This window comes from Salmo salar, chromosome ssa12, assembly GCF_905237065.1.
Source record: "Salmo salar chromosome ssa12, Ssal_v3.1, whole genome shotgun sequence".
Taxonomy (NCBI): domain Eukaryota; kingdom Metazoa; phylum Chordata; class Actinopteri; order Salmoniformes; family Salmonidae; genus Salmo; species Salmo salar.
The window spans coordinates 45,338,604-45,482,782 of record NC_059453.1 but is presented as its reverse complement, the minus strand read 5'-3'; the positions used below and the strand labels follow the sequence as shown (position 1 = coordinate 45,482,782).

At 42.6% G+C, this 144,179-nt stretch overlaps 4 protein-coding genes across 11 annotated transcripts; 2 read left to right on the top strand and 2 right to left on the bottom strand.

The window, feature by feature from the left end:
- Positions 1–24,587: 24,587 nt before the first annotated feature.
- LOC106565305 (uncharacterized) lies at positions 24,588–25,567 on the bottom strand. The gene is made up of 2 exons (XM_045692117.1): positions 24,799–25,567; positions 24,588–24,679 (listed from the first exon to the last, which is right to left on the bottom strand). Exons 1-2 carry the CDS (start codon positions 25,565–25,567, stop codon positions 24,588–24,590), a joined length of 861 nt encoding a protein of 286 aa, XP_045548073.1.
- A 33,796-nt stretch (positions 25,568–59,363) lies between these two features.
- LOC106565284 (replication termination factor 2) lies at positions 59,364–112,882 on the top strand. 4 transcript variants are annotated; one of them, XM_045691400.1, is made up of 9 exons: positions 59,366–59,791; positions 60,815–60,909; positions 61,200–61,293; positions 61,382–61,521; positions 63,638–63,716; positions 97,324–97,431; positions 101,427–101,481; positions 111,525–111,602; positions 112,099–112,882. In XM_045691400.1, exons 1-9 carry the CDS (start codon positions 59,723–59,725, stop codon positions 112,287–112,289), a joined length of 909 nt encoding a protein of 302 aa, XP_045547356.1. In that variant the 5' UTR covers positions 59,366–59,722; the 3' UTR covers positions 112,290–112,882. The 4 variants fall into 4 exon arrangements, with proteins under 4 accessions (XP_045547358.1, XP_045547356.1, XP_045547357.1 ...); XM_045691399.1 differs by having other exon boundaries at positions 59,368–59,791; positions 112,096–112,882; XM_045691402.1 differs by lacking the exon at positions 97,324–97,431 and having other exon boundaries at positions 59,364–59,791.
- LOC106565283 (beta-1,3-galactosyl-O-glycosyl-glycoprotein beta-1,6-N-acetylglucosaminyltransferase 7) lies at positions 68,846–88,140 on the bottom strand. The gene is made up of 4 exons (XM_014132224.2): positions 87,376–88,140; positions 85,002–86,032; positions 83,567–83,662; positions 68,846–70,044 (listed from the first exon to the last, which is right to left on the bottom strand). The coding sequence occupies exons 2-4, from the start codon at positions 85,966–85,968 to the stop codon at positions 69,806–69,808; spliced, it is 1,302 nt and encodes a 433-aa protein (XP_013987699.1). The 5' UTR covers positions 85,969–86,032; positions 87,376–88,140; the 3' UTR covers positions 68,846–69,805.
- A 1,749-nt stretch (positions 112,883–114,631) lies between the features above and the next one.
- Positions 114,632–132,245, top strand: LOC106565286 (transcription factor AP-2 gamma). Of its 5 annotated transcripts, none has more exons than XM_014132230.2 (8): positions 114,632–114,708; positions 118,555–119,004; positions 119,210–119,261; positions 120,904–120,987; positions 122,011–122,233; positions 125,870–125,988; positions 127,452–127,593; positions 130,140–132,245. In XM_014132230.2, the coding sequence occupies exons 1-8, from the start codon at positions 114,679–114,681 to the stop codon at positions 130,432–130,434; spliced, it is 1,395 nt and encodes a 464-aa protein (XP_013987705.1). In that variant the 5' UTR covers positions 114,632–114,678; the 3' UTR covers positions 130,435–132,245. The 5 variants fall into 5 exon arrangements, with proteins under 5 accessions (XP_013987705.1, XP_013987707.1, XP_013987704.1 ...); XM_014132229.2 differs by lacking the exon at positions 114,632–114,708 and adding an exon at positions 117,075–117,495 and having other exon boundaries at positions 120,904–120,975; XM_014132228.2 differs by lacking the exon at positions 114,632–114,708 and adding an exon at positions 117,075–117,495.
- The last annotated feature ends 11,934 nt before the right edge of the window (positions 132,246–144,179 follow it).

Genomic DNA, 144,179 nt, shown 5'->3' with positions numbered 1-144,179 from the left:
TGATAATATTGTCACCCATCAGACTCATCAGTTTAATTTTGTATTTTGCCTATATCTATTACATGTGTTTAATTAGTTTCAATATAGTTTAGGTGTTGTTTCTATGGCTCATTATCAGTTAGGGGGGCAACTGTCAGCTGAAGAAGGAGCAGGGAGAAAAAATGATGTCCTCAAACTGAACACAACCTCTTAATGTACAGAACTGACAGAATCTGAATCATCCACATAAGTATTAGATTTAAAATATTCCACTTATTAAATGTAAGCACATCAATAAATTGTACAGTTATAGCAGGGCAAAACCGTTAAACAGAACTTTACAGTAGCTCATATTCTTGAGCATGTCTGCACACAGCATGGTGTCATTTCATGGCCCATCCTTTCTACCCATATAGAATCATGAAAAGGCTTTTCAAAAGAACCAAACTTTTTTTTAATCCCTGAACTGGCTGAAGTATCACTCTGTCCACCATCATTTCCTTGTCTGCTCTCCAAGTGGAGTTTGAAAGGCCAGATGAAGTACAGCCTCAGGTTTCTACCAGTGTGTGTCTGTGCGCGAACGTGTGTGTATGTTCATGTGTGTGTCTGGAATGGGGTCTAGTTCTGGTAGCCCTGGCCAATTCAAACAGAGCAATTCCTTACCAATTAGAAACGCTAAATGCATTTGACTCAGTGCCATGCCCAGTCTGATACGTGCAATTAATGTTGCCCTCGTCTCCACTGACTGGTTCAAATGGATACAGTTACAGTTCAAGGCAAGTGGTGGTGTGATTGTGCAGAGACGATTGTAGACCTTTAAACAGAGCTGACATGAACATTCAGTGGCTGTGGTGCTCAATGTTTCAGCCGGGGGTGTGGTAGCAACTTTGGTAGCAATAATACTTGTAGCCATCAAGGTTTGAATTTAAATTGTGAGGGGGAAGTACTGCAGGGCAGTTGATGATATTATATTGCCACAGTGGATGGACTATAGGAACATTGATAACTATCATTACACAGGGGATAAGCTGTGACAACAGCTTGAAAATGTCACTTGATTTTCAGGTGAATGACTTCTACTCATAGTTATGCACATAAGGCATAACTACGCTAAATATGATACATTCTGTTTCCATCCGTGTTTGGTCCATCCCCGTCACATTGTGGCTCACCTCTGGGCAAAAATTGGTTGAGTAAACATAGTTTAATTGTTATTTAAACGTACACTACTACTACTACTACTACTACTACTACTACTACTACTACTACTACTACTACTACTACTACTACTACTACTACTACTACTACTATCTACATACCCATGTTACATGATTGGTTGACTTTTCAAAAAGTCATCAACCTGCATAGTTTTAAACCAACTATTTTTCGGTCAATTTTAACCCAGATTTCAACCACAAATGCCCAAGTCTCAACGTTTGGTTTATTTCAAGTTGAATTCCAGTTTGTTAACAACCATAAAATCTCAACCAAAACTGGATGGTTTTTCTGACTTTGCCACAGTGATAGAACGCCAGTGTCAGGCTTGGAGTCTTGGCTTTCATCAGATTAGGGAGCTTAAGTATTTCAAAGAGAGTTTACTAACAGTGAGAGCAATCCATTGCCTAATGAAAATCCATACCTCAAAACATTTAGCTGTGTGTGTGAGACAAGAAATGTAATAAGAACATCTGAATTACAGGAAGGGCTAATCGAACCTGCCGACATAATGGAGAAGCATTTGTCTTTGTTTGTCTATTCGTTTATTTAGTATTTTTGCATATCGAAATATGACTGCAAGACCAAATCCCCAGAAATCTATTTCTTGCCCCAAATTACGTTCAAATCTGTTTTTTTTCTGGCCTGATTTTCAAACAGCTAATCAATCATTAGGCCACAGATGTCTACACAATGTTACCACTCCACTAACTAATGTTCACTCTCAAACAACCCCGTCGATGGTAAACTAATCTGAACCCTGGAAGGCACAGGAAACCAATCTTATTAGCACTTAATGAGCTATCTGCCAAGGAAACTTTCATCTTGGAACCGGCCTGACAAAAAGCCTAAGAGCAAGTCTGATGTGACTCACCACTTTTGTGTGAATGCCTACTGTAGGGGTGACCGGGGCAAAAAGTAACATTTACAGTCTTTTGCTTATTTATGAAAATATTAGATTCATAATATTTTTATATAAACATACACTTACTCCACATTGAAAAACTCCCTAGAAAGGCAGGAACCTAGGAAGAAACCTAGAGAGGAACCAGACTGGGGTGAAGGTTCACCTTCCAACAGGACAACGACCCTAAGCACACAGCCAAGACAACGCAGGAGTGGCCTCAAGACAAGTCTGAATGTCCTTGAGTATCCAAGCCAGAGCCCGGACTTGATCCTGATGTAACGCGGATCGTATAAAGGGGACCAAGGCGCAGCGTGTATAGTGCTCATATTCACTTTTATTATGAAGACACTAGAACAAAACGACCGACAACAGTTCCGTCAGGTGAAATACACTAAACAGAAAACAACTACCCACAAAACCCAGGAAGAAAACCCCCTACTTAATATGATCTCTAATCAGAGGCAACGAGGATCAGCTGCCTCCAATTAGAGATCAACCCAAACAATCCCAACATAGAAATAGAAAAACTAGAACTGAAACATAGAAAGAGAAAACATAGAACAAACACAAAAACACCCCCTGTCACGCCCTGACCTACTCTACTATAGAAAATGACATCTTACTAGGATCAGGACATGACACCTGATCAAACATCTTTGGAGAGACCTGAAAATAGCTGCGCAGCGACGCTCCCCATCCAACCTGAGCTTGAGAGAATCTGCAGAGAAGAATGGGAGAAACTCCACAAATACAGGTATGCCAAGCTTGTAGCGTCATACCCAAGAAGATTCAAGGCTGTTTCCAAAGGTGCTTCAACAAAGTAAAGGGTCTGAGTAGTTATGTAAATGTGATATTTCAGTGTTTTATTTTTTATACATTTGTCATTATTTGGTATTGCGTGTAGATTCATGAGGGAAAAAAACAATTTAATACATTTTAGAATAAGGCTGTAATGTAACAAAATGTGGAAAAAGTTGAGGGGTCTGAATACTTTCCGAATGCACTGTATAGGGCTATATATCAATCTAGAACAGGATTATCTATTTTGGTTGCAATTTGAATGGAGTGATGGAGAGAGAGAAAGATGACGAAAGAGTGATTGTGCGTGCACTGATTTAAAACAACAATATTCGAGTGTTAGGCTGTTTTTAAAACTATGCAGCTGCAACTAAAACAAATTAAAATCTTTAGAATTAAAAAACAAGGTCGAGATTGGTAAATTAGAGAGCATTTGGTCTTTATATTACTGTAGCATAGGATATGCTGCAGAAAATGTAGGCCTACCTGTCACAAGAAAAAAAGTTACCATGATGAGATGACACTGTAGGTTCTTATGCATTGTGAACTGCACTCCATACTGAGATGAGCTGTCAGTCCCCACCCTGAGTGTTGATTCATCATGCAGAGGCCATAGAGAAACCAGATTTAGACATTGTATATAATTTAACAGTTCCATTTCATGCCATGCTATTCATATAAATAATTTATTATCATTTACCGGTTTCTCGCAGTTATTTATACCGGGAAAAGGGAGTGGGCGGTAAATCCCGGTAACCTGGTTCCCGCCATTCAACCCTAACTCACACTGGCTGCCCTCAGATATGCTTTGGCGTCTGTATCTTATCATTCTTGTACTGTACATGCCATTACTTCTGCTTATATATTTTCCCAGGGAAGAGAAAACACACTGTGAGCACAGCCAGCGAATATCTGAATTTCAGGAGGGAGGCCGAGGCCTCATTCCTGGAAACACTTGAGGCCCAGTGTCAGCAGCAGGATCAGCACTTCAATCAGATGCTTGAAAATGAGGCAGCAGCCAGTGTAGCAGACAGGACAGCCAGGGTGGTTGAAATGGCCCAGACCGCCTCGTTTAACAACCGCTTCATAGCTTTTGGACAGTTTGCCAAGCCATAAAAGGACGTCAGACACCAGCAGCAGACATGTCACTAAACTAAACTGGTTCTTAAGTTCTTATGTAAAATACTTTTTTTTGGTTCACTTAAATTTGTACTACAACAAAAGTATTGTGTAGCTGGGTTTCAATTACTGTTAATTGAATATCGCCTATTGTTAAACAATGACAATAATGTATATTTAGCAGATTTTGGAGCAATAAACATCTTAAACATGCTTACTTGTGTTGATTTTAAATGTAGGAAATAACGATTAGGGATACATTCGTCAAACATAGAAGATAGAGTTGTGTAGTAGGGTATTCACAGGGGATAAAACGTATAAGGACATAATGTATATCTAATGGTAAAATGAAAATATATTTGGTACTTTAATAATCCCCAAGGGTAAAATTGTGTGAGGTGTTTTAGTAACCAAAAAAGGGAGAGAACCAGTGAGCTAATGGACCAGGCTTGGTCTGTCATGCTAGAAGTTCTGTTTTTGGCCCAGGCCAAATGGTGATGGTGGAGTTGGGTGTCTGTAACAGGAGGGAGAAAATCACAAAGAAAGAAAATAGAGAAAATATTTTATTAAACATTGTGTTAATTTGTCAATGGAACACATATCAACTCCCCATAGCATAGGTGGAGATCATATAGTTGGTTACTTTTCATCTGATTAGGTCAGGAAGGGTTTCTCATAAGAATGTGCTGCTAAATGACTCTTGCAGTATTGAATGAGGACAATTAGCTATAACACTTGCAATACGCTGTGTATGATGTAGGCCTAGGTATGTACAATGTATATCTATCACAAAGACAGATACACATTATGTAGCTAGCTAGCTAAATAGATGCATTGTACATACATCCTAGGGTCCTATCACACACAGCATACTGCACGAGTAATACCGTATTGCAGGGTTGCACCTTATTGTAAGCAACTGTAAAAACTGTCCTCATTCCAAATAAGTCTTTCGATGCGTAAGCTGTTCTTTCAACCGGCTGTAGCGATCCTCTCCTTGCATGATAACTTACAGTATGTTGTGTAATACTCTGTCTCTTTTCAGCTGTCTCCTCTTGTTCAGTCTCCATTGCTGCCCACAAACAAAAATGAAAAGGATGGCACAAAACTCCTGGTTAACTCCTCCAGTGCGTCTTCCTCCTCCTTCCAAAAAACACCAGTCACCGAGGATCACAACAATGTTGCTGTCAAACCAAAAAGGCTAGTTCGTGCTGGTTCCGGCACGGCCTGGCACGGTTTGGTTTCTCTGGTGGAATTGTGCTATTTGTGGCCCGCCTGTTAGCTTGCACGATTCTTGCCATTCTCCTTCGACCTCTCTCATTAACAAGCTGTTTTCGCACACAGGACTCCCGCAGACTGGATGGTTTTTGTTTGTCGCACCATTTTCAGCAAACCTTAGACAATGTCGTGTGTGAAAAGTCAAGGAGGACGGCAGTTTCTGAGACACTGGAACCGGCGCACCTGGCACCGATGATCGTACCACGCTCAACGTCACTTAGGTCACTCGTTTTGCCCAATAGAACAGTAACTGAATGCCTTGATGGATGTCTGCCTGCTTTATATAACAAGCCACGGCCACATGACTAACTGTCGGTAGGAACAAACCATTTTTGTGAATGGGGTGGTGTACCTAATTAACTGGCTGCTGAGTGTACATACAGTGCCTTCGGAAGGTATTCAGACCCCATTACTTTTTCCACATGTTGATAGGTTACAGCCTTAGACTAAAATGTATTAAATAGTTTTTTTCCCTCATCAATCTACACATAATACCCCATAATGACAAAGCAAAAACAGGCTTTTAGATTTTTGTTGCTAATTTATACAAAAAAATAATTAAATATGACATTTACATAAGTATTCAGACCCTTTACTCAGTACTTTGTTGAAGCACCTTTTGCAGCGATTATAACCTCAAGTTTTCTTGAGTATGACGCTACAAGCTTGGCACACCTGTATTTGGGGAGTTTCTCCTATTTTTCTCTCCAGATCCTCTCAAGCTCTGTCAGGTTGGATGGGGAGCGTTGCTGCGCAGCTATTTTCAGGTCTCTCCAGAGATGTTTGATCGACTTCAAGTTCGGGCTCTGGCTGGGCCACTCAAGCATATTCAGAGACTTGCCCCGAAGCCACTCCTGAGATGTCTTTGCTGTGCGCTTGGGTCGTTGTCCTGTTGGAAGGTGAACTGTCGCCCCAGTCTGAGGTCCTGAGCGCTTTGGAGCAGGTTTTCATCAAGGATCTCTCTGTACTTTGCACCGTTCATCTTTGCCTCGATCCTGACTAGTCTCCCAGTCCCTGCTGCTGAAAAACATCCCCACAGCATGATGCTGCCACCACCATTCTTCACCGTAGGGATGATGCCAGGTTTCCTCCAGACGTGACGCTTGGCATTCAGGCCAAAGAGTTTAATTTTGTTTTCATCAGACCAAAGAATCTTGTTTCTCATGGTCTGAGAGTCTTTCGGTGCCTTTTGGCCTACTCCAAGCTGGCTGTCATGTGCCTTTTAGTGAGGAGTGGCATCTGTCTGGCCACTCTACCATAACGGCCTGATTTGTTGAGTGCTGTTGAGATAGTTGTCCTTCTGGAAGGTTCTCCTATCTCCACAAAGGAACTCTAGAGCTCTGTCAGAGTGACCATTGGGTTCTTGGTCACCTCCCTGACCAAGGCCCTTCCCCGATTGCTCAGTTTGGCCGGGTGGACAACTCTAAGAAGAGTCAAAATAGTTTATCAATACATTTCTACCTTTATAATGTTGAATGTTGTAAAATTATTGAATTCCTCTCACCTGGTATCAAATAATTCTCAATTTTAGCATAAAAAAAAAAAGATTGATATATTATAAGTATTAATATTGCTGAGCTAATCGTATTTTGAGAATTCGATGAATATTTGAGAATGATAACGATGCGTTGGTATTGTGACCCTGCATTATTGCATAGACATGGAATTCTAATTAATGTGACTTCCAAAAGCAAAAGTCCCACTTTAAATATTGTAAAAATGACCTGTTATTATTTTTTAGCACCCTATTTCTCTTACACCGTTTAAAACGCCATTCAAACTTTACAATGTGCAGACTGATCTGGATTAACTTGCTATTATGCAACTTTTTGATAACATTTATACTTTTTAAACTTCGTGTTGACCTTAAAAACATTATCCTCTTTGATGGGATTTCTTCAACATTCTGAAAGTCTCATTATTAAAAACTCACAGACTTCCAACATTCTATTAATTATTAAAAACTTTTTGACACAAATGAGCTACTTTGAGCAGTGTCCCAACAAGTTAGACAAACACTGAGACGGTATGGAATCTTAGTCTACTTCTCTGATATTCAAATCTGAAATCAGAACAGAAATGTATTCTACTAAGATAAAATTACCACTGTTTAAATGAACTCCCTCGGAACTTAATAATTATAGCACTGGGGGAGTAGTATGGGTACCAGTCTTTTTAGCTAAGACCAGTCTTTTTAGCTAGCTAGAGACTCGTCTTTTGGCAATGTCATATGTTCCATATGTAGCTGGATTTCCAGTGGAGTTTTTTATTTCACCTTTATTTAACCAGGTAAGCTCGTTGAGAACAAGTTCTCATTTACAACTGCGACCTGGCCAAGAAACAACACAGAGTTACACATGGAATAAAACAACGCACAGTCAATAACACAATAGAAAAAAAAGAAAGTCTATATACAGTGTGTGCAAATGGCATGAGGTGGTAAGGCAATAAATAGGCCTTAGTAGCTAAGTAATTACAATTTAGCAGATTAACACTGGAGTGATAGATGAGCAGATAATGATGAGCAGATGATGGTGTGTAAGTAGTGATACTGGTGTGCAAAAGAGCAGCAAAGTAAATAAAAATAATATGGGGATGAGGTAGGTAGATTGGGTGGGATATTTACAGATGAACTATGTACAGCTGCAGCGATCGGTTAGTTGCTCATCGGTTGTTGGAAATAATATTATTTCTTTCCATGACAACATGTTGAGCCTTGAAAATAGAATTAGAATTATAACAAAGTCCAAAACAAACATTTAGCTTCAGCTAGGCAAGTTGTTGTATTTTGAGGCTTAAAATCAAAGCTAAGACTTTTTGTGATTGGAATTGCAGACTGTATTTAGTTTATGAATTTACACTTGAGCTAGCAACTTTTCACAGACTGGTTATTGTCTGAACAACAAAAAACGGTTGATAACAACCGAACGCCAACGAGATCTGTGGACGGAAAAAAATGATAGAGTTCCAATATTTACTTAACCTTTGTGACTGGAGGATAGCTATGAGGGTTATTGAATCAGGATCAAATCCTCTGATCTCCTGGAGCTCATTAATGATACAATGTTCATATTGGAAGGTTGAAGAAAGGCCAGTCTTTTCGGGCAAATTCCAGGAGTGGCAAGGATTGGAATTTTAGCTAAAAAGACTGGTACGGAGGCTACTGAGGGAGCACATTCTAAGAACGAGACAATTAGTAAACAATGTAACTTTTGACACATCAGCTACTTTCACCACTTTCTCAATAACTTAGACACAAATTAGAGTGTATGAAATCTTAGTCTACTTCTCTGCTATTCAAATCTGAAATCAGAACAGGAATAATGTTATGGGTGTAAGATGGCACAGTGATGCCACCTGTTGGTAAATGTTAATTACTGCAACTCCAGGGTCTTTACCGGTGTGCTTGAGATACCCGGATGTATTGCAATGTACTGAACAAGACTGGTTACTCGCATCAATGCCTCTGTCTCGTCATTTAACATTCAAACATGGTGTCTGAGTCGGATAACTAACCATGCTTTCCGCAAATTAGAGTCCCCTGTTCTGGTTTACCAAAAAAATGCTTATTTGAGAAAAACTTTGCTGGAATTTACCTTAGCTAGAATGAGTTTGCTAGCTAGATTCAGTGTTGTTAGCACCGGTTAGACATGACAGCGTACAATTCCCCCTCCCGCCGTTATGAAGCTCAGCGGAGATTGGAGCAGGAACTGGGATACGTTTAGAGATGAATGGGAGGACTGCACTAGCCATAGGACTTCTGGAAAAGGACAATGAGGTAGTGGCTGCCACTTTGAGGACTATAATGGGAACTGAATGCCAACACGTATACAAACACAATCTGAACCTAACAGTAGCTCAGCAAGGTAACGCAACAGCTATTCTTGATGCTCTTGAACATTACTTTAAGCCAGCAAAGAACGTTATCTACGAGCGTCATGTTTTCGGTTGTTGCAAACAGGCGGACGGGGAGTCCAATGACAGCTTTGTCACTAGGCTAAGGGAAAAGGCAGCTACATGTGACTATGGTGCTTTAAGAGATGAACTGATCAGAGATAAGATAGTGCTTGGCATAACTGATGAGGGCAGACGTTTGCTGAGAGAAGGTGACCTGACGCTGGTCTTGGCAGTGGAGACATGCCGTGCAGCAGAGCCTACTGATATACGGATAAGGTCCATGGAGCTAGAAAGGCAATATATGGACAATGTCAATGCTACATTCAGGCAGCCAGTAAAGAAATTCCCCTTTTCCACAGCTAATGCTAATACTATAGCCAACTCTGTATTAGCCAACTCTGCGGTAGACAACCCCAATACGTGCCGATATTGTGGCATTTCTCATGGACGGGGAAAAGAACACTGCCCAGCCTATGGAAAAATATGCAAATCCTGTGGTGCAGCGATTCACTTCGCAAGGGTCTGCATGAAAAGCAAGAGAAAGGAGGGTAAAGTGCACTCCATTGAAACAAACACAGATGAAGGGAACAACAGCACAGATGATGTATATGCTAGTGAGTGCATAGGGGCACTCTGCTACTTAATAATAAACCAGAGCAATGCCAGCTAGATTCAGGGGCCACGTGTAACGTTATGAGCCTTAAAGACAAAAGGAGGCTGCGCCCAGAGGCAAACTCACACAGAGTAGCACCAAGCTGAAACTGTATTCAGGCCAGTTCATGACCTCTTTAGGCCTGTTTGTGACAGAATGTGTTTTACGTGGCCAGAAACACACCCTTGAGTTTGAAATAGTTGAGGGTAGTCAACAGCCATTACTGTCAGGTTCTACATGCGAGCGCCTTGGGCTTATTAACTTCACCATCCCAGCTGATCTTAACATTATAGACAAAGTCCAGGCTGGGCCCCTGAGCAAGGAGACACTCCTAAGCAAGTACCATGATGTCTTCAACGCACCGGTCGAGTCAGTTCCCGGCGAAGTCCACTTTGAGTTGGACGCAGCAATCCAGCCTGTCCAGTGTGCACCCCGCAATGTACCAGTGGCCACAAAAGCAGCTATGAAGGCTCAGTTTGACAAATATGAAGCAGATGGCCACATCATATCCGTCACCGAGCCTGCAGACTGGATAAGTAATATGGTTATCGTCAAGAATCCAGACAAGCTACGGATATGCATTGATCCTAAACACCTCAACTGGGCTCTGCGACGCTCACATTACATTATGCCCACGTTGGTGGATGTTCTTTACAAGCTCCCGAAGGCCAGAGTCTTCACGCTCGTGGACACTAGAGATGCCTTCCTGCAGTGCAAGCTCGACGAGCCCAGCAGCAACATGACCACTTTTTGGACACCCTAGGGCAGGAAGAGGTGATTGAAGCTCCCGTTTGGTGTCTCCGTGGCTCCAGAGGTGTATCAGCGGAAACAGCATGAGCTGTTGATGGGACTCAGTGGCGTGGAACCCATAGCAGATGACATCCTCGTAGTGGGCTGTGGGGACAATGATGAGGAGGCAGAATGTGACCATGACGCCAAGCTGCTGGCCCTGATGGTCAGATGCAGACAGGTCAAGCTAAGGCTAAGCATAAAAAAGCTTCAGTTTAAAGTGCCAGAGGTCTGCTTTCATGGGCATATCTTAATACAACTACTAGCATCAACAAAAACATTTAAAAGCAATGAGGCTGATGCAACAGATCAGAACCGTTTAGCTTAAAATGTCGATAAACTATTAGGCTATTTCTTCACATTACACACGGCAGTTGCGTCTAAGCGCTAATGTTCCAAAATGCAATCAATTAGCGGGAAAACACTGTTCTAAAAAGTGACCACAAATTATGCATGTGATTCTTTAATATAAAGGTGCATTTCTATGGTGAAAATTATCTTCACCAAACTTGAAACGTGACGCCTATGTATACCAGTTAGGCTCTACACCGGTTAATGTGCTTAATTTTAAGAAGTTATTTAGACACTTTAGTCGTGATACAAACCTTATAAAAACATATAGGCATATGGGCTAAGCTACATGAGGTGTGCAACTATGATTTGATAAAGTCGCCAAAGTCATGTTTTTTGCCTCACTGCACACAAGCTGGGCATTATTCACAAACGATAACATATCATTCACAAGTGATAGGCTAATATTGTCACCCATCAGACTATTCTTGATTTAATCTTGTCTTTACATATACTAAATAATATGTGTTTGAAATTTGTTTTGATTTATGTATAATGGACCATTCTCATGCACCTGTCTCAAAACGGGCAGGGGGAAAAAAATACATGTCATCATTTCACTTAAATAGCGTATGGAGGACGATTTTCCGATGGTTCATTTTCATATACTCCTGTTGTAAAAAGAAGCAATGTGCTTAATATTAGGAAAGTTGAGGAATAAACAAAATAGGCCTAGCCTATAGAAAGCGGATGGGACCTTCCTATTTTTAATAGAGGCCATCAAAACTCTGTATTCTCACACAATTGCATAGCCTATAGAAATATTCTAGAACATGAGCTCATGGGCTCTCAAGAAGGGTTTGATTGGATTTTCAATTACCTTTGCGTTGATGTCAAAGTGATTAGTGGGACAATAGAGTGCTGAGTACCAGGCAGTTAGCAAGTTTGGTAGGCTACTAATGACAATCAGCAGCATCAGAGCTTGGAGAAGCCTAGTTACCGTGACTAAACGATCACATGGAATTTGACTGTGGCCACGACTTGTGACTGCCGGTGTGGTGGTAATACTGTCCAAGTAACAGCCCTAGGTGAGGGTGATATGTGTAACCATTTTCACCAAATGGTTCTTTGCATATCAGGAAGAGCTCTTTACTGGTGTGATGGTTGTGAAGAACCATCCTGTCCTTTACCTCTCCACCATGTTGTCCTTTATGCCATGAAATGCTACTACATTGTTAAAAAGTTTCTGTAATTTTACGTTGCAGTGAAAGTATGGTAAACAACAACAAATTACTGCATTTTGTGCATTTGTGCCAACAATCAGTGGAAATATTGTACCAGTTTAAGTGTCTGATGGTTATGTTGTCAAAGTTGAGCACCTCTTTTAACACTGTCACTTCTGTAATTTTTGTAAGAGTATGTGACAAAGAGCTGCACTGTTAAGAGGTTACTGTGCATTTCACACTAACTTAATGGCAGTTAGGTAACACAAAATAGGTAACTAACTGGCAACTAGCTATCAGTAAAATATTCTAAAATTCACAGTTACTATCAGCTGTTAACTGATAGTAACTTACTTGTAACTATCTGCCAGTAACTTACTGTACATTAACTAAACATTTTTTATTACAAGATTAGTTAAAAACTACTAAGCATTAGTTGTGGTGAGCATACTTAGGACTCAGCCTCACCTCTTGGTTGGCAGCAAATGTACCTTCCTGACCCACCATCAGGTCAGTGAGTGTGACAGAGATCAGCCACAGTAAGTTACTGTAAACAGTAAATTATTGAAAAATAAGCATGAACTTCTTGGTGACCAACTGCCATTAAGTTACTGGAATATGCACAGTAACCTTTTGAGTGCAGCTCTTGATTGTCACAAGCTTATACAAAGATTGTAGAACTGGAGTGAACTGTCACGCCCTGACCATAGAGAGCCTTTTTATTCTCTATTTTAGTTAGGTCGGGGTGTGACTAGGGGGAGTGTTCCTATCTAGTTGTTCTGTTTCAATGTTGGCCTGGTATTGTTCCCAATCAGAGGCAGCTGTTTATCGTTGTCTCTGATTGGGGATCATATTTAGGCAGCCATTTCCCCAATATGTTTTGTGGGATCTTGTTTATGTGTGAGTGCCTGTGAGCACTGCAGTAGCTTCACGTTACGTTAGATTTTATTTTTTTTGTGTGCGGTTCACCTGTAAATAAAAGATGTCGAATCGATTCCACGCTGCACTTTGGTCCGAATGTTCCAATGACGAGCGTGACAGAAGATCCCACCACAACAGGACCAAGCAGCGTGCCCAGGAGGAGAGAGTATCCTGGACATGGGAAGAGATTTTGGATGGGAAGGGATCCTGGACTTGGGAGGAAATCCTGACAGAATAGGATCGCCTTCCTTGGCGGCAAATGCAAGGAGAGAAGGGAGAACAGCGACGACGCCGGGGTTCGCGGCCACAAGGAAAGCCCAAAGGACAGCCCCAATTTGTTTTGGGGGTGTCACACGGGGTGGTCGGCAGAGCTGAGGAATGAGCCAGAGACCGTCAGGGAGTTGAAGGAGGAACTCGATGAAAGATTCCGGAGAGAGGTGGTGGTGATGAGAGTGCTGTAGCGCCGGCGTGCTGAGGAGCGTGACACCAGTCCGGTGTCATCTGCACCGGTTTCACGCATCTGGCCTCCAGTGCGCCTCCCCAGTCCGGTACGTCCTGTGTCTCCTCCTCATACTCGCCCTGAGGTACGTGTCCCCAGTCTGGTACGTCCTGTGCCTGCTCCCCGCACTCGCCCTGATGTACGCCTCCACAGCCCAGTACGTCCTGTGCTAGCTCCCCGCACTCTCCGTGCGAAGTGTGTCATTGTTCTGGTACAAGTTGTGCCGGTTCTACGCACCAGGTCTCCAGTACGCCTCCACAGCCCAGTACGTTCTGTGCCAGCTCTCTGCACTCACCGTGCGAAGTGTGACATCGTTCCGGTACAATTTGTGCCGGTTCTACGCACCAGGTCTCCAGTGCGCCTCCACAGCCCAGTACGTCCTGTGCCAGCTCCCTGCACTCGCCGTGCGGAGTGTGTCATCTGTCCGGGACAAGTTGTGCTGGCTCTACGCACCAGACCTCCAGTACGCCTCCACAGCCCGGTACGTCCTGTGCCTCCTCCTCGCACTCGCCCTGAAGAGCGTGTCACCAGTCCAGTGCAACCTGTACCGGTCCCACGCATCAGGCCTCCAGTGCACCTCCCCAGTCCGGTACGTCCTGTGCCTGCTCCTCGCACTCGCCCTGAAGAGCGTGTCACCAGTCCTGTGCAACCTGTACCGGCCCCACGCATCAGGCTTCCAGTGCGCCTCCCCAGTCCAGAGCTTCCGGCGACGGTCCCCAGGCCGGAGCTTCTGGCGACGGTCCCCAGGCCGGAGCCTCCGGCGACGGTCCCCAGGCCGGAGCCTTTATCTGCGCCGGTGCCCAGTCCAAGCACGGTGTCCAGTCCCGCTCCATGGCAGGAGCCTTCCTCTGCACCGGTGCCCAGTCCAGGCATGGCGGCCAACTCAGCTCCATGGTTGGAGCCTTCCCCTGCGCCGATGCCGAGTCCAAGCATGGCGTCCAGTCCAGCTCCATGGCAGGAGCCTTCCTCTGCGCCGGTGCTCAGTCCAGGCACGGCGGCCAACTCAGCTCCAAGGCCGGAGCCTTCCTCTGCTCCGATGCCCAGTCCAGGCATGGCGGCCAACTCAGCTCCATGGCCGGAGCCTTCCTCGGCGCTGGTGCCCAGTCCGGGTGCGGCGTCCAACCTAGTTCCATGGCCAGGGCCCTTCTCTGCACCGATGCCCAGTCCGGGCACGGCGTTCTACCCGGCTCCATGGCCGGACCCGTGGTCTGGGCGGGGGCAAAGGCCCGCACCGGAGCCGCCACCGACACTAGTCACCCCCCCTACCCTCCTCAGTTGGTTTCAGGTTTTGTGGCCGGAGTCCGCACCTTTGGGGGGGTACTATCACGCCCTGACCATAGACAGCCTTTTTATTCTCTATTTTGGTTAGGTCGGGGTGTGACTGGGGGGGGTGTTCCTATCTAGTTGTTCTGTTTCTATGTTGGCCTGGTATGGTTCCCAATCAGAGGCAGCTGTTTATCGTTGTCTCCGATTGGGGATCATATTTAGGCAGCCATTTCCCCAATATGTTTTGTAGGATCTTGTTTATGTGTGAGTGCCTGTGAGCACTGCAGTAGCCTCACGTTTTGTTTATAGTTTTTTTTGTGCGGTTCACCTGTATTTACAGGTGTATTTACATCTTTTGTTTAACCTCTTACATCTAGACGTTCCGCTAGCGGAACACCTGCTCCAATATCCAATGATAGGCGTGGCGCGAATGACAAATTCCTCAAAAATACAAAAACTTCCATTTTTCAAACATATGACTATTTCACAGCATTTTAAAGACAAGACTCTCCTTTATCTAACCACACTGTCCGATTTCAAAAAGGCTTTACAGCGAAAGCAAAACATTAGATTATGTCAGCAGAGTACCAAGCCAGAAATAATCAGACACCCATTTTTCAAGCTAGCATATAATGTCACAAAAACACAGAAGACAGCTAAATGCAGCACTAACCTTTGATGATCTTCATCAGATGACACACCTAGGATATTATGTTATACAATACATGCATGTTTTGTTCAATCAAGTTCATATTTATATCAAAAAACAGCTTTTTACATTAGCATGTGACGTTCAGAACTAGCATACCCCCCGCAAACTTCCGGAGGAATTTGCTAACATTTTACTAAATTACTCACGATAAACGTTCACAAAAAGCATAACAATTATTTTAAGAATTATAGATACAGAACTCCTCTATGCACTCGATATGTCCGATTTTAAAATAGCTTTTTGGTGAAAGCACATTTTGCAATATTCTAAGTACATAGCCCAGGCATCACGGGCTAGCTATTTAGACACCCGGCAGGTTTAGCCTTCACCAAAATCAGATTTACTATTATAAAAGTTTGATTACCTTTTGTTGTCTTCGTCAGAATGCACTCCCAGGACTGCTACTTCAATAACAAATGTTGGTTTGGTCCAAAATAATCCATCGTTATATCCAAATTGCGGCGTTTTGTTCGTGTGTTCCAGACACTATCTGAAAGGGTAAATAAGGGTCGTGCGCATGGCGCAATTCGTGACAAAAAAAATCTAAATATTCCATTACCGTACTTCGAAGCATGTCAACCGCTGTTTAAAATCCATTTTTATGCCATTTTTCTCGTAAAAAGCGATAATATTCCGACCGGGAATGTCCATTTAGCTAAACAGAGGAAAGTAAACAAAGCTTTCGGTCGACGCGGGCACGAGCCTGAGTCTCACAGTACTGTAACCAGCCACTACCCAAACGCGCTACTTTGTTTCAGCCAGAGCCTGCAAAGCCACGATTCAGCTTTTTACCGCCTTCTGAGACCCTATGGCAGCCGTAGGAAGTGTCACGGGACAGCTAAGATCCTCACTCTTCAATAAACAGAGACAAGAAGAACAACACCTTGTCAGACAGGCCACTTCCTGAATGAAACCTTCTCAGATTTTGGCCTGCCATATGAGTTCTGTTATACTCACAGACACCATTCAAACAGTTTTAGAAACTTTAGGGTGTTTTCTATCCATATGTAATAAGTATATGCATATTCTAGTTACTGGGTAGGAGTGGTAACCAGATTAAATCGGGTACGTTTTTTATCCAGCCGTGAAAATACTGCCCCCTAGCCATAACAGGTTAAAAGATGTCGAACCGATTCCACGCTGCACTTTGGTCCGAGTGTTCCTATGACGAGCGTGACATGAACAAATGAGGTACTCAACCTTCATCAACATAATGATTAAACCACTTAAACTGGTACAACACTTCCACTAACGGTTGGCACGAATACAACTTATTTTAGACCATGCCCCGCCAGCACATTGCCCCCACCTACATTTCAAAGTGCAGTAATGATTTTACTTTATAATTAAAATATTGTGTAGAAAAATTGAAGAGGCTCATCATGGGTCTGGGCTAGTATTCCCCACCCTTTTTGTCTCGGGACCCCCCCACCAGCGGTTGGTGTTGGTGTCCGAGGCACAAACTAAAAGGTCAGACCCTTTGTAGGAGTTGTCAGCAGCCGCGTTGTTAGTAGGTTGGCTGTAACCTTTCAACCAAATCTCCTGGTGTTTGTGATTCAAAACATTCAGTGGCTGTCGTGGCCTGCTATTTACCACAGTGCCCGCGTGTGGCAACTGTTCCAGTACCTGCGAACTGAGACAAGGATATCTTTCACCAGTTGGAGTCGCTGGGTCAGTGGCGGGACTGACACCGTTAGTTTCATTGTAAGGGGTTTCAGTCCCCCTCAAAGCGGAAAATGTATCATCGTAAGCAGAGTCCACTCTGAACTTTGATGCTTTGTTTCCTGAGACGGCCACGGTGCTTGTGGAAGTGTTTGAAGGACAAGATAAGTTCATCTTAGCTACAGTATCACATGACTCCAAGGAGGAGGGAATTTGCTCACTCACAGAGACTGCTGGCTCAAAATCATAAAAATAATAGTCAATCAGGTTTGCTGATTGAACGTGACGAGATGTTGTAATATCTGCTTGATTCAGATTCTGCACCAAGAGGTATTGAAATGTCTTTTTCCCAAGGGGTCCTTTCGACAGATACTCCTTGTGGATGACTGTGTTGCAGCTAGCGTTAGGAGAAGAAAGTGTGGTCAATGGAGTCGGCACGGTTACTTGTGACCATCATTGGTAGTTTTTCCCAATCCATCAGTGGGACCAAACGATCCATCAAGTCTGCTCCGAGTAGCAGGTGTTCAGTGTTGAGGCTGGTAACATACACAGGGTGAACAAGCAATATGTCTTGGAAGTGTAGTTTCAGCATGAGTCGCATTGTGAGAGGCGAGTAACTTCCGTATTTAACCAATGTGAAGCTGGGTTCACAGCCCTTTTGAGATCATTGCAAAATGTTTGAGAGATGAGAGATGTTGTCGAGCCCGAATCAATTAGCGTATCACAGGTTAACTTATTATGGATAGGGGGCAGTATTTTCACGGCCGGATAAAAAATGTACCCAATTTAATCTGATTATTACTCCTGCCCAGAAACTAGAATATGCATATAATTATTAACTTTGGATAGAAAACACTCCAAAGTTTCTAAAACTATTTGAATGGTGTCTGTGAGTATAACAGAACTGATTTGGCAGGCCAAAACCTGAGAAGATTCCAAACAGAAAGCGCCCTCTCTGACCATTTCTTGGCCTTTGTCATCTCTATCCAAAACGGGATCTCTGCTGTAACGTGACATTTTCTAACGCTCCCATAGGCTCTCAGAAGGCGCCAGAACGTTGAATGATGACTTTGCAAGCCATGGCTGAAAAACAGTAGCGCATTTGGTAAGTGGTCGATCTGAGATCAATGAGACTGGCGCGCGCGTGCACGTGAAAACAACGACTCCCGGTCGGAATATTATCGCTTTTTTACGAGAAAAATCGCATAAAAATTGATTTTAAACAGCGTTTGACATGCTTCGAAGTACGGTAATGGAATATTTTGAATTTTTTTGTCACGAAACGCGCCGGGCGCGTCACCCTTCGTTACCCTTCGGATAGTGTCTTGAACGCACAACAAAACGCCGCTATTTGGATATAACTATGGATTATTTGGAACCAAACCAACATTTGTTATTGAAGTAGAAGTCCTGGGAGTGCATTCTGACGAAGAACAGCAAAGTAATCCAATTTTTCTTATAGTAAATCTGAGTTTGGTGAGTACCAAACTTGGTGGGTGTCAAAATAGCTAGCCCGTGATGGCGAGCTATCTACTCAGAATATTGCAAAATGTGCTTTCACCGAAAAGCTATTTTAAAATCGGACACCGCGATTGTATAAAGGAGTTCTGTATCTATAATTCTTGAAATAATTGTTATGTTTTTTGTGAACGTTTATCGTGAGTAATTTAGTAAATTCACCGGAAGTTTCGGTGGGTATGCTAGTTCTGAAAGTCTCATGCTAATGTAAAAAAGCTGTTTTTTATATAAATATGAACTTGATTGAACAAAACATGCATGTATTGTATAACATAATGTCCTAGGAGTGTCATCTGATGAAGATCATCAAAGGTTAGCGCTGCATTTAGCTGTGGTTTTGTTTTTTGTGACATTATATGCTAGCTTGAAAAATGGGTAGTCTGATTATTCCTGGGCTGGGTACTCTGCTGATATAATCTAATGTTTTGCTTTCGCTGTAAAGCCTTTTTGAAATCGGACAGTGTGGTTAGATAAAGGAGAGTCTTGTCTTTAAAATGGTGTAAAATAGTCATATGTTTGAAAAATTGAAGTTTTCGGATTTTCGAGGACTTTGTATTTCGCGCCACGCCCATCATTGGATATTGGAGCAGTATTTTTGTCATTATTTTTTGACGTCTTACAGTGTGTAAAGTTCCCATCACCGACCATAAGGATAGAGGGGAATCCTTTTGCGGATGAGAGCCACATCCAACTCTTCCTGGATGTAGAGGAGCTACTCACTGAAGAGCCGGAGTACATGTGATGGTTTAACAATGTGAGAATAACATATCCAAGCCAGCACATTATGGTCTGGGTAGGCACAATGGTGTAAAAAGTTTATTTATGTGAATTAATGCAAGTAGGAAAACTGAAGAATTCTTACATATCCCTTCCCTGTCTGATCTCTGAATGAGGGCTGTTCACACATCCATGTATTTCCGGGTAGTGGGGTACCTAAAGCAAACAAGAAACATACAACATTATATTTAGACTAACAATTATGTTTGTAATAGAAATGACATTGATTGATGGCGTTGATTATCGTAATGTAAAAGTTTAGTATGTGCTCTGCTATCAGCTGCAGTGATTATGACAACAGTATAGAGGAGAGTATGGAGGACAGAGAAGGGAGAAGGGCTAGAGTGATGCACATTATGACACATAATTGAATAATTTATATCATTAAGCTAAGATCAGTATACTACATAACTATACTCACCAAGCATAGGTACACATGAAGTCGACTGCACAATCTGAGATCTCCACTTCGAGCGCACATGATCTGTCACATGATCTTAGTATATATACACCTGTTCTGAAAGGCCCCAGAGTCTGCAACACCACTAAGCAAGGGGCACCACCAAGTAAGCGGCACTATGAGGACTAAGGAGCTCTCCAAACAGGTCAGGGACAAAGTTGTGGAGAAGTACAGATCAGGGTTGGGTTATAAAAAAATATCCAAAACTTTGAACATCCCACGGAGCACCATTAAATCCATTATTAAAAAAATTGAAAGATTATGGCACCACAACAAACCTGCCAAGAGGGCCGAGAGCCAAGAGGGCCGCCCACCAAAACTCACGGACCAGGCAAGGAGGGCATTAATCAGAGAGACAACAAAGAGACCAAAGATAACCCTGAAGGAGCTGCAAAGCTCCACAGCGGAGATTGGAATATCTGTCCATAGGACCACTTTAAGCCGTACACTCCACAGAGCTGGGTTTTATGGAAGAGTGGCCAGAAAAAAGCCATTGCTTAAGAAAGAAATAAGCAAACACGTTTGGTGTTCGCCAAAAGGCATGTGGGTGACTCCCAAAACATATGAAAGGAGGTACTCTGGTCAGATGAGACTAAAATGTAGCTTTTTGGCCATCAAGGAAAACTCTATGTCTGGTGCAAACCCAACACCTTTCATCACCCCGAGAACAACATGTTCTCAATGTTTTTTATCGGCAGGGACTGGGAATCTGGTCAGAATTGAAGGAATGATGGATGGCGCTAAATACAGGGAAATTCTTGAGGGAAACCTGTTTCAGTCTTCCAGAGATTTGAGACTGGGACGGAGGTTCACCTTCCAGCAGGACAATGACCCTAAGCATACTGCTAAAGTAACACTCGAGTGGTTTAAGGGGAAATATTCAAATGTCTTGGAATGGCCTAGTCAAAGCCCAGACCTCAATCCAATTGAGAATCTGTGGTATGACTTAAAGATTGCTGTACACCAGCAGAACCCATCCAATTTGAAGGAGCTGGAGCAGTTTTTACTTGAAGAATGGGAAAAGATCCCAGTGGCTAGATGTGCTAAGCTTATAGAGACATACTTCAAGAGACTTGCAGCTGTAATTGTTGCAAAAGATGGCTCTACAAAGTATTGACTTTGGGGGGGGGTGAATAGTTATGCACTCTCAAGTTTTCAGTTTATTTTGTCTTATTTTTTGTTTCAAAATAAAACATATTTTGCATCTTCAAAGTGGTAGGCATGTTGTGTAAATCAAATGATACAAACCCCCCAAAAATCAATTTTAATTCCAGGTTGTAAGGCAACAAAATAGGAAAAATGCCAAAGGGGGTGAATACTTTCGCAAGCCACTGTATGCATGACCATCACATGTCTAATGTTTATCATGGAAAGATTGTATCCAGCTACATTTCCTAATGTTTTGCTTGAAGGTAATCTTGCATTTTACCAGAGAAAAGAAGACTACACCGTGAAAAGTACTGGAGAATGCCCATTAGTGAATTCTCATCTGAGTGGAGGTGCAACTGAAGCACAAATTTAGTCTGGAGCATAGCAGAAATTAAAATAAGAAGAATTTTAGATCTTCATTTACAAAACACTGAAAGATATTTCTTCTGCATTTTTCTTCTGCTTGAAAAACACAGAATTCTGCATTAATACGACCCCTGGAGTGTAACATCAGGCAATCATGGGCAGCTAAATAGGGAATTCTTAGGGAATTCAATGTCACTGAGACCTGATGCAGGGAAAAAACGTTAATGATCTTCAGCATAGCTAGTACAAACCTAGCTCTTGCAAAACTGCTTAGTTGGAATCTTAAGATCAGAGTATCACATTTTGCATACATAACCTATTGTCTTATAGCTAGGTTTTCAAACAATTGGTGACAGATTTTCATGCAAATACTGTTGAATCCGCATAAAGAAAATATGCACATTTTCCCACCAGTGGTGTTTCCACCAAATTGACTTTTTGCGGATAAAAATCAGTGCGTGATGACAGTGCATACAAAATGCACTTTTTCCCTGAAATGTTCATTTATAAAAATGTGAAGTTCAATATGTTTCCATCTCATTTCCAACTCTACCGTTGCATTAAATAGCAAATGTGCCTAGTGTGTTCTTGGCATGTGCGCAGTCTACATCAGTGGTCACCAACATTTTCTGAGTCAAGGTCACTTTCAGAGTCAAAACGCACATCGAGATGTAACACTCAGATTTTTTTTCATTACTTAAAAAACAAGCCTATGCAACAGTTCTGTAGCAATGAGGTTTATGTAGTAGGATATAGGCCCAATACATTATAAGTGCATATTGGCTACGCTTGAATTGCCCTGTTAATGTTGTTCTTCTCAGAACATTTTGAAATTATATTTCAAAATTGTAGGTGTATATAATCATACTGGTATAGATAATTTGTTGTATTACTTATGAGGCACAGCTGAGTGAGCATAAAAATGAGCTTTTTGTATCAAAACAAACTCTGAACCAATTAATTTGGGGACAGGTCAAAAAGCATAAACATTTATGCTTTTTGACTAACCCAATTCCCTACAAATTTGTGCAACCGCGGCATTCAAACGAAGCTGCAATGAAAACTAATGGGACTATAGCGACTGTGTTGGCATAAAAATCTGGGGTGTGAACAATAGTTACCGGAGTGTAACTCCAGTTCTATGAGTGGAGCGGAGCCCCATAGGGGAGCTCTGCTCCTAGTGGTTTACCCCGCTGCCTAGGCAGCGAACAGCCTGAGAGAAAATGATGCACACACCTGCAGCCAATAGGAGTACAGGTGTCCCTATATAAGGGGATGCTTCCCCTCAATCAGCCTCCCGAAAAATTATCTTCAGCGAGACTGGGGGTCGGCAGGGCCTTAAGCCCTATGGGGCTCCGCTCCACTCATAGAACTGGAGTTACACTCCGGTAACTATCGTTCTACATCGTGGAGCTCCGCCCAATAGGGGAGCTCTGCTCCTAGTGGTTTAAGGCGGAGCGAAACGCTCCCAAAATGTACTCCCTGCCGAGCCAAACACTTTCCACTTAAGGTCAGCTCAGCAATGGCTGCGACCAATTCCCACAGTACTCTAATTTACTGTGAACCACACTAAGTTACAATGTGCTGCGTCTTTGATCTAATCCGCTCACTCAGTCTAAAGGCAAAGCCAATGACTAATGAGCAGATCATAGAATATGAGTCATACTTACTGTACCACAAATAGATTAACTCAACTCTATTGATATTCACATTGGTCTAATAGTACTGTAATATCAATTACAAAACTATATCCCTAATCCCTCTGCCCAACACAGTCAGCCTGGTGGGCAAAATATAATACATGACTCAACTGTGCCATTCAGTCAGGAGTCATGTCCTGCAGTCCTTCTAATAAAGGGAAAAAACGGACCTGATGGAAACCCTGTCCATTAATCCTGTGTTTTCCCGCCTTAATTCTAGCCTTCACTTCAGCAAAGCTGAGTACAGGCTGAACCAATTTAGAAGACACGTTCACTGCTTTCTCAGTGTAACCCACCACACTCAATCCATAGGCAGAGCCAATGATTCGTGGGCAGACGATAGATTTTAGGCCAACTATCCTGCTTTAGCAGATGTATGATGCCTCAATATTCCCTCAACTTTAGTGACCGGTCTAATAGTCAAGTAACACTAGGTTACAGTACTATTTTCCAGCACGATGACACACTGGTGGCAGTCTAAACATTCCCTGTTGTATTGACAGTGTCAAACAAAGGCTATGTTACACGTGTCTCTCTCTCTCTTCTGTCAAAAAAGAGCGGACCTAATGGGAACCCAGCCCATTAGTCCTGCAACCTTTCTTAACTCAAGTTCTGTCCTCAACTACGCTGAGTACAGAACGAGCTAGAGAGTTAGACGACATGTCCAATAGGTAGAATCGGATAAAAGGAGACGGTGACGACCACAACGCCTCTGCACAAATATCCTCTACCCCAATTCCTCTGAAAAGTGCCGTAGACGCCGCTACACGAGTGGAGTGGGCTCTTACGTCATGAGGCATTGGTCGGCCCGCCGCCTCATAAGCCGTCTCAATGCCTTCGCAAAGCCAATGAGACAGCCGCTGCTTTGAAAGTGGTCTACCCAGTGCGTTAGCACCGTGACACACAAACAACTGAGGTGATGACCTAATCATCGGCGTGCGCTGCACGTAGCACGCTAAGGCGCGCACCGGGCACAGGCAATGAAGTCTCTCCTCTCTCCGCTCCTCATGAGGAGGGGGGGAGAAAGCCCATAGCTCAACAGTCTGTGACCTGTATGAGTTCTTAATAACCTTCGGCGTAAATGCCGGGTTAGGACGTAACACCGCTCTGCTCAAGTCGCCATTTATGGCAAGGCAGTCGGGTCTCGTCGAAAGAGCACACAAATCACTGACACGCTTGGCTGTAGTCAAGGCAAGCAACAGTGCCGTCTTCAGAGACAACATCTTGAGGGGAATTTCGTCTCACAGAGCGCCTCGAGTACCAACGCTAAATCCCACTGTGGTAGCGTGGCTCTAGCCACTGGCCTAAGCCGCCGCGTCCCCAATAGAAACCGTTTCACTAAAGGATGACTGAACACAGTGTCTCTGCCAAACCCCTCATGAAAGGCTGAAATCGCTGCCGCGAACACCTTAATGGTTGGCGGGTGAGCGCTGCTTGTCAAACATGAACTGTAGGAAAGAGAGCACACTCTCAACCTGACAGCACACGGGGTCCACATTCTCTGTAACGCACCATTGTGAAAACACATTCCATCTACTGGCATAAGTCCTGTATGTGGAACTGGCACGTGAGCCCTGTATGGTTCTGATTACCGAATCAGATAACCCACGGCGCTCTAACCTGTCCCTCTCAGGAGCCAGACCTTCAGTGGCTGGCCGATCAGAGGCCATTGCTCTATCATGCCTGCCGCCTGTGACATCCCGTCCTGTCGATGTGGAATTGGCCATGATGGCGCAATCAACATTTGAATCATCTCCGCGTACCACAGAGCCCCTGGGCGGTCGGGGGCTATCAATATGATTGACAGCCCTCCTGTTCCCACACGGGCTAGCAGTAGGAGAATGCAGGACAGCGGTGGAAATGCGTACAGGAGAACCTCTGGCCACTGGTGCGCAAAAGCGTCTATCCCTAGTGGCGGTTCGTCCTGGGCTCGTAGAGGAAACCATAGGGGACATTGCGCGTTCACACGTGACGCGAACAGGTCCACCTCGGCTCTCCCGAACCGTTTCCATATTTGGAGAACAATCTCGGGGTGCAGTCGCCACTCGTCGTCTCTGGGACCACCTCGAGACATGAGGTCTGCCCCGATATTCTGACAGCCTGGGATGTGTGCTGCTGTCAACGAGCGAAGGTGCTCGTGAGCCCACAGCCACAATTCCTCCGCCAACCGGTGGCGTGCGAGAGACCTGACTCCCCCTTGGCGATTTATATAGGCTACTGTCGTTCTGTTGTCTGACCAGACCAGCAGGTCGTGCCCCCGTAGGGTGTACACGAAGTGGGTCAGAACCAGTAGAACCGTTTCCAATTCCAGGAGGTTGATGTGACGTCCCGAATGGGACGACACACCCCCGACTGCCCAAGCCTGACATGTCCCTCCCCATCCAGTCATCCAAGCATCTGTGTACACTGGAATGTAGGATGACACTCTGCCTATTGCGACCCCTTGTGTCATTACGCACGGGTCTCTCCAATGGTTCAGATCCGCTCTGAGCGAGAGGGGAACTGTCACCAACCGACGACGGTGCCTCACTGGGTCCAGTCGTAGTTGAGCAAACCATCGCTGTGTTTTGCGCATGTGCAAAAGTCCCAGCGGAACCACGGAGTGGGCAGACGACATGAGAACCAAAAGTGTCATGACGGAATGCGCCGTCACCATGTGATTCGGATAAAACTTTCTCAGGGCTAGCAACAGGGCAGCCCGTCGAGGATCTGAAATTTGCGCCCTCATAGTCACAGTGTCTATCTGTAACCCCAGATAGACAATCTGCTGACTGGGCCAAGGCGCACTCTTTTTCCAATTCACAGCGAACCCCAGACGCGTGAGGTGAATCACTGTCTGTGTCGTGTGTGTGTGATCGCCAGCTCTGCTGACAGGGCCAAGACCAGTAGGTTGTCTAGGTAGGCTAATAGCCTTATCCCCTGACGGCGCAGCGGTTCCAATGCCGCCTCCACACATTTGGAAAACGTGCGAGGTGCCAGAGCGTACCCGAATGGCATTCTCGCATACTCGTACGCCACCCTTGAAAGGCGAAACGCAGAAATTTCCTGTGACGCGGAAGTACCGGCACATGAAAGTATGCGTCCTTTAGATCTATGCTCACACAAAAGTCTCTGTTGTGAATACATTCCAGTAGACGTTTTGTCGTGAGCATTCGGAAAGGCCGTTTGGCTACGCTCTCGTTGAGAGTGCGTAAATCCAATATCGGCCTCATTCCCCCCGTCTTTTTTGGCACTAGGAAATAGGGCGAGTATAGTCCGCTGTTCCTTTGCTCCTGGCGAACTACTGTGACCGCCTCCTTCGCCAAAAGTTCTGTAATCTCTTTCACAAGAGCGGCTACTTTCTCTGGCGTCTTCATCACCGTCTCCACCACACCCGAGAACGGGGGTAACCCTTCTCCAGCGTCTGACTTAGTGCTCTGAGAGCGGGAGAGTGCGAAGCTGTGGTACAGACAGTAGGAAGGACCTGTATTCCTCTATGGCCCAAGCCGCCGCTGTCTCCCAACACTGAAGTGGTGGGACAGCCCAAGGTGGGAACACTAATGCGTTCTGTGAGAATCGGGGGCGCCGACACTTCGGTTATACATGTAACCTTGTGGTTCCAGCCCTCCGTGAACTCAGCACGGGTCTGCGCTACACTAATTGAGGCGCCAGCCTGAATTAGTGCGCCGTCTCCCAACAGCGATTGCTTCATCGGCCCGCTAAGGGGCTGTGTACGCATGCTGCTATTAAAACCCCTATCTACTTGTGTGTAGTGTTGGGTTTTTATGAGGTATAGCATGACGGCTCATTACGAGCGTCCGTCTTGCTTTCCTCTTGTCATTCTCACTCGCAACGTTCCTCTGTGTGTGTTCAGCTCCGCAAAGGGCTGTGCTGCACACAGAGTGGAGAGAGTAAGAGCGAGAGATAGAGAGAGAAGGAATCTGAGCGGTCTCCATTTTGTTATGGAAAAGAGGTTCTCTTGTGACAAAGTCAAATGGAACACATTCTTTATTAAACAGAGACACAATGACTCCTCCATCCCTTTGCAGGGGTGGGGGATGAACAGTGGGCGCCCTCACATGAAGTGCAGCACTCTCTCCCGTCCTCTCCCCCTCGTCCCGTCATGGCCGTTGTCTCTTCTGACTGCCTCTCGGTTGCCAGAGCGACGAAATAAACGGGGTCTCTCTCGTCAATTTCACCGCCGCCTTCTCTGGTGCCGCCGGAGGGGCTGGGCCCGCTCTCGGTACTCCAGGTGCAGCTGCTCGACGGGCTCTCCGTCTGGCCGTAGACCCTGGTCTACTGGAGACGGTGGAGCGATGGGGATCTTTCGTAGCTGTCTTAGACCCTCCTGCCAAAGGCAGGTGTCTAGCCAGCTGCTTTCTCTCCTCCTCAAGCTTCCCGAAACGCTCCGTCGCATCTGTGACGGCGGCTCCAAAAAGACCGCTGTCAGAGATGCGGGCGTTCAATAGGGCGGCTTTGTCGGCCTCCTTCATAGCCGTCAAAGACAACCAGGGGTGTCGTTCCAGGACCACCAAAGTGGCCTTGGATCTCCCCGCACATACAGCCTGATGCCTGTGTGAGATGGAGAATGGCGCCGGAAATCTTCGACGCTTCCTCCATCTCCTCTCCCGACAGTCCCTCTCTACCCGTGGTGAGACGGGATAGAGAGGCTGCCAAGAGGGCAACATTATTCGCTGCTGCTACAGCCTGTGTACTCAGAACAAAGGCCTTCTCAGCCAGCTGTGCTGTGAGGCGGTCCTTGGTCGTCGGTAATGCGGGTCTCTTGGCAGACGGCCAAGAGCTCGAACCTGGCACGAGGTACGCCACTAGTGCTGCCTCGAGCCTAGGGATCTCTTGAAGTCGTTCTCCATCCACCTTGGTGAATGGGATATACGCCTTCACCGGCGCTCTGGCCCTCAAAGGCGTTTCCCATGCACCCTCCACATATTTAGCGAGCGAGGGCATGGTCGGCGCCAAAAGTACCGCTGCCCGTCTTGGTCTGGAATAGGGGCTGCCCACCATCAAATCCACTTCCGGAACGGAGGGAATGGGGGGCAGTGTAATATCCAGCCTGCTCGCAGCCTGCTCAATAAGCCCTGTAAAATCAGAGCGCAGAGAGGCCACAGGGAAGGAGGGGGCTGCTGAAAATTCTGAGCCTATCTCCTCCTCGCCTAAGGATGAGAAAATCCCCTCTCTCTCCCTAGGGAGAGGGGTCCTTTCAGCCTCGGTCAGTGGACTGGATTCTTTCGGTGAAAAACCCAGACACTTCCCAACATCCTCATCCTCTTTAGAGGCGCCATCATCAAATGACGCCTCGGAATCTGGGGCTATCATAGATATAGCGTCCTCTAGAGGGAAATCCTCACTGAAAAATGGCCATCGCTGTTTCCTCTCCTTTAAAGAAAGGAGTGAACAGCTAGGGCATTCTGGAGGATCTGTGAGGCCGCCCCTAGCGTGCTTTGAACCTAAGCACACAAAACAAAGTTTGTGTGGGTCCAAAGCCGCCATAGTGGAGCAGCGACACTGAGCTCTTAAAAAAGCTTTTGGGGGTGGAAAAGGTGTGCTCATATTCGGACGACGTCAACAACAGGATATTGACGACGGGTTCGTCCTGAGATTTCTTCTCTTCTAGGCTTCTTCAGTCCAGTCGCTGAAGATAATGGGAGGCTGATTGAGGGGAAGCATCCCCTTATATAGGGACACCTGTACTCCTATTGGCTGCAGGTGTGTGTATAATTTTCTCTCAGGCTGTTCGCTGCCTAGGCAGCGGGGTAAACCACTAGGAGCAGAGCTCCCCTATGGGGCGGAGCTCCACGATGTAGAACTACGTTTCTATTCAAGCGTTGATTGACATGGTAATGGCCCGATAGTATTGGAGAAAAGTTGAAAAAACTGACCCCTCCAACGCTGTACATTAAATTGTGACGTGTCATGATGTAACGTAAACTACGCATTATGCAACTCATTCTGTGTCATACAGCCTCTCTCCACCAGGTGTAGCGCTTCTCTCACAGATTAAAAACAAGAAAGGGACAGGGTAAGGGGGATACCTAGTCAATTGTACAACTGAATGCATTCATTTTTTGCGTCATCACTGCAAGCCATCATGACTCTCAAAAGCCGCGACAGCCACTGTTTACTTCTGAAGATAACTTTAGCGCCGCTCTAAAACCCTGATTCAAATTCGACACAAACCTTCAAATAGTAATGATGATACATTATATAAACTCTTTATAGTGTTTTATTTACATTTTAGAGATAAGTTGGACAGATCAGGTGAAAAAAGTGGTTTCCCCACGTGACATATCTCCCCCTTTCCCTATCACGCAGTAGGTTTCGCTTCCTCACCCGGCATTTTTAAAAAGACACGATGGAGCTCACTGCCTTCGTCAAACATGCAGAGATGGGCAGCATGAAGGTCTCGTCATTGATTTCGTTGGAAAGGGAAGAAATTGTAATTTACAATGTCATGGATATTACAGTTGCTTTGGAAGTATTAGGTGCTAAAATAAGGTCAATTGTACGTTACAGCGCAATGTACAAAGGTGCGTTAGCTAACACTAGCTAGCTTGCTGTTGCTAGCTAAGTTGTCCTGGGATATAAACATTGGGTTGTTATTTTACCTGAAATGCACAAGGTCCTCTACTCCAACAATTAATCCACGGTAAACCAAATAAATTTCTCGTCATCTCTCCTCCTTCCTTCAGGCTTCTTTTTCTTCTTTGCACTTTATCTGGTGGTTGGTAACCGACTTTACAGTGCATTACCACAAAGATGAACTGAGTGTGTACCTCAGTTCATCTTTCAATCACCCACGTGGGTATATGCTCCTAAAAACAAATAAGGTAATGGCACGTGGGTATATGCTCCAAAAAAACAATGAGGAGATGGGAGAGGCAGGTCTTGCAGCGCGTTGAGGGTCACAAATAGAACCAAGTTATATTTTAGCGCCTGGCCACGCAGACGCTCGCGAGCAGTGTGGGTGCAATGATTGTTTGTGTAAATTTATTTTGCGACGTGAGCGGCATGTGGGCTGAAAAAACGATATATTATTAGCTAACTAGCTAGATTGCAGGCTAACTCAAATGAGCTGCTAAATGAGGTAGCTAGTTGGCTAGCTAGCTATCTAGCCAACTTTACATACTGTAGAGATAGCTAGCTAAGTGAATGAAATATCACCAGCTACCTAACTTCATATTAGCTAGCTATCGTGATGTATTCGTCAATGTAAAAAACAAACTCCAAATGCATTTGTAGGTAGCTAGCTAACAACCATGGAGGAGGGTGAAAGGATACCAGCCCCAACTGTCAAAGTGAGAGAGTAGGCTATTCTGGATAGGGCAGGTACTTGTGCAGTGCCAATCCCTAGAAGTGAGTACGGAGATAATAGTAACATAATATTCAGTGTGGTGTAATTTGAGTATAATGAAGTATGTTTCTTGTGAGGTTTTCTGTCCTCAGATAAAGAGAGCTATGAAAACCTGTCTACAGATGAAGAGGTCCCAATGAAGAGCAGTGGTTCTCAGTCCTAGCACTGCACAGATGAAGGAAATTAGATATTGAGATCAACCGGTTTTACAGTATTTACATGATGCATAGGAAGTGTAGTGTGCTGTTTTTAAAAATTATATTTGTGTATATATGAATTACAAATCAGTTAAATCATGTTTCTAGTCTATTGCATAGTTACAATGTGGAGCCATTGATGTCCCAGGTCCAAGATTGGTAAACGCTGTTGAAGTGTATATTTGTAATACATACATGCAGACACAGCATCATTCAAAGACTGGAATTTGATACTTCTGGTATTAGATATGACTGAAAAATGAGCTCAAAGACATTCATACCTGAACTGCACCTTTATTTGCCAAGGTAGAGTACATGATCAGTGAATATATTACATGTACAGGCTACAATGTGGGGATCTCATGCATGGTAACAACTACATGTGTATATATGACTTGCATCCTTGAAACAAAGTTATATTTTATTCTACTCAATCCATAGGCTTCAAAAATGTCATTCAGACTGTTTTGAAGTTGATACAACTGGGTATGATAGCTGAGGTTCATAGCTAGGTCCTGAACTAATGTGTTGTCGTGTCTTTGGGGGTACCATTAAACTGAAGATATGTTTATCAATTAGCTCCCTGTAATTATTATCACGTGATTAAACTGATTAATCGTTTAATTGTAATTAACTAGGAGATCGGGGCACCAAGGAGAATATTCAGATTACAAAGCTATAATTTTCCTAATATAACTTTCCTGTACTATAATATTATATTCTATTATAGTATAGGCCGATTATCTTCTGGTTTAAATGGTGTATTTTACCTCGAGTCCAGTCTCATTCCAAACGTCGTAAATTGTTGTATCTGCACGAACCCAGTCTTTACTAAAATCATCCATACATCAATTGTCTTAAAATCATTTATTTACTGCACTAAGTAATTAACAGAAAACATACAAACAGTAATTATCGTCACAAAGGATTGGTAGAGGAATGTGCCCTTGTGGGCTAAAACAGGCAGGTCGGCCTGTTGAACAATGGATCATAAAAGGTCAGCTGTGGCACACAGAGTTCATTAATATTAACAATTGACAATTGAAGGCTCACTCATTCGGGAACAATTGCAATCAATATATATTTACGCTCAGTGTGTTGTTCTGATTCTTGTTGGAGAGTAGTTAATTTGAGCAGCAGCAGCTGAAAAATGAGCTCCTACAAATATTGAAATTTACATGGTTTTTAGAGTGAAGTACATCGGAAAAAAGCAAAAGAAAACTGCAAGACTGAATAGGAGAAAAAACAAGCAACAAACAAAGAAGATAGGCTTTTGAAAAATAACTATTTTTCATAAAATTGTAGTTATCTTAGCTAGCTGAATTGTTTACCAGTTGCTAAGCAGTTGCTAGGGACTCTTTTGGAAGAAGCTAGCTAGCTAACGAAGAACAACAAAGAATATCTAGTTAACAGAAGAAAAGAAAGAGAAAATCAGGACAGAAGAAAAAGGATATCAAAGTGAAACAGTTCTCTAAAGACACAAGAGACAATAATACAAGAAACAACACTTCTGTAGCTTGTCAACTATGTGTCTGTCTATCCCTGTTCTCTCCTCTCTGCACAGGCCATACAAACGCTTCACACCGCGTGGCCGCTGCCACTCTAACCTGGTGGTCCCAGCGCGCACGACCCACGTGGAGTTCCAGGTCTCCGGCAGCCTCTGGAACTGCCGGTCTGCAGCCAACAAGGCTGAGTTCATCTCAGCCTATGCTTCCCTCCAGTCCCCAGACTTCCTGGCGCTGACGGAAACATGGATTACCACAGATAACACTGCTACTCCTACTGCTCTCTCTTCGTCTGCCCACGTGTTCTCGCATACCCCTAGAGCATCGAGCCAGTGGGGTGGTGGCACTGGAATCCTCATCTCTCCCAAGTGGACATTCTCTCTTTCTCCCCTGACCCATATGTCTATCTCCTCATTTGAATTCCATGCTGTCACAGTTACCAGCCCTTTCAAGCTTAACATCCTTATCATTTATCGCCCTCCAGGTTCCCTTGGAGAGTTCATCAATGAGCTTGACGCCTTGATAAGTTCCTTTCCTGAGGATGGCTCACCTCTCACAGTTCTGGGTGACTTTAACCTCCCCACGTCTACCTTTGACTCATTCCTCTCTGCCTCCTTCTTTCCACTCCTCTCCTCTTTTGACCTCACCCTCTCACCTTCCCCCCCTACTCACAAGGCAGGCAATACGCTTGACCTCATCTTTACTAGATGCCGTTCTTCCACTAATCTCATTGCAACTCCCCTCCAAATCTCCGACCACTACCTTGTATCCTTTTCCCTCTTGCTCTCATCCAACACTTCTCGCTCTGCCCCTACTCGGATGGTATTGCGCCGTCCCAACCTTCGCTCTCTCTCTCCCGCTACTCTCTCCTCTTCCATCCTATCATCTCTTCCCTCTGCTCAAACCTTCTCAAACCTTCTCCAACCTATCTCCTGATTCTGCCTCCTCAACCCTCCTCTCCTCCCTTTCTGCATCCTTTGATTTTCTCTGTCCTCTATCCTCCAGGCCGGCTCGGTCCTCCCCTCCTGCTCCGTGGCTCGACGTCTCACTACGAGCTCACAGAACAGGGCTCCGGGCAGCCGAGCGGAAATGGAGGAAAACTCACCTCCCTGCGGACCTGGCATCCTTTCACTCCCTCCTCTCTACATTCTCCTCTTCTGTCTCTGCTGCTAAAGCCACTTTCTACCACTCTAAATTCCAAGCATCTGCCTCTAATCCTAGGAAGCTCTTTGCTACCTTCTCCTCCCTCCTGAATCCTCCCCCCCCTCCTCCCTCTCTGCAGATGACTTCGTCAACCATTTTGAAAAGAAGGTTGACGATATCCGATCCTCGTTTGCTAAGTCAAACGACACCGCTGGTCCTGCTCACACTGCCCTACCCTGTGCTTTGACCTCTTTCTCCCCTCTCTCTCCAGATGAAATCTCGCGTCTTGTGACGGCCGGCCGCCCAACAACCTGCCCACTTGACCCTATCCCCTCCTCTCTTCTCCAGACCATTTCCGGAGACCTTCTCCCCTTCCTCACCTCGCTCATCAACTCATCCTTGACCGCTGGCTACGTCCCTTCCGTCTTCAAGAGAGCGAGAGTTGCACCCCTTCTACACTCGATCCCTCCGATGTCAACAACTACAGACCAGTATCCCTTCTTTCTTTTCTCTCCAAAACTCTTGAACGTGCCGTCCTTGGCCAGCTCTCCTGCTATCTCTCTCAGAATGACCTTCTTGATCCTAATCAGTCAGGTTTCAAGACTGGGCATTCAACTGAGACTGCTCTTCTCTGTGTCAGGGAGGCTCTCCGCACTGCTAAAGCTAACTCTCTCTCATCCTTCTAGACCTATCTGCTGCCTTTGATACTGTGAACCATCAGATCCTCCTCTCCACCCTCTCCGAGTTGGGCATCTCCGGCGCGGCCCATGCTTGGATTGCGTCCTACCTGACAGGTCGCTCCTACCAGGTGGCGTGGCGAGAATCTGTCTCCGCACCATGCGCTCTCACCACTGGTGTCCCCCAGGGCTCTGTTCTAGGCCCTCTCCTATTCTCGCTATACACCAAGTCACTTGGCTCTGTCATATCCTCACATGGTCTCTCCTATCATTGCTATGCAGACGACACACAATTAATCTTCTCCTTTCCCCCTTCTGATAACCAGGCAGCGAATCGCATCTCTGCATGTCTGTCAGACATATCAGTGTGGATGACGGATCACCAGCTCAAGCTGAACCTCGGCAAGACGGAGCTGCTCTTCCTCCCGGGGAAGGACTGCCCGTTCCATGATCTCGCCATCACGGTTGACAACTCCCTTGTGTCCTCCTCCCAGAGTGCTAAGAACCTTGGCGTGATCCTGGACAACACCCTGTCGTTCTCCACTAACATCAAGGCGGTGACCCGATCCTGTAGGTTCATGCTCTACAACATTCGCAGAGTACGACCCTGCCTCACACAGGAAGCGGCGCAGGTCCTAATCCAGGCACTTGTCATCTCCTGTCTGGATTACTGCAACTCGCTGTTGGCTGGGCTCCCTGCCTGTGCCATTAAACCCCTACAACTCATCCAGAACGCCGCAGCCCGTCTGGTGTTCAACCTTCCCAAGTTCTCTCACGTCACTCCGCTCCTCCGCTCTCTCCACTGGCTTCCAGTTGAAGCTCGCATCCGCTACAAGACCATGGTGATTGCCTACGGAGCTGTGAAGGGAACGGCACCTCCATACCTTCAGGCTCTGATCAGGCCCTACACCCAAACAAGGGCACTGCGTTCATCCACCTCTGGCCTGCTGGCCCCCCTACCTCTGAGGAAGCACAGTTCCCGCTCAGCCCAGTCAAAACTGTTCGCTGCTCTGGCACCCCAATGGTGGAACAAGCTCCCTCACGACGCCAGGACAGCGGAGTCAATCACCACCTTCCGGAGACACCTGAAACCCCACCTCTTTAAGGAATACCTAGGATAGGATAAAGTAATCCTTCTAACCCCCCCCCTTAAAAGATTTAGATGCACTATTGTAAAGTGGTTGTTCCACTGGATATCATAAGGTGAATGCACCAATTTGTAAGTCGCTCAGGATAAGAGCGTCTGCTAAATGACTTAAATGTAAATGTAATATAGTTCTGATGGAGAGTCTCTCTCTCGGTTAGAATGGATCTTTCAAAGCGACATTCATTAATGTCGTCATCGAATGGTTGTTTTGTTGGTCTTCGCGTTCAATGATATAATTTACTTAGCTGCAGACTAATAATTAATATCGAAGACTTGTTCTTATTCTGTCGGTATCAATAGTCTAAAAGTTAACCACGTGGTATGGTTCACTTTCAGTAGAGGAATTCGAAGGTAAAACCTATAGGCCATAGAGTGTAGGCCTGGTCTGCAGAAATGTAAATCAGGGGGTGTTTTATAGTGCCCATAGAACAGGCTTGTCAAATGACGCCTGGTCCTGTATGGGTCCCTGGGGGCGTGCCTATGACTGAGTTAGATTTGGTTACAGAAATACAATTCTATCACATTACATCAGTACAATAGCATCTCATGTGTATTATAAAAGCTTTATCCTTATTAATACATTCTATACAACCATTATGTTGCAAGTCTCAAGCTGATGCTATTATATAAACAGTTTTATGGTAATATGGCTATATTGTCTCTTCTGAGTATCACAAAATTGTACCAAGCGGATCAGTTCGTAGCTGGATTCTTCACCAATCTTCCATACCTTCTCCAGCACACACATGTCGCTCGGTTCTCCAATTCTATGAGTTGGAAGAATTTCCTTTGTCTCTCTATGGGCCATGTGGCCAGAGACTCTCCTGGAATTTTAGAGTTTTTACAACCCTTTACACACCGGGTGGATTGGGGGGAAGGTAGGTTGGGTGGTGGTGCAAAAGGGAGGGGGTCAACTGTCCTCCCTGTACCAAAAGAGGCCAACGTCATGACATACCCCCCCTGGTGGTTTGGATCTTGTTTATCCTACAAGTTACAAATCAACATAAAATCATGACCACGTGATGTCCCATTGGTAGATCATCGTTGCAGTCCTCTCTGGTGGTTGAACTTGGTAGGCTCTCTGAAAGCGGAGCCGTCCACCACAAGGATGGGCAGTTGATGTCCGGTTGGTGATTGCCGTTGCGGTCTCCTCTAGTGGTGTACCTTGGTAGGTTCCCTGGAAGCTGTAAAGTACCCCAGGAAGGGCCAGGGGATGTCCTGGTTGGTGATCGCCGTTGCGGTCCCCCCCTCTGGTGGTTTACCTTGGTAGTCTCTCTGACAGCGTGCATGCCGCCACAAGGATAGGCTGTGGGTGTCCGGATTTGGGGTCGCCTTTCCGGACCCGTCGTCCAGACTGGAAGATCTGGGCAGTAACTTAGGCAGATGTTAACAACGCACGCACACACACTCATGAAATATATATATAATTACATTCATTCCCCAATGAGCGGCATTGTGGCACTAAGTGATGGTTGTATGGGGACTTTGTTTATGGCTCTATCACTTCCTATGTGTCAAAGGAACTGAACCGAAAAGGAATGAAAGCATAGACAAAACAAAAAAATATACAAAATATAGTTCACACAAAAAAATAATCTAATTGGACTGTATTCTATATACGTCCAATGTTCTGGCAAAATGATTATCATGGCATTGTCTCTAATGCCATATCTAGGGTTTTTCCTACTTGGTGTGTTGCTTAGGCGCTATCCTAAGTTTAACTATATGATAAGTCTACAGCTGTAATGCACTAGTTTTGGGCAGTCTACAGGTATGACCTACGGACTTCTGGGAAGAAAACTGGTGAGTGCTGTAGAGTCAAAGGCCTAGAAGTAAATGTTCAACTTTACTAAGGCTGGTATATTGCTTGGGCCCTTAAGTGGTCCTAGCATAAATCCTAATTGGATGTTCCGTTGTGCATGTGCGTTTATGCTTACACAAGCGCGCATGTCAAGGGAAGAAACCAAGTATCCGGGCAGATTACAACTTGTTCAGAATGACCTGACCTCCAGTCAGGTCAATGCCTGGAGGTCAGTCAGAATTGGTGTCAATGGAGTCTGTAGTAGTTTTTCTACAAGTCACTGTTTCTTCCACTTTTGTAGTGGCGATAGGTATGAAGTCTATTTCATAGCTATGTTATCCACGGAGGAGCTAACCTCACGACGGAAGTACTCTTTAAGTATTGGACCAGTCATACGTGGTGTGATCATGGTTCATGACTTCTTCTAATAATTTTCCTCCTGAATGGAGGATCCTATTTATTAGTGACATGTGTGTTAACCATTGGAAGAGTGCACTGGAGATTCCCGTCCACGTGTTGCACTCTGAGTGACTCCTATGTCGCTGTTGTCAATGGTAATTTGATTGGTTAAGTCTCTAACCTTCTTACTGATTGTAGCTGGACTGACTGTTGCTAGTATTGGTACTGGTACTCAAGGGGACCAGTTATCCTACCGATTTATTCTGAAATATTATCTACCGGAACACATGATTGGAGCATTTTACTAGTTGTATTGTAGTTGAACCTACACATGGCAAAGAATGATTATTGTTGCCATTTGTTTTGGAGGTGGACAAGTCCACTGGACTTCCTTTACGACCAGTGTGGTACACCTCAGTACTATTTTAGATGTCTTCTAAGATAATCCCCGTCTAGGGGCCTGTCTGCTCCTCACTGTTCTCATAGGAGAGTTTACAACTAAATTTGATTTATGCTCTGGCGGCCTCGTACAGTGTTGTCCGTAGTCTTGACCCCCCCACCGGCCTCGATGAGGCTCATCATGGGTCTGGGCTACTATTCCCCCCCTTTGTGCCTCGGGACCCCCCCACCAGCGGGTGGTGTTGGTGTCCGATGCGCAAATGAAAAGGTCGGACCCTATGTACGAGTTGTCAGCGGCCGCGTTTTTATGAGAGTGTCTGTAACCTTTCAACCAAATCTCCTGGTGTTTGTGCTTCAAAACGCTCAGTGGCTGTCGAGGCATGTCAGTCACCACTGCGTCCGCGTGTGGCAACCTCTTCATTACCTGCGAACTGAGACGAGGATATCGGTCTGTGATATCGCAAAGTGTTTCACCAGTGGGAGTCATCGCGTCAGTTGCTGGACTGACGCCATTAGTGTCATTGTAAGGGGTGACAGTCCCCAACAAAGCGGAAGGTGTATCATCGGAAGCAGAGTATACTCTGTGCATCAATGTTTTACTTGCTGAGACGGCCGCAGTGCTTGCGGAAGTGTCCGAAGGGCAAGAGAAGTTCATCTCAACTATCGTATTGCACAACTGCAAGGAGGAGGGAAGTTGCTTATTCACAGAGACAGCTGGCTCGAAATCATGAAAAGAATGGTCAATCAGGTTGGCTGATGGAATGTGTCGAGATATCGCACTATCTCCGTGGATCGGATTTTGTACCAAGAGGTTTCTTAACGTCTTTTTCTCAAGGGGTGCTTTCGACAGATACCCCTCGTGAAGGACTGCGTTGCAGCTAGCGTTAGGGGGAGACGGTGTGGTCAGTGGAGAAGGCACTGTGGCCTGTGACCATACCTGGTTGGTTTTCCAATCCATCAATGGGAGTAACCGATCCATCAAGTCTGCTCCAAGTAGCAGGGTTACAGTTTCGAGGCTGGTAACATACACAGGGTGAACGAGCGATACGTCCTGGAAGTGTAGTTTCAGCATGACTCTCAACGTGAGAGGCGAGGTAGTCTGAGTGACCCCTCGAAGTTTAGTGTCGCATCGTTCCACTTTTAACCAACGTTTAGTTGGCTTCAAAGCCCTTTTGAGATCATCAAACAATGTTTGAGAGATGAGTGATATTGTCGCACCCGAATCAATTAGCGCATGACAAGCTAAGCAGTCCTCCAGGACTGTTTCCAGGTATGACCGTTTAGATTCGTGGTTAGTGGACATATTCCCCACAAAGTGGAGTGGTCGTTCGCAACGACGTGATGTGCCATGTCTGTTCAAGATAGAAGCAGATTGACTTTTCCGATTTTGAGTGGGCTTGGCTTTAACGAAGCGTTTGACCTTTTTCTTCGCAACTTTTGTATCAGAGTCTATAGACAGAGCCCGGGGGCTTGTTTCTTGATCAAGCGGGCCCTGGATAGGGTCTTGAATGAGAGCGGGAGAAATTTGAACTTTAACGTCCATGCTATGGGTGTTAATTCCTGCGGACCTGGTGTCCGGTAATTCCCCGTCTAGTCCTTGTGACTTATCTTTTATCCTTTTCTCAAATTGTTCTCGCTTAAGTTCTTCCCGTAGTGGGACTTCTGGAGAACATTGGTCTACGTTTTGATCGTCCTTCAACCCTTTGTTACCCTTGTGCTCTGACACTTTTTGTGGGTTGGGTGCAGGAACGTAGCGAACGGGTCGATTGTAGCGGTAGTCATGTTGATGGCTACGTACTTTACAGTTATTTCGACCGAGGAGGTTATTGGAATCATGGTTTCGTGGTAGAAACTGTTGTTGTGCGTCATCTCTCGACGCTCCAATACCTGATAATGCACCCTCTAACTGGAGTGAGTGCTCCTGGTTAAACTTCAAAACTGAGTGGTCAGGGCTCTTAGCGTTGTGGACTTTTGATGCCTCAAAAGCTGTACTTGCAAGCTCTCTGAGTTGTAAGATAGGCAAGCCAACGTGGGCTGCAGGGCCCAAGTAGGTAATGAAGGTGGGATACATGTTTGACAGAAACATTTGTTTGAATGGTAACAGCTCTTCCATTCCTGTTTCAGTGAGTAGGCCAAAGTAAGCTGAACGAAGCCTATGATAGTAAGCTTGTGGGTGTTCGTTCCGAGCTTGTTTGACGGTGTTAGCCAGTGAGCTATCGTGTTTGCGAGTCGCAGAACCACTGAATTCTAATTTCAAAGCTGTGGCAAGTTTAGCATAGTCATTTAGCACGTGTTGCTGTTGTAGAGGAATGAACCTCGTCACGTGTCTATTCGACGTTCGCTTCAACAGGTAAACCCTGTCAGAACCCGTAGCATTCGGGTAGCCACCCAATGCGTCCTCTATGTCAGCTAGGAACGTCTCAGTATCGTTTGGCTGACCTGGAACTGGGTCAAAGGTGGGGAAATTCTTGGCGAGTTTGTCAAGGTATTCCGCGCCAAGCGGGCGGAGAGGGTTGGCTTCATCCTGTGGAGAGATTGGGGCCGAAAGGCCAAGAGAAGAAGCCAAGCCTTGTTGTTGTTGGCCAAGAGGCACCATATTACTCAGTGCCGAAGGGCCAAGAGGAGAAGACTGAGGGACACATGAGGGAGGCAAGGTCTGAAACCTATTGTCTTCACTCCTGTGAGTACAGGGCTCCGGTTGCTTGGATGGGTAGTCGCGCTGTAGAGCGTGACCATTCTGGATTTCCTCCAGATGGTACCTAAGGGTGGAATTCTGCTGCATTGCAGAGTCCACTTGAGCGCTTAGAGTACTGATTTTGGACATGTGAGTGTCACACCTGCTCCTTTCGGTCTCAAACTTATCTGTCATGGTTTGCAGATAGAGGTCTTGAGTACGGAGCGAGAGATTCAGTGATGAGATTTCCTCTGCTTGCTTAGAAATCAATATTTCCAACCTCATCACCTGAGTTTTCTCATCATTCATTTGGTCAGCGACTTCAATAAGTTCTGCTGATTTATCATCCAACTTTGTCATTGTGTTCATTAACTGATCGTCTTTGGTCTGTAGCGCTTTGAGGAGCACCGTGTTATTTTGAGTAACATTCGACAAAACAGCATGCATGTTGTCAAGTTGAGCGCTCCTGTTTGTAGATAACTCTTCAGATTGATCTAGTTTGGCGTGGACATCATCGTATTTAGTTTTGGCTAAATCGAGTTGTTCCTGTAGCATATGATTTTGTTCCTGTAGAAAACGATTTTGTTGAAGAGCTTGTTCATCGTCATACGTTTTTGCAATTACATTTAATTGTTCAGTTTTCGAACGCAGTTCCATAGCTAGCAGAATTTTTCCCTTTTCTGCATTTGTCATTGGTTTCCCGGTTCTCTCCACCTGTCCCTTTATGTCTACCGTTACCTGCTCGTGCTTCAGCTGTGCACTGCGGTATTGGACAGATGGCAATCTCGGATGGCAAGACATCAGAGCTAGACTGGAGAGAACCTTTACGAGGCCTGCGCCCGATGGTTGATTTTGGAAAACATTGTTGTCTGCTTTTCCACTAATGGCATAATTAGGGTTGTTATCGCTGCTGAGGTCAGAGATCAATCCATTTACGGGTGGAGGTTCACTAATTAGCGGGCGAGTGGGGACCACCCCCTCTGATAGCTTGCACATTATTAGAACATTTGAAAGGAAAAAATGTTTTTCCTAATTTTCCAAAATTTGGTTTTGGAATGTGGAAAACTGCAAAGACGATTTTAATCTATTTATAGATGTTAATGAACCATCAGTACTGTACAGTACTGTGGAAGTTGGACGTGAATGAATTTGCAAAAGCAAATTGAATTAATCAATGCCAATGATTAGTCCTACCTGGGTAGGCTATCTGGGTATTAAACTTGAATTACCTGAGAGGTTGCTTCATCCTGGTTAATATGCAAAGTTTAAGTTGTCTCATTTAATTGGAAGAACCTAGAAAGGTATGTTCGACAATTTAACTAAATAAATTGAATGAGACGATAATCCATACAATCTCCATTGATTGGATATCATAAGTGTAAACCGTAGTTCAAATGTTGGGACCCTTCACCACTAGGGTACGCTCCTCCCTGGGGCTGAAGCCACATGGGATTCACCCCCGTCAGTAATGGGTTTGGTGAATGTGCTTTGCTAAAGCAGATTTTACTGATGAATCTATTTATGATATATCAAACCTGTATAGGCTATCTAGGAATTAACTTTGAATTACCTGAGAGGTTGCTTCATCAAGGTTAATATGCAAAGTTTAAGTTGTCTCATTTAGTTGGAAGAACCTAGAAAGGTATGTTCGACAATTTAACTAAATAAATTGAATGAGGCAATGATACCCAAGCAATTCAGATTGCGGGTTATCATAACAGTAATGTAGTTTAAATGTTTAGGGTACATTCACCACTATACTTTCCCTTAAGGCCGAAGCCACATGGGGTTCACTCCAGTCAGTAATGGGTTTTACTGACTGTGCCTTGCTAAAGCAGATTTTACTGATTAATCTATTTATGATATATCAAACCTGTATAGGCTATCTGGGAATTAACTTTCAATTAACCTGAGAGCATTGCTTCATCTAAGTTAAGTTTGGAAAAAGTAAATCATGTCTCATTGTAGACGCCCAATCAATTTTGGATATTATTTGAAAGATCCACTTGAAAAGGTAAATCTGGCAATTTCACTTGTTAGTTAAATTGAATGAGACGTGCTCCACGTTTGAATTTCCCCTAGAGATGTACTGGCAATTCTTCACCACCAGGGTGCAGAATGCTGAAATTAAACGGAAGTACAAAGGTCGGACTTCCGTCGCGCTAGCGGATGAATTTTAAACTTGTTACGGGGAGAGGGAATGTTCCCTCTCTGTTAGCTTGCCCTTAATGCTAAGCTATTGCTACTTGGTTCAGGAGTATCCTTCCAAGCACCAAAATAGGATCCTTTCACTATGGAAAGGGTGGGTTTTCTAGTGACGTCTCACCTTAAGCCCCTTCAGCCTATTCTGCTGGCGTTTATGCTGACCGGAGCGACACGGTACTTAAATACCGATATGCATACGGTCTGCCCACACTGTCTTAGTGCGGTAGTCAAATTATTCGGCTCGGTTACCGGACAGTTAACTTCTAATTTCTAACCTTACTCTAGAAGTTAATATTTACCGACAGAAATAGTACCGTTTGGCCTAACGGACTAAAACTGGAATTTATCCCTCACTGCTATCGACATAAGACCGGAGCTACTCTAAATAGCTTCTCTCAATGGAAAATGCACAATCACTTTGTTTACATAGCAGGGTGTTTGTACAATTCTATTTGCACAATTGATATATAGAATTTCACAGCAAAGTCCAATTCTATCTTAGATTCCTCACAGGGGGCACCAATATGTCGTGTCTTTGGGGGTACCATTAAACTGAAGATATGTTTATCAATTAGCTCCCTGTAATTATTATCACGCGATTAACCTCTCTGGGCTAGGCGGGACGAATTCGTCCCACCTACGTAACAGCCACTTTAAGCCTGTGGCGCGATTTTCAAAACCTTAAAAATCATATTACTTCAATTTCTCAAACATATGACTATTTTACAGCTATTTAAAGACAAGACTCTCGTTAATCTAACCACACTGTCCGATTTCAAAAAGGCTTTACAACGAAAGCAAAACATTAGATTATGTCAGCAGAGTACCAAGCCAGAAATAATCAGACACCCATTTTTCAAGCCAGCATATAATGTCACCAAAACCCAGAAGACAGCTAAATGCAGCACTCACCTTTGATGATCTTCATCAGATGACAACCCTAGGACATTATGTTATACAATACATGCATGTTTTGTTCAATCAAGTTCATATTTATATCAAAAACCAGCTTTTTACATTAGCATGTGACGTTCAGAACTAGCATACCCCCGCAAACTTCCGGGGAATTCGCTAACATTTTACTAAATTACTCACGATAAACGTTCACAAAAAGCATAACAATTATTTTAAGAATTATAGATACAGACCTCCTCTATGCACTCGATGTGTCCGATTTTAAAATAGCTTTTTGGTGAAAGCACATTTTGCAATATTCTAAGTACATAGCCCAGGCATCACGGGCTAGCTATTTAGACACCTGGCAAGTTTAGCACTCACCATAATCATATTTACTATTATAAAAGTTTGATTACCTTTTGTTGTCTTCATCAGAATGCACTCCCAGGACTGCTACTTCAATAACAAATATTGGTTTGGTCCAAAATAATCCATCATTATATCCAAATATGCAAATTATTAGTAGATCTGGATAGAAAACACTCTGAAGTTTCTAAAACTGTTTGAATGATGTCTGTGAGTATAACAGAACTCATATGGCAGGCAAAAACCTGAGAAAAATCCAACCAGGAAGTGGGAGATCTGAGAATTGTAGTTCTTTTTTGAATGCCTATCGAAACTACAGTGTCTGTGGGGTCACTTTGCACTTCCTAAGGCTTCCATTGGCTGTCAAAAGCCTTCAGAAAGTTTTTTTCATGCGTCTCCTGTAACCGGGCAGAGAATAGGAGCTCAGTCAATGAGTGGACTGCCTATGGACAAAGGGATTGGTGATGCGCAATCCCGATAGTGCGCCCCTCCTTTTTCTTCTGGAATGAATACGCTATTGTCCGGTTGGAATATTATTGCATTTTTACGTAAAAAATACCATAAAGATTGATTGTAAACAACGTTTGACATGCTTCTAAGAACGGTAATGGAACATTCTGACTTTTCGTGTCTCGAATTACGCTCTCGCATTATGCCTTTGGATAGTGACCTGAACGCACGAACAAAACGGAGGTATTTGGACATAAATATGGATTATTTCGAACAAAAACAACATTTCTTGTGGAAGTAGCAGTCCTGGGAGTGCATTCTGACGAAGATCAGCAAAGGTAAGAGAATATTTATAATACTAATTCTGAGTTTAGGTGATCCCAGAACTTGGCGGGTGTCTGTATAGCTTGCTTTGATGGCGAGCTATGTACTCAGAATATTGAAAAATGTGCTTTCGCCAAAAAGCTATTTTAAAATCTGACACAGCGGTTGCATCAAGGAGTACTGTATCTATAATTCTTAAAATAATTGTTATGTATTTTGTCAAATGTATGTATTTTTGTAAATTGATGTGCTCATTTACCGTAAGTTTTGGTGGGAATACGTTAGATTAACATCACGCGCCAATGTAAAATGCTGTTTTTGGATATAAATATGAACTTTATCGAACAAAACATACATGTATTGTGTAACATGATGTCCTAGGAGTGTCATCTGATGAAGATCATCAAAGGTTAGTGCTTCATTTAGCTGTGTTTTGGGTTTTTGTGACATATCTCCTTGCTTGGAAAATGGCTGTGTGGTTATTTTTGTCTATGTACTCTCCTAACATAATCTAATGTTTTGCTTTTGCTGTAAAGCCTTTTTGAAATCGGACAATGTGGTTACATTAAGGAGAAGTGTATCTTTAAAATGGTGTAAAATAGTTGTATGTTTGAGAAATTGAAATTTTGATATTTTTGCTGTTTTGTGTTTCGCGCCATGCTATTTCCCTGGCTGTTGAATAGTGTGGGACGGTCACGTCCCACCTTGCCCATAGAAGTTAAAGAGACAGTGTACAACAGGAATCTGTGTGTGTGGCCTCACCTGGTGTCCACACTAAGTGGCTGCAGAGTACTTTATATTGAAAAACATGCACAGACACACAAGGACAAACAATATGGCATAGTTATAGAAATAAATAAGTGTCTGGCTGGCCCTCTTGCCTATTCTTTGAAGGTGGAAGGAGCCACAGTTATACACCTGAGCCTGCTTACTACACAACACAATCCATCAATCAGATTGAGTGGGTAGGTGTGGGTTATAGGGTGTCTAATTGTTCTACATTTTTTCAATATGGGTGATTAAAATAGCCTGTTTTGTTTTTGTACAGACATCACACCCTTACCTAAACAGCACCCTCACCTGAGAAGTAGAAATCAAAGGGAGAGAAATTGGGAATTGAATAACTGCAGTTGACATAGCTAAGTAAAGGGAAGAATACTCTTATTGCAAATTGGATGGCTCTTAAAATAGCCTTTGGTTGTGCATAGTATAGTCTATGGTGTTGCCAGGGAACAGCACCCTCTTCGAAGAAGTAGGAGATGAAGATCTCCCACACACGGATTGCCTCTCTTGCTGAGTTGTTGGACCCCATCTTTAAAACATCCCGCAGAGCAGCAGACTTCTCCTCTGGCACACGGTGGCGAGCTGCAGATCCCCTCCTGGTCCTCGTGTCCAGCCTCATGAAGTTATGCAGGACATACGTAGCCTTCACACGCCTGAATTCTTCCAGGAGGCAGTCCCAGATGGCCCTGGTCACCCAACCTTGCAGTGTCTTACACAGTAACTGTATGCAATCGTTTTGAAAGAATCTCCAGTTACAAGGTATCTGTAGGAATATGGAAGATAATGTCATTATTAGACTTTTACATCACCAGGTAGCATGTGACAATAACAGGATCATATCATGGATAGCATCACAAATGAATACATAAGTACCACTTGAAGCTTGATGATGAGTTGATCATTTGAATCAGCTGTGCAGTGCTAAGGCAAAAAGAAAATGTGCACCTCTTTGAGTCCCCAGGACCAGGACTGAGAACCACTGCTCTTCATTGGGACCTCTTCATCTGTAGACAGGATTTCATAGCTCTCTTTATATGAGGACAGAAAACCTCACAAGAAACAGACATTATACTCAAATTACATTGCACTGAATATTATGTTACTATTATTGTAGTATCTTGAATAGATGAAGGAAAAAGGAAACCACACACTGCTCTTGATAGTATCACTGATATTTAATAAGCTTACGTATCGGCCTCACTGTCTTTTTCAGAGCTTTTTGCGATTTAAAAAGAATTTGCACCCTTATGTAGACCTAGCCCCACCCACATCCGTTCCACACATCGAAGGGGGTTGGAGGCAAAGGAAGAAACAAATAAGTGCTACCAAATATAACAATATGCATTTCATAAATATTACAAAAGTGTATAACACGTATTAAACACGTCTGTAAAACCACAATGAGGACCACTCATGAGGACCATCTCACCAATAACGGGTTTAAAAGAAGACTGTATTTTGGTCACATTAGATGTCGAGAGTCTATATACCAGCATTCCCCGTGGGGTGGGGGGTGGGGGGGCGACAGAGATACTAATGAATATCCACCAACAAACTTCATTCTAGAGTTGGCTGAATATGTTTTGACGTATAACTATTTCAGGTTTGATGATGAATACTACCTCCAAACGAATTGAACATCGATGGGCTCTAAATTTGCTCCGAGTTATGCTAACCTTTACATGGGTCTTTTTGAAGAACGTTTTGTTCATAATGAAAACGAAAATCAATTTTTGAATAAAGTCCTGAAGTGGTATCAATATATTGACCATTTTTTTTTGCATATGGGAAGGAACTGAAAAAGAGCTGTCAGATTTTATGGCACTACTCAATGACATTGACCCCAATCTCAAATTCACTATTGAACGTGACACTCAACGTGTTCATTACCTCGATATGTGGATTGAGAAATCAAATGGAACCCTGTTTACAACTCTGTATAGAAAAGAAATGGACAGAAATACTCTATTGCAGGGGGACAGCTTCCACCCTGAGCCATTAAAAAGAGGACTTCCAAGAAGCCAGTTTTTTAGACTGCGACGTATCAGCGAATCCACAGAGGATTATCTAGAAAAAGCAGCGGAGATGCGCATTAGCTTTCTAAGAAGAGGCTATTCGTCACAATGTGTGGATGAAGCTCTTAATTTGGCATTGGAAAAAACTCGAGATGAACTATGACAAAAAAGACCCGCTAGAGAACACTCCGTAATGTTCACAACTACATATACTTTGAATTCGCGAAAAATGGGAGGTGTGGTCAAGAAACACTGGCATATTTTATCATTGGACCCAGCTTTGCCAGCTGAATTTAAAAATCCATCACTTATTGTGTATAGGAGAGGTCGCAATTTACGCGATAAATTGGTTCATGCCAACTGCCAGCCACAAAACAAAATCAGCCAGGCTCTTTTACGCCCTCTACCAAATGGTCGCTATAAATGCAGAGGATGCGCACAGTGCAACAATATGATAAAGTGTGAATATTTCTGCCACCCACACACAGGAAAACGGTTCCAAATAAATGACATTATTACGTGTTCCACCACCCATGTTATTTACATTATTAAATGTCCATGTGGGCTCAGCTATGTCGGTAAAACCTCCCGCTCTCTCAAACAGAGAATTAGTGAACATAAAAGTTCAATCAGGAGAAACGACAGGGATTATCCAGTCGCTGTACATTTCAATGACCTGAGGCATGACATTTCTACTTTTTTAGATTTTGTAGCATAGAGAAAGTTAAGATATCAGACAGGGGAGGTGATGTGGGTGGGGCTAGGTCTACATAAGGGTGCAACATTTTTTTTAAATCACAAAAGCTCTGACGAAGGCCGTGAGGCCGATACGTAAGCTTATTAAATATCAGTGATACTATCAAGAGCAGTGTGCTATTTCCTTTTTCCTTCATCTTGTTCAATTGTTGCCATGCACCTGCAATTAAGATTGCTCAGATGTGCGAGTGCCTTCTGAATTTAGTATTTTGAATAGACCAACATATCATTGGAGGACACAGGATGTAATCTTTACTTGTAATTTATTAGTACCTGATTTACACCACTATTTATTATGGAGACCAATACTCAACTATCTCTATTGCTCACAGAACGGTTACCAATCTAGGACCGGTGATAGCGCCGCCTATTGGTTAGATAAGCCAGCATCATTTATCACTCTATAACACTCCTCCCCCCATAAATCTGAACTAACTCTTGGTTAGTTTAACATTTTAAGATTTAAAACCTACTGTATGAGTATTCCAACAACAATCTCCGTCCTCACTTCTAGGGACTGCCCTATCCAGAATAGCCTACTCTCTCACTTTGACAGTTGGGGCTGCTAACATTATCCATTCACCTTCCTCCATGGCTGTTAGTTAGCTACCTTCAAATGCATTTTGAGTTTTTTACAGCTAGCTAATATGAAGTTAGGTAGCTGGTGATATTTAATTAACTTACCCAGCTATCTATACAGTATGTAAAGTTGGCTAGATAGCTAGCTAGCTAGCCAACTAGCTAGCTCATTCAGCAGCTCATTTGAGTTAGCCTGCGCTGTAGCTAGTTAGCTAATAATACATCGTTTTTTAACATTTTTGAAATGTATTTACTTACTTGAATAGATTCTCCCAGCCATATGGAGAACTGGAAACAGGGCAGCAAAGTTTGTTTGTCACCAGAGTGTTTTATTGCATATTACTATTGAACTATTTAGCCATTTAATAACCAGACCTTCATTGCTGGATTGGCTTGTGGGGAAAGCCAACTCCACACTATTTGTCCCGCATCTGGAGGAGACAGTGGAAGAAACACATTTGGCAAATCGAAACCTCGCTCATCCAGTGGACCCAAAACGACTTTATCTGTTATTGGGTCAGGAGATGATGACACTCCATCGGACTCACATTCTGGTGCTGCTGGCAGCGATATGTGTGGCAGAGCCCCTTACCACCCCCCATGTCAGCGACAACGAGGTCCTGAAACACACAGAGGCATCATTCACCAAGAGCCAGAACCTAGAGATTGAGAACGACATTGGGAATTTTAGTAGTACTGAGCAGGGGGATGGACCAACCGCAACCTCTGCAGCCTCTTTCACCACCACATCTAGCCCAGCCCCTGCTCCCACCCCCACCCCCACCCCTCAGTGCCCAGGTAATCAGGTAATGTTGGTGGGCAGCGACGGCTGTGGGTGCCCTGTTGTCATGGTGAATATTGGAGGAGATCTGCACCTACCCAGTGGGATACACTCTGCAGGGGGCAGCAGAGTGCCTAGATAAAGATTAGTGCAAAGGGGAGGGGCCAGGACCATGCATTCTCCATGCCAACTACACAAACACACCCGGCTCCTACCTGTGCAAATGTCTCCGTGGTTAACTGATGGGTACAGGAGGATGCCAAGATATTGACGAGTGTGCTCTAGCTGAAGTGACAGGGCTGCAGGCGTGTGGGTCTGGAGCTGACTGCAGGAACACCCCTGGATCCTTCTCATGTTCCTGTCCAATTGGATACATTATAGCTCTTGATGGACACAGTTGTGTGGACGTTGATGAGTGCAGCTTTGAGGAGCAGTGTCGCAGGGAGCTGGGGAACGTGTGTGTGAACACCCCTGGTAGCTTTGTGTGTCAGCCTGGCTTCAGAGTCGAGGTCCCAGCCTGCATCGGCCTCACTCCCCCCTATCTGAGATATCGACTGTAGCCCTCATCCTCCACATACAACACCCGTTTTGCCAGTCACATTCTGTTAAAGGTCCCCAAAGCACACACACACCCCTGGGTCACTCCTCTTTTCAGTTCCCTGCAGCTAACCACTGGAACGAGCTGCAGCAAACACTCAAACTGGACAGTTTTATATCAATCTCTTCCTTCAAAGACTCAATAATGGACACTCTTACTGACAGTTGTGGCTGCTTTGCGTGATGTATTGTTGTCTCTACCTTCTTGCCCTTTGTGCTGTTGTCTGAACCCAATAATGTTTGTACCATGTTTTGTGCTGCTACCATGTTGTGTTGCTACCATGTTGTGTTGCTACTGTACCATGCTGTGTTGTCATGTGTTGCTGCCTTCCTATGTTGTTGTCTTAGGTCTCTCTTTATGTAGTGTTGTCTCTCTGGTTGTGATGTGTGTTTTGTCTTATTTAAATATATTTTTTTATCCCAGCCCGTCCCCGCAGGAGGCCTTTTGGTAGGCCGTCATTGTAAATAAGAATTTGTTCTTAACTGACTTGCCTAGTTAAATAAAGATTAAATAAAATAAAATTACAAACTTGCTATGCTGAATTCTTGATGCACAAACGAACGGGCTGCCATATGCTGCCAGCACGCCCACAAGCAAGTCACAATGGGCGGCCTAAGTGGCATGCTGCAATTACTGATTGCTAGTGAACATGCCCCATCCCATGCAACCTTCGCGCAGCCCAAAGGGAAGCGGTGTTTCACCACGCGGCACCGCGTGCTAGTGAACATGGGGCCAGAGAAAGTGAAATATTCCTCGATATTAAAATGTAAGTTGTTATTCAGCACTGTTAGAACTTTGTTCCACAAGCTGCAAAATGCAAGATTGTCGAAACGCGCATTTTATGGCTTATAAATCTGTGGAACAAAGTTCTAACAGTGCTGAATAACAACTTACATTAACATACTCATAAACACAATAGCTCTTTGCTGTATTGGTTTAGTCTCTCTAGTTATGGTTTAGAAAGTTTTGAAATCTCACATCAACTTGTGTGCGTTCGAGGCTTCTTTTTTTACGGTCTATGGCGCGAGGAAAATGCAGACACGGTGAGCTGAGCCATCTGATTGGCCAACGGTAGACCTTTTAGGTGCACTTGATTTGCTCTCTGGGCCTGAGGGGTAGATGAAGTTCTACCTAAAGTTCAGACACATGAAATGGTTCAAAATGGAAACACTTTGCCTTCCCGGCCCCAGGGCTGCTGAATCAAGTGCAGGTACCGTCAACAGCGTGAACTGAACAAAAATATAGGAATGCAAGGCTTTATCATTGGGTTTTTTACAGAAATGTTTGGCGATCAACTAGGAATGGATTGGAGATCGACCAGAAGATAGATAGGTTGGTGACCACTGGTCTACATGATGAGATTATTATGGATAAGAGTGAGAATATTTGTATTTGATGGAAAAGAGTGAGAATATTTGTATTTGTCAAACAGCATTCAATTGTCGATCATCATGTCACCAGAATAAGACACTCAATATTTTTTGGAAAGGATCATCTAGCACTTTCACCACCCTGTGAAGTTCATCATATTTTATTTAATCAATAGCCAAATAAACTGCATGCTTTCCCTAGTCGTAGTGGGAGGACCACCCACCATATCATCGTGTGACCTCGATATGATGGTTATTATATCAATATTTGCTCATAAAGGCATCTTCACTCTATTTAATAAAGTATGACTTGCTTAAAAACTGTGTATGGAAATGTGGTTAATGACTATGGATTTAAGGAGGGGTGGTTCTGCTGTCTCCTTTTCCTGGAATGTGGCAGAATATGTCACTGGTAACTGAGTGGGTGGCCAAGCACTGCTGTAGAGGCCATGCATCAGGTCATTGACATGTTTCAGGAACTGTAAAGACAGAGATGAATCATGATTAACCCTTACCTAAATTCTTCACTAAATAGGACTTAGTCTAGCAAGTACATTGACTATGTTGCCCCTCAGCAATCTGAGAGAGAGAGAGCCTCCGTTTTGCTGTCTATTTACATTTCTTAGTCAGCAGGCTATATAACTTCTGTACCCCTTCCCTTTGTTCCCCCCTCCAGCCTTCCATCCAAGCTATAAGATTCCTGCAAAAAAAGATAATCCAAAATTGAAAAAGGCAGTTGAGAGTTGTAATGTTAGAATGAGTGTTGAGGGGGAGCAGGGATAGGCAAAATGTATCATATTGTCAAATACAACATATACAAGAAAAACTTCACATCCATATTGAGGGTAGATGTTTCAAGAATTTTGGCTAGCTTACAATTTCACACACACACAAGGTAAAATATCTGTCGTTCTGGGCCTGAGCAAGGCAGTTAACCCACTGTTCCCCGGGCGCCGAAGACATGAATGTCAATTATGGCAGCCCCCCGCACCTCTCTGATTCAGAGGTTGGGTTAAATGCGGAAGACACATTTCAGTTGAATGCATTCAGTTGTACAACTGACTAGGTATCCCCCTTTCCTTTCCCTTTTCACACACACACACACACACACACACACACACACACACACACACACACACACACACACACACACACACACACACACACACACACACATACACACACACACACTTTCCTATATGTGTATTCATCAACCATCTCTCTATTTCTCTCTCACACAAACACCTACACACTCAGCTAGCATGACAAAATGTTGACATGATGACAATCTTTTCTAGAAGTTATTGTGATCAGCATCATCTCTCTTCTCCTCTCTCTCTCTCTCTCTCTCTCTCACACACACACACACACACACACACACACAGAACAGACACACACAGCTAGCATGACAACATTGACATGACAATGTTATCTAAAGTTATTGTGATCATCATCATAACACACACATACAGCAAGGAACACAACTTACTGTCATTCACTAAACAGATATCAAAATGTTAGCTAGCTAGCTACAACAGGTAAAAATTTAAACTTACCATGTCCATGGAGTATTAGCCAGAGAGCTAACATTAGTTAGCTAATGTTAAAATTAGCCAGCTAAGTTAGCTAACATCAGCTAGCAAATCTTTCCTTGACATTCTTCTCCCCAACAAACTCCTGCTTTACTTACCAAATTATTTATTTCTGTATTGTTGTGTAACCGATAGGGCGCACTGTCCCAACTGCTGTAATGTTGACCAACGTGTTTGAGAAAGCAGGCTGCCTGTGCACAGAGGTCTTCTTCAGCAAGATGGCGCCGACAGAGAGGGTTGCCTCACTTCTAGTCCTTAGGAAACTACACAGTATTTTGTTTTTTTTATGTAATATTTCTTACATTGTTAACCCAGAAAATCTTAAGTGTTATTACATACAGGCGGGAATAACTATTGGATATCAGAGCAACTTCGACTTTCCCAAAGCAGATCCTTTGTTCGCACCACCACCCAGGGCATTTGATCTGATTCCAGAGGCCGCCTCAAAACAACGTCTCCACAGAACTGGTCAACGTAGCGGCCTTCTGGTCAGACTTCAGAGGCGTGCACACCACCCACCGCTTCCGAGTATATTACTCACGAATGTCCAGTCTCAGTAAATAACAAGGTAGACAAAATTAGGGCAAGGGTTGCTTTCCAGAGAGACATCAGGGATTGTAACATACTCTGTTTCACGGAAACATGGCTCTGAAACATGCCAATGGACTATGGATAACTTCCGCGATGCATACAAGGCCCTCCCCTGCCCTCCTTTCGGCAGATCTGAACACGACTCCATTTTTCTCCTCCGGTTCTATAGGCAGAAACTCAAAAAGGATGTACCAGTGACAAGAACTATTCAATGCTGGTCTGACCAATCGGAATCCACACTGAACGATTGTATTGATCACGCGAACTGGGAAATGATCCGGGTAACCTCAGAGAATAATATTGATTTATACGCTGATGTGGTGAGTGAGTTTATAAGGAAGTGCATTGGAGATGTTGTACCCACTGTGTCTATTAAAACCTACCCTAACCAGAAACCATCGATAGATGGCGGCATTCGCGCAAAACTGAAACCGCTAACCACTGCATTTAACCATGGAAAGATGACTGGGAATATGGCCAAATACAAACAGTGTAGTTATTCCCTCCGCAAGTCAATCAAACAAGCAAAATGTCAGTATAGGGACAAAGTGGAGTCACAATTCAAAGGCTCAGACACGAGACATATGTGGCAGGGTCTACAGGAAATCATGGACTACAAAAAGAAAACCAGCCACTTCACGGACACCGACGTCTTGCTTCCAGACAAAGGCTTACGGCCCAGATGCAAGGCTTATGGCCCAGACGGCATCCCTAGCCATGTCCTCAGAGCATGCGCAGTCTGCTGTCCCCACTTGCTTCAAGATCGCCACCATAGTTCCTGCACCCAAGAAGGCAAAGGTAACTGAACTAAATGACTACCGCCCCTGTAGTATTCAGTTCTATCATCATGAAGTGCTTTGAGAAACTAGTCAAGGATCATATCACCTCCACCTTACCGGCCACCCTAGACCCACTTCAATTTGCATACCGCCCCAATAGGTCCACAGATGATGCAGTCACCTGCACACTGCCCTGTTCCATCTGAACAAGAGAAATACGTTTTGTAAGAATGCTGTTCATTGACTACAGCTCAGCATTCAACACCATAGTACCCTCCAAGCTCATCATTAAGCTTGAGGCCCTGGGTCTCAACCCCACCCTGTGCAATTGGGTCCTGGACTTCCTGACGGGCCACTCCCAGGTGGTGAAGGTAGGAAACAACATCTTCACTTCGCTGATCCTCAACATTGGGGCCCCACAAGGGTGCGTGCTCAGCCCCCTCATGTACAGTGTCTTGCAAAAGTGTTCACCCCCTTTGTGTTTTTCCTATTTTGTTGCATTACAACCTGTAATTTAAATGGATTTTTATTTGGAGTTCATGTAATGGACATACACAAAATAGTCCAATTTGGTGAAGTGAAATTAATAAAATAACTTGTTTAAAAAAATTGAAGCGGTGGGTGCATATGTATTCACTCCCTTTGCTATGAAGCCCCTAAATAAGATCTGGTGCAACCAATTACCTTCAGAAGTCACATAATTAGTTAAATGAAGTCCACCTGTGTGCAAACTAAGTGTCACATGAGCTGTCACATGATTTCAGTATATATACACCTGTTCTGAAAGGCCCCAGAGTCTGCAACGCCACTAAGCAAGGGGCGGCACCATGAAGATCAAGGAGCTCTCCAAACAGGTCAGGGACAAAGTTGTGGAGAAGTACGGATCAGGGTTGGGTTATAATAAAATATCCCAAACTTTGAACATCCCACGGAGCACCATTAAATCCATTTTAAAAAATGGAAAGAATATGGCACCACAACAAACTTGCCAAGAGAGGGCCACCCACCAAAACTCTTGGACCAGGCAAGGAGGGCATTAATCAGAGAGTCATCAAAGAGACCAAAGATAACCCTGAAGGAGCTGCAAAGCTCCACAGCGGAGGTTGGAGTATCTGTCCATAGTGTTAGGTTTGAACTGGCTATTTGTTTGCATAGCCTATATAATATAACGGAGAAGCTATGCTACAATATTAAGTATATAAACTATGGATAAGTCAACTGCTGAAGACAAGAACTACACCCGGCAACAGGAAGTGCGTCACGAGGCTAGGACCAGCCTGCACGCCAACGATAGGATGAGTAAGTTTAAACATGTTCATCCAGAAATGAGCGGGAACTATCTCTGTCAGAGTATTTAAGGATGAACAAAGGATGTGTCGCTCTCTTTGCTGTCTTGCCATGCGTGGTGTTACAGTGAGACCGTATATACGAACATCATATTTTCCATTTGTACTATCATTCTATTTACTTAAAGATGAATTAAATAATCATTGCAAAAATTAAGTTGCATGGTTTGTTTATATCCTAATACCAGATTCGAATTGACGCGACCCGACAATAGGACCACTGTAAGCCGTACACTCCACAGAGCTGGATTTTACAGAAGAGTTGCTAGAAAAAAAGCCATTGCTTAACCTGTTAGGGCTAGGGGGCAGTATTTACATGGCTGGATAAAAAACGTACCCGATTTAATCTGGTTATTAATACTGCCCAGAAACTAGAATATGCATATAATTATTGGCTTTGGATAGAAAACACCCTAAAGTTTCTAAAACTGTTTGAATGGTGTCTGTGAGTATAACAGAACTCATATGGCAGGCAAAAACCTGAGAAGATTCTGTACAGGAAGTGCCCTCTCTGACCATTCCTTGAGCTTCTTGGCTCTGTTTATTGAAAACTTAGGATCTTTGCTGTAATGTGACACTTCCTACGGCTCCCATAGGCTCTCTGTAGCTGGTTTTTGATATAAATATGAACTTGATTGAACAAAACATGCATGTATTGAATAACATAATGTCCTAGGTGTGTCATCTGATGAAGATCATCAAAGGTTAGTGCTGCATTTAGCTGTGGTTTGGGTTTATGTGACATTATATGCTAGCTTGAAAAATGGGTGTCTGATTATTTTTGGCTGGGTACTCTGCTGACATAATCTAATGTTTTGCTTTCGTTGTAAAGCCTTTTTGAAATCGGACAGTGTGGTTAGATTAACGAGAGTCTTGTCTGTAAAATGGTGTAAAATAGTGATATGTTTGAGAAATTGAAGTAATAGCATTTCTAAGGTATTTGAATAACGAGCCACAGGATTCCACTGGCTGTTACGTAGGTGGGACGATTTCGTCCCACTGGCCCTAGAGAAGTTAAAGAAAAAAATAAGCAAACACGTTTGGTGTTCGCCAACAGGCATGTGGGAGACTCCCCAAACATATGGAAGAAGGTACTCTGGTCAGATGAGACTAAAATGTAGCTTTTTGGCCATCAAGGAAAATGCTATGTCTGGCGGAAACCCAACACCTCTCATCACCCCGAGAGCACCATCCCCACAGTGAAGCATGTTGTTGGCAGCATCTAGCTGTGGGGATGTTTTTTATCGGCAGGGACTGGGAAACTGGTCAGAATTGAAGGAATGATGGATGGGGCTAAATACAGGGAAATTCTTGAGGGAAACTTTTTTGTCTTCAAGAGATTTGAGACTGGGACGGAGGTTCACCTTCCAGCAGGACAATGACCCTAAGCATACTGCAAAAACAACACTTGAGTAGTTTAACCTCTATGGCCTACTCAACAGCCAGTGTAATCCCGTAGCGCGATATTCCAATACCTTAGAAATGCTATTACTTCAATTTTTCAAACATATGACTATTTTACACCATTTTAAAGACAAGACTCTCGTTAATCTAACCACACTGTCCGATTTCAAAAAGGCTTTACAACGAAAGCAAAACATTAGATTATGTCAGCAGAGTACCCAGCCAGAAATAATCAGACACCCATTTTTCAAGCTAGCATATAATGTCACAAACCCAAACCACAGCTAAATGCAGCACTAACCTTTGATGATCTTCATCAGATGACACCCCTAGGACATTATGTTATACAATACATGCATGTTTTGTTCAATCAAGTTCATATTTATATCAAAAAACAGCTTTTTACATTAGCATGTGACTAGCATGTGACTAGCATTCCCACCGAACACTTCCGGTGAATTTACTAAATTACTCACGATAAACGTTCACAAAAAACATAACAATTATTTTAAGAATTATAGATACAGAACTCCTCTATGCACTCGCTATGTCCGATTTTAAAATAGCTTTTCAGTGAAAGCACATTTTGCAATATTCTGAGTAGATAGCCTGGCCATCATGGCTAGCTATTTTGACACCCACCAAGTTTGGTACTAACCAAACTCCGATTTACTATAAGAAAAATTGGATTACCTTTGCTGTTCTTCGTCAGAATGCACTCCCAGGACTTCTACTTCAATAACAAATGTTGGTTTGGTTCCAAATAATCCATAGTTATATCCAAATAGCAGCGTTTTGTTGTGCGTTCAAGACACTATCCGAAGGGTAAAGAAGGGTGACGCGCCCGGCGCGTTTCGTGACAAAAGAATTCAAAATATTCCATTACCGTACTTCGAAGCATGTCAAACGCTGTTTAAAATCAATTTTACGTGATTTTTCTCGTAAAAAAGCGATAATATTCCGACCGGGAAACCCTGTTTTCGTTTAAAGATGAAAAAATAAAAACATGGAGTCTCCTCGTGCACGCGCCCCCCAGTCTCATTGTTCTCAGATCGACCACTATCCAAATGCGCTACTGTTTTTCAGCCATAGCCTGCAAAGTCATCATTCAAAGTTCTGGCGCCTTCTGAGAGCCTATGGGAGCGTTAGAAAATGTCACGTTACAGCAGAGATCCCCTGTTTTGGATAGAGATGATCAAGAAGGCCAAGAAATAGTCAGAGAGGGCGCTTCCTGTTTGGAATCTTCTCAGGTTTTGGCCTGCCAAATGAGTTCTGTTATACTCACAGACACCATTCAAACAGTTTTAGAAACTTTGGAGTGTTTTCTATCCAAAGCTAATAATTATATGCATATTCTAGTTTCTGGGCAGGAGTAATAATCAGATTAAATCGGGTACGTTTTTTATCCGGCCGTGAAAATACTGCCCCCTATCCATAACAAGTTAATGAGAAACATTTAAAAGTCTTGTAATGACCTAGTCAAAGCCCAGACCTCTATCCAATTGAGAATCTGTGGTATGACTTAAAGATTGCTGTACACCAGCGGAACCCATCCAACTTGAAGGAGCTGGAGCAGTTTTGCCTTGAAGAATTGGCAAAAATCCCAGTGGCTAGATGTGCCAAGCTTATAGAGACATACCCCAAGAGACTTGCAGCTGTAATTGCTGGAAAAGGTGGCTCTACAAAGTATTGACTTTGGGGGAGTGAATAGTTATGCACGCTCAAGTTCTGTTTTTTTGTCTTATTTCTTGTTTGTTTCACAATAAAAAATATTGATCATCTTCAAAGTGGTAGGCATGTTGTGTAAATCAAATTATACAAACCCCCCAAAATCCATTTTAATTCCAGGTTGTAAGGCAACAAAATAGGAAAAATGCCAAAGGGGGTGAATACTTTCGCAAGCCACTGTATTTGGAAGGTTGTGAGAACCATGAGCCTCCTAGGTTTTGTATTGAAGTCAATGTACCTAGAAGAGTACGGAAGCTAGCTGTCATCCGGCTACACCATGGCGCTACCGTACAGTTGCAGCAGTAGAAATAAATATTTGGGTGTGAGAGATTTTAGTGCAGAAGGTCTACAGGAAGTTTTGAGAGATGGGGTTCCGTCCTCCCATGCCGACGGCCTGGTGTTGGATCATTTAGGGACAAAGTCGTGGGATGGGGTGGTAGGTTTTGGGGATAGTGTATACGATAGAAGGTTGTGCAATATAAAAAAATAAAAATGACCTTCCCATTTTCCTTGTGACCAAAGTGTGGAATCCGCACTTCGACCTGCGAAAGGCAGCACTATGCAACACAGCGTCTAGTCTGCCGGAAATACAAACGAAGAAGAATATATTAGGTGTTTGTTTACAACCAGCCTGTTCGGTTTTTCTCCTTCAAACCATTCCAAGAAATTACTTTTGTGCTATTTGTTAAAATGGGATGTGATGGTGGAACTATTCCTAAAAGGCATGAGTTGGTAAAAGGCCCCAAGAAAGTTGAGAAGGTATGTAGTGGTATTACGTTAGCTAGCTTTAACCTAACGTAGCAGGCGTAAAATAAACGAGCTAGCCTGCACTTTAGCTAACCTTTCAAACACGTTAGCAATTTTTTTATTTGCTAACAGATGTTTACATGTTTAGTTAACTAACTGGCTTCGCTAGTTAACGTTCGGGATGTTTTTTGTTGTTGTTTTAATCAGGGAAGATGTGTCCGCCCAAACTGAACTAATGTTAGATAAATGAAATGTATACGTTTAGGTAGCTAGCTTTCTTTTATTAACTAGCTAACGTTAGCTTGTTAATACGCCATGTTCACACTCAGCTAACGTTAGTTCTAACTGCTTTAGCGCCGTTAACACACATCACTTGCGGTACGTTTTTGGAAACATAAGGAACGTAGCTACCTTTCATATCAGAGAAATAGTTTTCAAAAAACAAAATGTTAAATTACTACACCTTTTATATAGGGTTAGGGTTCCCACACGGCCATATTTCCATGTTACAGCGCTTTTTTACGCAACACATGGCATGGACTAGCTTGCTGACTGTGTTAATTAGCATCTGTGACCTGTTGTCACTGAAAAATACTGTCAGCTGCAATTGTGTTAAAACCAGGGGTTGGAACCGGTTCAGGGAACAGAACCAGAAAATAACTACATTTGTTGAGGATCAGAAACGGGAGTGAAAGTGGTATGTGCTGTTCCGGTGTTGTGTTAAACATCTCTCCCCCCTTCGCGTTCTTCATTGCTGCGACTTGCTTGCTAGTTGAGATTTCTGCTCTTCACTCCGTTGTCAGTTTAACATACATTTCACTAATCTTAGTAGCAGAAAGCATTTTTGTCAGCAGTTTCGGTGTATTTGGCGGTTCTAGCTTGTATGGCGCCCTGGGCGACCCCTCCCCATGCACCATGGCTGTTCCCTCTCTATCACTATTCTTGCAAGCAAAGTATTTCAGATGTAACCAAATGCAACTGAACAATGCAGTGGGCAGGAGCTAAATTGAATGTATAAATCTTTCTCCACTACAGGTTGACAAAAATGCAGCGCTTGCTGCCCGGTGGAAGTACTGTGCTCTCAGTACAGAGAAACTCCGGCGCCCTATTGTTGCTTGTGATCTGGGAAGGTGAGGACTTTTTAAAATGTTTGTTGTGAACTACCGGTAGTCATATAGTATGACACCATTTTGTATCTAGCAATCTACAATATTTTGTGTTGGCATTATCAGTCTCCTAGGTGTCCCTATTAGATACATGGATATAATATTAAAATGCAATCAGGAAGTAAGTGCTGCTTGTTGATTGGTTGCAGTTAAGAATGAAATGGTGCTGAATATTAGTAGCTTAGATCTAGGCTACTTCTAGATACTTCTATCACACATGGATTTCATAATCAAAATGCTATTCTTCCTTACAGACTTTATAACAAAGATGCTGTGATTGAGTACCTTCTGGATAAATCTGCAGATAGACCCAACAGCGAGGTTGCATCACACCTTCGTGGCATTAAGGTATGGTAATTTTCCATGATTTCAGCTGAGGCCACATATCATTGCGTTATCTAAAGTGAATCAAAGGTGTGTGTGTGTCATTCCATAGGATATAAAGGAGCTGAACCTGACTGACAACCCAGCCTGGGAGGGTGAGAGGAGGAACACCAAAGGGGACCGCTATGAGGACATGCACTGTGCCATGTTCATCTGTCCTGTGGTGGGCCTGGAGATGAATGGCAAACATAGGTACGTTGCTATGGTGTGCACTAATGAATATGACTATATACAAGCATCTCGTCAATGTCTCTGCATCTTATCAATGTCTTTCAATGACAAGCGTGGAGTGGGGCATTTTCACCCGGAGGTGTCATCTCATTTTGCTGAGTTCTGGCACTGAATCATGTGCATTAACCTACAGCCTGAGTGCCAGCCTGTCTGTGCTATAATTTTAACTCTGTCGCAAACCGATCTGGGACCAGGTTATGTGCAGTAGGCCTCAGTGCGCATTGCCCCATTTTTTTTATTTATTTTTAGGTCCAATGCAGCCTTTTTTTTAATAATCTCTATTTAAATCATTTCTGGGTAATAATTTTAAGAACCTTACTGTAATTGTTTTCAATTAAAATTGTCAAAAATAAACAAAAAGCTTCTTAGAAAATAGCAATTTCTCAAGCAACAATTTTACTAGGACTGTCTGGGAGTAGTCTGAGTGGGGAGGGGGAAAAATGAAAACGAGTTGTTATTGGCAGAGAGGTTTGGAACTCTCTTATTGGTCTGTTAACTAGTTTCGAGTACTTTGCACAAGTACAGTGAAATGCTTTTATTGCAAGCTCTTTTCCAACAATGCAGTAATCAATATCCGTAGTACTATAAAGTAAAGTAGAACAAAAACACATGAGTAAGTAAGTAAGCTATATACAGGGTCAGTGCCAATACCATATTTACAGAGTGCAGGGATACTGGAGTAGTAGGGGTAGTTACATTTTATGTCATTTAATGCATGTGGACACCTGCTCGTCGAAAATTTAATTTTTTATCATGGGCATTAAAATGGAGTTGGTCCCGCCTTTGCTGCTATAACAGCCTCCACTCTTCTGAGAATTGCTGTGGGGACTTACTTCCATTCAGCCACAAGACCATTAGTCAGGTCAGGCACTGATGTTGGGCGATTAGGCCTGGCTCGCAGTCGGCGTCCCAATTCATCCCAAAGGTGTTCGATGGGGTTGAGGTCAGGGCTCTGTGCAGGCCAGTCAAGTTTTTCCACACCGATCTTGAAAAAACATTTCTGTATGGACCTCGCTATGTGCATGGGGGCATTGTCATGTTGAAACAGGAAAGGGCCTCCCCCAAGCTGTTGCCACAAAGTAGGAAGCACAGAATCGTTGAGAATGTCATTCTATGCTGAAGCATTAAGATTTCCCTTCACTGGAACTAAGGGGCCTAACCCAAACCATGAAAAACAGCCCCAGGCCATTATTCCTCTTCCACCAAACTTTACCGTTGGCACTATGCATTGGGGCAGGTAGCGTTCTCCTGGCATCCACCTAAACCAGATTAGTTGGTCGGACTGCCAGATGGTGAAGCAGTTGGTAGAGCATGGTGTTTGCAACGCCAGGGTTGTGGGTTCGATTCCCATGGGGGACCAGTATGGAGAAAAAATGTATGAAATGTATGGACTCACTACTGTAAGTCGCTCTGGATAAGAGTGTCTCATAAATGACTCAAATGTAAAAAAAAAAAAAAAAAAAAATGTAAAAAATTATTCATCACTCCAGAGAACGCATTTCCACCGCTCCAATGGCGGCAAGCTTTACACCACTCCAGCCGAAGCTTGGCATTGCGCGTAGTGAGCTTAGGCTTCTACTGTCAATGTTTGTCTATGGAGATTGCATGGCTGTGTGCTCAATTTTATACAGCTGTCAGCAACGGGTGAGGATGAAATGGCCAAATCCACTAATTTGAAGGGGTGGGGATTTTCTGCCACCAGATCCCATTTGACTACAATACCACTATGGCTGCATTTACATAGGCAATTCTGATCTTTTTTTCACTAATTGGTCTTTTGACCAATCAGATCAGCTCTTTTGCCAAAAATTGGGCAAAATATCGGAATTGGGCTGCCTGTGTTAACGCAGCCTATGAACCACAGTGGCAGCTTGGCTTGATAATGATCCCCTGTCCAATCCCAATTTGCTAAAATATCACCATTGCTAAATACAAAAGTTGTGATAAAAGATGGTGATAATTCCTATGGCAGGGTTTTTTTTTTCATGTACTGATGGTAGCACTATATTTTCCCTTACAATAGACGTGTTGCGTCACAACCTTAGCCCTAAACGTTATGCGATCTTGTTTCTCTCAGGTTCTGTTTCCTGCAGACCTGTGGCTGTGTGTTTTCAGACCGGGCCCTGAAAGAAGTCAAGACTGAGATATGCCACAAGGTAGGACACAAGGTAGAACAGTGCATTCGGAAAGTATTCAGACTCCTTGACTTTTTCCACATTTTGTTACGTTACAGCCTTATTCTAAAATTGATTCAATAGTTTTTTCCCTTCATCAATTTACACCATAATGACAAAGCAAAAACAGGTTTTTAAAAATGTTTTGCAAATAAAAAAAAACGGATCACATTTACATAAGTATTCACACCCTTTGACAGCAATTACAGCCTCGTCTTCTTGGGTATGACGCTACAAGCTTGGCACACCTATATTTGGGGAGTTTTTCCCATTCTTGGCAGATCCTCTCAAGCTCTGTCAGGTTTAATGGGGAGCGTCACTGCACAGTTATTTCCAGGTCTCTCCAGAGATATTTGATCAGGTTCAAGTCCGGGCTCTGGCTGGGCCACTCATTGACATTCAGAGACTTGTCCCGAAGCCCCTCCTGTCTTGGCTTTGCTGTGTGCTTAGCGTCATTGTCCTGTTGGAAGGTGAACCTTCGCCCCAGTTTGCGGTCCTGAGCACTCTGCAGCAGGTTTTCATCAAGGATCTCTCTGTACTTTGCTCCGTTCATCTTTCCGTCGATCATGACAGCCTCTGAAGAACATTCCCACAACATGATGCTGCTACCACCATGCTTCTCTGTAGGGATGATGCCAGGTTTCCTCCAGAAGTGACTCTTCGCATTCAGGCCAAAGAGTTCCATCTTGGTTTTGTCAGACCAGAGAATCTTGTTTCTCATGGTCTGAGAGTCCTTTAGTGCCTTTTGGCAAACTTCAAGCAGGTTGTCGTGTGCCTTTTACTGAGGAGTGGCTTCCGTCTGGCCACTTTACCATAAAGGCCTGATTGGTGGAGTGCTGCAGAGATGGTTGTCCTTCTGGAAGGTTCCCCCATCTCCACAGAGGACCTCTGTCAGAGTGACCATCGAGTTCTTGGTCACCTCCCTGACCGAGGCCCTTCTCCCCCGATTGCTCGGTTTGGCCGGGCGCTCTACAGACAATTCCTACGACCTATTGGGTTGGTTTTTGCTCTGACATGCACTGTCAACTGTGGGACCTTATATTGACAGGTGTGTGCCTTTTCCAAATCATGTCCAATCAATTGAATTTACCACAGGTGGACTCCTATCAAGTTGTAGAAACTTCTCAAGGATGGTCAATGGAATAAGGAATCACCTGAGCTCAATTTCAAGTCTCATAGCAAAGGATCTGAATACTTTTGTAAATACGTTTTTTTCTTATATACATTTGAAAAATTTCTAAAAACCTGTTTTTGATTTGTCATTATGGGGTATTGTGTGTAGATGGAGGAAAAAAATGTATTTAGTCCATTTTAGAATAAGGCTGTAACGTAACAAAAGGTGGAAAAAGGGAGGAGGCCTGAATACTTTCCGAATGCACTGTAAAACATACACCACATCTACTCAACAAGCTGTGCACTACATTTGTCAAATTAGTAACAAAACAAGGTACCACCATGGTTAACTTTTTTGGTTGTTAAGGAAAACCTATAAAAGGGTGGCTCTCACAAAGTAGGTAGACTCCAATATCTTCATTTTTTTCCCATTAGCAGCAGGGGAAAAAGCATTTTCACATGTGTTTCAGTCCAAGCCTTCAGTGTGTACTAAAATAAGATATTGGAATGTTCTGTATGCAAACCTACCCTCTTATTATTGAATCAGTTACTACCCTGTCCACACATTTTCCTTTGTTACACAAAACCTGCTGTTATAGTCAGTCATCTGTATTTTGACAGTAGGGTGAGTTTTCAAATGGAGGGTGGTGCTGTTTGTGTCTTCTACTGTAGATTAATCAACCTTTAGGACGGCGTGTCCCTGCACAGTTGTCAGACAGGTACATAGAGGTGGTGCTAACTGTGAACCAGTTAGCTGTTTGTGCTCACATGTGAATGATTAACCCTCCGGTGTGCTGTTTTTGACTTGTTTGGTTACTTTGAGGTCCATGGAGTTGGCCACAGGTCCATTTCTGTTCTTATTGCTTCAATTATTTGCCTTGATATGGGGATACGAATTTCCCTGTTTTGAAATTACAAAATTATACACTGTGTGGTTTAGCAAAGGAAAGCAAATAAAATGTTGGAGTTACTGTATCTGTTTGCCATCTTGCACATAGAAAAGTACCATGGTGCCTCATTCACCATGCCTGCTGCACTGTGTTCTCACATTTGTATTGATTACATGTTCTATTTAAGGTAAGAATGTGATAGGTGAAGTAGGACACACAATACACAGGAAATCCTATTGAGAAACAGCAGATCACCTCCGAAACATTGATGTGCTGTAACTTTACGACAGTTAAAGCCCTCCTCGGTGTCATGGAAACCAGAACCCCCCCCCCAGCCCTGTACCTGTCGTTATTCCCAATCCCATGATGCCTCCTGCCAGCTGACCGGAACCTGAGCCAGGCTAAATGAGGAAGCTGCCAGATGATTGGAAACCATGTGGTGCTGTGGTATTAGTTGCGAAAACCTGACCCTAGGCCACACATTGACTAGGGTCTGATTTCAATGATGGACTCTTTTATTTTTGGGGAGCATAGAGGAGCTACATCACTGCCTCTGATCTCCATCTTGCTAACTACTATTTTGTATTTTATTCAAGCGGATAAAGTAGTGACGTAGGCAGTGGTGTAGTTCCTCTATGCCAAAAGAGTCCATTATTGAAACCAGACCCTAGTCACTGTTGGCCAACGTCGAGTTTTCAGGACTACTGTGGAATCGGGAGAGCAGCACAACAGGTCACCTTTCCGACTCCATCAGAGCGTGAGAGCAGCATTGTTGTGGTCGTCCACTTGTGGGAATTTTCCTTGCTAACTCTCAAGGGGGAACAGATCCAAGTGCCTTGTCCATTTGCACTGCATGTGATTATACGATTTGTGTGTGCAAATCGTATCAATAACCCTTTTGCAAAGTCATGAAGCAAAGCAAAGATCAAGCTAAGTTAAGACCAAGTGAATTTATAACAAATGTTTTAATGTATTCAAAGCATTTGGGAATTTTAGTGAATAGCTAAACTCCCTTTACAGTCAACAAACATGTTTTGGATTAAAAAAAGTACATGCTGTATGATTTCCACTTTCAAGCCCTTAATATGTTAAATTTCTTGAAATCAATAGAAATATGGTTTGTTGTCAAAGTGGCAGTTGAACACCTTAACTGCCTCAACCTAATTCACATTTATTGGACCCTGTTCTCTTAAATTGACAACATACACAATGTAACAATATTTCATGTCACTGCAAATGTTTAGGCCTATTTGGCTTATTATACGGTTGTACTTTGCCAGTACTAAGCTCAGAGGGTATTGTTTAGCAGTAGTTGAAATTATCAAAGAACAGTGGGACATTCTTTTTATGTAACTTTAAATAATTATTAACCTATTTTTGTAATAGTTGCAAAACAAATAGGAAACAATGTTAACGCGTCATGATTAGCACACGCAACATTTTTACCTTTTAACAATCACACCTTTTTACTGCTCTTTATTAAGCTTTACGTATCAGCCTCAAGGCCTTCATCAGAGCTTTTGTCAGTGTTTTTAATTTTCACCCACTTCGAATGGGATTGGAGTATAAGGAAAACAAGCATATGTTACCAAATATAACAATGTGTATTTCATAAGTATTCTAATAAAGTGTGTACATAATATATATTAAACAAGACTGTGAAACCACAATGAGAACTTGCTTGACAGGTCAATGTCTTCATAGATCATTGGGTAGAGTACAAGAAAAAACGTCAGTTATCTGAAGTGGCGGCATTAACTTAAAATGTTCACATTTACTACATAACAATCACAGACAAACATATATAAAGCTGTCATAAAATGAGTGCCACTTTATTTGCAATAGGCAATCACACAATAAAATAGTTTACTTTTAAATGGGTTATTTTTTAACATGTAATCGAATGTGTAAAAAAATATATATATATAATCTGAGAAAAAAAATATTTTGTGTTAACGCAGCCTATGAACCACAGTGGCAGCTTGGCTTGATAATGATCCCCTGTCCAATCCCAATTTGCTAAAATATCACCATTGCTAAATACAAAAGTTGCGATAAAAGAGGTTTGATAATTCCTATGGCAGGGTTGTTTTTTTTTCATGTACTGATAGTAGCACTATATTTTCTGCTGATTTTCTACGTTTACCCACTGACAAAGAAATTATCAGTCTATCATTTTAATGGTAGGTTTATTTGAACAGTGAGAGACAGAATAACAACAAAAAAATCCTGAAACTCATGTCAAAAATGTTATAAATTGATTTGCATTTTAATGAGGGAAATAAGTATTTGACCCCTCTGCAAAACATGACTTAGTACTTGGTGGCAAAACCCTTGTTGGCAATCACAGAAGTCAGATGTTTCTTGTAGTTGGCCACCAGGTTTGCACATCTCAGGAGGGATTTTGTCCCACTCCTCTTTGCAGATCTTCTCCAAGTCATTAAGGTTTCGAAGGTTGACATTTGGCAACTCGAACCTTCAGCTCCCTCCACAGATTTTCTATGGGATTAAGGTCTGGAGACTGGCTAGGCCACTCCAGGACCTTAATGTGCTTCTTCTTGAGCCACTCCTGTGTTGCCTTGGCCGTGTATTTTGGGACATTGTCATGCTGGAATACCCATCCACGACCCATTTTCAATGCCCTGGATGAGGGAAGGAGGTTCTCACCCAAGATTTGACGGTACATGGCCCCGTCCATCGTCCCTTTGATGCGGTGAAGTTGTCCTGTCCCCTTAGCAGAAAAACACCCCCAAAGCATAATGTTTCCACCTCCATGTTTGACGGTGGGGATGGTGTTCTTGGGGTCATAGGCAGCATTCCTCCTCCTCCAAACATGGCGAGTTGAGTTGATGCCAAAGAGCTCCATTTTGGTCTCATCTGACCACAACACTTTCACCCAGTTGTCCTCTGAATCATTCAGATGTTCATTGGCAAACATCAGACGGGCAAATATATGTGCTTTCTTGAGCAGGGGGACCTTGCGGGCGCTGCATGATTTCAGTCCTTCACGGCGTAGTGTGTTACCAATTGTTTTCATGGTGACTATGGTCCCAGCTGCCTTGAGATCATTGACAAGATCCTCCCGTGTAGTTCTGGGCTGATTCCTCACTGTTCTCATGATCATTGCAACTCCACGAGGTGAGATCTTGCATGGAGCCCCAGGCCGAGGGAGGTCTTTTGTGTTTCTTCCATTTGCGAATAATCACACCAACTGTTGTCACCTCACCAAGCTGCTTGGTGATGGTCTTGTAGCCCATTCCAGCCTTGTGTAGGTCTACAATCTTGTCCCTGACATCCTTGGAGAGCTCTTTGGTCTTGGCCATGGTGGAGGGTTTGGAATCGGATTGATTAGGAGAACTCCCTTTAAGAATGTGCTCCTAATCTCAGCTCGTAACCTGTATAAATGACACCTGGGAGCCAGAAATCTTTCTTATTGAGAGGGAGTCATATACTTATTTCACTCATTTAAAATGCAAATCAATTTATAACATTTTTGACATGCGTTTTTCTGGATTTTTTATTGTTGTTATTTCTGTCTCACTGTTCAAATAAACCTACCATTAAAATTATAGACTGATCATTTCTTTGTCAGTGGGCAAACGTACAAAATCAGCAGGGGATCAAATACTTTTTTCCCACACTGTATGTGGTTCTGTTGTCAAAGTGCACCACAGGTCAGTAAAGGTCCTTGTTTGACGTGGGGGGAGACTTGTGAATTCCTTAGTGATTATGGTTGCGTCATCCTTTCAGCCACTGTGCCTCTTAGTGATACACAGAGCCTAAATTTACCACAAAGCGTTTCAGGACAACTGAGATGTTAATAACAAGTCTTCCCTGCTCACCTTGCAAACAGTTTCCTACGAATGGAGAACAATGTCAGATAATTGTCGTTTAGCTTTTGATTGCGTGTCCATGCAGTGACTTTCTCAAGATTTGAGCAAAACGCACCAACAGAAATGCAAAAAGGCCCTAGCAGCACACTTTAGTACAGCCCTCTGAAGTGATACAATAACCAACAAGTATTGAAGAACTACATCCATTTTGGTCAGGAAGAACCCTACAACCTCATCAAAGTCCTACCGTGGCATTGAAAAGAGAGGTGGCATTGCCTTGGGTGGCAAGTTGCCACCATGACTGGATGGGAACCATGGCTTGCTGCAGGACCTTGTCTCTGTGCCACTGCTCCAGGCAGTCCAAAGCTTCTGGGAAGGACTTGCTCTCGAACTTGTTGGCAAACATGCTGTTTCTGTCGATGATCCACTGCAAATCCTCCAGACCATAGATGCAGATGTCCCTAACATAGCGGCCTGTGGAAAGACGTGCAGCAGAAAGGACATAAAGATGAGATTCAGATCAGTATCAAATTCAATCATCTGCTGTTGCTCAAACAATGGCGCCGGAGGGGATGGCTGCCGTTTCACGGGCTCATAACCAATTGTGCAATTTAATTAAATTGTTTCCGCATTGTAACTTTTTTGGTACATAATGTTTCTGCTACCGTCTCTTATGACCGGAAAGAGATTCTGGATATCAGAACAGTGATTACTCACCCCGAACTGGACATATACTTTTTTTCTGTAATGCGTCTGACGCAAAGGATTTACTGCTGCTCCCGGACCAGGTCCAAATCCCCATCATTTGCATGAAGAGGAAACGGAGATACAGAGGCCGCAGATCCGGGTGCCTTGTGAGAATTAGTCAGCGACTGGGTAACCTGCCTCTACCATTCGTCCTATTGGCCAACAAGCAGTCACTGGAGAATAAACTGGATGAGCTCCATTTGAGACTGTCCTACTTAAGGGACATTAAACTGTAATATCTTGTTTCACCGGCTAAACGATGACATGGATAATATACAGTTGGCTGGGTTTTCCGTGCATCGGCAAGACCGAACAGCTACCTCCAGTAAGACGAGTGGTGGTCTGTTTATTTGTCAATAACAGCTGCTGTGACATTTTTTGTATTAAGGAAGTCTCAAGGTTTTGCTTGCCTGAGGTAGAGTACCTCATGATAAGCTGTAGACCACACCAACTACGGCGAGACCAATTCAAGACCGGAGAAAATCGAGTCAAGACCGAGACCGGGAGGGGGACAAGGGGTCTGAGACTGAATCAAAACCGAGGACAGAACAATGCGAGTCCAATTCAAGACCATGATTGTAATTTTGTTAAATCGGCACCATAATAAGAGTTCAAAATATCCAGTATTTCTGTGTTCATATTTCAGAACAACATATGGATTCTTTAGACATTCAGAATAGTGAAAAAAAATGCACGCTGAGGGAAAATAGAGCCACTCGACAAATTATTACTAATCCAAACACAGTTGGGAACAATGGGCCTTTACACCTTCAGAGAAGGGCTAAGGATTTATAAAATAATTATTATAATTATATTATTTTCAACGATGTTCTGATTTAATCTCTTATGTTTTTGTTGGAAAGGGTTAACACTGAAAATAAATAAAAAATATCCAACCAGGATTTTTCTTTGCTGGTCTCTGGGGAGATAAATCAAGGTAAGTCAGCCATTGGCTAGGCCATCAGAAGCTAGATAAAGGCATTTGCCATTCAACTGTATAAGGGTAACATTTTGGAGTGGAATCAACCAATAACATTTTGACTTAATGGGTGGGACCATTTTTACAAAAACATATGGAAACTTCTGCCTTCTTGAAGGCCAACAGGTCACTGCACAATAGCAAGCAATAGTTTACCCACGGTCTAGCTAGCTTTTGTTGTCGGCTAGTTGCAGCGGCAGCAGCAGGTCTTATCAAAGAGGATGTTGTTGCTAATTTGTTAGCGTCTCCCTTTTCATGAACAACAAGAAGTTACGTTTCAAATTATCATCTGGTGAGTGGAACTGTTTTTTTATTTATTTATTGCAGAGCACTTGCTTCTTGTTAGCCAGCTCTTGGAAAATAACTTATGAACAGTACCAGTCAAAGGTTTGGACACCAACTAATTCCAGGGTTTTTCTTTATTTTTACTATTTTCTACATTGTTGAATAATAGTGAAGCGTCAACTATGAAATAACACACATGGAATCATGTAGTAACCAAAAAAGTGTTAAGCAAATCAAAATATATTTGAGGTTCTTCAAAGTAGCCACCCTTTGCCTTGATAACAGCTTTGCACACTCTTGGCATTCTCTCAACCAGCTTCATGTGGTAGTCACCTGGAATGCATTTCAATTAACAGGTGTGCCTTGTTAATTTGTGGAATTTCTTTCCTTATTGCGTTTGAGCCAATCAGTTGCGTTGTGACAAGGTAGGGGTGGTATACAGAAGATGGCCCTATTTGGTAAAAGACCATGTCCATATTATGGCAAGAACAGCTCAAATAAGCAAAGAGATGACAGTCCATCATTACTTTAAGACATGAAGGTCAGTCAATCCGGAAAATTAAGAACTGTGAAAGTTTCTTCAGGTTCAGTTGCAAAACCCATCAAGCGCTTTGATGAAACTGGCTCTCATGAGGACTGCCACAGGAAAGGAAGACCCAGAGTTACCTCTGCTGCAGAGGATAAGTTCATTAGAGTTACCAGCCTCGGAAATCTGCAATTAACTGCACCTCAGATTGCAGCCCAAATAAATGCTTCACAGAGTTCAAGTAACGGACACATCTGAACATCAACCGTTGAGAGGAGACTGTGTGAATCAGGCCTTTTATGGTTGAATTCCTGCAAAGAAACCACTACTAAAGGACACCAAGAAGAAGAGACTTGCTTGGGCCAACAAACACGAGCAATGGACATTAGACCGATGGAAATCTGTCCTTTTGGTCTGAGTCCAAATTTGAGATTTTTGATTCCAACCGCCGTTGAGATGCAGAGTAGGTGAACGGATGATCTCTATATGTGGTTCCCACCGTGAAGCATGGAGGTTTGATTTAATTTACAACACCAGGAAGAATGGCACTTTAAAAAAATATATATTTTCTGACAAAAGACTACGTAAGATATGGTCATTTTCATAAATTCTTAGAATTTGGGGGAATTACACATTCTAAGGCACCGGTAACTTTGTGTGCTAAATGTGAAATGTTTTTTGCAATGGGAAGTAATAGTTGTCAATTTCGATTAGGAAATGCTTAATGGTTGTGTTTCTATATTCTTAGGATTTGGTCCTACTGGCTTTTTATGTCAGTTTATGGACTGCTTATTCTTTAACAATGCCTTGGATAGCTCTTTTGTCCCTTTTCACACACATGCGGAAACCTCACCTGGCTTAACTGGTGCCTCCAGAGACGAAACCTCTCATCGTCACTCAACGCCTAGGTTTACCTCCACTGTACTCACATCCTACCATACCCTTCTCTGTACATTATGCCTTGAATATATTCTACCACGCACAGAAATCTGCCCCTTTAATTATCTGTCCCCAACGCACTAGACGACCAGTTCTTATTGCCTTTAGCCGTACCCTTATCCTAATCCTCCTCTGTTCCTCTGGTGATGTAGAGGATAACCCAGGCCCTGTAGCCCCCAGTTCCACTCTTATTCCCCAGGCACGATAATTTGCTGACTTCTGTAACCGTAAAAGCCTTGGTTTCATGCATGTTAACATCAGAAGCCTCCTCCCTAAGTTTGTTTTACTCACTGCTTTAGCACACTCCGCCAACCCTGATGTCCTATCAGTGTCTGAATCCTGGCTTAGGAAGGCCACCAAACATTCTGAAATTTCCATCCCCAACTACAACATTTTCCGCAAAGGTAGAACTGCCAAAGGGGGTGGAGTTAGCCTGCAGAGTTCTGTCATGCTATCCAGGTCTGTGCCCAAACAGTTTGAGCTTCTACTTTTAAAAATCCACCTTTCCAGAAATAGGTCTCTCGTTGTTGCCGCTTGTTATAGACCCCCCTCAACCCCCAGCTGTGCCCTGGACACCATATGTGAATTGATTGCCCCCCCATTTATCTTCAGACTTTGTACTGCTAGGTGACCTAAGCTGGGGTATGCTTAACACCCTGGCCATACCTGGTAGGAACCTACCAGGTACAACCCTAAATCCGTAAACATGGGCACCCTCATAGAGATCATCCTGACCAAATTGCCGTTTAAATACACCTCTGCTTTCTTCAACCAGGATCTCAGCGATCACTGCCTCATTGCCTGCGTCCGTAATGGGTCCGCGGTCAAACGACCACCCCTCATCACTGTCAAACGCTCCCCAAAACACTTCAGCGAGCATGCCTTTCTACCCCTACCCCGGTCAACAGCTCTGCAACTTGCCCAAGCCTCCCCCATTTCTCCTTCACCCAAATCCAGATAGGTGATGTTCTGAAAGAGCTGCAAAGTCTGGAACCGTACAAATCAGCTGGGCTAGCCTCTTGAGGATACCCTAGGATAGGGGGCGCCACAGCGCATTTTGAAAAAAATTCGGTCCCATTTTCAACGGCCTACTAATCAAACTCAGAAGCTAGGACATGCATATACTTATTATATATGGATAGAAAACACCCTAAAGTTTCTAAAACTGTTTGAATGGTGTCTGTGAGTATAACAGAACTCATATGGCAGTCAAAACCCCGAGACCGATTGAAACAGGAAGTGGAATTCTGAATTGTGGACTCGACTTCACATCTTTACCTATTAATCACACCGTTAACAATGGTTCATTGAGCACTTCCTATTGCTTCCACTAGATGTCCCCAGTCTTTTCACAGTGGTTTGAGCCTTCTACAGTCGAAACTCAGTGAATGAGACGCATTGAAATTGGTCACAGGGGATGGGCCATCACCATTATGACGTCGGCGGCCCAGTCTACCCCCACCTTTGGAAACGTTTTAAAACACTCTGCAACCGTCCCCGTCGAATCTTATTGGCTCTCTTGGTGTTACAGGCCCTGAAGATTAATGTTTTACAACGTTTGACATGTTTGAACGAACCTAAAGGAGGGAAAAATCTCATTTTCCGAAACTGCAGTCCCGCGCACGTCGGAGCATTTGGAGACAGCCCTAGGACGCGCTACCAACAGCAGGCTAATGGAACATGAAGGATGGACTTTTTCGACCGAAAATACATCTGTGGACCTGGGATTCCTGGAAGTGCTTTCTGATGAAGACAACTAAAGGTAGGCGATTATTGACAATATTATACAAGATCAGATGTGACTTGCGATTGTTCCAAGATGGCGCCGCGCTAGTTTTCCTGGCTAATTTTCTGAGTATCGCATCTCCTTTTATCGCAAAGTGTGATTACCCAGTAAAGTTAATTTAAAATCTGGTATGACAGGTGTTCTCAAGAGATATTCATCTATAAATGTTAGATTGACAATATAAATTTAAAAAATTGTTTTCGAATAGTAATTTAGGGAATTGTAGCACTGTTTCCCGGGACGCATTTGAGGGGAAAATAGTTAGTCAACGTCAGACGCCGATGTAAAATGCTGTTTTTATATATAAATATGACCTTTATTGAACAAAAGAATGCATGCTGTGTGTAACATGATGTCCTAGGTGTGTCATCTGATGAAGTTTGTAAAAGGTTAGTGCTGCATTTAGCTGTCTTCTGGGTTTTTGTGACATATGCTAGCTTGAAAAATGGGTGTCTGATTATTTCTGGCTTGGTACTCTGCTGACAATCTAATGTTTTGCTTTCGTTGTAAAGCCTTTTTGAAATCGGACAGTGTGGTTAGATTACCGAGAGTCTTGTCTTTAAATAGCTGTAAAATAGTCATATGTTTGAGAAATTTAAGTAATAGGATTTTTAAGATATTTGAAAATCGCGCCACTGGCTGTTGCGTAGGTGGGACGAATTCGTCCCGCCTAGCCCAGAGAGGCTAGACAATCTGGACCCTCTCTTTCTAAAATTAGCCGCCACAATTGTTGCAACCCCTATTACTAGCCTGTTCAACCTCTCTTTCGTATCGTCTGAGATCCCTAAAGATTGGTAAGCTGCCGCGGTCATTCCCCTCTTCAAAGGGGGAGACACGCTAGACCCAAACTGTTTCAGACCTATATCTGTCCTACCTTGCCTTTCTAAAGTGTTCGAAAGCCAAGTTAACAAACAGCTCAAGGTCCTAAACAATATAACCGGCATCGATAAAAGACAATGCTGTGCAGCCGTATTCATCGACCTGGCCAAGGTTTTCGACTGTCAATCACTGCATTCTTTATCGGCAGACTCAACAGCCTTGGTTTCTCAAATGACTGCCTCTCCTGGTTCACGAACAACTTCTCAGATAGTTCAGTGTGTCATATTGGAGGGCCTATGATCTGGACCTCTTTCAGTCTCTATGGGGGTGCCACAGGGTTCAATTCTTGGGCCAACTTTTTTCTCTGTATACATCAATGATGTCACTCTTGCTGCTGGTGATTCTCTGATCCACCTCCTATGCAGACGACATCATTCTGTATACTTCTGGCCCTTCTTTGGACACTGTGTTGACAAACCTCCAGACAAGCTTCAATGCCATACAACACTCCTTCCGTGGCCTCCAACCACTCTTAAACGCAAGTAAAACTAAATGCATGCATTTCAACCGATCGCTACCCGCCTGCCCGTCTAGTCTGACTTAGAGTATGTGGACAACTACAAATACCTAGGTGTCTGGTTAGACTGTAAACTCTCCTTCCAGACTCACATTAAGCATCTCCAATCCAAAATTAAATCTAGAATTGGCCTCCTATTTCACAACAAAGCATCCTTCACTCATGCTGCCAAACATACTATCGTACTGATCCTTGACTTCGGCGATGTTATTTACAAAATAGCCTCCAACACTCTACTCAGCAAATTGGATGTAGTATGTCACAGTTCCATCCGTTTTGTCACCAAAGCTCCATATACTGCCCACCACTGCGACCTGTATGCTCTCGTTGGCTGGCCCTCGCTTCATATTCGTCGCCAAACACTCTGGCTCCAGGTCATCTAAGTATTTGCTAGGTAAAGCCCCGCCTTATCTCAGCTCACTGGTCACCATAGCAACACCCACCCGTAGCACGCGCTCCAGCAGGTATATCTCACTGGTCACCCCCAAAGCCAACTCCCCCTTTGGCCGCCTTTCCTTCCAGTTCTCTGCTGCCATTGACTGGAATGAATTGCAAAAATCACTGAAGCTGGAGACTCATATCTCCCTCACTAACTTTAAGCACCAGCTGTCAGAACAGCTTACCTATCATTGCACCTGTTTTAAAAAAAAATTATTTCACCTTTATTTAACCAGGTAGGCCAGTTGAGAACAAGTTCTCATTTACAACTGTGACCTGGCCAAGATAAAGCAAAGCAATGCGACACAAACAACAACACAGAGTTACACATGGAATAAACAAACGTACAGTCAATAACACAATAGAAAAAGTCTATATATAGTGTGTGCAAATGGCATAAGGAGGTAAGGCAATAAATAGGCCATAGTAGCGAAGTAATTACAATTTGGCAAATGACCACGAGGGATAGATGTGCAGATGATGATGTGCAAGTAGAAATACTGGTGTGCAAAAAAAGTAAATAAAAACAATATGGGGATGAGGTAGGTAGTTGGCTGGGCTATTTACAGATGGGCTGTGTACAGCTGCAGTGATCAGTAAGCTGCTCAGATAGCTGATGCTTAAAGTTTGTGCACCTGTACATATCCCATCTGTAAATAGCTCACCCAACTAGCTCATCCCCATGTTATTTTTTTTTTACTCCTTTGCACCCCAGTATCTCTACTTGCACATTCATCTTCTGTCGACAATCTACTGTCAAATCCTTTTCATATGAAGAGAAATTATAGATTAAACGTATTGGTGCTCATTGGACATAAACATTACACAAGAAGTTGGAAATTGCAAATTCAACAATGAGTGGTTTGGAAGGAATCAGTGGCTAACTGCAAGGGTTGCAAAGCAATCACTAGCCTGCTATTCAGTGGAGTGGGTATGTGATCCAAGTCTGGGTTTAAGGGTCTCATTTCCAAGCTTAGGTACACTGCAGCATCCACCGAGAGGCTCTTGCTGCCAAGGGAATGCCTGACAGCTTGAAAGATGTTTTGGACACTACAGTGAAAATGGGTAACTTTGTTAAAGCAAGGCCCCTGCACTATGCAATGATATGGGCAGCGACCATGCAACGAACGCTTTTACAATATACAGAAGTGCGCTGGTTATCAAGGGGCAAAGTATTGATGCGTTTTTTTTACTTGAGAGACGAGCTTAAAGTTTTATTTACTGACCATAATTTTCACTTTTCTGACCACTTTCATGATGACGAGTTTCTCACACGACTGGCGTATAAGGGTGATGTTTTTTCTCGCCTGAATGATCTGAATCTAGGATTACAGGGACTCTCCGCAACTATATTCAATGTGAGGGACAAAATTGAGGCAATGATTAAGAAGTTGGAGCTCTTCTCTGTCTGCATTAACAAGGACAACACACAGGTCTTTCCATCATTGTATGATTTAGTTTTTTGTGTGCAAATGAACACAAGCTTACGGACAATGTCAATTGTGATATAGCGAAGCACCTGAGTGAGTTGGGTGCGCAATTACGCAGGTACTTTCCCGAAACGGAAGACACAAACAACTGGATTCGTTCTCCCTTTCATGCCCTGTCTCCAGTCCCCTTACCAATATCTGAACAAGAGAGCCTCATCGAAATTGCAACAAGCGCTTCTGTGAAAATTGTATTTAATCAGAAGCCACTGACAGATTTCTGGATTGGGCTGCTCTCAAGAGTATCCTGCCTTGGCAAATCGTGCTGTTAAGACACTGATGCCCTTTGCAACCACGTACCTTTGTGAGAGTGGATTCTTGGCCATCACTAGCATGAAAACTAAATACAGACACAGACTGTGCAGAAAATGATTTAAGACTCTCTCCAATACAACCCAACATTGTAGAGTTATGTGCATCCTTTTAAGCACACCCTTCTCAGTTATTCACAATTTTCGATGAACAAATAAGGTTTTATATGTAAGATGGTTAAATAAAGAGTAAAATTATTGATTATTATTATTATATTTTGTGCCCTGATCCTATAAGAGCTGTTTGTCACTTCCCTCGAGCTGGGTTGTGACACAAACTCACACTCATTTTTATGTTTAATAAATGTATAGTGTGCGTGGCAGGCTTACAATGATGGCAACAAAAAAAACATTTGAAGGTGCGCCGACCCTGGTGCTAGAGGGGGTACGCAGTTGGAGGTTGAATGTTTTGAAGGGGTATGGGACTATAAAAAGTTTTGGAACCACTGGTCTAGAGGGTCTACACCAGAAGTTAATGGTTATCTGTGGGAGGAATGCATATGGTGGGTGCAATTAAGCTTGGAATGTGCAGGGAAAACGATCACGTGGCAGCACTGATGAGGGGAGAAAGCCGTGGATTGGTGATGAAGGGGGTCGAGGTCAGGTCACATTAAGAGAGAAGGAACCGTTTATTGCCCGTATCACATAATTTCCTGCCTAGCAGTATATATGCCATGTTTAGCAAGAAGGAGGAGCCCACCTAAATTGGGGTATATATATTACCACTTTTGGAAATGTGTTTTTGTCTGTTCAGGTGTTCGATCCTTTGGGGTGAATAAACTTGGCCTATGCTTTCATAGTGTCCATTGAGTTCTTACTCTGATATTTAGAACCTAACAAGCAAAAACTAAAGCAGGAAGTACGAGTGACTCGCTCAATATGGAAGTGGTCAGATGATGCGGATGCTAAGCTACAGGAGTGTTTTGCTAGCACAGACTGGACTATGTTAGGGGATTCATCCGCTGGCATTGAGGAGTACACCACATAAATCACTAGCTTCATCAATAAGTGCATAATGACGTCATCCCCACAGTGACCGTACGTATCATATCCCAACCAGAAGCCATGGATCACAGGCAACATTGCAACCGAGCTAAAGGCTAGAGCTACTGCTTTCAAAGAGCGGGACACTAATCCTGACGCTTGTAAGAAATCCTGCTATGCCATCAGATGAACCATCAAACAGGCAAAGCGTCAATACAGGACTAAGATTGAATCGTACTACACAGGCTCTGACATTCGTCGGATGTGGTAAGGCTTGCAAACTGTTACGGATTAGAGGGAAACCCAGCCATGAGCTGCCCAGTGATGCGAGCCTACCAGACAAGCTAAATGCCTTCTATGCTCGCTTCAAGGCAAGCAACACTGAAGCATGCATGAGAGCACCAGCTGTTCCGGACAACTGTGATCACACTCTCCGTAGCCAATGTGAGTAAGACCTTTAAACAGGTCAGCATTCACAAGGCCAGGTGTACTCCAGCGCATGCTGGCAAGTGTCAACTAGCAAGTGTCTTCACTTATGGCCTTGCCTACACCTAGCAACTTGTTTTTCAAATTATATGAGCAAAAAATATTCAATTGTTTTTGGAATGGCTAGCCAGGCAACATTAAACAGGACTATTTATATAATGAATATGAATTCGGAGGGCAGAAATTATTAAATATTAAACAACTAGACCTCTCACAAGGCTTCAGTCACACAAAAGCTATACCTAAATCCGAACTCACTCTCTAGTAGAATGTCTCACCCCATGTTCAAGAGTGGCCTTTTTCTTTTTATTCAGATTACATCCTGTCACTTTCAGTTATTTGAAAATAAAATCATCTCAAATATTTATATTATTAAAACAAGCCATAGAAAGTTGGTTGCAGTTCTGCCCACAAATGTTCTATGGGATTGAGGTCAGGGCTTTGTGATGGCCACTCCAATACCTTGAATTTGTTGTCCTTAAGCCATTTTGCCACAACTTTGGAAGTATGCTTGGGGTCATTGTCCATTTGGTAGACCCATTTGTGACCAAGCTTTAGCTTCCTGACTGATGTCTTGAGATGTTGCTTCAATATATCCACATAATTTTCTCTCCTCATGATGTCATCTATTTTGTGAAGTGCACCAGTCCCTCCTGCAGCAAAGCACCCCCACAACATGATACTGCCACCACCGTGCTTCACGGTTGGGATGGTGTTCTTCGGCTTGCAAGCCTCCCCCTTTTTCCTCCAAACATAACGACGGTCATTATGACCAAACAGTTCTATTTTTGTTTAATCAGACCAGAGGACATTTCTCCAAAAAGTATGATCTTTGTCCCCATGTGCAGTTGCAAACCGTGGTCTGGCTTTTTTTTATGGCTGTTTTGGGACAGTGGCTTCTTCCTTGCTGAGCGGCCTTTCAGGTTATGTCGATTAAGGACTCGTTTTACTGTGGATATAGATACTTTTGTACCTGTTTCCTCCAGCATCTTCACAAGGTCCTTTGCTGTTGTTCTGGGATTGATTTTCAGTTTTCGCACCACAGTTTGTTCATCTCTAGGAGACAGAATGCGTCTCCTTCCTGAGCGGTGTGATTGCTGCATGGTCCCATGGTGTTTATACTTGCGTACTATTGTTTGTACAGATGAACATGGTACCTTCAGGCGTTTGGAAATTGCTCCCAAGGATGAACCAGACTTGTGGCGGTCTTGGCTGATTTCTTTTGGTTTTCCCATGATGTCAAGCAAAGAGGCACTGAGTTTGAAGCTAGGCCTTGCAATACATCCACAGGTACACCTCCATTTGACTCAAATGATGTCAATCTTCTGGAATTCTTTAGACTAGTTGAGTATCTGGAGCATCAGCATTTGTGGGTTCAATTACAGGCTTAAAATGTCCAGAAACAAAGACCTTTCTTCCGAAACTCATCAGTCTATTCTTGTTCTGAGAAATGAAGGCTATTCCATGTGAGAAATTGCCATGAAACTGAAGATCTCGTACAACGCTGTGTACTACTCCCTTCACAGAACAGCGCAGACTCGCTATAACCAGAATAGAAAAGTGTGAGGCCCTGGTGCATACCTTAGCAAGAGGACAAGTACATTAGTGTTATAGTTCCTCTGTCCAGTGTCTGTTCTTTTGCCCATCTTTTTTCTTTTTATTGGATAGTCTGAGATATGGCTTTTTCTTTGCAACTCTGCCTAGAAGGACAACATCGCGGAGTCGCCTCTTCACTGTTAACGTTGAGACTGGTGTTTTGCGGGTACTATTTAACCTCTTACATCTAGACGTTCCGCTAGCGGAACACCTGCTCCAATATCCAATGATAGGCGTGGCGCGAATTACAAATTCCTCAAAAATACAAAAACTTCAATTTTTCAAACATATGACTATTTCACAGCATTTTAAAGACAAGACTCTCCTTTATCTAACCACACTGTCCGATTTTCAAAAAGGCTTTACAGCGAAAGCAAAACATTAGATTATGTCAGCAGAGTACCAAGCCAGAAATAATCAGACACCCATTTTTCAAGCTAGCATATAATGTCACAAAAACCCAGAAGACAGCTAAATGCAGCACTAACCTTTGTTGATCTTCGTCAGATGACAACCCTAGGACATTATGTTATACAATACATGCATGTTTTGTTCAATCAAGTTCATATTTATATCAAAAACCAGCTTTTTACATTAGCATGTGACGTTCAGAACTAGCATACCCCCCGCAAACTTCCGGGGAATTTACTAACAATTTACTAAATTACTCACGATAAACGTTCACAAAAAGCATAACACTTATTTTAAGAATTATAGATACAGAACTCCTCTATGCACTCGATATGTCCGATTTTAAAATAGCTTTTTGGTGAAAGCACATTTTGCAATATTCTAAGTACATAGCCCAGCCATCACGGGCTAGCTATTTAGACACCCGGCAAGTTTAGCCTTCACCAAAATCAGATTTACTATTATAAAAGTTTGATTACCTTTTGTTGTCTTCGTCAGAATGCACTCCCAGGACTGCTACTTCAATAACAAATGTTGGTTTGGTCCCAAATAATCCATCGTTATATCCGAATAGCGGCGTTTTGTTCGATGCGTTCCAGAAACTATCCGAAATGGTAAATCAGGGTCGTGCGCATGGCGCAATTCGTGACAAAAAAATTCTAAATATTCCATTACCGTACTTCGAAGCATGTCAACCGCTGTTTAAAATCAATTTTTATGCAATTTTATCTCGTAAAAAAGCGATAATATTCCGACCGGGAATCTCCTTTTCGGCAAACAGAGGAAAAATCACAAAGACGGGGCGGCCAGGGCACGCGCCTAAGCCCACAGTCCCTTGATCGGCCACTTGAGAAAGGCGATAATGTGTTTCAGCCTGGGGCTGGGATGACGACATTCAGGTTTTTCCCGGGCTCTGAGCGCCCATGGAAGACGTAGGAAGTGTCACGTTAGAGCAGAGATCCTTTGTAAAAGATAGAGATGGCAAAGAAGTTCAAGAAATGGTCAGACAGGCCACTTCCTGTAAAGGAATCTCTCAGGTTTTGACCTGCCATTTGAGTTCTGTTATACTCACAGACACCATTCAAACAGTTTTAGAAACTTTGGAGTGTTTTCTATCCAAAGCCAATAATTATATGCATATTCTAGTTACTGGGCAGGAGTAGTAACCAGATTAAATCAGGTACGTTTTTTATCCAGCTGTGAAAATATGCCCCCTAGCCATAACAGGTTAATGAAGCTGCCAGTTGAGGACTTGTGAAGTGTCTGTTTCTCAAACTAAACAGTCTTGTTAATGTACTTGTCTTCTAGTGTACATATTACCTCAGTTACCTGTACCCCTGCACCTTGACTCGGTACCGGTACCCCGTGTATATAGCCTCTTATTTTATTGTTGCTTTTTTAACTTTAGTTTATTTAATAAATATTTTCTTAACCATTGTTGGTTAAGGGCTTGTCAGTAAGCACGTGTTGTGTTGGGCGCATGTGACATACGATTTTGATTTGTGTGTGTAAACAGTTTGCTTCCTAATCAGAAGACTAATCTGGAATCAAGGAGCAAAACATGCCCTAGACAAGTGAGGTCAAGAGTAGAAACTGACTTTGACTGGGATAGGGAGTTGTTGTACCTTTGCATCCATTGTGTACAGTCCCCTCTTGGTCCCTCCATTTGATTGTCCGGATCTTGCCGCCCCAGCCGCCTCCTACATGACTTCCTGGCGCTTCTAGGAGCAGATAATCGATCCAAAACAGATCATCTCATTCTCACGTTTCATTATAGGCTCTCACATGTCACTTGCAGTGCCTTCAAAGTATTCGTACCCCTTAACTTATTCCACATTCCGTTGTTACACCCTGAATTCAAAATGGATTACATTTTTTTTGCTAATTTATTGAAAATGAAATACAGAAATCTCATTTACGTAAGTCAATACTTTGTAGCAGCACCTTTGGCAGCGATTACAGCTTAGTCTTTCTGGGTAAGTCTCTAAGAGCTTTCCACGCCTGGACTGTACAACCTTTGCCCATTATTCTTTTCAAAATTCAAGCTCATTAAATTGGTTGTTGATCATTGCGACGCCATTTTCAGGTCTAGACATCGATTTTCAAGTGGGTTTAAGTAAAAAAATGTTGCTCGGCCACTCTGGTAAGCAACGCCAGTGTAGATTTGGCCTTGTGTGTTAGGTTTTTGTCCTGATGAAAGGTGAATTCATCTCCTAGTGTCTGGTGGAAAGCAGACTGAACCAGGTTTTCCTGTAGGACTTTGCCTGTGCTTAGCTCCATTCTGTTTATTTTTTTAATCATGAAAACCCCATAGACCTTAACGATTACAAGCGGAGGGTTGTTGAATCTGTGTTTGAAATTAATTGCTCGACTTTGGGACCTTACAGATAATTGTATGTGTGGGGTACAGAGACGAGGTAGTCATTCAAAAGTCCTGTTATATACTATTATTGCAAACTGAGTAAGTCCATGCAATTTATTGTTGTTTAGCAAATTTGTACTCCTGAATGTATTTAGGCTTGCCATAACAAAGGGGTGGAATATTTATTGACTTTTTCCTAGCCACTGTGCTTCTGCATTTCTTTCTCTTTGGGGTTTTAGGCTGGTTATCTGTAAAGCACTTTGACAACTGCTGATGTAAAAAGGGCTTCATAAAATACATGTCATTGAGCTACGCTGGTTTACTTAATTAAAACAATGTAGGCATGTTGAACCCATTCCTTTTAAGTTTCAAGGCTAGAAGTAATCTTCGAACACCCCAAATAAATGTACTGTAAGTCAGCCTTTCATGAACTCAGTTACTAGGTCACCAGGATTTATCGACTAAGCATGGCTATGTCGTCTCCTAGATTTTTGCTTTGGGATACATCTCAAATTGGAAAGGTTGTGCGTGACATAGCTATGCACTCATGGAAAGATTGTAGATGTCTTATCTGTTTTCCTCACGGATTTAACAGTTAGAAATGTCCCTATGCATTGATATAAGCTCAGAACCAATTGTGTTACAGAGATTACAAGTTGCTTTTTGTGTTGTGTGCTGTTTGTAAACTTGTACTTTACCTTTAATGTGATTGAGCGTCACCCAGTAGTGCTCATCTGGGCTGAATGTGTCTTTGGACCACTCTAGCAGGTCTCTGGACACGTGACTCCTCAGTACAAACTCCACAAAGGTCTTGGTTAGTGCGTAGTAGGCTGTGCCAAAGTAAATCTGTAGCCTGTGGGGCGGAGCACCTTTCTTCAGGCCTCCGCGCTTGGGGGCCACGTGGGAGCCCCTGACCTCCCTGTACTGCAGCTGAGTCCGGTGCCTCATAGCTGCAGGCTGCTTGATGCCCGGGGTCATGTTCCTGTCCCTCCACTCCTTGCTCTGCATGTAGCGCACCAGCTCCATGTTGCTCTTTACAGGAAAGTCCTGGCCGCAAAGGTTGAGCACCTTCCTCCAGGGCACCGGCGACGCCGCCAGGTCCCTCATGCAGTTGATGTCGGCCTGCAGCCGTGAGAAGCCGGCGTAGGTCACCATCTCGCTGTGGCTGGCCAGGAACACATTGGGGAAGCAGCCCACAAGGCTCTCCACGGCTTCCCTGTACTCCCGCGGAGCCTTGGCGTCCACGTGGACACAGTAGACATTCTGCGGCGTGTAGATGGCCCGCAGCAGGCGCACCAACAGCTCCAGCTCCTTGTGGACAGTGAGGATGAAGGCCAGAGGGTAGTCTTCCTCCTCCCGGCTCAGCGGGCTGGTGATGAAGTGAAGCTCCCTCACCAGGCGGGAGCAGTGCTGGTCCCCACCTCGACTTCCCATACCCAGAAGATATCTCTCCACCTGGCAGTCACGGCGTTGCCATGCTGGCGAGCCCTTGGTGCTGGGGAGGAAAGCTTGGCAGTACTTAGAGAATGGCCTGCAGCCCAGGGGCCCACTCTGACCCTGGGGATCTGTGCCAGCCATGGCCCTCAGGTAGATGACCGAACAGATGAGCATGCATATTCCCAGGCAGAACAGGAAACTGCACTTTGCGCCTTCCAGCTGGAGCATAATAGTCCAGCACTGGACGGACACCACGCAACCACCGGCAGCAAAAGACCAGGGTTATGCTGTACTGTAAAATGACAAAGCCAGACTTGAGACATTAAAAGTATTTTAAAGACATACTTTTTATGGAAGATTATTGAAAAATAACCACAATTATTGGCAATGTTTTACAATCTAAGAATAATCGGTTTCCTCATTGCAATTCATACGGGGTTCTTTCTAGAGGTGTTTAACGACCCAGCACACAGCAAAGATGAGTAGCTTTTTATGGAGTGCTTATTAATCTGATCACAACAGATGACACATGATACAAGTGAGTAGAGAGGAAATGCATAGATAATGCTGCTAGATGGACTGAGGAAGCTGGCTCAGGAAGTTGAAGAAATGAATCATTAAGCAATGCAAGAGACAGACTCATAGACATCAGGATAGATATGCACATTTGAATTTTGAACCTAGCCATGCAAACAAGGTTTGTATTTTGCAGTATACAGGTTTTGAAATATGGAAATGCTCTAGCTCCTAGATACACAATACCCTGGATCTAAATAGGATCACATAGCCATAATTATCGTCATACATTTTCTCAATCGCTTTTCATTCATTACACTACCACTGGTGGAGAATCAATAAGAATCCAGTAGAAAAGGGACAACTTTTGCTCTTATAACAACCTCTGCAGTTGCCTGATATCACACTAGAGAGACTTATTCACCGGAGACTTGCTAGAACCCGATAATCAGTGGCAGCCCGTTGAAGAGATTTGGACATTGGGCTTGTTATGCAAGTATGTAATGAAATCCCAAGGGTCTCCCACATCAACTACACAGGCCATTGTGACATCAAGGAAAAAACAAACAAGATTTGTCTATGCCGTAATTATGTCAACAGACAGATAAATCCCTGGGGGTTCTATTCAACTTTATCTTATTCTTGGCTTACTGATTCTGAGAGAGCCGTCTTGTTTGCTTATGACAAACTGCCATTGATTTATTGTTTGTCGGTAATGGGAGACTTTTTCAAAGAAATGAAACCGTCAACTGGCGTTGTTTATTTTGAAACTAAGCAAACTATGTGTGGATAGCAGTGTATCATCCAGTGTGCAAGATTTTTTTTTTTAAATGTGAACCACCTGTTACCATTTATTAGTTGGATTAAACACTGCTAGTTCTCATGGAGCCATGCTTTTATTTTATCACCTGTTAATGGATTGAGTAATTAACCAGATATTCCATCACTCTTAGGCATTTGTAATTGAAAGCTCATTGTGGGAATGTTTAATACCACACATCATAGCATACTACCCTCAGCAACATTTTGATTCAGAGCAACATTTTGATTCAGAGCAAATACAATCTTCCGTTACCTCCAAGTGTTACACGCACACAGAGGATAAGGCTATCCAGTTACCTTAATTGCAGTTGAGCCCGGGGTCCTTTCGCTGAAGAATAGGTTAAACATTAAGCGCCTGACCAAAAAATGGCGAGCCGGAACCAACAGGGAGTCAAGCCTGGCGCACGCAGGGAGCTGGAGCCATGGGTTGTCAAGGGATGGGCTGGTGGAGCTGCTGCAGTTTGCTGTGCGTTGCTTTTGTTATGGTTGTCTCAGGGTGGCATGTGGCTCGCAAGGTCGTTGTACTCCGCATCCGTCTCTGTTTTGAGCGTGTGTGTGTGCCTGCGTGTGTGTCATTTCTTGCCCTCACGTCTGTGGCTGAGGCGCTCCCACTGCATCCCACCTGGTGGGATGAGGGCCGGCCCTGCCTGGTAACGGGTGGATTCTCTCTCATTTGGCGCACACACACACCCATATATAAGCACCGGCAACCTTTCCTGACAGTCTCCTACCACCTTTAAAATGATCTTCAACTACCTCGCTTAATTTTTTCTCTCCATCTCTCACCCCATATCGCAATTGCTCTCTCTCCTTTCCCAATTTTAGATATAACACAAAAAAAGCTAAGCAACCCCAATCTTCCTTCCAATGTCAGATTTGCAGCAGTCGCAGCATGGATTATGGATCTTATCCTCGACTCATTTCTCTCTGCCTCTCTCGCTCCCTCTCTCCTGGGAGAGTTCTCAGATGGTTCTGCTGCTGTGGCTGGTTTAGTGCTGTGCAGAGTAGAGTGCTGCCGGAGGCAGCGACAGCCTCAGCCAGTGTTTTGTTTGCTGCCTGGTCAGCTACTGAGATTAGTTATTGTTGTGTTAACAGGGCCACATGGCCAGAGGTCACATTGAGCTGACACCAGGACACAATAGATCCCCCCCTGCTGGTGGGCTTTTGTCTTTGTGTGGCCGAGTGTGACGTTATGAGTGTGTACATGAGTGTGCACGTGCGCATTTGTCACTCATTAATGAAAATAAACATTCAGTAGTAATGCACAGGTCTGTTTTTTTTTTTTTTTTCATGAAAGAGGGGGGGGGGGGGGGAACCCAACAGAAGCTGTTGATTTGAGTAGAATAGTGTTTGTGTTTTTTTGTTTTTTTTCGTTATTCCACAATTTTGCTTTTAGCCTGCCAAATTATGGATATAATGGCCTCCCCTCTTATCACTTCCTGTTGAACGCAGAATGAGGAAGAGCTCGGTTTTTGTTTGGAAAGTTTGTTGTTTGAAAGTGTATTGGGAAGTTCTTGGTAGCGATCTAGTTGGCATCAGTTTCTGGGACTGCTTATGTCTTTCCAGTGATCCTGCTGACCAAGGACGGGTCTGAGGAGCTATTTGGCGTCGCAGATAGCCTAGCTGCTAGCTAGCTGCATATCAAGCTAGCGAGGTTTTCTTGAACGCAGCCCGCGACGAGGTTAGCCATTGTGGCCGGGACCACGGATTGTCCCGGGTTTGTGGCTGTCTAGATCCCTGCTGTTGTTTTCAATCTTCCCTGTGACCTGCCCTGTCTGGAACTGCGAGGAGTAACAGTGTAACATACGTTGCTAGCTACCATGACAAAGACCAAAGCCAGCGGGAGTACTGTTGAGGACAGTGGTGTCTCTCTATCACACGTGAAGGATCTTTTAAATGAACAAAAAGAGACCTACAAGCAGTTGTTACAACAACAAGAAAATAGCTTCAAGTATTTTGTCCAAATTCTCGTGGATTCTACCAATAAAAGAATGAACGACCTGACCAGAGATTTCCAGGACTTGAAGAACAGTTTGCAGTTCTCCCAGGGTCACCTCGATGAGTTGAAACGAGAATGGCAAGATGACAGCAATCTGTAAGTCATTGAGAGAGGACATCAGTTCTGTGTGTGAATCAGTGATAACAATGACAGTCTGATTTATCAATCTCGAGGGACAATCAAGGCGGAACAACATAGTTGTGGACGGAATTGCAGAATCTCCACGAGACCTGGACAGAGTCTGAGGATAAAGTGAGGGAAATGATCTCTGAGAAATTGAAGATGGACCACAGGAAGATTGAGGTGGAGTGTGCCCACATGACTGGAAAACCCACCACCGGCCCAGGTGATAGGCCCAGGCCAATAGTAGTCAAGTTCCTGAGGTTCAAGGACAAGGTTGCTGTTCTGGAAAGAGCCAAAAAAGTATATCTTCCTCTACGAGGACTATCCTGAAGCTGTGTACCAGAAGAGGAAAGAACTGATCCCAGCCATGAAAGCTACCAGAGCGCGTGGGGACATTGTGTACATCCGCTATGACAGGCTCATTGTCTACCCACCCTCCCAGAAGCGTGGAATGGATGAGAGAGCTAATCATATGGTTCGTAGCCTCAACTCCGCAGCACACACACACCAATTGATTAATGGACTGCTGAATGTATTTTTTTCTCTTGCTTTGTCTGCTCTTTTCAGTATTATGTCTATCTCTGATAAGCTACCCAGGAAAGGGCTGAAAACAGCCCATATTAATATATGTAGCCTTTAGAAATAAGGTTAATGAAATCAATAACTTGCTAACATCAGATAACATTCATATATTAGCAATTTCTGAGACTTACTTAGATAATTCATTTGATGATACATCAGTACAAGTATATAACATGTATAGAAGAGACAGAAATGCTTATGGGGGAGGTGATGCTGTATATTTTCAGAGCCATATCCCTGTAATGCTTAGAGAATATCTTATGTCAAGTGTTATTGAAGTGTTGTGGTTGCAGGTTCACTTGGCACATCTAAAGCCTTTTCTTTTGGGGTATTGCTATAGGCCACCAAGTGTATGTAATGTAAACAGAGAGGTCTACTTTCTTGGGGACCTGAATATTGACTGGTTTTCATCAAGCTGTCCGCTCAAGAGGAAGCTTCTTACTGTAACTAGTGCCTGTAATCTGGTTCAGGTTATTAATCAATCTACCAGGGTGTTTACAAACACTACAGGAACAAGATCATCCACATGTATCGATCACACTTTGTTCTAAAGCTATATCCGTACCCATTGGATGCAGTGATCACAATATGGTGGCTTTATCCAGGAAAGCCAAAGTTCCAACAGCTGGGTCTAAAATAGTGTATAAGAGATCATACAAAAGATTTTGCTGTGACTCTTATGTGGATGATGTTAAAAATATTTGTTGGTCTGATGTGATTGAGGAGCATCCAGACACTGCACTTGATGAATTTATGAAATTGCTTCTTCCAATTATTGATAAACATGCACCTGTTGAGAAACTTACTGTTAGAACTGTTAAGGCTCCATGGATTGATGAGGAATTGAAAAACTATTGTTGAAAGAGATGGGGGGAAAAGGAGTGGCTAGTAAGTCTGGCTGCATATCTGACTGGCTTACTTTCTGCAAATTGAGAAATTATGTGACTAAACTCAACAAAAAGAAAAATACACTTTTATGAAGCCAAGATCAATGATATAAAGAATGATGGGAAAAAACTTTGGAGTACTTTAAATGAAATTATGGACAGAAAGACAAATTCAACTCCATCTTTCATCGAGTCAGATGACTTATTCATCACAAAACCATTTGATGTTGCCAATTATTTTAATGATTATTTCATTGGCAAACTTAGGCAGCAATTGTATTAATACATTAAAAAAAATGGTGAAAGAAAAGCAGTGCAAGTTAGAATTTTTTAAAGTTAGTGTGGGAGAGGTGGAAAAATTGTTATCGATCAATAATGACAAACCTCCTGGCATTGACAATTTAGATGGAAAGCTACTGAGGATGGTAGCTGACTTGATAGCCACTCCTATCTGTCATATTTTTAATCTGAGCCTAGAGGAAAGTCTTTGTCCTCAGGCCTGGAGGGAAGCCAAAGTAATTCCGCTACCCAAGTGTGGTAAGCGGCTTTTACTAGTTCTAACAGCAGACCTATAAGCTTGCTGCCATCTCTTAGGAAACTGTTGGAAAAAATGGTTTGACCAAATACAATGCTATTTTGCTGTAAACAAATTAGCAACAAACTTTCAGCATGCTTATAGAAAAGGGCACTCAACAAATGACTGATGATTGGTTGAAAGAAATTGATAAGAAGATTGTGGGAGCTGTACTGGTAGATTTCAGTGCGGCCTTTGATATTCTTGACCATAACCTGTTGTTGAAAAAAACGTATGTGCTATGGCTTTTCAACTTCTGCCATGTCGTGGATTCAGAGCTATCTGTCTAATAGAACTCAAAGGGTTTTCTTTAATGGAAGCTTCTCTAATGTAAAGTGTGGTGTACCACAGGGCAGCACTCTAGGCCTTCTACTCTTTTCTATTTTTACCAATGACCTGCCACTGGCATTAAACAAAGCATGTGTGTCCATGTATGCTGATGATTCAACCATATACGCATCAGCAACCACAGCTAATGAAGTCACTGAAACCCTTAACAAAGAGTTGCAGTCTGTTTTGGAATGGGTGACCAGTAATAAACTGGTCTTGAACATCTCTAAAACTAAGAGTATTGTATTTGGTACAAATCATTCCTTAACTTCTCTAGGGTCGGTGCCACCTACGTAACAGCCAGTGGAATCCTGTGGCGCGTTATTCAAATACCTTAGAAATGCTATTACTTCAATTTCTCAAACATATGACTATTTTACACCATTTTAAAGACAAGACTCTCGTTAATCTAACCACACTGTCCGATTTCAAAAAGGCTTCACAATGAAAGCAAAACATTAGATTATGTCAGCAGAGTACCCAGCCAGAAATAATCAGACACCCATTTTTCAAGCTAGCATATAATGTCACATAAACCCAAACCACAGCTAAATGCAGCACTAACCTTTGATGATCTTCATCAGATGACACACCTAGGACATTGTTATACAATACATGCATGTTTTGTTCAATCAAGTTCATATTTATATCAAAAACCAGCTTTTTACATTAGCATGTGACGTTCAGAACTAGCATACCCCCCGCAAACTTCCGGTGAATTTACTAAATTACTCACGATAAACGTTCACAAAAAACATAACAATTATTTTAAGAATTATAGATACAGAACTCCTCTATGCACTCGCTATGTCTGATTTTAAAATTGCTTTTCGGTGAAAGCACATTTTGCAATATTCTAAGTAGATAGCCCGGCATCACAGGGCTAGCTATTTAGACACCCACCCAGTTTAGCCCTCACCAAAGTCAGATTTACTATAAGAAAAATGTTATTACCTTTGCTGTTCTTCGTCAGAATGCACTCCCAGGACTTCTACTTCAATAACAAATGTTGGTTTGGTTCAAGATAATCCATAGTTATGTTCAAATATCCTCTGTTTTGTTTGTGCATTCAAGACTCGTTTCGTGACAAAAAAAAATCTAAATATTCCATTACCGTACTTCGAAGCATGTCAACCGCTGTTTAAAATCAATTTTTATGCCATTTTTCTCGTAAAAAAGCGATAATATTCCGACCGGGAATCTGTGTTTTAGTACAAAGAGAGAGAAAATAAAAACATGGGGTCGCCTCGTGCACGCGCCTCAGTCTCATAGAACTCTGACCGACCACTATCCAAACGCGCTAATGTTTTTCAGCCAGGGGCTGCCTCGACATCATTCAGCTTTTTCCCGGGTTCTGAGAGCCTATGGGAGCCGAAAGAAGTGTCACGTTACAGCAAAGATCCTAAGTTTTCAATAAAAAGAGTCAAGAAGCTCAAGGAATGGTCAGAGAGGGCACTTCCTGTACAGAATCTTCTCAGGTTTTTGCCTGCCATATGAGTTCTGTTATACTCACAGACACCATTCAAACAGTTTTAGAAACTTTAGGGTGTTTTCTATCCAAAGCCAATAATTATATGCATATTCTAGTTTCTGGGCAGTAGTAATAACCAGATTAAATCGGGTACTTTTTTTATCCAGCCGTGTAAATACTGCCCCCTAGCCCTAACAGGTTAAGTGCTAGATTGTAAACTGTCATGGTCAAAACATATAGATTCAATGGTTGTAAAGATAGGGAGAGGTCTAGCCGTAATAGAGATGCTCTGCTTTTTTGACAACACTCCAAAAAGCAAGTTCTGTAAGCTCTAGTTTTGTCTAGTCTTGATTATTGTCCAGTCGTGTGGTCCAGTGCTGCAAGGAAAGACCTAGTTAAGCTGCAGCTGGCCCAGAACAGAGCGGCACGTTTTGCTCTTAATTGTATTCAGAGGGCTGATGTAAATACTATGCATGCCAGTCTCTCCTGGCTTAGAGTTGAGGAGAGACTGACTGCATCACTTACTTATATAAGAAACAATGTGTTGAAAATCCCAAATTGTTTGCATAGTTAACTTACACACAGCTCTGACACACACTTATCCCACCAGACATGCCACCAGGGGTCTTTTCATAGTCCCCAAATCCAGAACAAATTCAAGAAAGTGTACAATATTACATAGAGTCCTTATTGCATGGAACTTCCTTCCATCTCATATTGCTCAAATAAACAGCAAACCTGGTTTCAAAACACAGATAAAAAACACCTTGTGGCACGACGACTCTCCCCTATTTGACCTAGATAGTTTGTGTGTATGCATTGATATGTAGGCTAGGTGTGCCTTTAAAAAAAAAAATGTATGTAGTTCTGTCCTTGAGCTGTGCTTGTCTTTTGGTGTTCTGTATTATGTCATTCTGTGTTATGTTTCATGTTTTGTGCGGACCCCAGGAAGAGTAGCTGCTGCCTTTGCAACAGCTAATGGGGATCCTAATAAAATACGAAGTACCAAATGTGTGATAGTCATACTGCATATTTCTTTTCTTCAACTCTTTGCGTGCACACTGCGTGAAACCGCATACAGTACATTTGGAAAGTATACCCCACAATGACAATGAAAAAAACAGGTTTTTAGAAATGTTTGCGAATGTGTTAAAAATGTAAAACAGGGAATACCTTATTTAAAAAAGTATTCAGACCCTTTGCTATGTTACTCAAAATTGAGCTCTGCTGCATCCTGTTTCCATTGATCATCCTTGAGATGTTTCTAAAACTTGATTGGAGTCCACCTGTTGCAAATGCAATTGATTGGACTTGATTTGGAAAGGCACACACCTGTCTATATAAGGTCCCACAGTTGACAGTGCATGTCGGAGAAAAAACCAAGCCATGAGGACGAAGGAATTGTCCGTAGAGCTCCGATACAGGATTGTGTCGAGACACAAATCTGAGGCACAAATTGTATTCAGCTTTGTTCAATTGTATTCTTCATACTATAAAATAATGACACGGAATAATAAGTAAATCTTGTCTGCTAAATGAACTAGTGCAGCCCACAGCCATTTGGCATATCCACAGCAGCACCTAACATAAGGACAACTCAGAGTATGCTATTATTTTCTTCTGAAATAGATTACATTTTCTTCATGCTTCTTTAGATCAGTCTAAAAATAAATAATAGATTTAGGAGGTGTGGAAGCCAGGAGATGCTAAATGTGTTATGTTAATTAACTGTCAATTACCGTGAGGTCTCCACACGTTATTGGATTGTCAACATTGCAGAACCAAAAATGGGTCTCTGTTGAAGGTTGTAGGTCTTACAGCAGGATAACAACCCAAACACACATCAAAAAGCACCCAGGAACAGTTCAAGAATAAACACTGAACTGTTCTGTAGTGTCCAGCAATGACTCCAAATCCGAATTCCATCAAACCTATGGCGAGCTGTATAAACAGCAGTTGGTGGAAGGCACCACTCGAGTGGGCCAAAGAAGGCACTTTTTTTGTTTCTTTTTTATCTCAAGTATTAGTTCCTGGGTGCCATTTGTTTTTAGTTAGCTTAATTAGGCTAGCCCCTGGTCGGGCTCGGGACGGACATCCAGCGAAAAATCCTATCGCCATTAGCATAACAAAATGTAATACATTTTTTCAAATATAGGACTATGTTATATCGTTTTATAGATACACCTTTCCTGAATCGAACCACGTTGTCCGATTTCAAAAAGGCTTTACAGCAAAAGCAAAACATTAGATTATGTTAGAGGAGTGTATATAGTAAAAGTAGCCACATGCATCACAAATTACCAAAAAACAGCTAAATGCAGCACTAACCTTTGACAATCTTCATCAGATGACACTCCTAGGACATCATGTTACACAATACATGCATTCTTTTGTTCGATAAAGTTCATATTTATATGTAAAAACAGCATTTTACATCGCCGCGTAACGTTGACTAACTATTTTCCCTCAAATGCGTCCGGTGAAACAGCGCTACAATTTACTAAATTACTATTCCAAAACATTTTTAAAATGTAATATTGTCATTCTAAGATTTATAGATTAGCATCTCTTGAAAGCACCTGCAATGCCAGATTTAAAAATAACTTTACTGGGTAATCACACTTTGCGATAAAAGGGGATGCGATACTCAGAAAAATAGGCTACCGTTACAGGTCAGCGCCATCTTGGAACAATCGCATATCAAATCTACTCTTGTATACTATTGTCAATAATCCCTTACCTTTGATTATCTTCATCAGAAAGCACTTCCAGGAATCCCAGGTCCACAACAAATGTATTTTCGTTCGAAAAAGTTAATCCTTTACGTCCCAATAGCTTGTACTTGTTAGCGCGTTCTGAAGGCTGCTCCAAAAGCTCTGTCGGCCGCGGGACTCCTCTTTCAATAAAATGCATATTTTTTTTTTAGGTTCGTTCAAACATGTCAAATGTTGTATAACAAATCTTTAGGGCCTTTTTCAACCAGAGCTCCAATAAGATTCAAGGGGGACGATTGCATTGTCTTTCTAAACGTTTCGAAAGGGGAGGGTAGCCAGGGGCGCCGGCGTCATAATGGTGATGGCCCTCCTCATGTGACCACTTTCCACAGCCTCTCATTCTGTCAGTTTTCACAGTAGGAGACTCAAACCACTTTGTAAAGACTGGGGACATCTAGTGGAAGCAATAGGAAGTGCTCAATGAACCATTGCTCACGGTGTGATTTATAGGCAAAGTGATGAAGTTGAGCCCGCAATTCAGAATTCCACATCCTGTTACGATCGGTCTCGGGGTTTTGACTGCCATATGAGTTCTGTTATACTCAGACACCATTCAAACAGTTTTAGAAACTTTAGGGTGTTTTCTATCCACAAGTATTAATTATATGCATATCCTAGCTTCTGAGTTTGAGTAGGAGGCCGTTTAAAATGGGCACAATTTTTTTTCAAAAATCGCTGTAGCGCCCCCTATCCTAGGCGACCGTCAAGAGGCTAGCATTGTATTTTTAAAAATTGGTTCTGAAATGGGGAATTACTTTAAGGTACAGGGGTGCCATTATATTTGGCCACCACTATCTTAGTACTAGGCTTAGGTTAATTATTGTTTTGTGATTGTAACTATGTTCCATTGAGATTTGGATAGTATTATTTACTAGGGCTGGGAATTGCCAGTCACCTCACGATACAATATTATCCCAATATTTAGGTGCCGATACGATTATGTATTGCGATTCAATACTGTGATTTTTGAGATTCCATGGTCCAAATATAATGCTCACTATATGTCTGCTGCAGAGGGACAAGAGGGAGCAATGATTTTTTGTTGTTGTTGATCAGTCATGGAAATAAAAGCTCCCTATTTAAAAAGTAGATGGAGAACAAGCTATGAAGGAAAAATACAGAAGTTTTGGTGCAGGTAGACAACTGGCGCAAAAATGATACGATTATTGTCAAAATGATACTATATGATATATTGTCAAAAATAATATCCCAATTATATAACTATTCCCACCCATCACCTTCTTGCTTCATGTCCTTGTTGTTGTGGCTCTAAAGTACACAAAATACATGTTTATACGTTCTATATTTGCATTGAACATTGTGAATAAAATACAAGACGACATACCGTAGTGGAGTTTAGAATCCCTACATGCGTTTTCCTTTCATAAACCATCCCTGTAATGTTAAATTAATGGATTCAAATAAGATACTCAAAAGCATAACATATGTCATCAAAATAATGTAGAAGAATGTCGGGGCTTAATAAAACCTTCTCTTGGTTGCAGTGTGGCGACCCGTTCAAAGACGAAAACCTCGTCGTCCTCAACGGGACCAAGGAAGAGGTGGAAAAACTGAGGGAGAAAATGGAGGAGAAAAGGGCCAAGGCAACAAAGGTACACATTCGTAGAGTTTTCAAATAAAAAATGTAGACATGCATATGCATTGACGTCAGTGAAAATCGTACTTACTGTAAGTGGAAGTAAAGATTCTCCCCTTACCGGTTATGTCAGTTACCTGGAATTTACTGTAACATTAACCACGTTTCCATCCAACCATTTCATGCGGATTAATTACATGATGCATAAAAAAAGCAATGGGCTGATGGAAACATGAAATGCCAGTGCAATTGTATAAATGCCGATAGACAATTCATTCGTTCGACATGGTGGAATCTTTTTGTGTCTGTAAAATGAATTGTGCGAGAAATGGTGGTGGAAACGACTTTATTCGCAAATATTGATATAATAACAATCATATTGATGTATACTTGGAGTCACATGGCGATATGTTGTGTGGTCCTCCCACTACGATTTGGGAAAGCGTGCAGTTTATTAGGCTACAGATAAGTCTTTTTATTTTTTTTATCATTAACTTCACATGGTGGTGAATGTGCAAGGTGATGCGCTTGATGCTCCTTTCCAATAATATCCAGGGTCTTATTCTGGTGACATGATCCATGCTTGGCTGCCGTTTGACAAATACAAATAATATCACTCTTATCCATAATAATCTCAAAAAGTAGGTAGCCTACCAGCACTGTATCTGCGAGCTGTTGGCTAGAGCGCATATGCCAAGACCAGAGTGGGCACATTTTCTAAACAAGTTTTTGTGACTGGCCGATTTTAATTAGGGCTGATTTCAAGTTTTCATAACAATCGGTAATTGGCATTTTTGGACACCGATTATGGCTGATTACATTGCGCTCCACGAGGAGACTGCGTGGCAGGCTGACCACCTGTTAAGTGAGTGCAGCAAGGAGCCACGGTAAGTTGCTAGCTAGCATTAGCCAAGGTAAGTTGCTAGCTAGCATTAAACTTATCTTATAAAAAACAATCAATCTTAACATAATCACTAGTTAACTACACATGGTTGATGATATTACTAGTTTATCTAGCTTGTCCTGCGTCGTATGTAATCGATGCGGTGCCTGTTAATTTATCATCGAATCACAGCCTACTTCGCCAAACGGGTGATGATTTAACAAGCGCATTCGCGAAAAAAGCACTGTTGCACCAATGTGTACCTAACCATAAACATCAATGCCTTTATTAAAATCGATACACAAGTATATATTTTTAAACCTGCATATTTAGTTAATATTGCCTGCCAACATATTTATTTTAACTAGGGAAATTGTGTCACTTCTCTTGCGTTCTATGCAAGCAGAGTCAGGGTATATGCAGCCGTTTGTGCTGCCTGGCTCGTTGCGAAGTGTGTGAAGACCATTTCTTCCTAACAAAGACCGTAATTAATTTGCCAGAATTGTACATAATTATGACATAACATTGAAGGTTGTGCAATGTAACAGCAATATTTAGACTTAGGTATGCCACCCGTTAGATAAAATACGGAACGGTTGCATATTTCACTGAAATAATGATAGTTTCCGGATTTGACCATATTAATGACCTAAGGCTCGTATTTGTGTGTGTTATTATATTATAATTAAATCTATGATTTGATATTTGATAGAGCAGCCTGACTGAGCAGCAGCAGGCTCTTAAGCATTAATTCAAACAGCACTTTCCTACATTTGCCAGCAGCTCTTCGCTGTGCTTCAAGCATTGTGCTGTTTATGACTTCAAGCCTATCAACTCCCGAGATTAGGCTAACAATTACTATAGTGCCTATAAGAACATCCAATAGTCAAAGGTATATGAAATACAAATGGTATAGAGAGAAATAGTCCTATAATAACTACAACCTAAAACTTCTTACCTGGGAATATTGAAGGCTCATGTTGAAAGGAACCACCAGCTTTCATATACAACTACAGACCAGTATCCCTTCTTTCTTTTCTCTCCAAAACTCTTGAACGTGCCGTCCTTGGCCAGCTCTCCTGCTATCTCTCTCAGAATGACCTTCTTGATCCTAATCAATCAGGTTTCAAGACTGGGCATTCAACTGAGACTGCTCTTCTCTGTGTCACGGAGGCTCTCCGCACTGCTAAAGCTAACTCTCTCTCCTCTGCTCTCATCCTTCTAGACCTATCTGCTGCCTTTGATACTGTGAACCATCAGATCCTCCTCTCCACCCTCTCCGAGTTGGGCATCTCCGGCGCGGCCCACGCTTGGATTGCATCCTACCTGACAGGTCGCTCCTACCAGGTGGCGTGGCGAGAATCTGTCTCCGCACCATGCGCTCTCACCACTGGTGTCCCCCAGGGCTCTGTTCTAGGCCCTCTCCTATTCTCGCTATACACCAAGTCACTTGGCTCTGTCATATCCTCACATGGTCTCTCCTATCATTGCTATGCAGACGACACACAATTAATCTTCTCCTTTCCCCCTTCTGATAACCAGGCGGCGAATCGCATCTCTGCATGTCTGTCAGACATATCAGTGTGGATGACGGATCACCAGCTCAAGCTGAACCTCGGCAAGACGGAGCTGCTCTTCCTCCCGGGGAAGGACTGCCCCTTCCATGATCTCGCCATCACGGTTGACAACTCCCTTGTGTCCTCCTCCCAGAGTGCTAAGAACCTTGGCGTGATCCTGGACAACACCCTGTCGTTCTCCACTAACATCAAGGCGGTGACCCGATCCTGTAGGTTCATGCTCTACAACATTTGCAGAGTACGACCCTGCCTCACACAGGAAGCGGCGCAGGTCCTAATCCAGGCACTTGTCATCTCCCGTCTGGATTACTGCAACTCGCTGTTGGCTGGGCTCCCTGCCTGTGCCATTAAACCCCTACAACTCATCCAGAACGCCGCAGCCCGTCTGGTGTTCAACCTTCCCAAGTTCTCTCACGTCACCCCGCTCCTCCGCTCTCTCCACTGGCTTCCAGTTGAAGCTCGCATCCGCTACAAGACCATGGTGATTGCCTACGGAGCTGTGAAGGGAACGGCACCTCCATACCTTCAGGCTCTGATCAGGCCCTACACCCAAACAAGGGCACTGCGTTCATCCACCACTGGCCTGCTGGCCCCCCTACCTCTGAGGAAGCACAGTTCCCGCTCAGCCCAGTCAAAACTGTTCGCTGCTCTGGCACCCCAATGGTGGAACAAGCTCCCTCACGACGCCAGGACAGCGGAGTCAATCACCACCTTCCGGAGACACCTGAAACCCCACCTCTTTAAGGAATACCTAGGATAGGATAAAGTAATCCTTCTAACCCCCCCCTTAAAAGATTTAGATGCACTATTGTAAAGTGGTTGTTCCACTGGATATCATAAGGTGAATGCACCATTTTGTAAGTCGCTCTGGATAAGAGCGTCTGCTAAATGACTTAAATGTAAATGTATATGGTCTCATGTTCTGAGCAAGGAACTTAAACGTTAGCTTTTTTACATGGCAAATATTGCACTTTTACTTTCTTCTCCAACACTTTGTTTTTGCATTATTTAAACCAAATTGAACATGTTTCATTATTTGAGACTAAATTGATTTTATTGATGTATCATATTAAGTGTTCATTCAGTATTGTTGTAATTGTCATTATTGTAAGTATATATATATATATATATATATATATATATATATATATATATATATATGTATGTATATATATATATATATATATATATATATATATATATATATGTATATATTGTCCGATTAATCGGTGTCTGCTTTTTTTGGTCCTCTAATAATCTGTATCGGCGTTGAAAAATCATAATCGGTTGACCTCTAGACTAAACCATCAGTAGAGTTGAAAATGCGATGGGAATTTGGGAACTTGCATGGGAATTTACCAACAAAATATATTTGATGTGCACTACGTCATCACGCAGAACCTTTTATCCGCAGAAGGTCAGTTTGATGGAAACACGTCTCTGGTGGGAAAATGTGCATATTGTTTGATGCAGATTCAAGAATATTTGCATGAAAATCTGTCGTCAATTGGATGGAAACCTAGCTATTGATCCTTTTTTTTCTTTTTGTAGAAATCAAAGAAGAACAAAGTTGCTGAGACTGTTGCCAAGCCATCTGACTCAAAAGGTAGGAAGTGACAATGATGCTTGACAAATATCATATTTTGGTTTTATATACACACAGGCAGAAATTGGTACAACCAGTTTGCAGAATGAATTACAGTTTTGCTTTTCTATATTGATATTGCCCCCTGCCTTGCTCAGTTGCCACCCACTTAAAATCATTTGGACTTTCAATGGAATTGATTAACATTTTGGGGATATGCGTGTAGCGCTCCTGACATAGATTTCAATTGAAATTATTGAGAAAACAATGGGAGAAACGGGTGTAAATACCATTAAAAAAGCATAACATGCCAATCACACCAATCTTCAGTCATCTAAGGTTATGTCTGACAGAGATCTACATGGTGATGGAAAATATGTCCACAACGGCCAATGACATGAGCTAGCAAAGTAACCATGCAAAGCTTGACCATATTAGTTGCTCAAACACCAATTGCTCATATTTGTTTTGGATGCTTTTGGTTGCGTGATAGAACGCATTACTTTGTATTATGTAGACTTGGGTTGTGTTCCAAACGGCACCCTATTGCCTATGTATTGCACTTATTTTGACCAGGGCCCATATGGCTCTGGTCAAAATTAGAGCACTATATAGGCAATAGGGTGCCGTTCTGTATTGCTTAGTCTGTATGTATGTGTATAGGTTTGTTCCTTATTGGTTAGTTATTTACTTAATAATGCCCGAGAAGCTGGTGTTTGGAGGATATATTGTAGAGGGCCGACAAATCGTGACAATATATCCTCCAAACACCGGCTTCGAGGGCATTATCGCTTTTATACACCGGGTTACCAATATATTCAAATAATGATTTACATATTTTCATTAATGTTATTTTGATACATTTCTTTTCATACTATTTCCTCCTTCCACAAGCTATAGTCCCGACACAAATCTAGGGTTGCTACCCAAACCGGTTGGACGTTTGTTCTATCGGTTCGAGTTCCAGAAACGTGACCCAGTCATTGTCTTTTTGTTCTGTATCTATGGACGCAACCGAGTTGTTCGTTCTAAATGTTCCAATGCCATACTGGCTGGCAACATTCTTATCCCGTACTTGCTAGCTAGCCAACTACAGCTAACTTACTGTAATGTCAAACATTGCAGCTAGAATAACAGCAAAGTAGCTTCATTTGCGTTTGTTTAAGCTATTTTGAAGTGATATTTATTTAAATACAGTGTATTCGGAAAGTATTCAGACACCTTGACTTTTTCTACATTTTGTTACGTTACAGCCTTATTCTAAAATGGATTAAATTGTTTTTTTCCCCCTCATCAATCTATACACAATACCCCCATAATGACAAAGCATTTAGAAATATTTGCAAACTGGAATAACATTTACATAAGTATTCAGACCCACCTTTGGCAGTGATTACAGCCTCGAGTCTTCTTGGGTATGACGCTACAAGCTGCACACCTGTATTTGGGGAGTTTCCCCCAGTCTACTCTGCAGAGCCCCTCAAGCTCTGTCAGGTTGGATGGGGAGGGTCGCTGCACAGCTATTTTCAGGCCTCTCCAGAGATGTTCAAGTCCGGTTTCTGGCTGGGCCACTCAAGGACATTCAGAGACTTGGCCCGAAGCCACACACTTGTTTAAATCCAAGATGGCGTAGCAGTCAGACGTCTTTTGTTCTTTGTCTTGTCGTGTCCCATGTATATACAGAGCCTTGCGAAAGTATTCGGCCCCCTTGAACTTTTCGACCTTTTGCCACATTTCAGGCTTCAAACATAAAGATATAAAACTGTAATTTTTTGTGAAGAATCGACAACAAGTGGGACACAATCATGAAGTGGAACGAAATGTATTGGATATTTCAAACTTTTTTAACAAATAAAAAACTGAAAAATTGGGCGTGCAAAATTATTCAGCCCCCTTAACCTCTATGGGCTAGGTGGGACGCAAGCGTCCCACCCGTGGTGCACTCCATCAACAGCAGGTGCATTTCAAGAGCGGCAAATTTGAATCCAAATAAATGTCAAAATTCAAATTTTTCAAACATACAACTATTTTACACCCTTTGAAAGATAAACATCTCCTTAATCTAACCACGTTTTACGATTTCAAAAAGGTTTTACGGCGAAAGCATAAATTTAGAGTATGTTAGGACAGTACATTTACAAGAGTTGTGTGTAATGTTTTGTCAATTCAAAGACAGGGTCACCAAAACCATAAAACCAGCTAAAATGATGCACTAACCTTTTACAATCTCCATCAGATGACACTCCTAGGACATTATGTTAGACAATGCATGCATTTTTAGTTCTATCAAGTTCATATTTATATCCAAAAACAGCGTTTTACTATGGCATTGATGTTGAGGAAATCGTTTCGATACAATAACCGGCAGTCAAGTCAGCACCACAAATTAAATAATTAAAATTAGAAAACATTGGTAAAATATTATATTGTCATTTAAAGAATTATAGATTTACATCTCTTGAACGCAATCAACTTGCCAGATTTAAAAATAACCTTACTGGGAAATCACACTTTGCAATAATCTGAGCACTGAGCCCAGAAAAATACGCGTTGCGATACAGACTAGCCGTCATGTTGGGGAGATCTAAAATCGAAAATACTATGTAAATAATCCATTACCTTTGATTCTCTTCATCAGATGTCACTTCCAGGTATCACAGGTCCATAACGAATGTAGTTTTGTTCAAAAAAGCTCATCATTTATGTCCAAAAATCTCCGTCTTGTTAGCACATGATCTAAGCCTGCCGGACTTCACTTCATGAACGAGGGGAAAAAATATATTTACGTTCGTTCAAACATGTCAAACGTTGTATAGCATAAATCATTAGGGCCTTTTTTAACCAGAACATGAATAATATTCAAGGTGGACGAATGCATTCTCTTTTATAACGTATTGGAACGAGGGTACCCAACATGAACTCGCGCGCCAGGTGTCTAATGGGCCATCATCGTTCCATGGCTCTTGTTCGGTCAGATCTCCCTCCAGAAGACTCAAAACACTTTGTAAAGGCTGGTGACATCTAGTGGAAGCAATAGGAAGTGCCAAAATATTCCTCAGCCCCTGTGTTTTTCAATGGCATAGGTTTAAAGGTAATACAACACATCAGGTATCCACTTCCTGTCAGAAAATGTCTCAGGGTTTTGCCTGCCAAATGAGTTCTGTTATACTCACAGACACCATTCAAACAGTTTTAGAAACTTTAGGGTGTTTTCTATCCATATATAATAAGTATATGCATATTCTAGTTACTGGGTAGGATTAGTAACCAGATTAAATCGGGTACATTTTTTTATCCAGCCGTGCAAATGCTGCCCCCAGCCCTAACAGGTTAAGTTAATACTTTGTAGCGCCACCTTTTGCTGCGATTACAGCTGTAAGTCGCTTGGGGTATGTCTCTATCAGTTTTGCACATCGAGAGACTGAAATTTTTGCCCATTCCTCCTTGCAAAACAGCTCGAGCTCAGTGAGGTTGGATGGAGAGTGTTTGTGAACAGCAGTTTTCAGTTCTTTCCACAGATTCTCGATTGGATTCAGGTCTGGACTTTGACTTGGCCATTCTAACACCTGGATATGTTTATTTGTGAACCATTCCATTGTAGATTTTGCTTTATGTTTTGGATCATTGTCTTGTTGGAAGACAAATCTCCGTCCCAGTCTCAGGTCTTCTTCCCCTATTGATCACCCGGCTACGCATGCCTCTCGTTAATATCAGTATGCCTTGTCCATTACTGTCCTGGTTAGTGATTGTCGTCTTATTTCGCTGTAGTTCCACCTCCCACATATGCGGTGACATCACCTGGTTTAACCTCTTGGGGCTAGGTGGGACGCTAGCGTGCCACCCGTGGTGCACTCCATCAACAGCAGGTGCATTTCAAGAGCGGCAAATTTGAATCCAAATAAATGTCAAAATTCTAATTTTTCAAAAATACAACTATGTTACACCATTTGAAAGATAAACATCTCCTTAATCTAACCACGTTTTACGATTTCAAAAAGGTTTTACGGCGAAAGCATAAATTTAGAGTATGTTAGGACAGTACATTTACAAGAGTTGTGTGTAATGTTTTGTCAAGTCAAAGACAGGGTCACCAAAACCATAAAACCAGCTAAAATGATACACTAACCTTTTACAATCTCCATCAGATGACACTCCTAGGACATTATGTTAGACAATGCATGCATTTTTAGTTCTATCAAGTTGATATTTATATCCAAAAACAGCGTTTTACTATGGCATTGATGTTGAGGAAATCGTTTCCCTCCAATAACCGGCAGTCAAGTCAGCGTCACAAATTAAATAATTAAAATTAGAAAACATTGGTAAAATATTATATTGTCATTTAAAGAATTATAGATTTACATCTTTTGAACGCAATCAACTTGCCAGATTTAAAAATAACCTTACTGGGAAATCACACTTTGCAATAATCTGAGCACTGTGCCCAGAAAAATACGCGTTGCGATACAGACTAGACGTCATGTTGGGGAGATCTAAAATCGAAAATACTATGTAAATAATCCATTACCTTTGATTCTCTTCATCAGATGTCACTTCCAGGTATCACAGGTCCATAACGAATGTAGTTTTGTTCAAAAAAGCTCATCATTTATGTCCAAAAATCTCCGTCTCGTTAGCACATGATGTAAGCCAGCCGGACTTCTCGTCATGAACGAGGGGAAAAAATATATTTCCGTTCGTTCAAACATGTCAAACGTTGTATAGCATAAATCATTAGGGCCTTTTTTAACCAGAACATGAATAATATTCAATGTGGACGAATGCATAGTCTTTTGTAACGTATTGGAACGAGGGTACCCAACATGAAGTAGCGCGCCAGGTGTCTAATGGGACATCACCGTTCCATGGCTCTTGTTCGGTCAGATCTCCCTCCAGAAGACTCAAAACACTTTGTAAAGGCTGGTGACATCTAGTGGAAGCAATAGGAAGTGCCAAAATATTCCTAAACCCCTGTGTTTTTCAATGGGATAGGTTTAAAGTCAATACAACACATCAGGTATCCACTTCCTGTCAGAAAATGTCTCAGGGTTTTGCCTGCCAAATGAGTTCTGTTATACTCACAGACACCATTCAAACAGTTTTGGAAACTTTAGAGTGTTTTCTATCCATATATAATAAGTATATGCATATTCTAGTTACTGGGTAGGATTAGTAACCAGATTAAATCGGGTACATTTTTTTTATCCAGACGTGCAAATGCTGCCCCCTAGACCCAACAGGTTAAATGTCTCTAGAGACAATATCTCTCAACATTACTCAATGTGAATTGATTGCCCCCCATCTATCTTCAGAGCTCGTGCTGCTAGTTGACCTAAACTGTGACATGCTTAACACCCCGGCCATCCTACAATCTAAGCGGATGCCCTCAATTTCACACAAATTATCAATGAACCCACCAGGTACAACCCCAAATCCGTAAACACGGGCACGCTCATAGATATCATCCTAACCAACTTGCCCTCCAAATACACCTCTGCTGTTTTCAACCAAGATCTCAGCGATCGCTGCCTCATTGCCTGCATCCGTAATGGGTCTACGGTCAAACGACCATCCATCACTGTCAAACGCTTCCTAAAACACTTCAGCGAGCATGCCTTTCTAATTGACCTGGCCCGGGTATCCTGGAAGGATATTGACCTCATCCCGTCAGTAGAGGATGCCTGGTTATTCTTTAAAAGTGCCATCCTTACCATCTTAAAAAAGCATGCCCCATTCAAAAAATGTAGAACCAGGAACAGATATAGCCCTTGGTTCTCTCCAGACCTGACTGCCCTTGACCAGCACCAAAATATCCTGTGGCGTTCTGCATTAGCATCGAACAGCCCCTGTGATATGCAACTTTTCAGGGAAGTTAGGACCAAATATACACAGGCAGTTAGGAAAGCTAAGGCTAGCTTTTTCAAGCAGAAATTTGCATCCTGTAGCACAAACTCAAAAGTTCTCGGACACTGTAAAGTCCATGGAGAATAAGATCACCACCTCCTAGCTGCCCACTGCAGTGAGCCTAGGAAACACTGTCACCACCGATAAATCCACTATAATTGAGAATTTCAAAAAGCATTTTTCTACGGCTGGCCATGCTTTCCACCTGGCTACCCCTACCCCGATCAACAGCCCTCTACCCCCCACAGAAACTCGCCCAAGCCTCCCCCACTTCTCCTTCACCCAAACCCAAATGTTCTGAAAGAGCTGCAAAATCTGGTCCCCTACAAATCAACCGGGCTAGACAATCTTAACCCTCTCTTTCTAAAAAAATATGTCAATTGTTGCAACCCCTATTACTAGCCTGTTTAACCTCTCTTTCGTTTCGTCTGAGATTCCCATAGATTGGAAAGCTGCCGCGGTTATCCCCCTCTTCAAAGGGGGAGACACTCTAGACCCAAATTGCTACAGACCTATATCTATTCTATCCTGCCTTTCTAAGGTCTTCGAAAGCCAAGTTAACAGATTACCGACCATTTCGAATCCCACTGTACCTTCTCCGCTATGCAATCTAGTTTCAGAGCTGGTCATGGGTGCACCTCAGCCACGCTCAGCCACGCTAAACGATATCATAACCATTACTGTGCAGCCATATTCATTGACCTGGCTAAGGCTTTCGACTCCGTCAATCACAACATTCTTTTTGGCAGTCTCAACAGCCTTGGTTTCTCAAATGATTGCCTCGCCTGGTTCACCAACCACTTCTCTGATAGTGTGTCAAATCGGAGGGCCTGTTGTCCGGACCTCTGGCAGTCTCTGTGGGGATGCCACAGGGTTCAATTCTCGGGCCGACTCTTTTCTCTGTATACATCAATGATGTTGCTCTTGCTGCTGGTGATTCTTTGATCCACCTCTACGCAGACGACACCATTCTGTATAACTCTGGCCCTTCTTTTGCCACTGGGTTAACTAACCTCTTGACAAGCTTCAATGCCATACAACACTCCTTCCGTGGCCTCCAACTGCTCTTAAATGCAAGTAAAACTAAATGCATGCTCTTCAACCGATTGCTGCCCGCCCGCCTAGCATCGCTACTCTGGACGGTTCTGACTTAGAATATGTGGACAACTACAAATACCTAGGTGTCTGGTTAGACTGTAAACTCTCCTTCCAGACTCACATTAAACATCTCCAATCAAATTAAATTTAGAATCGGCTTCCTATTTTGCAACAAAGCATCCTTCACTCATGCTGCCAAACACACCCTCGTAAAACTGACCATCCTACCGATCCTTGACTTCTGCAAAGTCGATAGCCTCCAACATTCTACTCAACTAATTGGATGCAGTCTATCACAGTGCCATCCGTTTTGTCACCAAAGCCCCATATGCTACCCACCAATGCAACCTGTATGCTCTCGTTGGCTGGCCCTCGCTTCATACTCGTCGCCAAACCCACTGGCTCCAGGTCATCTACAAGTCTCTGCTAAGTAAAGCCCCGCCTTACCTCAGCTCACTGGTCACCATAGCAGCACCCACCCGTAGCACGTGCTCCAGCAGGTATATCTCACCTGTCACCCCCAAAGCCAATTCTTCCTTTGGCTGCCTCTCCTTCCATCCCCATACTGTATTTATTTATTTATCTTGCTCCTTTGCACCCCAGTATCTCTACTTGCACATTCTACCATTCCAGTGTTTAATTGCTATATTGTAATTACTTTGCCACCGTGGCCTATTTATTGCCTTACCTCCCTTATCTTACCTCATTTGCACATGCTGTATATAGACTTTTCTACTGTATTATTGATTGTATGTTTGTTTGTTCCATGTGTAACTCTGTGTTGTATGTGTTGAACTGCTTTGCTTTATCTTGGCCAGGTCGCAGTTGCAAATGAGAACTTGTTCTCAACTAGCCTACCTGGTTAAATAAAGGTGAAGTGAAATATAAATAAAAACTCCTGCACTGTCTTGGCTGTGTGCTAAGGGTTGTTGTCCTATTGGAAGGTGAACCTTCGCCCCAGTCTGAGGTCCTGAGCGCTCTGGAGCAGGTTTTCATCAAGGATCTCTTTGTACTTTGCTCCGTTCATCTTTCCCTCAACCCTGACTAGTCTCCCAGTCCTTTCCGCTGAAAAACATCCCCACAGCATGAAGCTGCCACCACCATGCTTCACCGTTGGGGTATTGCCAGGTTTCCTCCAGACGTGACGCTTGGCATTCAGGCTAAAGAGTTCAATCTTGGCTTCATCAGACCAGAGAATCTTCTTTCTCATAGTCAGAGTCTTTTAGGTGCCTCTTGGCATACTCCAAGCGGGCTGTCATGTGCCTTTTGCTGAGGAGTGGCTTCTGTCTGGCTACTCTACAATAAAGGCCTGATTGGTGGAGTGCTGCAGAGATGGTTGTCCTTCCGGAAGATTCTCCCATCTACACAGAGGACCTCTGGAGCTCTGTCAGAGTGACCATCAGGTTCTTGGTCACCTCCCTGACCTTCTCTCCCGATTGCTCAGTTTGGCCGGGAGGCCAGCTCTTGGAACAGTCTTGGTGGTTCCAAACTTGTTCCGTTTAAGAATGATGGAGGCCACTGTGTTCTTGGACATTCAATGCTGCAGAAATGTTTTGGTACCCTTCCCCAGATCTGTGCCTTGACACAATCCTGTCTCAGAGCTCTACGGACAATTCCTTCGACCTCATGGCTTGGTTTTTGTGCTGACATGCACTGTCACCTGTGGGACCTTCTATATAGACAGGTGTGTGCCTTTCAAAATCATGTCCAGTCAACTGAATTTACCACAGGTGGACTCCAATCAAGTTGTAGAAACATCAAAGATGATCAATGGAAACAGGATGCACCTGTGCTCAATTCGAGTCGTATAGCGAAGGGTCTGAATACGTATGTAAATAAGGTATTTCTGTTTTTGTTTTAAGAAATGTGCTATAATTTCTAAACCGGTTTTTGCTTTGTCATTATGGGGTATTAAGTGGAGATTGATGAGGAAAAACAATTATTTAATCGAACAAAATGTGGAAACAGTCAAGGGGTCTGAATACTTTACGACTGCGCTGTACATCCATAACAATGAGCTAACGATGTGCAATTAAAAAATATATATTAAAAAATTCCCCCTGCGCACAAAATATGCTCTCTCTTCAGGACACCGTTGTTCAGAGAAGCTAGCCAACAACACAATAATTTCAAACTGGAGCTAGAAAGACCGCAAACTAGCTGCACTTTGTTTTGTTTGACCTGTTTTCTATTAAAAGGTCTTTGTATATATCCATAAAAATGATACTTATTCATGATTTCAACTTGCTGAGAAAAGCTGCCTGTCCGTCTTATCCCGACTCCATTCATTACTATGGGACAGCTGGCGATCTAATTTGAATATTGAAACAATGTTGCAAATGTTCGGAGAGACAGACAGCAAGGTTTATACAAATCTCTGCTGTTGAAAACTAAATGTTAGTCTAAAAGAAATGAGATAATGTCTAGATTCTTTTAATAGTGGACATCGAGTTTATAAATTGCATGGCTGGGCTGATGACAGTGGATTGCGTAGTCGGATGGAACAGCGTAAATAGGCATGGTAACTTGTAGAATAGACATCAGCTGGAATGTGCTTTTAGCACATAGTGTTAGCTCATAGTGGTTAGAAACAGAAGGTCCATGTTAGCCTTTATGCAATGGGTGGGAATAATCCTGACTACTGATTGGTTAAAACTGCATTCCAGCCAATGTCCGTTCCACAAATTACCATCCTCCAAACACCGGCTTCTTGGGCATTGTCACTTAAATATTGCTCTCAAACTAACCTATAGCTTCGATGAGAAAATGTCTTGATCTGAGGTAGATAAATGTTTGTCAGGTCAAAATGTGTTTTTGTAATGGTTAAAGACCCACTCCAGCCTAATTTGATTAGCTTTTGAAACATACATAATGTTCAATGTATTCATCATATTCACACAATTGTCAAAGATTGTACCTCTCTTTTCAGACACAGACAGGAGCTTTATGAAATGTTTCGGAAACATTCTGTTTTTCTCCCCAAAGTGCCAGAGTGTTATAGATGTTTGTTAAAACATTCTATGTATTTCTTGTTACCATTCATCTCTTTTGTTCCTATATAGAAAATCCAGAGTCCACTGAAACTGTTTCTTCAGAGGGCCAAACTTCAACAGAAAATGGTGGAGACAACAGCCAGCCAGGTATTTGTAGTTTATTTTACTAGGGAGGGATACAAACACATTAAAGGGATACTTCAGGATTTTGAGGCCCTTTATCTACTTCCCCTGAGTCAGATGAACTCATGGATACCATTTTATATGTCTCTGCATCCTGGAATGAAGGAACTTAGAGGTAGTTTCACCAGCCAATGCTAACTAGCATTAACTCAATGACTGGAAGTCTATGGTATGTTCTAGCATGCTACCAGTGACTGTAGACTACCAGTCATTGCGCTAACGCTAGATATTGCCTTTCAGACACTATAACCTCTCCTTACAGTTCATAACTCAGCAGCATGATGTTTCTAACGTTATAACTGTCATTGTAATATTGAGGAAGGCACTAAACCCTTAAAGTGTGTGTGTGTATTTGGGGTGGTTGAGATAGGCAGAAGACCAATTTCCATTTGGCACAAAAAAATGATATTTTATTTTATCCTACACAATTAATGGTAATTTTGTCTTCTCCTGCTAGCAGTCGCTGAACCCCCTGCTTCTTCCAGCACCAAGGTGGTTACACCCTCGGCGGCAACCGGAAGCAAGAGGTCCATCCAGACCATGGAAGAGAAGTCGGAGACCTACAAATCTCTCTTCACCAGCCACAGTTCAGCCAAACGCACCAAAGACCAGACATCCAACTGGGTCACCCACACCCCCTACCATTTCTAAATTACTTCACCTCCCCTATATCACCACCAAGTGGTCATGGCAGGCAACACACAACCAGGTTGTGTATTTGAAGGGTATCTATAAAAAGTTATTCATGACACATTCATAACCCATACTTAATACATTCATAAGAAGTACTTGAGCATTTCATAAATGCTTATGTCAACAACCGCAAGTTGAAAGTTCACATTTCTCTGACAAAGGCAATATCAACTTGCTACTGCTTATGAATGTGTAATATGTAGGTTATGAAACCTATGTCTGTATCCTTCAAGTAAAGTCTTAAGGAATTTGACATTTTTCTTATAGGTATTCTTGGCTCAGGCTAATGAATCAATAGCCTATAGTAAACGCTATTAATGCTCCTTTTTCTAGCAATGTCTGTATTATATGTAGGTCTTATCTAGGTATCTATGGATAGATGTAGATTTGGCAAGTCATTATGGTTTGCTATGCAATATGACATATAAATGTTTTGAAATGATATCACAAGGGCCTAGTTGATCTTTTTTGTATAGGAAGTGGAATAGTGAGTGTTTTTGTGCTGTTCATTCAAAACATGCTTCCAATAAAGCTCATTACTTATGTCTATACTCAATGTTGATGTTTCCTCCAAATAGCTTGTCACCCACCACCCATTAAAATATAGATATGAGGAAAAAAAGATTGTTTTATTCACATGTGCATATTTCATTTTTATTTATATAATTACCTCTGATATACTTTTTTCCGCTTATGTTTGTTGAACCCAAACCATGTCAAAATAAAGACTGTCCTTTTACTTAAAAAATGCATTATTTTTTATATGGAACAACATATTATAGTAGTATGTACAAGTAAAGGTGCATTAGGTCGACTCAATACGGGATTTTTTTGTTGTCCTTTCAATTTGTATTTTGGGTGTATCACCAAACTACTTTGTTTACTGTATATTTATTGTAACTACTGTACCTCACCTTTTCATGACACTGCGGGTGTTTTTCAGGTTTAAGAGTGGATTTATAGGATTTAAGGTATATTTGGATTTCAATTATATTAGCCTACTTTTAGTACACGACCATGAAAGTGTAAATGAACCCAAAAGAGCGCAAATGTGTAATTTTAAGTCACACGTAGGTGTCAAGGCTTTAATAATTCCTGTCACAAGATGGCAGCAGAGTTGTAACTGCCTTAGATTCTACTTAGAGTAGTAGAACTCTGGAATTCTACTCTGCGGATAACTAGATTATACTAATTTAGGATATGACCACTGGAAAAAAGTCGCATTGGGACATATTTCTCATGCAAGTAAATTAATTAAATACAGTATGTGTGTAGGCCTACTCTTTCGATGAAAGACTATGAGGAAAGCCCCTCAACGTTTCAATTTGATGTAGCCTATGCCCTATAGGCCTGTCTACATACTCTGAGCTTTAATTCTCATTCTTCCCAAATCCCATGCCCTTGTAAAAAAAAAAAAGGTATCTTGTATTACCTTCTTAATTATTAGGCATTTTACATATGTATAACCATGTAGTCCTCAAAGATGGATTAAACTGAATCAAATAGTGCGACCATGCATTTATTCTCATTCATTCACCTGACATTTTCACAGTACATAGCTTATACATTGACGGTCAAGAGAACAAGATCATTATGCAAAATAAATACCACGAACAATATAGGCATATGATTAGTCGTTGCATGATAATGTGCATTGTGATTCATCATCAATTTAAATGAAACTTTAAAGGAAAACCTTGCAATGCATTTTCGTTAGCCTTCAGCCGTTCATTGAACGAAAACTGGAATGCGTCAATAATGTGTTGATGTTGTGGTAGGCCTCACTAAGTAAGTAGTTTGGTTGACAGGTATTTCGCTATAGGCTATTCTTATCCTCTGGCATTTGGCTTTGAAATTGCGACAATTTCAGGATATATATTTGAATCTATCTACCCTACACACGTTTACGATAGTCTAAACAATAAATGTGATGTTTATATGGGACGAGATTAAATTAGTCCAGTGGTTTAGGCTCAAAGAATCCCCACAATAAATTGTATAAGAAAATTGAGCTGTAGTTGATCGAAAAGGAATAGGCCTAAGCCTATATTGACAGATCCTCACATGGTTTACAAAATTATTTATTCGATGAAGATACACTTTCATAAGTAAATTTTTACTCTGAAATGTGTAGATTCAACAGCAATACAATTTCAGAGAGATGTAGAAAAGTCTAACAGCATTACAGTAGCTTACAACTGGAATTTGCATAGGCCTTCACTCAGGTGTATTACCATGCAGGGCGCATGCGCATTCCAAGAAAACCAGGTGAAATCAGCAATATAGACCACTTGCGAATTCACTCATTCGTAGCCACATCACTGGAATTATACCGCGTTCCTTGCAGATGTCTTTACTGGAGAGGCTAGACTGGCGGGTAAGCGAATGCATGTTTTGCTTTATTGTGTTATTTCAAAACATTAAAGGGTTATTCATTGTCTATCTTTCGACCTAAGTCAGCACGTTAATTGTAGGTTACAGTTTTTTAGGACCTTTGGAATAGGCTACTCCGCGGTATTTGATAGTGGCTGCTAAATATGCTATTTGAATTCATTATTAAAGACAATAATTATGATGATATCAATCAATCAAATGTATTTATAAAGCCCTTTTCACATCAGCCGATGTCACAAAGTGATAATAGACCATATAACGTTGATCCATTGAAATAAGGTGGTCCTCGAGTGCTCACGATTTAGAAAGTTGAAATCCTGCAGAAGATAAATAGTATAGGCCTGCATTTGCCATACATCTGGTCACTATACACTTATAACTTGTGTGACTTAAAAATACGTGACCAACGGCGACTAAGAATCATAGTTCATATTGGCAACTGGTTTTCTGATAACTTGGCTTGTGCTATTCATTTCAAGAACATTATGTATCCTGGTTTTCACAATACTCAGTAGACCCAATTTGCTCCATATAATAACATATACTATTATAGACAACACTAGATAAATGGTTCAATAATAAAATACTATAAATATACATTTCAGTTAGGTGACTTTGAGATTGCGCATGTGCTTCAAAATTGATCGTTTGTCTCTGAATTTCTTAGTTGCACATAGGCTATATAGCCTACATGAGCTAGCTTCTTCAGTGTGACAGATAATATTAGCATAATTCAACTCTTTACTTTTCTATTTCGAAAGCGCATTTCATTTTCACGTTAAACCACTTGGCCCATGTGACGCCTAACGTGTTGCTAATTGCTTTAATGGATAACGATTTACTTTACAATTGTCTATTCTGTCAATAGTCCTTGTTTAAACGAATTGGCCTTGACATGAAAGTCATTGAAATTATATTATATATATTTTTAACTGTTCTCTACGCAACCGCAAGGCTCCTCTTGCTTGTCTAACTCGTTTACTCTGTACAACGGCGATGTAAAGATGCCTTAATTAATTAGTGAGCATTCATTTCTGGTTTATATCACATCATGCACAGAAGAACCACAAGCAGCTTACAGCCACCGCATCGTTCATGGATGAGTTGATCTTCGTTACCCAATTTTAATTGTTTCCCAGAGACGATGACCACATGCGCGCAACAGGCATAGAATCGCATTCCCAAAACCTTGATGATAAATTTAGACATCTGCATTGTTCTCCCATGCATAGAAATGATTATCAGACAGAAAATTATTCACCCCATTAATTTACTGCTGTAGCCTATCTCTAGGACTAATTATATTTCACAATAAAATTGGAAACTTAACAATTAAAAGAAAAGCCCAAGCATAAGTGTAGTCCTATTGTCTTTAAAAAACTTCCTTTTGCTTGAAGTAATGCATATCAACACATCAAAGGGAATCTTTATTTTGGATATTGCAGTGCTCCACCATAAATGTTAATTAAACTTTGAGAAAGATTTTCGTTGAGATCCTTGGTGCTTAGTGGTTTCGAGAAGAAAGATGCTTTTAAGCCTTGGGTCTTTGAGGTTTGTGAAGGCACCAAACTACAACGTGAAGCTCCGTAATGTAACTATGCATACGTAAGTGTAAGTAGGTTTAAGTAAGTGTAAATTATTTAAACAATTAAGTTTAGCATGGAAATCGCAATATTTGATATGAGCGCATTGAAGCTTGATGTATTAAGCGAAATATGCTAATTCGGTTTTTCAGACTGTTGGCAAGCAATGGGTGGTGTGCTTTGCCAGTGAACCCCAACGCCTGGTCTAATCGAACGATTTTATGGAGTCAATAAAAAGTGAGAAAAGTAACAACATTTTCACAGCCCTGCAATGTTATTGGCGTGGATCGCATTGAAGGATACGCGCATAATGTTTTACATTGATTTTCGCTATTGTTTTGCAAATGTGCTCATTGCATTGATTATCGTATTGCTTAACATGGCAAAAAATATATAGATTTTCTCGATTACATTCATAGGCTATAATTGTTATCACTTTTTAAAGCAAGTTTTCCAACTATAATATTAATACATTTAGTTATTCAGCCACAATTACCAATAATAAGAGAATAATAATAAAGTACGACTGTTATTATTATTATTATTTAATTAATTAACATATAGTAAGGTTATTGGAAGTATAGGCCTAATCCTATAATATTTGTGTCATGCGAGCAACTGCAGACGGACAGCAATATGATTGGCTCCAATAATAACCAATAACAACCAATCAGCAAACTTTTATTCCGCCATATTCAAGATGACATCATGACAAAGGCACGCCCCCTAAAAATGTCTAACCTATGCAAATTTAGTACACATGCTTCCAAGCGGGTTCGGTAAGGAGAAAAGGTTTGAACATCATCGCTTTGTCCGTCAGAGGGAGTCAAGTTTCTTATTCAGCGCTTCTTCCCATATTCACTGAAGAACCGCTTACTGCGTCGTTGGGATGGAAAGGGATCTTGCTTGACAACCGTTTTCACTCAGTTGCTGTTGAGACCTACGTTGATAGCCGCCCGAATCACGCTCAAACGTCAGTGCGCTTCAAGGAACCGCCGCCCTCCTCTCGAGTTGAAGAAGTTGATTCATGATTTCTAGGAAGTACAGTATTACTTCATTTCCTACCTGGATTAACTCGTAGAAAACCACCAATTTACCTGGTCAACCTTCTTGGTGTAACATTTTGCCTGTCAGAAACTATGCTGTGGAAATTAGCAGATAACGTGAAGTACGAGGACGACTGCGAGGTAAGTTCTAGCTATACACATAGACAAACCGCACGGCATTAGGCCTGCGTTTCAAGAAGGCTAGGATTTATGAAAAAAACATTTTATGAAAATGTTGTGGCCCTCATGCGCTCCATCACACCATCGCATCTGAAATTGGTAGCCCATTTTATGGATATTTTTTTCGCGCCAATAGCTTTTAGGCAGACTTGATAAAAGCTTTACAGAATGAAAAGGATTTTGATGGAACATTTTTTAAATGATAAATCATTTGGAATAAGACAGATCAGTGGTCGGTATATGTTATTTTCGTTGTCACTATTTGCTTTTATGGAATTCACCTTAAATGCAAGTTCAAGTGCATTAGAGCACCCATGTGTGGTTTTCTGGTTTCTTTGCATTGTCAATATGTTTCTAAATATGCAACATTATTAGATGTCTTTAGGCTAATCTCGATGGGTTTTGACTCTATCCGCAGAATCTCCTCGACTAATGCATTGGCGACTGACGCCATGTAGTTTTGTTTTCAGTAAATAACTTTTAGATTAGACTATATGGATTTTAAAGTTTTGTTTGTTTGTTACATGAGTTGGATTTTAATGAAAGTGGAAAGCTTTTTGATTTATTTAGGCTTATTTCTCTGTGCTAAACCTAAATCAGGTTATTGTACATAATTAAAATGACAAAATTATTATTGTTATTATTATTATTATTATTATTATTGGCCCACTTGGGTAGTAAAATAGTTCCCTCCTGTCTGTTTAATGAGAGCTGACCATGGTGACAACAATATCTCAACAGTCCACATAGATTGCATAAACTATCAGAAAGTTTTTCAGTTTAACAAAATATGCATTATTAGGCTACTTTGAATACTAAAACCATGTATTGCCTATTTTTTTTCTGAAAAATAGGCTGAGCTCCAGAAATTGAGTATTGCAATAAAATAAAAAATGTGCCTTATTTCGCCTACGACGATTGTTGATTCACTATGAATTTGGTTGATTGACAAGGGGCACATCATTTTATAATTTATCTTAATATCATTGTCAACCTTAACGAAAGTCTCTCTGTCCCCAGGAAAGGCACGACGGGAGTAGCAATGGGAACCCCCGGTTACCTCACCTCCCTGCAGTGAGCCAGCACCTTTACAGCCCGTCGCCGTCTCTCTCCCACTCGGCCAACTCAGACTTCCAACCCCCGTATTTTCCACCTCCCTACCAGCCTATATCATACCCCCAGTCCAGTGACCCCTACTCGCACCTCGGCGACCCTTTCAACATCAACTCCATACACCAGTCGTCGAACCAGCAACAATCATGGCCAGGGAGACAGGGTCAGGAAGGACCTCATTCGCGAAGCGGACTCGCTAGTCAGATTCTGGGCCTGGAAGGCGGCTCGTCCGCCTTGAGGAGAGAAGGTTTCCGACGGCCGGAACTGCTACCGCCTCACGCTCATAGCATTGAGTCATCCGTCATTGGTGATAATATAGGACTGCACGAAATGGGCCATGGCCTGGATGATGTTCAAGTGAGTGATTTCATTGTGATTTTGTTGCTGACTTTAAATTGAAAGAAGCATGACATCTAAAACAATAAAAATATATAGTCATGCAACAAAGGCATGGTTTTATTATGGTTTCATGTAATGGATGGAATGGAAATGGCATATTTCATAATGAACTACCTTGTAAGAATGACTATAACATCACTTATATTAAACTTGTTTTTTTCAGCATGTTGATGATCACAGTATTATAATGGCAGATCAGACGGTCATCAAAAAAGGTGAGTTTATTTTACTTTCCAGATAGCTACTTTCCTACTGTATATTAACTAATTGAAAAACGCTTTTACCACTTCAAGACAATACACTTAATGGTTTGTGAGATTGACATGCTTGGTGTATAAGGCACTGCGTGTGCAACAGGTAACAAGGATGCAATAGAGAAACATTGAGTGCTTTTTGCATTAACGCCATCCCTGAGATTGCTTGTTACTAAGTACATACCTGGAAAAATCTTCTTCAACAAATATTTAGCAATTATTTGTTCAGTGATGTCTTTACATTTGATTATAAAAAAAATCGGAATGGGAAAGGCTTTTCGTTGTACTTGTTCGTACATACATTGATAATCCCCGTAGTCAGGAGGTGCACTTAACTAAGCCTAGTTTGATCCTCTGTGTTTTCTCGTGCTGAGGTCGTTTGAATAGAGCACCAGAAAAATAACCTTTTCAAAAAAGCAGGCTATAGCTGACAAGATGTAACTGTGAGGACATTGTGCAATCCTTGAAATGCTGCATTGACTGGGGAGAGAGAGAGGGGGGGTGAGGGAGGGAGAGGGGGTCTTTAGAGGTCTACGCTGGTGCATTCGACTCCTTTTGAATTCCAGTTAAAAGCAGTCCAATGGATTGCTCTTCTCAAGACTCGCTGGCTGACTTTTTGCAAAACCAGCTTTAGCTGGGGTGTGGTGTCCTACTTGCAATTCAGTCATTTGTTGGGACATGAAATGTTTTGAATGAGGAGGATTCAGAGTGTTATCTATTACGCCTTCCTTCAACAGTCTTTCGCTCAGAAGAAGGTCATGTTGTGCATTGATTTGAAATTCTGCACCACTTTTGTAACTCAATGAATTTATAGATTTGTCTAGATATTGGATAGATCATATTAGTAGTAAATGTATTATAGATGTTATAAGGTTTGTTAAAACAACATAATTGTAGACATATAGGTTCAAGAACTGTAATGATAGATAACATTGTTGTGGTATGGTGGGTGACTACAGTTAGTAGTGTGAATGACATGTCCTTAGCAACATTGGCAAGAATGGTAAAGAGTAGTTGATGTTGTCTTTTCTGTAGTAAAGCCTACATGTAAAATGCTAAACTGCTTGCTCCACAGGATGAAACATGTGACCAAATGTATAGTTAACATGATATATAATAGCCTAATGTGCATGCACAAGTATTTATTTATGTTTTTAGACAAAAGATTTTGCTGGTCATCTAGGCAGTAGAAAGCTTGAATATTATATTGAATCCAGCTATAACCATTTGTGTTAAAGCTACCTAAATGCTCCTAATGCCTCATTTTGCATACATATATATTTTTCTCAATTGCAGGCATTTTGGATTTGAGACACACATTACATTGGTGGACATTGTTTATTTTCAGATTTGAATCAATCCGATAATCTGATCAAACGTACAGTATTAAGGAGGTATCAAGTTGTACGATAAAAAAATAGTTGTTGTTAAAATGTGCAATGGCTCACTTTATTGGTCTTACACTCAAGGGCAGACTGTGGGTAGCCTACAGCCTACTGTACATGATTGTAAACGGTGAAAGAAAAACTTCCCTCTTAGTTGTTTATCCAATAGATGAGCTCTAAATCATAATTTTGCCCCCCTTTTGTGATTCTTCTCTCAGTACTAGGACTACGAGGGGGCAGGAACTTTGATCGCTTACAGAGGACTTATTATGAGGGGGGCATTCTTGCTGGTGAGGACGAAGGTATATGTAGTGTACTTTGTATGTTTGTCTGGGTGTGACTTGTTTGGTTTGACCCTTGAACTTTTGACCCAAAATGGCCACCCAGTTTGCCAGTTGGACAAGTTTTTAGATTAGGTTATTTTTAGTCACTCAATTAGAAGTAGCTACAGACCCTTGAATGTTTAATCCAAAATGGCTGTCCAATTTAGGCCCTGTTTCTGTATATAATTCTTCAGATAGGCAAGGCAGGGAGAAGGGATTCATTGGGAAGATTTCAATTGCATACTCCTCACCTTCACTCTCCTTGTCTCCTTCTCAAAACCCATTGGAGGAGAAGGTCAGAGGGGAGGATACTCTGGCTTTCTCATCCAATGGGTTTTGAGAAGGAAACAAGGAGAGAGGAGGTGAGGAGTATGCAATTGCAATCTTCCCTCTGTGAAGAAGTATGGCGCAGTTGTGTATGTGTGTGGATGTCATGTCAGTGGGTGGTAGGAATGGGGGAACTTTTAGCTGTGACACCGCAGGAATTATCGTTATCTAGTTAAGGGCTACTTATGGTCAACATTTTGGCTTCCACAAAGTAAACATGTTTGTTGTTTACGTGTAACAGTTCAGTCACCCTGATTTTTTTAACAAATCATTATGATGGTGTTTTAATTTCATAGTTTATTGTAAGGAAAAACATGTTAAAGTTGGAATCCAAGCTGCAGTGTTTGGAGGTTACAAACAGTGTGGATAAGTTGTACAACTGTCGGCAGACGCAGCCAGTCTTGATGACTCAACCTGAATTTCTCAAAGAAACAGTCTCTTCTCCCAGAATATTTTTACAATGTAGCACAGCCTCCAGAAAGTCCAATGTTGTCTAATGTCCGTCTGTCCTCGCTGCAAACCAAAATTCCCAATGGGACAATACAGATACATTTACCTTGATACTCCAACTTTTACTCTTACTTTTACTAATCCTACTCTCATGATCATTTCTCTTCACATCTATATTAACCTACACTCATACTAATCACTCCTCCCTCTCCACCCCTTCCCCAGGCCCCATGTCTCTCCCCAAGAGCAACTCACTGGGCCTGCCCTTCCAGAAGGAGTCCCTGCTAGGCATGGTATCCAACCCCACCGAGGTGTTCTGCTCAGTGCCCGGACGCCTCTCGCTTCTCAGCTCCACCTCCAAGTACAAGGTGACTGTGGCTGAGGTGCAGCGGCGTCTGTCCCCTCCTGAATGCCTCAACGCCTCCCTGCTGGGGGGAGTCCTGCGCAGGTCAGTATCCGCACAACGTGAATCCATTATGAGATGGTTCTAAGACATTATAAGGGGTGTTAAACATGTATTGCAAAGCATTATAACATCATCATAATACGCTATATCCTGTCGGCTTTAAGTTTTTAGTTTTAGCTTGAAGGTTTAAAATAACAAATGCGTTATAACTGCATCGTAATGCATTATACCGGCAGGTGTTGCCGTTTTTTATTGGGTGTAATTGTGAACAATGGCCAACATCTAGTCCGTTAAACATATTGTTCACAGCAGCTCAAAGGATCAGCGATTGTGGTACAGCTGATGTGATGTCGTTAGGAGATCACAGAGAGATGTGCATACAGTACATTTCTCATTTACCTCTGATGTTGCTTCAGTTTTACAGCCACTGTTAGCGAGCTACTTCCGGTTGCTGGATACTAAACGAGTGAAAGATTGTAGGTCTATATTCAGTTGTACACCTCTTAGAAAAAGAGTTGCTTTCTAGAACCTAAAAGGGTTCTTCGACTGCCCCATTGGAGAAGCCTTTGAAGATCCCTTGTTGGTTCCAGGTAGAACTGTTTTGGTTCTACCTGAAACCTAAAACGGTTTTTACCAAAGAACCCTTTTGGAACCTTTTTATATAAGAGTGTAGGTCTATACTGTGAGAAGTTCATACCTGGTTCATGGACAGATGTTAATTTAGGAATGTTTAGTGGTTCTCTAAAAGCAGATGTGTTGCTGTTCCTCTTCATTGTTTGTGTGGAAGCACCGTGACTACCTTTGTTGTTGCTCTGCAATTCCGGGTACTTCACTTTGGGGATATGTTACATCAGAGTAGTTAGCACCAGTATGATAAATACTGTTGGGGGGGGGGCTGTTTTAATTGCTGCTGAGCAGTTGACCTTGTGCCCCATATATCAGCAGGCAGTCTGTAGAGGGACTAGGGGTTCGCTCCTGCCTATTTTTGCTGGGAATGCAAGTTTTTTACTTTCATGTGACCCCGCCAGTGCCACACACACACACACACACACACACACACACACACACACACACACACACACACACACACACACACACACACACACACACACACACACACACACACACACACACACACACACACACACACACACACACACACACACACACAATCTGAGGTACTGTTAACTAGGTCATGAAGCGATAGGCGAGGGTGTGGAGGGAGCGGGGCAGTCACACACACGCCTCCCCAAAGACTCTGTCTCTCTCACCCGCCACGGAGGGAGTGAAGCCTGCCACTCAGTCATGCGGAAAACTGAATTGGCTACAGCAAGTGGGGAATTTTAGTGTTTGTGTGTGTGTGAGTGTGAGTGTGAGTGTGTGTGATTTCCCTGCTATGTTCTTAGGGATGGAGAATCATCATTTGACTGGAATATTTCAGAATACAAACAGTATTGCCTCCGCAAGGCAATCAAACAAGCAAAATGTCTGTATAGGGACAAAGTGGAGTCACAATTCAATGGCTCAGACACGAAACCTATGTGGCAGGGTCTACAGACCAATCACGGACTACAAAAGGAAAACCAGCCACGTCACGGACACAACATCTTGCTTCCAGACAAACTAAACACCTTCTTTGCCCGCTTTGAGGATAATACAGTGCCACCGACGCGGCCCACTACCAAGGACTGTGGGCTCACCTTCTCTGTGGCCGACGTGAGTGAGACACTTAAACGTGTTTACCCTCGCAAGGCTGCCGGCCCAGACGGCATCCCTAGCCGCGTCCTCAGAGCATGCACAGACCAGCTGACTGGTGTGTTTACGGACATATTCAATGTCTCCCTATCCCAGTCTGCTGTCCCCACATGCTTCAATATGGCCACCATTGTTCCTGTAAACAAGAAGGCAAAGGTAACTGAACTGAATGACTATCGCCCCGTAGCACTCACTTCTGTCGTCATGAAGTGCTTTGAGAGACTAGTCAAGGATCATATCACCGCCACCTTACCTGTCACCCTAGACCCACTTCAATTTGCCTACCGCCCCAATAGATCCACAGACAATGCAATCGCCATCACACTGCACACAGCCCTGTCCCATCTGGACAAGAGGAATACCTATCTAAGAATGTTGTTCATTGACTATAGCTCAGCATTCAACATCATAGTACCCTCCAAGCTCATAATTAAGCTTGAGGCCCTGGGTCTCAACCAAACCCTGTGCAATTGGGTCCTGGACTACTTGACGGGCCGCCCCCAGGTGGTGAAGGTAGGAAACAACATCTCCACTTCGCTGATCCTCAACACTGGGGCCCCACAAGGGTGCGTGCTCAGCCCCCTCCTGTACTCCCTGTTCACTCATGACTGTGTGGCCATGCACGCCTCCAACTCAATCATCAAGTTTGCAGACGACACAACAGTAGTAGGCTTGATTACCAACAACGATGAGACAGCCTACAGGGAGGAGGTGAGGGCACTCGGAGTGTGGTGTCAGAAAAACAACCTCTCACTCAACGTCAATAAAACAAAGGAGATGATCGTGTGACTTCAGGAAACAGCAGATGGAGCACCCACCTATCCACATCGACGGGACAGCAGTGGAGAAGGTGGAACATTTTTAATTGCTGGGCGTACACATCACGGACAAACTGAAATTGTCCACCCACACAGACAGTATGGTGAAGAAGGCGCAACAGCGCCTCAGGAGGCTGAAGAAATTTGACTTGTCACCTAAAACCCTCACAAACGTTTACAGATGCACTATTGAGAGCATCCTGTTGGGCTGTATCACCGCCTGGCATGGCAACTGCACTGGCCACAACTGCAGGGCTCTCCAGAGGGTGGTGCAGTCTGCACAACGCATCACTGGGGGCAAACTACATGCCCTGCAGGACACCTACAGGACCCGATGTCACAGGATACATTATTGGCCACTTTTGATAAATGGATCACTAGTCACTTTAATAATGCCACTTTAATAATGTTTACATATCTTGCATCACTCATCTCATATGTATATACTGTATTTTATACCATCTATTGCATCTTGCCGATGCCACTCTGTCATTGCTCATCCATATATTTATATGTATATATTCTTATGTATATATTCTTACACCATTCCTTTATTTAGATTCGTGTGTATTAGGTAGTTGTTGTGAAATTGTTAGATATTGCTGCACTGTCAGAATTAGAAGCACAAGCATTTCGCTACACTCGCAATAACATCTCCTAACCATGTGTTGTATGTGACCAATAAAATTTGATTTGTGTCATAGTGTATATTTTGTTTTTAGGTTAGGATGGGTATCGGAGGCTCTTTTTCATTTGATTTATTTGTTATCAAAAGTGAATGATGAGGTCTCCTTCAGGGATGGGGGAGACTTTTGCTGCTAGGTTTTCTCAAAGTGGTAGGAAGTCTGAAGTTTGGGTGACAGTAGCCCTTACAACATCACTTATTGATGCTTACTTTTCGATTCGTAGAAAAAATATTTAATCACAAATAGCCTATAGAATGGAATATGCTATATTCTTCTGTTTATAGAGACTGTATGACTGTTATGAATTCAGACATTTCTTCACTTTAAATTACCCCAATGTGGCCTTGTTCATATGAAAGCAGACATTTGTCAAGTAACGATGATGACACTAACTGTATTTGTCCTTATTTTTCCAACAGAGCCAAGTCTAAAAATGGTGGCCGGTCATTGAGAGAGAAGTTGGACAAGATTGGGCTCAACCTGCCCGCTGGAAGGAGGAAGGCTGCTAATGTCACCCTGCTAACTGCACTGGTAGAAGGTACGCTGCCCTCTTCATATTTAAAACTGTGGTCAATGAGCCAAAAACATATATTACATCATAGAAATACAATGCATAGAACTCGTCTCCATCTTTACGCCTTGAACAAGTTGACTCGTCCAAAAGGGAGAGCCAATTGAATTAATTGTTGCACATATACAGAGATGTGATAAACAACATATAGTTTGGATGTCTTTGTAGTCATCCCATCAGAGATGGTCGTTTGTTTATACCACTTCCACTGGTGTTGTACCATCTATTCATTATATTTATACGGTGAACCTAAACTCTGCGATACCGTTACTGTGACATGATTACCTATATTATTATAATATTGGCTGTATAAAACTTACTGGAACTTGGCTTCAATAGTAGCTGTGGCTGGTCTTTGTCTTGTAATTTCCTCATTTTTGGTCAAAATGGCAGTGACCTAGCTGATGTTTGATTTTGTCTTTCACTACATTTAACTGCCTTTGAAGATCAAGGCAGCTTTGACATTATCCACCCTGACTGTCTTGGTGACATTTTGAGGTTACCAAGCAGCTGGCCAAGACCAGTAGACTAAGCGAATAGCCCTGAAACACAACTTCACGGAGTCCAACCCTGTCTATTACGGCTGTGGCATTATCTAATACAGCACATGCGACCAAAGGACAAAGAAACATGTAGCTTGTAACCTTCCTGCCTTTCAAATCACACAAACTCTTGAAAGATGTAAAATACCCATCTCCTCAAATAATTTTCAGGGCAAAGTATTTCATGAAGATTTTTCTTGTTTAGATAATTGTTTTTAGGCAGGATAGTCACCTCTGTCTACTTTTTCATTTAATCCTGTCTTTGAAGCTTTCGTCAGTCATACCTCGGCTAGACTGTGTCTAAGCAGTGACACATAGCCGTGCGCCTAGCCGCCCGAAGCCACGTGTAATTTCATTTTTTTCCCCCATATAAACCCTACTCACTATAAATGGAGTGACAGTTCGGTGCAGGAGAATGACTCGGGGCCAGTGTTATTTAGAGACCTTCACAGTCTGAATTAAGGCTTGTTATAACGTGTTTGACTTGCCAGGGGGGTTAACTGACCTTAAAGCCTAATGTTTCTGAATAGCTACATTCCCCAAGTGATGTGTGTGTCTATCAATAAGTGCTTCTGTTTGGTGCTACAGGCCGTCCGGGTGCAGTTAGCCACATAAGCCCATTAAAGACCATGCAGGAAGTCACCCCTGAAGATGGGATATATTCATCTCAGTGGCACAGCTTCCCCCGAGCCAAGAGACTGAGCGCAACTGATTATTTATGTTGCACCACTTTAATGTTCCCCTTTCTACATATAGTGCCCCTGTGGGATGTGGGATGTCAGCAAGACCACATTCACATTTGTCTCTTAGATAAGTTTTTTTGTATTTTGTGTTTGTTTGTTTGTGTGTTTTATGTGTGTGCAACACTTGTGTGTTTTGTCTTTATAGGTGAAGCCCTTCATTTGGCAAGGGATTTTGGCTACGTATGTGAGGCAGAGTTTCCGGCAAAGGCCATCGCTGATTACCTGGGTCGACCACATATGGAACGCAATGAGGTCAACTCCCGCAAGAACATGCTCCTTGCTGCCAAGTGAGTCTCCCTCTCTCTCTCTCCTCCAAATTAAGGGATGTACCCTGCGGGTTTTGAAGGTATGTGACGTTTTGGACTCGGTTAAAACCTTTTTCAAATAGTTTTCAAGCTGCTCTTGATTTATAAAACATCTTGATGTCTTCACTACTTTTAAGACCTCCCAATTTCATAGTGTGTACATGAAACAGTGTACATATAAGTGGATCATTGTCACCCAGACATAAATCCAAGAATCCATGTCTGGGTCATGTACATTCCGTTTCCTTTATCTAATTTCTGTCATCTTTTTTTCAAAAAAGAATTTGTGTGTGTGTGTGTGTGTGTGCGCCATATATTTTTCCACTGTGCTGTGATGTTTCACAAAAATTCTGAACCTTTTGATTCTCCTCATTTCTACAGGAAACGAAATATAAACACCTTTGCTAAGAGTTTTATTCGATTATTGATTGATTGACTATGACTTTTCAAATCACCCAGCAGTTCTATTTGCAGAGTTAGCTCCAAGTACATTTGTCAGCCATTCCTGAACCTGTGACCAAAAAAAAGCTACACCTGGGCACTACCAAAAAAAGTGATCTAATGATTCTGTCTCTTTGCAGCAAAATCTGCAGTGCTAGGATTGTTGTATCCCCATATATATATATACTGCTCAAAAAAATAAAGGGAACACTAAAATAACACATCCTAGATCTGAATGAATGAAATAATCGTACTAAATACTTTTTTCTTTACATAGTTGAATGTGCTGACAACAAAATCACACAAAAATAATCAATGGAAATCCAATTTATCAACCCATGGAGGTCTGGATTTGGAGTCACACTCAAAATTAAAGTGGAAAACCACACTACAGGCTGATCCAACTTTGATGTAATGTCCTTAAAACAAGTCAAAATGAGGCTCAGTAGTGTGTGTGGCCTCCACGTGCCTGATGAGGTGGCGGATGGTCTCCTGAGGGATCTCCTCCCAGACCTGGACTAAAGCATCCGCCAACTCCTGGACAGTCTGTGGTGCAACGTGGCGTTGGTGGATGGAGCGAGACATGATGTCTCAGATGTGCTCAATTGGATTCAGGTCTGGGGAACGGGCGGGCCAGTCCATAGCATCAATGCCTTCCTCTTGCAGGAACTGCTGACACACTCCAGCCACATGAGGTCTAGCATTGTCTTGCATTAGGAGGAACCCAGGGCCAACCGCACAAGCATATGGTCTCACAAGGGGTCTGAGGATCTCATCTCGGTACATAATGGCAGTCAGGCTACCTCTGGCGAGCACATGGAGGGCTGTGCGGCCCCCCAAAGAAATGCCACCCCACACCATGACTGACCCACCGCCAAACCGATCATGCTAGAGGATGTTGCAGGCAGCAGAACGTTCTCCACGGCGTCTCCAGACTCTGTCACGTCTGTCACATGTGCTCAGTGTGAACCTGCTTTCATCTGTGAAGAGCACAGGGCGCCAGTGGCGAATTTGCCAATCTTGGTGATCTCAGGCAAATGTCCTGCACGGTGTTGGGCTGTAAGCACAACCCCCACCTGTGGACGTCGGGCCCTCATACCACCCTCATGGAGTCTGTTTCTGACCGTTTGAGCAGACACATGCACATTTGTGGCCTGCTGGAGGTCATTTTGCAGGGCTCTGGCAGTGCTCCTCCTTGCACAAAGGCGGAGGTAGCGGTCCTGCTGCTGGGTTGTTGTCCTCCTATGGCCTCCTCCACGTCTCCTGATGTACTGGCCTGTCTCCTGGTAGCGCCTCCATGCTCTGGACACTACGCTGACAGACACAGCAAACCTTCTTGCCACAGCTCGCATTGATGTGCCATCCTGGATGAGCTGCACTACCTGAGCCACTTGTGTGGGTTGTAGACTCCGTCTCATGCTACCACTAGAGTGAAAACACCGCCAGCATTCAAAAGTGACCAAAACATCAGCCAGGAAGCATAGGAACTGAGAAGTGGTCTCTGGTCACCACCTGCAGAACCACTCCGTTATTGGGGGTGTCTTGCTAATTGCCTATAATTTCCACCTGTTGTCTATTCCATTTGCACAACAGCATGTGAAATTTATTGTCAATCAGTGTTGCTTCCTAAGTGGACAGTTTGATTTCACAGAAGTGTGATTGACTTGGAGTTACATTGTGTTGTTTAAGTGTTCCCTTTATTTTTTTGAGCAGTATATATATATATATATATATAACTTTCTATTGGTTGCAATAATTTTGTATAATAATTTAATTTGAAAACAAAGTTTTGAATCCAACGTTGTTTTGTGTATCAGTTCATAGACCATGTGCCATGGAATCGGTACATCGAAAATCTCCTCCCAACTATTTTGCAAACTGTATGGCGCAGCTGTCCATTTATTGGTCCTTAAATGAAGCTGGTATACTTTATTTATCACAATTTTCTTTAGCCAATTTTGGTCTTTAAAGCAGAGCCGACAGACAAGTTCCTCACCTTATACCTACATAAATCCAATAGTCTATGTCTGGGTCATGTACATTTCTTTACCTTTATCTAATTTCTGTAATCGTTTTCTTTTAAAAAGGCAAATCTGTAAGGAGTTCACCGATCTGCTGACTCAGGACCGCTCACCTCTGGGGAACTCGCGGCCGGCACCCATCCTCGATCAGGGAATCCAGAGCTGCCTGACCCACTTCAGCCTCATCACCCACGGATTCGGCTCGCCCGCCATCTGCGCCGCCATGACCTCCCTCCAGAACTACCTAAACGAGGCCCTCAAACAGGTGGACAAAATGTACCTGAGCTCTGGCAGCGACACGCAGGGCTCCTCCGACAACGGTAGCAAAGCCTCCGACAAAATGGAGAAGCACAGGAAATGAGGAAATGCTCTCACATTTGACTGTATAGCCCCCCCTTTCCCCTTTGGACTACTTTGACGTCCTATTTAGTAGCGAAATTGTCGATATGATTCTGATTCTAGATCATTTTGTGTTTTCACACAGTTGAATTTACAATTTCCTGTGCTTATGGCCTGTGCTCTTTTACGAGTAGAGCTTTTCAAAAGACTTGTCACTGCTTTTGCGTTGTTACTACCATTGGCTGGTTTCAATGCGAGATCGACCTACCTTGGTGCCTACTGTAATAGTAGGTGCCTAAGCTGCTTACAGCCAAAGGGCCTAGACGCTGTTGACATGGGGAAAGGAACAGAAAACAGACTTTGTTGTTTCCCTATAGGACATAATTTCAAGATGGGTCACTGTGGCTGTAAATTCTTTTCAGCTATTTTCCCTCCTCTTCTGTCTGGAGACAAATCCTCTGATTTCCTCTGTCTCTTCCGCGGTGCTCAGTTCCCATTGGACTTACCAAAGGACATTTTTCTACAGGAGATAAGAAAATCCACTTCATTCTTGTTTTCTTTGATGCTTAAACTTTCATAACGACTTCAATGGGTACGGTGTTATTGTGGTTTGTTCATGGGAGTTTCTTTAGTAGGTCTGGTAAAAAAAAAAAGAGCCTGTTTCTTTGTTTGTCTACATTCCCCAGAAACCTTAGAGATGATTTGCAATGGCAGCCATTCAGTGTTCGATGAGGGATGGTTAGTTGTGGGTTGTGACAAAAGCCACAGCAATGGGGTCTTTGTTTCTTTTAATCCTGTCTTTAAGTACTTATATTGCCCATTGGTTCCTTTAGTATTTTTACAGTTTGCAATGTAAAAGGAATCAGTCCCCGTCCAGATTAGATATCCCTCACCTTCAGTACAAACTATTCCATGTTGATGTTAACTGTATCCAATCATAATCAGACATTTTCATCTAAATTGTATCTCTTTTAGCCAGAACACCAGCAAGAGTGTATGTGTTATGTTGTGTGAGTCTGTGTCTGTGTCTGTGTTTGTGTAGGCAAAATGTATATATTTCTTTTGAAAAAATAGTGTTTTTAATAAGACAATGAACTACAAACAGAGGATTTCCCCTGTTATCTTTACCTTGAATGTAAATATTTTCTAATTTATGTTGTAATTTAATGGGATATGTAAATAATGGTATCATTATGGTGTGTGGCTTAACTTTTTATAATGTGTTAAAGTTTTATAAATGGGTTAGTTTTTATAAAGTAGAGGTTAGGCAGTTGGTATGATATGCTTTTTGAATATGTGTAAAACTGTTTTAAAGTTATAGGAAAAAAAATATAAAAAGTCAACCCTGTGTATAACAACTTTGTTGATATTCTCCCATTTGGGCAAGAGTTTTGCCTTGCATAGACATTTGATGAGATCTAAGGCAGTGGCTTCTCTCCCTCTCATTCCCTCTCTTGCAACACACACACACACACACACACACACACACAAAGCAGCAATGTACAACAGGCAAAACATTTTCAGTTGTATGTTTCATTAATTATGGGCAAGTCATTTGCGTGAAGATTTTCCTATTAATAAATGGTAAAAAAAAAATGGGAACAATGGACATCATTATATGTAGTAACTTAGCTACAGAAGTAAGCAATGTTGCTTGGTGCATGAGGATGGTAGAAAAAGGCATCATGTGAGAGCAAAACATTTCTAGTTTATGTTTTCACTTAGTTAACCCTTTGGTGCACAACACACATACTTGTTTGTCTCCCTAAAGATTTATTTTGTATTTGTATTTTTTTTGTTCCTCTTTTTACATTTATATGCCCATCTTGGGAACAGGTGTTTTTGTGTGTTGCCCAATTAAAAACTGATCTCGACTTTAGCATATAACACCCAGACAAATGTACGAGACTGTTGGATGTTTCACAGTATTAGACGATTTTGATCTGTGAGAAAAAACAAAGTGCTATCGTGCTCAATGTGTTGACTCTTGAGCAAGGCCGCTTAATCATCACTTACCCATCCCCACTGAATCATATGGCAAGTCTTTGTTTACATGGATCACAGAAACTCTCACAACATAAATCCCTGCCCCCATTTTAAACTAAATGTGTCATACCATTATGCATATTAGACACTTGACTCAGATTACAAGGGAATTTCAGAGTATATCTCACTTAAGTGACACACATGTAGGAAGCCTACAACATACCTCCTATCTAGGCTATCCCATGCCTCACTGAAATGTATTACCACTGACATACTTTTACCATACCTATTTTACTACCCTGTGTCTTACAGTGTTGTTTGGAGTGTAACAAAGTGCCTAGTTGGATAAATAGAAGCTGTTTGACTCATGTCATGCCTAGCAGCCCAACAAGTAGGGGCCTCTCCCTTAGAACCTGTTTGACCTGTCAGTCTCGCTATGGCTTAGCGCTCTCTAGCAGTTGTCTGTAACTGCCTTCAGTTACATTTATACATGTTCTTCTCCAGAGGGGTTGAAAGCTGAGACAGGGGAACTGCTTCAATTGTCTTTGATGACCAATCTAGCATGGTTGCGGCAACATTTCCTCGCCTCAATGGCATTGATCAGAGGTTCTTTCTTTTCTTTCCTCTCTCAAACTAGTGTTAATGTTTGTCTACTGCCAGGCATTGCTTTTTGTTATAAGCTTTACCCGCAAGCTAGTTATTAGCGACAGTAGGTAACTGTTTGCTCTTTTGAATGCCGCCCTCAGTGGATGTAGGAGTTTTGTGGGTTTACTGTCACATGCTCAGAATGTTATGATGTGTGAGATGGCTGTGGGTTCTGAATTACCTTTAACATTCTTTGCCTTCCAGGTTTTTAAATGACAGGTTTCACTCCTTTACAACATGTACAATATTCAATGAAAGCTGAATGATCCTGTATTTGTGACTACTGATGAACAATCTAAATAGTTTTTTTTTTTCTCATGGAACGTTTGAAAGTTTTTTCCCCCCTGTCATTCCCCCCCCCCCCATTCATCACAACTAGATATTCATTTGCATTGGCCGTATTTTATCCCTCTGTGGTTAAAGTGACGCATCCACTCACTCATTTTCAAATCAACATAGGATGGTTTATATGTGAAGCAGGTTTGGACCTGTTACATGAACCTGTACCTGAATCTAATATGCGTCTTGTCTCCCAAACATAATTGATGAGTTAAAATATATATTTAGACGCCCAAAGCTAGTTGTAAATGTTCAATTCATCGAGCCATAATCATATTTTATGTAAGCTGTGACTCGATGACCTTTCTATATAGGTCACGAGAAGTCACATGACACGGTGGTGGCCAGCTATGCAAGATTTGGATGTTCCAAGGACCTCGGATAGCGGTGTGGGGTGGTTGAATTCTCAGAAAATGGTGGAAGTGGATACCGAGATTGAAACTGATGGTGTTGGCAAAGATCAGTGAGAATGAAGCCTATGAGTATACTGGATAGACTACGGTCGCTAAATGACGGACTAAGAGAGCTAAAATCGCAGTTAAAAGGCTGTCTAGTATGCCTACTGCTCATGGCACAACTTCTTCACAGTTTTGTAGTAAATCAAATTAAATCAAACTTTATTTGTCACTTGCGCCGAATACAACAATTGCAGACTTTAGCGTTAAATGCTTACTTACAAGCCCTTAACCAACAGTGCAGATCAAGAAGAAGAAAATATTTACCAAGTAGACTAAAATAAAAAGTAACACCATATCAATAACAAGGCTATATACAGGGGGAACCGGTACTGAGTCAGTATGCGGGGTACAGGCTAGTTGAGGTAATCTGTACATGTAGGTGGGGCCTACATGTACAGATAGGTAACAAACAACAGCGAGTAGCAGCAGTGTAAAAAAAGGGGGGGGGGGGGTCAATGTAAATGGTCCGGTGGCAATGTTATGAATTGTTCAGCAGTCTCATGGCTTGGGGGTAGAAGCTGTTGAGGAGCCTTTTGGTCCTAGACATGGCGCTCCGATACCGCTTGCCGTGCGGTAGCAGAGAAAACAGTCTATAACCTGGATGACTGGAGTCTCTGACAATTTTATGGGCTTTCCTCTGACACTGCCTATTATATAGGTGCTGGATGGCAGGAAGCTTGGCCCCAGTGATGTTTTAGCCCATTCGCACTACCCTCTGTAGCGCCTTATGGTCAGTTGCCATACCAGGCGGTGATGCAACCGGTCAGGATGCTCTCGATGGTGCAGCTGTAGAACTTTTTGAGGATCTGGGGACCCATGCCAAATCTATTTAGTCTCCTGAGGGGGAAAAGGTTTTGTCGTGCCCTCTTCACGACTGTCTTTGTATGTTTGGACCATGATAGTTCGTTGGTGATGTGGACACCAAGGAACTTGAAACTCTCGACCGGCTCCACTACAGCCCCGTCGATGTTAATGGGGGCCTGTTCGGCCCTCCTTTTCCTGTAGTCCACGATCAGCTCCTTTGTCTTGCTCACATTGAGGGAGAGGTTGTTGTCCTGGCACCACACTGCCAGTTCTCTGACCTCCTCCCTATAGGCCTTCTCTTCGTTGTCGGTGATCAGGCCTACCACTGTTGTGTCGTCAGCAAACTTAATGATGGTGTTGGAGTCGTGTTTGGCCACGCAGTCATGGGTGAACAGGGAATACAGGAGGGACTAATTACACACCCCTGAGGGGCCCCAGTGTTACGGATCAGCGTGGCAGACGTGTTGTTGCCTACTCTTGCCACCTGGGGGCGGCCCGTCAGGAAGTGCAGTTTTTAGTAGGAGTGCAGTTTTAGGATAAGAAGATGTACAGTACCTGGGAGATCTGTTTGATGTTGCCAATCTGTGAGGGTTACCAGTGAGGGTGACCAGAAGTGGAATTTTGTTTATTTTTTGTGTGTTGGTAGAACAAAAGGAGTGTGTGTTGCGCCTCACCAGAATCAAGGAGAAAGAGACTGCTTTCGATTTTTGGAGCAGGGCACCAATCCAGGGCATGATTTCTGGAGTGTCTGTGGAAGTGGGGGCTGAGAAGATCAAGATGAAAATTCCTGGAGTAATTGGGGGTCGACGATTGATGCGTATGTTCAATGGAAAGAATATAGAGACTACGTCTGCGTTAGTGTTTTTTGATGTCGCTCCCTACATGTGTCAAGATGGGATATGTGGGTTACCCTGTGAGGGCATTTGTCCCCAGGTTACTGCATTGTTTTGCTGCAAATCATTTTGGCATGTGTCAAGTGTTTGCAAAGACTGTGACTTGAGTAATTATTTTGCTGCAGAAGATGATGATGTGGAATGTTGCAATTGTGGTGGGAATCATGTACATGAGCTCCCTGAATGTCCTGTAAGGGTGAAGGAGGCAGAGATTGCTAGGATAAGAGCTCCAGCGTGTCTCCTATGCCGAGGCAGCGGGTAAAGTTAAAGGATGTTGCCGTGGATACACCGCCGGATCCAGTGCTGTGGGTGCCGTTCGTAAGGTGCAGGATCCAGATACCCTTCTCGTGAAGAAAATACATTTTTGGGCATTTATTGCTATGGTAATAAACTGCACTGAATCAAATAAGAACTACAGAAATATCGGTGTCATCGCATCTGCAGCTGAACTCTTCTTGGGAATGAAGGATGTAACCTGTGAGGAACTGCATGGTCTACTGACCAGAGCAGCAGTTCTATCCTCTTAGGTCACCAGATCTGAGTAGGGCTCTGAGTATATTCTGAAGGACTAAGGGTCTTTGTTTTTTGTTTTGTATTTTGTTTTCAGATGTTTGAGTGGATTAAACTTGAGTTTATTTCCCTTTTTCGTTTAGAATTTCCCCCTTTTTTTTATTTCACGCATCCAGTAGTGGGTGGCAATACACCGTTTCAGGTGTAGTCCTCCCTAAAACACAGCTGAAGAAGAATGACATTGTGGTTCAAAATGGAGGAGGACAGATCGTGAGACACTCGCTGGTTTCAAAGAAGACAAGAATCCTAAATTGTTACCCAAGTTGTGTGAGTCATTCTTTTGGCATATTATCCTGTCATGATTGAAACAAATGGGTTCAGTTAACAGCACCTCAGTGGGAATGTGTTCATGTATGCTTGGCTGCATAACAAAATGTCAATGAGTCAGATCCACAGCAGCTCATCACTTCTTTTATCTACTTCCTTCTTGCCCTTTCCTAACAGACACAACATAACCACCATTCAAATCTGCTCCTCATTAAGAGTAATTTGCAGTTGCTCTAATCGGTACTGAAACTCCTGACCACTGAAACCACTTAATAGTGCAAGGTTGAAAACATGCCATGTCACATCCCTACCAACTACAGCCGTTCCTTATTTCCTCATTTAGAATATCACTCATTGTCCCTTAAAAATGGGTACAAGACAAAAATCAATACAGATAAGAGGGACACACAAAAAAGGGTCTAACCTGGGACTTGATATTAAAGGAGGGCGAGGTGAGTTAAATAACGAGAACATCAAACAACAACATGGAATGGTAAACAACTAATCCGGGGCAGAAAATATGGAAGAAATTAATCTAAATTACAGATGAAGATAGGTTTAGCTAAGGGGGGGGGGGTATAGACCCAGGGATGTGGGGAAGGGGCAGGGAGGAGGGTGCACTCACTGCTTAAGTCACTACTCTTCTCTGCTTTTTGTTCTTTTATTTTGGACTCATTCTGTGGGAATGTGGTGGCCTGTCCCTCTTCCTCCTCGGCCGCCCACCCAAGAACCCCTCCTTCTCCTGCTCCTCACACATCCTACCAATTAGACTGCAGTGCAGGCTGCAGTGTCGCCGGGTCCACAGCCACCCATCTATCCCTCGCCTCCCCTCACAGACAACAGATGTTTAGGTTTCTCAGGGAACTAGCTCTGCTAGCTACCTCCGTTAAGAACCAAAATAAGGATTTTTTTCCTCTTCTCTAAACTGCTAACTAACTGGAACTAGGGACTAGGACTCCACTTCTTATGATAGAGGTCACTTTTATCAAGGATAATATTTCCCCCACTTTGCTATGGCCTCCTCTTCCTCTCTATTTAGCACAACAGAAAAACAGATCAATTACAAGATGGCCGACACCGAATCTCTAGCCAAATGAAAAGCATCTGTCGTCTCCCTAACAAACATACCTTGTCCACCTATCTAGCACCGAGCAACAACAGTAATTGGAACAAGCTGTTTAGTCAACAAACAGGCCTACATGTACAGACTTGGTACTGTGCGGCCCAAATGGCTGAACAAACACAGCCTTTACAGCAATGGAGTTGAAATGTCTAATCCTATTATTAATCCTATTATTATTGGACTTTGACATTTTTCCAGTATTGTCTTCATTTTCAATGGATTATAGCCCTTATGGATTATGAAGGTATTATTGATTTCTCCCTTCCACTTCTCTCCCTTAGCTCTATCTCTCTCTCTCTATCTGTCTCTTTCTCATTATTGATCACATGGCTGATTCCCAAGCCTATTGTGCTAATGATTGTTAGCGGACTCCTAATGCTATTGCAATGCGTTAGCCATTAGCATTCGGTGGGAGGACTCTGTAGGGGAGAGGGATCGGAGTCACCCACGAGCCACCTGTTAGCCAGCCCAGCCCTGCCCAATGCATCATGGGAAGGCTTGGTGATGCCAACTGCTAATCAGTGCATGACACCCACATACAGTAAAGTTAAGAATTCAGGCCAATAGAATTGCAACCATTTTCGAAAAGCTAAGATTTTAAAGCTTGAATCCTTAATGGTGAAACTGCCACGTACGTTTGCGATATTACAACATCAAAGAAGTTACTGCAAACAACAAACATCATTTTCCACTCAGACATCATTGCACGCGTGATAAAGCACCGTTTTTATTTTTTTACCACGTTGGGCAACGCTCCTCACCTCCGCTTTGCCAACAAAACAAAAACAAATGACTGTGGCTGTGCGGCAGACAGTAGTGCTGTTTCCCTTACTGTGGATTCCATCTTTAAGGAATAGGCCTACAACACAAAAATAGCCAAAACGAAGCATGTTATGAAATGTTATTGTAGATGCTGTTATTGCAAAAGTGGAAAATTACAGATAAAATTATGGAAAACGACCCTAGATAACAGCAAAAAAAGTCACTTTTCCCACATAACTGAAACACAGTAAGGAGGTGAGGGATTTGGACAAAAGCTGATCTTTGTAATGGCCTATTGACACACACAGCACATACAGCATACATTAATTGTTCAGTTAAAGTATAGATATTTCCAATGCAATAAAAAGTTTCAAGATCACCAAGAGCACGTTGTTTTGAAGCAAATGTTGTAGCAGAAAGCAAATGACCAATGAAACAAAGTACATACAGCCTTCAAATGAACAACTGTTTACCATCAATCATGCCTTCAAATGAACAGCGAGACAGTGAACCTCCCTACTTTGTTTCAAAGTATGGTAACGTTTGAGTGAACACATGAGATGAGAAATCTTCAGGGATGGAATGGGACCAGAAAATGGCCCAGGCATTTCGAACACACTGGCACATTTGGGGCTCCTACACTGGCCCATGTTTTTCCCTTGAGGCCACCATTATAAAACAAATTAGGATTATTCTGCACATAACCCCCAATTTAGACCGTCCCACTGGGTAAAAGAGGGACCAACCCATTTTGCACTGCCAGAACTGCCCTATAACCAGTCCGTCTCTAGCAATCTTTAGACTGTCTAATACATCACTGACAAGTATCAACACATAATGCAAATCCACTTATTGTAACAAAGTGTAGTTCAAGTAATCAATGGTATGTAAAAAATCACAAGACTGGATTGAACGTCATGACTCAAATTTATGTGCATGGTATTTGAAGGTGTCATGTGTAGGTTATACGCTGTCATACCTCTAGATGTAGTGGGCCATTGCATCATACACACACTTCATGGGATATTATCTTAACTGTCTTTTAGTCATGCCTTTAAAGGGAAAACAACCCATACTGAATATTTTCATTCTAGTTTGAAACCTTAGCCTTGATGACACATAGTGCACTGGTTGACCCTTGTAAGGAAGTCATCAGGATATGTACAGTTTAAAAAATAAAATAAAAAATACATTGGTTATCATTATGCTAATACACATGTACAGTAGATAGAATTTACTTCAACATTGTTGTGACTCTTGAAGGTCCTTAACAGTAATACAATGCAATTCGTGATTACTACTACCAGTAATAGAGGTCTTAAAATAAAATAAAAACATCTGGGTGAGATGTGTTGTTTGATTGTTTGTGTTGGTCGTTGTTGCTGTGGCATAGTTAGAAGTGTGGAAAATAACTGTCCTTGAGGGGGAGGGATGGATAGTGAGAGGGGGGGAGGAGTGGAGTTTAAAGGGGTGATTGGTGGAGGGGAGCAGGAATGCCCATAAGCAGGCACAAGCCTTTATGGTTCAGCTAAAGGTAAAACTCATTACTCCCACAGACAGTCCCTAACCAGCTGTACTGCATGGTTAAAGCAGATGCCCCCAGGTCTTTTGACTTTCGACTAATAAAGAAAGCAGAGCAAGGGAGAAACACATGAAAACATCATACAGGGAGGGTACATACTGTCATTTTAACCAAGCAAGCAGTTCTGGGAAATTGAGGGAAGTTAATTATGACGGTGAGATATAAGCAGAAATGTATATCAGAAATGTACTGAAAGTTAGAAAGCTAGTAATAAGTCGGAAGCTTGAGATATTTATGTAAATAATCAAAATGAGATGTGTATCTGTTAAAGTTAGAGACAATAGTAAACATGTGAGACCAAAGCTGTGCTTTCTTTGACAATAAATGCTTCCAGTATGGAGTGAATCACTGGAAACCACATTAATTTCCTGCATGTGTTTATTCAGCGGAGATGAGATACAAGCTGTCCAGACTTGTTTGCAATGTGCAGGATCAAGGGGGAAAAGATGAGTTGAGAGAGAACACTATATCCAGGGAAGGGCCATGGCTGATGATTAGTGTTCTTTAAATGTACTGTATGACAATCACTTGAGGACTAGACAAGTTAGACAACACCAAAAGAGAAGACAAATGACAATCAGTTAGGATAATTTCTAAGAGCAATAAGAGGGATGTATGTGATTGACATTGGATTTCTCCAAAGCAATGCATTAGCAAAATGTTTTAGTCTCAGGTCAACAATTGATTTATGATACATTGTTGGAGGAACCTTCCTGGCAGATTGGTGCTATATATACGTACACATTGATAAATCAATTGGTGACAATATTATTTCATAGCAGATCCCATACTCACCACTTATTAAAAACCATAGGGGCGTGATCTGACAGCAAAATTGCCTTAGAAAAAGTGGGCTTCCTTCTCCATCCACATACCTCCCTCACACCTTACAACACCCATGTGCCATAGCAACCACAGCCAGTGTCCTAGGCCTGTTGAGCATTATGGTGTTGGAGAAAGACTCGTGTTTACAGTATACTCTGGCATCCGGCCAGGGTACAGATTTCTGCCTTAAGAGGGAAGGTGGTGATGAAAAGTGTCAATGCCGCCTTGTCAAATCGACTGACTACCCCCTCTTTAAGCAAAAGGGGACAGAGGAAGAAAAGCCTTGCTAGTCGCTCTACCTGAATTGTGATGTTCTCTACCCATCATTCCATTAATTCACATCTGAAGTCATTCTAGTTCATGCACACAACATGTCCAACCTAAGTGATATATACTGAACTAAAAATATAAACGCAACAGGCATCAATATAAAAAAATTGGACTAAGTTACAGTTCATATAAGGAAATCAGTCAATTGAAATAATTCATGCTTTATTTCAGCTCATAAAACATGGGACCAACATCTTCCATGTTGTGTTTATATTTTTGTTCAGTATAAATAATAATGTTCTGGGAACATCTTTTTTGTTCAGTATAAATAATGTTGTGGGAACAGACTTCTAATAACTCTAAGCACAGATAGCGCATATCCAAATTAATTTGCTTAGGCATTATTCATGCAAACACATATTTTTTATTGCGGCGCGGCATCCGTGAGATTACAACCTATGATATTCTGTTCTCTATCCAAGGAATTAGTCCACTGCGCCACCAGGATGGAGCTAGCATGCTATGTTTTTTTTAACTCATACAAATCTGTTCATTTTTGTCTATTCAAACAGAAAAATTAAGATGGCGCAGGAGAAGAAGGCAGATGTTTTACGTGCCCACAGCCGATTGTGTTTTTTGGTTCGTTTATTTGTAACAATTTTTTGTACTTATTTTGTACATAATGTTGCCGCTACCGCCTCTTATGACCGAAAAAAACTTCTAGACATCAGGACTGCAATTACTCACCACTAGCAGAATCCTTTTTTCCTTTCACAACTCTGACAAGCCCGACACAAAGGATATACTGCTTCCTCGGGAACAGGCCCCGATCCCCGTGATATGCGTGAATAGGAGGCGGAGAAAGAGGGGCCGAAGGGCGGGCTGCCTTCCGAGAATTCGTAGGCGATCGAATAAACCACCACTTTCCTCCATTCTGCTAGCAAACGTGCAATCTTTGAAGAATAAAATAGATGAGCTTCATGGAGTCATGGCTGAACGACGACAATATCAACATACAGCTGGCTGGCTATACTATGTACCGGCAGGATCGAACAGCGGCTTCTGGTAAGACAAGGGGCGGCGGACTATGTGTTTTTGTTAACAACAGCTGGTGCACGATATCTAAGGAAGTCTCGAGCTATTGCTCGCCTGAGGTAGAGTATCTCACGATAAGCTGAAGACCACACTACCTACCGAGAGAGTTTTGATCGGTATTCTTCATAGCTGTTTACATACCACCACAGTCAGAGGCTGGCACTAAGACAGCTGAATTCCGCCATAAGCAAACAAGAAAACGCTCACACAGAGGCACTCCTAGTAGCTTGAGACTTTAATGCAGGGAAACTTAAATCTGTTTTTCCAAATTTCTATCAGCATGTTAAATGTGTAACCAGAGGAAAATGAACTCTGGACCACCTATACTCCACACACAGAGACGCATACAAAGCGCTCCCTCACCCTCCATTTGGCAAATATGACCATAATTCTATCCTCCTGATTCCTACTTACAAGGAAAAATTAAAGCAGGAAGCACCAGTGACTAGATCAATAAAAAAGTGGTCAGATGAAGCACATGCTAAGCTACAGGACTGTTTTGCTTGCACAGATGGCATTGAGGAGTACACCTCATCAGTCATTGGCGTCATCAATAATTGCATCGATGACGTCGTACTCACAGTGACTGTACTAACATACCCCAACCAGAAGCCATGTATTACAGGCAGCATCCACACTGAGCTAAAGGCAAGAGCTGCCACTTTCAAGGAGCGGGACACTAACCCGGAAGCTTATAAGAAATCCCGCTATGCCCTCCGACGAACTATCAAACAGGCAAAGCGTCAATACAGGACTAAGATCGAATCATACTACACCGGCTCAGATGTTTGTCGGATGTGGCAGGGCTTGTAAACCATTACAGACTACAAAGGGAAGCACAGCCGAGATCTGCCCAGTGACATGAGCCAACGAGACGAGCTAAACTACTTCTATGTTCGCTTTGAGGCAAATAACACAGCAACAGGCATGAGCGCCCCAGCTGTTCCGGAAGACTGTGTGATCACCCTCTCCACAGCCAATGTGAGTAAACAGGTCAACATTCACAAGGCCGTAGGGCCAGATGGATTACTAGGACGCGTACTGCGAGCATGCACTGACCAACAGGCAAGTGTCTTCACTGATATTTTCAAACTCTCCCTGTCCAAGTCTGTAGTTCCAACATGTTTTAAGCAGACCACCATAGTGGCTGTGCCCAAGAACACTAAGGTAACCTGCCTAAATGACTACCGACCCGTAGCAATCACGTCTGTAGCCATGAAGTTCTTTGAAAGGCTGGTCATGGCTCACATCAACACCATCATCCCAGAAACCCTAGACCCACTCCAGTTTGCATACTGCCCCAACAGATACACAGATGATGCAATCTCTATTGCACTCCACACTGCCCTTTCCCACCTGGCCAAAAGGAACACCTATGTGAGAATGCTATTCATTGACTACAGCTCAGCGTTCAACACCATAGTGCCCTCAAAGCTCATCAATAAACTGAGGACCCTGGGACTAAACACCTCCCTCTGCAACTGGATCCTGGACTTCCTGATGGCTGCCCCCAGGTGGTAAGGGTAGGTAACAACACATCCGCCACACTGATCCTCAACACAGGGGCCCCTCAGGGGTGTGTGCTCAGTCCCCTCCTGTACTCCCTGTTCACTCATGACTGCACGGCCAGGCATGACTCCAACACCATCATTAAATTTGCTAAAAGACACAACAGTGGTAGGCCTGATCACCGACAACGATGAGACAGCCTATAGGGAGGAGGTCAGAGACCTGGCCGTGTGGTGTCAGGATAACAACCTCTCCATCAACGTGATTAAGACAAAGGATTTGATTGTGGACTACAGGAAAAAGAGGACCGAGCACGCCCCCATTCTCATCGACGGGGCTGCAGTGGAGCAGGTTGAGAGCTTCAAGTTGCTTGGCATCCACATCACCAACAAACTAATATGGTCCAAGCACACCAAGACACTCGTGAAGAGGGCACGACAAAACCTATTCCCCCTCAGGAGACTGAAAAGATTTGGCATGGGTCCCCAGATCCTCAAAAGGTTCTACAGCTGCACCTAGTATGGCAACTGCTTGGCCTCCGACCGCATGGCATTACAGAGGGTAGTGCAAACGGCCCAGTACATCACTGGGGTCAAGCTTCCTGCCATCCAGGACCTCTGTACCAGGCAGTGTCAGAGG

Bases quoted from the DNA above. Each gene is read 5' to 3' on its own strand.
- LOC106565305 (XM_045692117.1), bottom strand. From the start codon at position 25,567: ATGACTGGATGGGGAGGGACATGTCAGGCTTGGGCAGTCGGGGGTGTG. The intron at 24,680-24,798 runs GTTAGAGCGCCG...GGTGCGTTACAG, and splicing joins CTGGCTCCTGAGAGGGACAG to AGAATGTGGACCCCGTGTGC.
- LOC106565284 (XM_045691399.1), top strand. From the start codon at position 59,723: ATGGGATGTGATGGTGGAACTATTCCTAAAAGGCATGAGTTGGTAAAA. The intron at 63,717-97,323 runs GTAGGACACAAG...TCTTGGTTGCAG, and splicing joins AGACTGAGATATGCCACAAG to TGTGGCGACCCGTTCAAAGA. The intron at 97,432-101,426 runs GTACACATTCGT...TTCTTTTTGTAG, and splicing joins AAAGGGCCAAGGCAACAAAG to AAATCAAAGAAGAACAAAGT.
- LOC106565283 (XM_014132224.2), bottom strand. From the start codon at position 85,968: ATGCTCCAGCTGGAAGGCGCAAAGTGCAGTTTCCTGTTCTGCCTGGGA. The intron at 83,663-85,001 runs GTAAAGTACAAG...ATCTGCTCCTAG, and splicing joins GACGCTCAATCACATTAAAG to AAGCGCCAGGAAGTCATGTA. The intron at 70,045-83,566 runs GTACAACAACTC...GTCTTTCCACAG, and splicing joins TGTACACAATGGATGCAAAG to GCCGCTATGTTAGGGACATC.
- LOC106565286 (XM_014132228.2), top strand. From the start codon at position 117,448: ATGCTGTGGAAATTAGCAGATAACGTGAAGTACGAGGACGACTGCGAG. The intron at 119,005-119,209 runs GTGAGTGATTTC...TGTTTTTTTCAG, and splicing joins ATGGCCTGGATGATGTTCAA to CATGTTGATGATCACAGTAT. The intron at 127,594-130,139 runs GTGAGTCTCCCT...TCTTTTAAAAAG, and splicing joins AACATGCTCCTTGCTGCCAA to GCAAATCTGTAAGGAGTTCA.